The sequence below is a fragment of the Chenopodium quinoa genome, unplaced genomic scaffold (assembly GCF_001683475.1).
Source record: "Chenopodium quinoa cultivar QQ74 unplaced genomic scaffold, ASM168347v1, whole genome shotgun sequence".
NCBI lineage: Eukaryota > Viridiplantae > Streptophyta > Magnoliopsida > Caryophyllales > Amaranthaceae > Chenopodium > Chenopodium quinoa.
In genome coordinates, this window is record NW_018742455.1 from 1,672 (window position 1) to 145,850 (window position 144,179).

Here is a 144,179-nt window from a genome sequence, read left to right on the forward strand (position 1 = left end):
GACATAACAAACAGTGAGAAGAATTTCTCCCCACCAATGATCAGCAGCACCAGAATTTAAGGAAATAGCAACTACTAACTCAGTAAAGGTTCTATTTTTCCTTTCAGCCTTACCATTCATTTCTGGAGAATAAGGAGCTGATCTTTCATGTATGATACCATGTGAGTTATAAAACTCTACAAAAGCATCAGTATCATACTCAGTTCCACGATCACTACGCAACCTTTTTATTTGCTTGTTGAACTGATTCTCAAACTCTGTCACAAACAACTTAAACATATCAAAAGCATCACTCTTATTTTTCATCAAATAAACACGAGTATAATCAGAACAATCATCAATAAAGGTGATGAAATATCGTTGTCCATTTCTGGTCAAGCGTTCCATTATATTCACAAATATCAGAATGAATTAAATCTAACGGTTCTGAGTTTCTAACAACAGACTTATGAGGTGTTTTTGTAATCTTAGCCTGACTACAAAAATCACATTTATCAAAGTCATTGAGGGAAACATTAGGGATAAGGCCTAAATTGCTCATATTTTTTATGAGTCTTTTGTTCACATGACAGAGTCTAGCATGCCAAATATTAACAGAAGAAGACAACATATAAGCAGAATCAGAAATTTTATTAATCTCAACATTCAGTTTAAACATGCCATCAGTAGCATAACCTTTCCCTACAAACATTCCATTCTTAGTTAAAGTAATAAATCGGAACCTATGGTTTGTGTAAAACCAGCCTTATTAAGAAGAAAACCAGAAACTAAGTTCTTTCTCATTTCCGGAGTGTGCAGTACATCCTTCAGAATGAGAGTCCTGCCAGAAGTAAACTTCAACTCAACATTACCAATACCAGCAACATTAGTGGAATGGGAATCACCCAACAGCACTTTCTTATCATCGGTGTTTTCAGAATAAGTTTTAAACATCCGACGATCATAGCAGACATGGCGTGTAGCGCCAGTGTCTACCCACCACCCTTCTGATCCACCAATAAGGTTGATCTCAGTAATCATAGCCACAAGTGGCTCTTCTATCATGCTAGCCTGTGGTACAGGGTTAGGCATGTTCCTGCACTTTCGTGCCATATGGCCTGGTTTTCCACACCTATAACATAGGAATTGACCAGTACCATTCTTAGGGGGTTGAATTTGTTGCTTTCCATCGTTCTTTTGAACATTCTGTTTATTTTTGTTGAAGTTATTCTTCCGGTTCTGAGGCTTGAAGTTCTTACCAGCGGGCTTGAGAACTGCAGCAGAACGCTTAGGAGCATTGTTTGCAGAGAGCTGTAAGACTTCTTCTTTCTGGTCCTGTTTTCTGGATTCTTCCTCTATACGGAGCCGAGTAATCAAACTCTCTAAGGAAAATTCCTTAGTCTTGTGCCTGAGACTGTTTTTGAAATCTTTCCAAGAAGGAGGCAACTTGTCAATTATAACAGCAATCTGAAATTGTTCATCAAGAGCCATACCTTCGGAAATTATCTCATGGGCAATTTTCTGAAGTTCGTGGGACTGCACTTCCACGGACTTATCATCAGTCATCTGGAATTTCAGGTACCTGCTAACAGCATACTTTTTGGCACCGGCTTCTTCGGTGTCATATTTCTTTTGCAGGGCATCCCACAAATCCTTAGCGGTGTTTTCCAGATTATAATAGTCATACAGGTTATCAGACAGACCATTAAGAATATAGTTTTTGCACATGAAATCGGTTTCATTCCAAGTTTCAATTTCAGAATTCCAATACACTAGATCATCTTGTTCAGCATTATCAGGAATAACAGGCCTAGGGACAGTCAATACAGAATGCACTTTTTTAACATTAAGAAAAACTGCATTTTCTGTTTCCACCTTTTAAAATGAGCGCCTTCAAAACGGAAGGGCTTGTTAAGGTCATTGGACATAGTTATTTCCTCGGTAGACATGATGATTATAAAGGCAGAAAAAATTGTTCTAAAATTGTTACAAACCGAACTGCTGTAAACAATAAAAACAGAACAAAGTTACCGGGAATTAGACTGAGTCGCGGACTATGTCGCTCTCTTTAGAACATTCACGGTACTGCCCTTTAATTTGTGCAAGCAGCTCGTACAACAACCGGATGTTCCCCAGGATAAAACAGTCTGTCTAAGCAAGGAAAATACCAGTGGATTTGCACAGAACCAGTGGACAACTAACCACCAAAAAATATAAAGAACACTGCTCGAATATTTTGTAAGAGAAAAAAGGGATTAGAAAAATTTGTGATTTTTGTTATTTAAAAACAGTGAACATAACATGATGTTTTATAGGCAAAACAATGGTATAACGGTAGCAAAAACCGTTCCAACACCAGCGTGATAACGCCAAAAACGGTCAATTAAAACGTTAATTTACCCAGTCAAAACAGCTAGTAAAACGGCCAAGTTTAATTAATCTGGAAATAAACGTTAGAGAGATAACCAGTCAAAACCGTTTAGCAAAAATCAAGGCACTAATTACGTAATTAAGCCTTGTTCAAAAACTGAGCAAAAATTAAGTTTAATTAATAAACCCGACTCGACCCAACCCAACCCAGCCCAGCCCGGCTCGGCTCGGTTCGGTTCGGCGCGCGTGTGTGATAAGTGGGCTTGGTAGGTAAGTCCTCCCTCTCCACAAAATGTGGGTAGCCCAAGGGCCACACCCAAATACTCCACATTCTCCAATATAAGGGAGGACAAACTTCTATTTCCCACCAATGTGGACTTTTTGTTTTCCACAAAATTTACACCAAAACACACTTGTTCCAACAATCCCCCACTTGAATTTTTTTGAAAACATTTTCGAGCAATCCTTACACATATAGATTGTGCATACACAGAAGTGTTTTTCAACTTGAACTTCTGCATAGTCAATACGATTCAGATTTAACAAGGGTAACTCGAAGTTTTGAACCCTATCTCTGACAACGTACCTCACACGACCTATTCTTGGTGTTGTTAAAGACCCGTGCTATTACGGCCATGCACGTCTATCCCAGTATAGTGAATGCTCTAGAAATGCTGCCACACATTTCATAGGAAGCGGCCTCACTTCCACATTCACATAGGTGAATCTATCAAGAGTACTCCTGTAGCTAGGTACTCCACTCTAAATGGAGTATAGATTTCATTAAGAGTTCCTATTAACTCATCCTTGATCGCTTCAGGAATTTTATGTTTATTTAAACATAATCAACTCATATCACTCCATAACTTGTTATTACCCATTGAACCTATTTCTTGGGATCTCCAGTCTATAGGTTGGGTTACCATTATGTGTAACTCATTTCAACGGCAATAGTCCCATTTTCTTAGACGAATTATGGACTTTCTCTCTAGCTAATCCTTTCGTCAAAGGATCAGCCAAATTATTCTCCGTGCGTACATGATCCACTCTCACAGCTCCAATAGAAAGATATTCTCTTACAGTGCTGTGCTTACGACGTATTTGTCGTCTCTTACGTTGTAGTAACGGTTCTGAACTTTTGCAATAGCCGCGGTACTATCACAATGGATCAAGACAGCAGGTAATGGTTTTTCCCACAAGGGAATCTCACCTAGCAGGTCTCTCAACCAACCTGCTTCTTCACTAGCTGTAGCTAGTGCTATCATCTCTGACTCCATGGTGGACTGAGCTAAAATAGTCTGTTTCTTAGACTTCCAAGATACAGCTCCACCGGCTATAGAGAAAATATATCCACTAGTAGCCTTAGAGTCGTCTGATAAGGTGTTCCAGTCGGCATCACTATAGCCTTCTAGTACAGCTGGAAACCTCTCATAATGTAATCCTAGGTTCATGGTCCTCTTAAGGTATCTCATGACCCTTTCAATAGCATGCCAATGCTCATTACCAGGACAACTAGTAAACCTGCCTAATAATCCCACGACATAGGCAATGTCGGGTCTAGTGCAATCAGTGGCATACCGAAGGCTGCCAATGACGCTCGCATAATCAGATTGCCTTACGGCTTCACCAGTGTTCTTAAATAACTTTACACTGGGATCATAAGGTGTACTAACAGGTTTACAGTCAAAGTAACCATATTTCTTTAGGATTTTCTCAATGTAATGAGACTGATCCAAAGAAACTCCATTTACTGTCCTAGTAATCTTAATACCAAGGATTACATTCACCTCTCCTAGATCTTTCATATCAAACTCAGCATTTAACAATAGCTTCACATTATTCACAGCGTGAATATTCGAGCCAAAAATTAACAAGTCATCCACATACAGACAAATTATAGTGCAAATGTCATTCTCAAATTTTACATATATGCACTTGTCACTACCATTTATCTTAAAACCATGTGAAATGACTAAGTTATCAAATTTTTCATGCCATTGTTTAGGTGCTTGTTTGAGACCATAAAGAGACTTATCTAATTTACATACCAGATGTTCTTTTCCTGGGATGACAAAGCCCTCTGGTTGATCCATGTAGATTTCTTCTTCCAATTCACCATTCAAGAATGCTGTCTTTACATCCATCTGATGTACTACAAGATTAAAAACAGAAGCAAGAGACATTAGCACTCTAATAGAAGTTATTCTAGTAACAGGTGAATAAGTATCAAAGAAATCAACATTCTCCCTTTGTCTGTAGCCTTTAGCTACCAAACGAGCTTTATACTTATCAACGGTCCCATCAACTTTTAGCTTTCTTTTTAGGACCCATTTGCAGCCAATTGTTCTGCATCCTGGTGGCAACTCAGTCAGATGCCAAGTTCGATTAGACTCAAGTGAGTCCATTTCATCATTCACGGCTTCTTGCCATAAATCTGAATCAACTGAGGCTAAGGCTTCTTGGAGGGTAGAAGGATCCTCCTCTACATTGAGAACTTCAAAGTCCGGGCCAAAGTCTTTTGCCACTCTAGCCCGCTTGCTCCTTCTTAATTCGGGTTCAGCATCTAAATCCTGTGAGTTAGACCTGACTGCAGGAATAAAAGAGGAGGACGAACCCCCACTATTTCTAGATTTAAAAGGAAACCTGTCCTCATAAAAATCAACATCATTAGATTCAATAATTACTCGTGCACTTAAATCAAAGAATCTATATGCTTTACTATTAACAGCATAGCCAATGAATACACATTCATAAGCTCTACTAGCTAACTTAACTCTTTTAGGATCAGGAATCCTAACATATGCCAGACAACCCCAAGTTCTGAAATAAGAAATGTTAGGTTGTTTGTTACGAAGTAATTCATAAGGAGAAATCTTACTCTTAGTCTTTGGAATACGGTTCAAGACATAACAAACAGTGAGAAGAATTTCTCCCCACCAATGATCAGCAGCACCAGAATTTAAGGAAATAGCAACTACTAACTCAGTAAAGGTTCTATTTTTCCTTTCAGCCTTACCATTCATTTCTGGAGAATAAGGAGCTGATCTTTCATGTATGATACCATGTGAGTTATAAAACTCTACAAAAGCATCAGTATCATACTCAGTTCCACGATCACTACGCAACCTTTTTATTTGCTTGTTGAACTGATTCTCAAACTCTGTCACAAACAACTTAAACATATCAAAAGCATCACTCTTATTTTTCATCAAATAAACACGAGTATAATCAGAACAATCATCAATAAAGGTGATGAAATATCGTTGTCCATTTCTGGTCAACGTTCCATTATATTCACAAATATCAGAATGAATTAAATCTAACGGTTCTGAGTTTCTAACAACAGACTTATGAGGTGTTTTTGTAATCTTAGCCTGACTACAAAAATCACATTTATCAAAGTCATTGAGGGAAACATTAGGGATAAGGCCTAAATTGCTCATATTTTTTATGAGTCTTTTGTTCACATGACAGAGTCTAGCATTGCCAAATATTAACAGAAGAAGACAACATATAAGCAGAATCAGAAATTTTATTAATCTCAACATTCAGTTTAAACATGCCATCAGTAGCATAACCTTTCCCTACAAACATTCCATTCTTAGTTAAAGTAAATAAATCAGACCTATGGTTTGTGTAAAACCAGCTTTATTAAGAAGAAAACCATAAACTAAGTTCTTTCTCATTTCCGGAGTGTGCAGTACATCCTTCAGAATGAGAGTCCTGCCAGAAGTAAACTTCAACTCAACATTACAATACCAGCAACATTAGTGGAATGGGAATCACCCAACAACACTTTCTTATCATCGGTGTTTTCAGAATAAGTTTTTAAACATCCGACGATCATAGCAGACATGGCGTGTAGCGCAGTGTCTACCCACCACCCTTCTGATCCACCAATAAGGTTGATCTCAGTAATCATAGCCACAAGTGGCTCTTCTATCATGCTAGCCTGTGGTACAGGGTTAGGCATGTTCTGCACTTTCGTGCCATATGGCCTGGTTTTCCACATCTATAACATAGGAATTGACCAGTACCATTCTTAGGGGGTTGAATTTGTTGCTTTCCATCGTTCTTTTGAACATTCTGTTTATTTTTGTTGAAGTTATTCTTCCGGTTCTGAGGCTTGAAGTTCTTACCAGCGGGCTTGAGAACTGCAGCAGAACGCTTAGGAGCATTGTTTGCAGAGAGCTGTAAGACTTCTTCTTTCTGGTCCTGTTTTCTGGATTCTTCCTCTATACGGAGCCGAGTAATCAAACTCTCTAAGGAAAATTCCTTAGTCTTGTGCCTGAGACTGTTTTTGAAATCTTTCCAAGAAGGAGGCAACTTGTCAATTATAACAGCAATCTGAAATTGTTCATCAAGAGCCATACCTTCGGAAATTATCTCATGGGCAATTTTCTGAAGTTCGTGGGACTGCACTTCCACGGACTTATCATCAGTCATCTGGAATTTCAGGTACCTGCTAACAGCATTACTTTTTTGGCACCGGCTTCTTCGGTGTCATATTTCTTTTGCAGGGCATCCCACAAATCCTTAGCGGTGTTTTTCCAGATTATAATAGTCATACAGGTTATCAGACAGACCATTAAGAATATAGTTTTTGCACATGAAATCGGTTTCATTCCAAGTTTCAATTTCAGAATTCCAATACACTAGATCATCTTGTTCAGCATTATCAGGAATAACAGGCCTAGGGACAGTCAATACAGAATGCACTTTTTTAACAGTCAAGAAAAACTGCATTTTCTGTTTCCACCTTTTAAAATGAGCGCCTTCAAAACGGAAGGGCTTGTTAAGGTCATTGGACATAGTAATTTCCTCGGTAGACATGATGATTATAAAGGCAGAAATGATTGTTCTAAAATTGTTAAAAACCGAACTTGCTGTAAACAATAAAAACAGAACAAAGTTACCGGGAATTAGACTGAGTCGCGGGACTATGTCGCTCTCTTTAGAACATTCACGGTACTGCCTTTAATTTGTGCAAGCAGCTCGTACAACAACCGGATGTTCCCCAGGATAAAACAGTCTGTCTAAGCAAGGAAAATACCAGTGGATTTGCACAGAACCAGTGGACAACTAACCACCAGAAAATATAAAGAACACTGCTCGAATATTTTGTAAGAGACAAAAGGGATTAGAAAAATTCTGTGATTTTTTGTTATACAAAAATAGTGAACATAACATGATGTTTTATAGGCAAAACAATGGTATAACGGTAGCAAAAACCGTTCCAACACCAGCGTGATTAACGCCAAAACGGTCAATTAAAACGTTAATTTACCCAGTCAAAACAGCTAGTAAAACGGCCAAAGTTTAATTAATCTGGAAATAAACGTTAGAGAGATAACCAGTCAAAACCGTTTTAGCAAAAAATCAAGGCACTAATTACGTAATTAAGCCTTGTTCAAAAACTGAGCAAAAATTAAGTTTAATTAATAAACCCGACCCGACCCAACCCAACCCAGCCCAGCCCGGCCCGGCTCGGTTCGGTTCGGCGCGCGTGTGTGATAAGTGGGCTTGGTAGGTAAGTCCTCCCTCTCCACAAAATGTGGGTAGCCCAAGGGCCACACCCAAATACTCCACATTCTCCAATATAAGGGAGGACAAACTTCTATTTCCCACCAATGTGGGACTTTTTGTTTTCCACAAAATTTACACCAAAACACACTTGTTCCAACAATCCCCCACTTGAATTTTTTGAAAACATTTTCGAGCAGAATCCTTACACATATAGATTGTGCATACACAGAAGTGTTTTTCAACTTGAACTTCTGCATAGTCAATACGATTCAGATTTAACAAGGGTAACTCGAAGTTTTGAACCTATCTCTGACAACGTACCTCACACGACCTATTCTTGGTGTTGTTAAAGACCCGTGCTATTACGGCCATGCACGTCTATCCCAGTATAGTGAATGCTCTAGAAATGCTGCCACACATTTCATAGGAAGCGGCCTCACTTCCACATTCACATAGGTGAATCTATCAAGAGTACTCCTGTAGCTAGGTACTCCACTCTAAATGGAGTATAAACTTCATTAAGAGTTCCTATTAACTCATCCTTGATCGCTTCAGGAATTTTATGTTTATTTAAACATAATCAACTCATATCACTCCATAACTTGTTATTACCCATTGAACCTATTTCTTGGGATCTCCAGTCTATAGGTTGGGTTACCATTATGTGTAACTCATTTCAACGGCAATAGTCCCATTTTCTTAGACGAATTATGGACTTTCTCTCTAGCTAATCCTTTCGTCAAAGGATCAGCCAAATTATTCTCCGTGCGTACATGATCCACTCTCACAGCTCCAATAGAAAGATATTCTCTTACAGTGCTGTGCTTACGACGTATTTGTCGTCTCTTACCGTTGTAGTAACGGTTCTGAACTTTTGCAATAGCCGCGGTACTATCACAATGGATCAAGACAGCAGGTAATGGTTTTTTCCCACAAGGGAATCTCACCTAGCAGGTCTCTCAACCAACCTGCTTCTTCACTAGCTGTAGCTAGTGCTATCATCTCTGACTCCATGGTGGACTGAGCTAAAATAGTCTGTTTCTTAGACTTCCAAGATACAGCTCCACCGGCTATAGAGAAAATATATCCACTAGTAGCCTTAGAGTCGTCTGATAAGGTGTTCCAGTCGGCATCACTATAGCCTTCTAGTACAGCTGGAAACCTCTCATAATGTAATCCTAGGTTCATGGTCCTCTTAAGGTATCTCATGACCCTTTCAATAGCATGCCAATGCTCATTACCAGGACAACTAGTAAACCTGCCTAATAATCCACGACATAGGCAATGTCGGGTCTAGTGCAATCAGTGGCATACCGAAGGCTGCCAATGACGCTCGCATAATCAGATTGCCTTACGGCTTCACCAGTGTTCTTAAATAACTTTACACTGGGATCATAAGGTGTACTAACAGGTTTACAGTCAAAGTAACCATATTTCTTTAGGATTTTCTCAATGTAATGAGACTGATCCAAAGAAACTCCATTTACTGTCCTAGTAATCTTAATACCAAGGATTACATTCACCTCTCCTAGATCTTTCATATCAAACTCAACATTTAACAATAGCTTCACATTATTCACAGCGTGAATATTCGAGCCAAAAATTAACAAGTCATCCACATACAGACAAATTATAGTGCAAATGTCATTCTCAAATTTTACATATATGCACTTGTCACTACCATTTATCTTAAAACCATGTGAAATGACTAAGTTATCAAATTTTTCATGCCATTGTTTAGGTGCTTGTTTGAGACCATAAAGAGACTTATCTAACTTACATACCAGATGTTCTTTTCCTGGGATGACAAAGCCCTCTGGTTGATCCATGTAGATTTCTTCTTCCAATTCACCATTCAAGAATGCTGTCTTTACATCCATCTGATGTACTACAAGATTAAAAACAGAAGCAAGAGACATTAGCACTCTAATAGAAGTTATTCTAGTAACAGGTGAATAAGTATCAAAGAAATCAACATTCTCCCTTTGTCTGTAGCCTTTAGCTACCAAACGAGCTTTATACTTATCAACGGTCCCATCAACTTTTAGCTTTCTTTTTAGGACCCATTTGCAGCCAATTGTTCTGCATCCTGGTGGCAACTCAGTCAGATGCCAAGTTCGATTAGACTCAAGTGAGTCCATTTCATCATTCACGGCTTCTTGCCATAAATCTGAATCAACTGAGGCTAAGGCTTCTTGGAGGGTAGAAGGATCCTCCTCTACATTGAGAACTTCAAAGTCCGGGCCAAAGTCTTTTGCCACTCTAGCCCGCTTGCTCCTTCTTAATTCGGGTTCAGCATCTAAATCCTGTGAGTTAGACCTGACTGCAGGAATAAAAGAGGAGGACGAACCCCCACTATTTCTAGATTTAAAAGGAAACTTGTCCTCATAAAAATCAACATCATTAGATTCAATAATTACTCGTGCACTTAAATCAAAGAATCTATATGCTTTACTATTAACAGCATAGCCAATGAATACACATTCATAAGCTCTACTAGCTAACTTAACTCTTTTAGGATCAGGAATCCTAACATATGCCAGACAACCCCAAGTTCTGAAATAAGAAATGTTAGGTTGTTTGTTACGAAGTAATTCATAAGGAGAAATCTTACTCTTAGTCTTTGGAATACGGTTCAAGACATAACAAACAGTGAGAAGAATTTCTCCCCACCAATGATCAGCAGCACCAGAATTTAAGGAAATAGCAACTACTAACTCAGTAAAGGTTCTATTTTTCCTTTCAGCCTTACCATTCATTTCTGGAGAATAAGGAGCTGACCTTTCATGTATGATACCATGTGAGTTATAAAACTCTACAAAAGCATCAGTATCATACTCAGTTCCACGATCACTACGCAACCTTTTTATTTGCTTGTTGAACTGATTCTCAAACTCTGTCACAAACAACTTAAACATATCAAAAGCATCACTCTTATTTTTCATCAAATAAACACGAGTATAATCAGAACAATCATCAATAAAGGTGATGAAATATCGTTGTCCATTTCTGGTCAACGTTCCATTATATTCACAAATATCAGAATGAATTAAATCTAACGGTTCTGAGTTTCTAACAACAGACTTATGAGGTGTTTTTGTAATCTTAGCCTGACTACAAAAATCACATTTATCAAAGTCATTGAGGGAAACATTAGGGATAAGGCCTAAATTGCTCATATTTTTTATGAGTCTTTTGTTCACATGACAGAGTCTAGCATGCCAAATATTAACAGAAGAAGACAACATATAAGCAGAATCAGAAATTTTATTAATCTCAACATTCAGTTTAAACATGCCATCAGTAGCATAACCTTTCCCTACAAACATTCCATTCTTAGTTAAAGTAAATAAATCAGAACCTATGGTTTGTGTAAAACCAGCTTTATTAAGAAGAAAACCATAAACTAAGTTCTTTCTCATTTCCGGAGTGTGCAGTACATCCTTCAGAATGAGAGTCCTGCCAGAAGTAAACTTCAACTCAACATTACCAATACCAGCAACATTAGTGGAATGGGAATCACCCAACAACACTTTCTTATCATCGGTGTTTTCAGAATAAGTTTTAAACATCCGACGATCATAGCAGACATGGCGTGTAGCGCCAGTGTCTACCCACCACCCTTCTGATCCACCAATAAGGTTGATCTCAGTAATCATAGCCACAAGTGGCTCTTCTATCATGCTAGCCTGTGGTACAGGGTTAGGCATGTTCCTGCACTTTCGTGCCATATGGCCTGGTTTTCCACATCTATAACATAGGAATTGACCAGTACCATTCTTAGGGGGTTGAATTTGTTGCTTTCCATCGTTCTTTTGAACATTCTGTTTATTTTTGTTGAAGTTATTCTTCCGGTTCTGAGGCTTGAAGTTCTTACCAGCGGGCTTGAGAACTGCAGCAGAACGCTTAGGAGCATTGTTTGCAGAGAGCTGTAAGACTTCTTCTTTCTGGTCCTGTTTTCTGGATTCTTCCTCTATACGGAGCCGAGTAATCAAACTCTCTAAGGAAAATTCCTTAGTCTTGTGCCTGAGACTGTTTTTGAAATCTTTCCAAGAAGGAGGCAACTTGTCAATTATAACAGCAATCTGAAATTGTTCATCAAGAGCCATACCTTCGGAAATTATCTCATGGGCAATTTTCTGAAGTTCGTGGGACTGCACTTCCACGGACTTATCATCAGTCATCTGGAATTTCAGGTACCTGCTAACAGCATACTTTTTGGCACCGGCTTCTTCGGTGTCATATTTCTTTTGCAGGGCATCCCACAAATCCTTAGCGGTGTTTTCCAGATTATAATAGTCATACAGGTTATCAGACAGACCATTAAGAATATAGTTTTTGCACATGAAATCGGTTTCATTCCAAGTTTCAATTTCAGAATTCCAATACACTAGATCATCTTGTTCAGCATTATCAGGAATAACAGGCCTAGGGACAGTCAATACAGAATGCACTTTTTTAACAGTCAAGAAAAACTGCATTTTCTGTTTCCACCTTTTAAAATGAGCGCCTTCAAAACGGAAGGGCTTGTTAAGGTCATTGGACATAGTAATTTCCTCGGTAGACATGATGATTATAAAGGCAGAAATGATTGTTCTAAAATTGTTAAAAACCGAACTGCTGTAAACAATAAAAACAGAACAAAGTTACCGGGAATTAGACTGAGTCGCGGACTATGTCGCTCTCTTTAGAACATTCACGGTACTGCCCTTTAATTTGTGCAAGCAGCTCGTACAACAACCGGATGTTCCCCAGGATAAAACAGTCTGTCTAAGCAAGGAAAATACCAGTGGATTTGCACAGAACCAGTGGACAACTAACCACCAGAAAATATAAAGAACACTGCTCGAATATTTTGTAAGAGACAAAAGGGATTAGAAAAATTCTGTGATTTTTTGTTATACAAAAATAGTGAACATAACATGATGTTTTATAGGCAAAACAATGGTATAACGGTAGCAAAAACCGTTCCAACACCAGCGTGATTAACGCCAAAAACGGTCAATTAAAACGTTAATTTACCCAGTCAAAACAGCTAGTAAAACGGCCAAAGTTTAATTAATCTGGAAATAAACGTTAGAGAGATAACCAGTCAAAACCGTTTAGCAAAAATCAAGGCACTAATTACGTAATTAAGCCTTGTTCAAAAACTGAGCAAAAATTAAGTTTAATTAATAAACCCGACCCGACCCAACCCAACCCAGCCCAGCCCGGTTCGGTTCGGCGCGCGTGTGTGATAAGTGGGCTTGGTAGGTAAGTCCTCCCTCTCCACAAAATGTGGGTAGCCCAAGGGCCACACCCAAATACTCCACATTCTCCAATATAAGGGAGGACAAACTTCTATTTCCCACCAATGTGGGACTTTTTGTTTTCCACAAAATTTACACCAAAACACACTTGTTCCAACAATCCCCCACTTGAATTTTTTGAAAACATTTTCGAGCAGAATCCTTACACATATAGATTGTGCATACACAGAAGTGTTTTTCAACTTGAACTTCTGCATAGTCAATACGATTCAGATTTAACAAGGGTAACTCGAAGTTTTGAACCCTATCTCTGACAACGTACCTCACACGACCTATTCTTGGTGTTGTTAAAGACCCGTGCTATTACGGCCATGCACGTCTATCCCAGTATAGTGAATGCTCTAGAAATGCTGCCACACATTTCATAGGAAGCGGCCTCACTTCCACATTCACATAGGTGAATCTATCAAGAGTACTCCTGTAGCTAGGTACTCCACTCTAAATGGAGTATAGACTTCATTAAGAGTTCCTATTAACTCATCCTTGATCGCTTCAGGAATTTTATGTTTATTTAAACATAATCAACTCATATCACTCCATAACTTGTTATTACCCATTGAACCTATTTCTTGGGATCTCCAGTCTATAGGTTGGGTTACCATTATGTGTAACTCATTTCAACGGCAATAGTCCCATTTTCTTAGACGAATTATGGACTTTCTCTCTAGCTAATCCTTTCGTCAAAGGATCAGCCAAATTATTCTCCGTGCGTACATGATCCACTCTCACAGCTCCAATAGAAAGATATTCTCTTACAGTGCTGTGCTTACGACGTATTTGTCGTCTCTTACCGTTGTAGTAACGGTTCTGAACTTTTGCAATAGCCGCGGTACTATCACAATGGATCAAGACAGCAGGTAATGGTTTTTCCCACAAGGGAATCTCACCTAGCAGGTCTCTCAACCAACCTGCTTCTTCACTAGCTGTAGCTAGTGCTATCATCTCTGACTCCATGGTGGACTGAGCTAAAATAGTCTGTTTCTTAGACTTCCAAGATACAGCTCCACCGGCTATAGAGAAAATATATCCACTAGTAGCCTTAGAGTCGTCTGATAAGGTGTTCCAGTCGGCATCACTATAGCCTTCTAGTACAGCTGGAAACCTCTCATAATGTAATCCTAGGTTCATGGTCCTCTTAAGGTATCTCATGACCCTTTCAATAGCATGCCAATGCTCATTACCAGGACAACTAGTAAACCTGCCTAATAATCCCACGACATAGGCAATGTCGGGTCTAGTGCAATCAGTGGCATACCGAAGGCTGCCAATGACGCTCGCATAATCAGATTGCCTTACGGCTTCACCAGTGTTCTTAAATAACTTTACACTGGGATCATAAGGTGTACTAACAGGTTTACAGTCAAAGTAACCATATTTCTTTAGGATTTTCTCAATGTAATGAGACTGATCCAAAGAAACTCCATTTACTGTCCTAGTAATCTTAATACCAAGGATTACATTCACCTCTCCTAGATCTTTCATATCAAACTCAGCATTTAACAATAGCTTCACATTATTCACAGCGTGAATATTCGAGCCAAAAATTAACAAGTCATCCACATACAGACAAATTATAGTGCAAATGTCATTCTCAAATTTTACATATATGCACTTGTCACTACCATTTATCTTAAAACCATGTGAAATGACTAAGTTATCAAATTTTTCATGCCATTGTTTAGGTGCTTGTTTGAGACCATAAAGAGACTTATCTAACTTACATACCAGATGTTCTTTTCCTGGGATGACAAAGCCCTCTGGTTGATCCATGTAGATTTCTTCTTCCAATTCACCATTCAAGAATGCTGTCTTTACATCCATCTGATGTACTACAAGATTAAAAACAGAAGCAAGAGACATTAGCACTCTAATAGAAGTTATTCTAGTAACAGGTGAATAAGTATCAAAGAAATCAACATTCTCCCTTTGTCTGTAGCCTTTAGCTACCAAACGAGCTTTATACTTATCAACGGTCCCATCAACTTTTAGCTTTCTTTTTAGGACCCATTTGCAGCCAATTGTTCTGCATCCTGGTGGCAACTCAGTCAGATGCCAAGTTCGATTAGACTCAAGTGAGTCCATTTCATCATTCACGGCTTCTTGCCATAAATCTGAATCAACTGAGGCTAAGGCTTCTTGGAGGGTAGAAGGATCCTCCTCTACATTGAGAACTTCAAAGTCCGGGCCAAAGTCTTTTGCCACTCTAGCCCGCTTGCTCCTTCTTAATTCGGGTTCAGCATCTAAATCCTGTGAGTTAGACCTGACTGCAGGAATAAAAGAGGAGGACGAACCCCCACTATTTCTAGATTTAAAAGGAAACTTGTCCTCATAAAAATCAACATCATTAGATTCAATAATTACTCGTGCACTTAAATCAAAGAATCTATATGCTTTACTATTAACAGCATAGCCAATGAATACACATTCATAAGCTCTACTAGCTAACTTAACTCTTTTAGGATCAGGAATCCTAACATATGCCAGACAACCCCAAGTTCTGAAATAAGAAATGTTAGGTTGTTTGTTACGAAGTAATTCATAAGGAGAAATCTTACTCTTAGTCTTTGGAATACGGTTCAAGACATAACAAACAGTGAGAAGAATTTCTCCCCACCAATGATCAGCAGCACCAGAATTTAAGGAAATAGCAACTACTAACTCAGTAAAGGTTCTATTTTTCCTTTCAGCCTTACCATTCATTTCTGGAGAATAAGGAGCTGACCTTTCATGTATGATACCATGTGAGTTATAAAACTCTACAAAAGCATCAGTATCATACTCAGTTCCACGATCACTACGCAACCTTTTTATTTGCTTGTTGAACTGATTCTCAAACTCTGTCACAAACAACTTAAACATATCAAAAGCATCACTCTTATTTTTCATCAAATAAACACGAGTATAATCAGAACAATCATCAATAAAGGTGATGAAATATCGTTGTCCATTTCTGGTCAACGTTCCATTATATTCACAAATATCAGAATGAATTAAATCTAACGGTTCTGAGTTTCTAACAACAGACTTATGAGGTGTTTTTGTAATCTTAGCCTGACTACAAAAATCACATTTATCAAAGTCATTGAGGGAAACATTAGGGATAAGGCCTAAATTGCTCATATTTTTTATGAGTCTTTTGTTCACATGACAGAGTCTAGCATGCCAAATATTAACAGAAGAAGACAACATATAAGCAGAATCAGAAATTTTATTAATCTCAACATTCAGTTTAAACATGCCATCAGTAGCATAACCTTTCCCTACAAACATTCCATTCTTAGTTAAAGTAAATAAATCAGAACCTATGGTTTGTGTAAAACCAGCTTTATTAAGAAGAAAACCATAAACTAAGTTCTTTCTCATTTCCGGAGTGTGCAGTACATCCTTCAGAATGAGAGTCCTGCCAGAAGTAAACTTCAACTCAACATTACCAATACCAGCAACATTAGTGGAATGGGAATCACCCAACAACACTTTCTTATCATCGGTGTTTTCAGAATAAGTTTTAAACATCCGACGATCATAGCAGACATGGCGTGTAGCGCCAGTGTCTACCCACCACCCTTCTGATCCACCAATAAGGTTGATCTCAGTAATCATAGCCACAAGTGGCTCTTCTATCATGCTAGCCTGTGGTACAGGGTTAGGCATGTTCCTGCACTTTCGTGCCATATGGCCTGGTTTTCCACATCTATAACATAGGAATTGACCAGTACCATTCTTAGGGGGTTGAATTTGTTGCTTTCCATCGTTCTTTTGAACATTCTGTTTATTTTTGTTGAAGTTATTCTTCCGGTTCTGAGGCTTGAAGTTCTTACCAGCGGGCTTGAGAACTGCAGCAGAACGCTTAGGAGCATTGTTTGCAGAGAGCTGTAAGACTTCTTCTTTCTGGTCCTGTTTTCTGGATTCTTCCTCTATACGGAGCCGAGTAATCAAACTCTCTAAGGAAAATTCCTTAGTCTTGTGCCTGAGACTGTTTTTGAAATCTTTCCAAGAAGGAGGCAACTTGTCAATTATAACAGCAATCTGAAATTGTTCATCAAGAGCCATACCTTCGGAAATTATCTCATGGGCAATTTTCTGAAGTTCGTGGGACTGCACTTCCACGGACTTATCATCAGTCATCTGGAATTTCAGGTACCTGCTAACAGCATACTTTTTGGCACCGGCTTCTTCGGTGTCATATTTCTTTTGCAGGGCATCCCACAAATCCTTAGCGGTGTTTTCCAGATTATAATAGTCATACAGGTTATCAGACAGACCATTAAGAATATAGTTTTTGCACATGAAATCGGTTTCATTCCAAGTTTCAATTTCAGAATTCCAATACACTAGATCATCTTGTTCAGCATTATCAGGAATAACAGGCCTAGGGACAGTCAATACAGAATGCACTTTTTTAACAGTCAAGAAAAACTGCATTTTCTGTTTCCACCTTTTAAAATGAGCGCCTTCAAAACGGAAGGGCTTGTTAAGGTCATTGGACATAGTAATTTCCTCGGTAGACATGATGATTATAAAGGCAGAAATGATTGTTCTAAAATTGTTAAAAACCGAACTGCTGTAAACAATAAAAACAGAACAAAGTTACCGGGAATTAGACTGAGTCGCGGACTATGTCGCTCTCTTTAGAACATTCACGGTACTGCCCTTTAATTTGTGCAAGCAGCTCGTACAACAACCGGATGTTCCCTAGGATAAAACAGTCTGTCTAAGCAAGGAAAATACCAGTGGATTTGCACAGAACCAGTGGACAACTAACCACCAGAAAATATAAAGAACACTGCTCGAATATTTTGTAAGAGACAAAAGGGATTAGAAAAATTCTGTGATTTTTTGTTATACAAAAATAGTGAACATAACATGATGTTTTATAGGCAAAACAATGGTATAACGGTAGCAAAAACCGTTCCAACACCAGCGTGATTAACGCCAAAAACGGTCAATTAAAACGTTAATTTACCCAGTCAAAACAGCTAGTAAAACGGCCAAAGTTTAATTAATCTGGAAATAAACGTTAGAGAGATAACCAGTCAAAACCGTTTAGCAAAAATCAAGGCACTAATTACGTAATTAAGCCTTGTTCAAAAACTGAGCAAAAATTAAGTTTAATTAATAAACCCGACCCGACCCAACCCAACCCAGCCCAGCCCGGCCCGACTCGGCGCGCGTGTGTGATAAGTGGGCTTGGTAGGTAAGTCCTCCCTCTCCACAAAATGTGGGTAGCCCAAGGGCCACACCCAAATACTCCACATTCTCCAATATAAGGGAGGACAAACTTCTATTTCCCACCAATGTGGGACTTTTTGTTTTCCACAAAATTTACACCAAAACACACTTGTTCCAACAGAAATCAGCTAGATTATTAAACAGATGGTTATCCTTACTTGTTTTGTAACTTGAGCAGAAGAGTTTTAATTAGAAAAGATTTAAAAATTAAAGCATATTGAGGACTGTCAATTTATTCCCTGATGTCTAGTTGTTACTGAACTGAGTAATTGCTGACAGATGCTAAGATATTTGTCCTTGGTCTAATTAACTTACAAACGAAATCACTAATGGTAGCTAGTGGGGTTGCTTACACTATGTGTGGGTTATATGCATCTGCACTAATTTTCCCGCCTCTCCTATGTTTCTGTCCAACATTTTTATTAGTAAACGATGTCGGCATGTCACATATGCTTAGTTTATGATAGAAAGGGATACCAGTATATCAAATTTGATATTAAAAAACCTAGATATATAATTGAATTTAGAATGAAAATTTAATGGAGAGTTTGCTTTATGAGTGCTTATATATAGCTATTGTTTGGTTGTATAATTCTTACTATTTATTTGTGCAAGCTTTCTTTATGAATGCGTGTATATATGTATATATAATTCTTTTTTTTCTTCTGTATAATTGGATTCATTTTCAAAATTAATTAGCTACAAGTATGACAAAGAAAAAATCCACTAAGCTTGGAGCTATAAGAGGTTCTGGTGATGAGCATCAAACTCATGAACCAAGAATGTCAGAATAGGCTGAGAATGGAAACAATTAGAAAAAATATGACAAGAATGGAAGAATTAGGTTTGAAGGAACAGGCTAAGTCACTGATGGCGCAAGTTCAAAATAATAGAGGCAATCAAAGTAAGAATAAAAAGAAAAATGTTTCGGGAGACGATGAGCTCTATAGGCCTAACCAAGATATGGAGCATGAGCTTGATTCGACCAATGAAGAGTTACCCATTCCACAGTCTAAAAGTAAAGACAAGTCCAATGCTATTCAATGGAAGGTAGTTTTTTCTAAGCTGTACATTTATAACTAAGCATGTCTCTATTCTTTACACATGTAATTCTATGCATCAAGATGATGTGTTGTGCTGCTATATATATGTCATATGTGGGTTTAAAATTTAAAATATAGGTTTTAAATTGAGAATGGAACTCTATTATCTCATGCAAGTATATATGCAACTAGGAATAGATGTTTGAATGTTCTGATTTGCCATCAACTATGAACACGTATTGATTGAAAATTTGTCCAGTTCTCTACAGATTTAGTAAGTAGTAAGAAAAATGTCTTGGTGTGTTGTTGTTGCTTTATAATGTTGTTGTTGCCTATTGCTTTGCGGCTGTTGAAACTTTAATTCTACTGCTCTATTGTCATGAGTTGCTGCCCCCTTGCCTTGCTGACTGTACACTTGTTCTGCAATCTACTGCCAAATACTTCTCTAGAACTTAACACAAATTCTGCTCTGCGCTGTAAGCAGTTAAACTACAAGTTTCAATTTAGATTGAATGATTCATGATTGAGCTGTACTGTAATAATGTAATGTATGTTTTTTATTGTGATGTTCTGATTTTGATTACATTCATTAGTGATACCTTAATCCCAAATAAACTTGGATGGTTTGTCATGTCATTTGCAAAAGTGTGAAATTGTGTAAGCATTGTGCTAATAGCCTAGTCTTTGTCTGTCTTGATGCACATATACATTTTCTGTGAGACTCAACAGTCGCACACTCTTAAACTAACTCAATAGAAAGCACATACAAAACAAGAATAATCAGCAAGAACAAAGATTCGACAGCCAATGGATTGAAATATATTGATAGTTCAGTAACTTTAGGTTACTACTGCCCAAAGTATCTTAAGGATACAAAGCTCCAAATCTCCAATACAATAGTCTTCTCACAGAATTCTTGACAATGCAAAAACATTCTTATATATACAAGGCTTTTGTCCAACACAAAAGAGGCCGCCTTAATTCATTTTGTTTATCTCTATCTACTCTGATATGCTGCTCCAAGTTTTCTGCTCCACTAGTGAGTGTTGTTCCCCCTTCCTGCAGACTCCCCTCTTCCCCTACCCTTTGTCCTTCAACAATTAATTAAATTTGTTCCCTTGTACTGCTGTGGTTTTCCTCTTCTCTGATATTGCAATAGAGGTTTGGGCTTGAGGTTTGGTGGCCCGTCAGTTTGGTGATATTTTCCTTGTATGCTCATATACCTAAAGATCAGCTCAAATTTGACCTCTTATGTCAATATGGTGTCTGAAACAGTAAAGAACACAATTCTCAAGGCTACTTGAAGCACATGCTTAGTTAGACATTAATGTTTAATTGCTTATAAATGCCCTTATGAATGTGTGGTCTATGATCAATTAATTGCTTATCAATTTAACAAGAGTTATGAAGTGTGAAACTTTTTTGTATAATGTTTGTACATACATATATTAGAGTATTGTATGTCTTTCTTTTTTCCATGTTTGTTCCCAATTTCAGATTCGTAAAATGAAGGCTCTGACTCGAAAAGCAGCGATGGCAAAACGTCGGCGAAATGTTGATTTGGCTTCTTCACATGGTGGCTCATCTACCCCTAATCATACATTACATCAGCATTATTCAACCACAAGAGAACCAGTTGAAATGCTCGGATTAGAAGTTGAACACTTAAATCATGACAAGAATGATAAAGAAAATGGCAAGCTATCGTTTGTATTTGTAATTAAAATTCTTTACCTACATGCTTGATAAGCCATTTTAACATTTGAATTTCTTTGCTCATTTTAGCTGAAAAGGATAAGCCTAGAAGAGGACCCACTATGTGCTACAAAGTCCATGGACGCAGCGAAGAAGAACGCTTGGAAATTACCTTGAATGAGCATGGACAACCTGTTGGTCCGGATGACAGTACATGCAATGAGTTCATTAGCTTCTTAGGAACAATAGCTCGAAAAGCAAATATTCTACCACTGACTGTCAAGAATTGGCCCATACTAAGGAACGAGAAGAAAGAAGAACTTTGGGATTATGTCTTGGTGAGTTACTTATTCAATTAAATAAATATGGTAGAAATGTTTTATAATTGCTTAACTTGTCCTATATGGTTTCTGCTATCATGTCAGAGTGTCATGTTAAACTTTCTTGATTGGCATATGTTATGTAAAAAAAATGAACCCCAACTGTCATTATTGTTGTCGATCTGCCTACATGGTGTTCTGCTTGGCTGCCTGCTACTTTTTAAGATCAGTGACTTGTTTTGTAAGTGCTAGAATAGGTTCCAGACTTTCCGTGAGTTGTTTTCTTATGTTCTTGATTTGTGATTAAGATTAATTAATTGGCAGTGAGTTGTTTAACAGTGCCAATATGATCACTTTAGTATAACTTTTTTTTGTATTGTTGTAGAAACATTTTATTGTCCCAATTGAGGGAAAAAAAATGGGTTTTGCAAACCATTGGTGCTGCTTGGAGAAGGTACAAATGTTATTTAAAAAGAGTACACTTTCATAAATATGACAATGATAAAACAAGGATGATCAAACGACCAAAACTAGTCCCAAAAAATATGTTCCAAGACTTGTTAAAGATTTGGAATGATGTCAGATATGAGGTATTACATTTATACAAGTCTCTTATATTTCCCTGCCTTTATAGCAAATGTATATTTCTTGTCTTAAGAAAAATGTTATTCATTAGTTCACCGTCTTAATTTCTTAGGAACGATGTATGCAAAATAAAGAAAATCGGTTAGTTGGAAAGGAAAAGAACATTATGCTGCATACTTCAGGACCAAAGAGTTTTGCTAGGGTTCGATATAAGTGGGTGAGTTTGTTTGTTTGCTTGTTTACATTTCTCATCACTTTTATTATTGGTTTTATTTATGCATTAAAATGATTGACACTCATTACTCTTGTATAGAAAAAGGATAATAAAACAACAAAAAATCCTAGTTTAGCTCAAATGTTCATAGCAACACGCAAGGAGAAGCTAACAAAGCGAAAGCCCGGTGACCTAAGGGACAAATTGATGGTAAGATTCATTGTCATTTCATGTTAATTTTTTTGCATTTAATTTTGTCAATATTAATTTTTGTCCTTTATCTTGTAAAATATAGACTGAAATTGAGAAATTAGATTCAGAGGAGGAGGTTGAAAGTGTGATTTCAACTATTATTGGTTTTGATAACAAGAAAAAGTCTCGATTAAATTTTCATGGAAGAGGTGTTTCATCAACTCAATTAAAGCAGAAGGCCTTGATGAAGGAAGCTGAAGAGAAGCATGCTCAGGAGGCCAGGTTCAAGCTCTACAAAAAGATTATGAGGATAAAAGGCAACAAGATAGAAGGGAGATAGCATATGGTCTTAGCTCCATCCTTTCTCAAATTCAACAACAAAATCCACAAATGTCTTTTGATTTAAGTATGCTTGGCTCTTTATTTCTTGATAATCAATCTGAGAAGGATGGTGGTAGTACAACAGAAATGCTTCGATTTCAATCTTCGGCTTCTACATCCAAGGTAAAACCCTTTTGATTTCTATATACGTAAAGTATAGATAGAAAAGTGGCCAAGGCTTTCAATTTTTTTCTCTCTCTTTTCATTTTTTTTTTTTTTTTTGAGAGATACTAAGTTAAAATATTTATCTATTTTATTTTATTTTTTGTACAGGGAGATGAACAAGAAGAAGATGAAGAAGGCTGCGAGTAAGAAGAAGAAGAAGAATATGACTTTATGGCTCAATTTGAAGTTGCTTTAACCTTTTATTATTTTTTCTATTTCTTAGTTAGACTAATATTATGGCCTACAACATTCTACTAAACAATAGATTATTTAGATAGATTTGAGGTTGAAAACAAGTTGATAGTGTTTTGGTTGTACTGTTTTACTAATTAATTTTATAAGTTTGGGATTCTGTAGTCAAATACTTATTACATGTTTTAATGTTCAACATTTTTCTAATATAACAAATTCAAAATAGTACGACACATTCTCACTCCTTTAATATAATATAGTAATATATTGCAATAGAAAACAAAAATAGCAATTGTAGTCATTTAATTTATATATAACAGTTTTTTAAATGTTAGTCTTTAAAATATTTGGCAACACTTTTGTATTATTACTAGCAAATACAACATGTGAAAAGATTATTTAATACTATGACAAAAGGTAATAATTTTGAATCGTCTCCTAAGGTGGCAACAATTTTCATTTGTTGTCTTTGTAAAAATGTTGTCTTAGGTATTATTTTACCTTGGCTTTTAAAATTGTTGTCTTTGTACGAAAATGCGTTGCCTTATGAATAGACAACGGGGGCATAAACTACGCCTCATATGTGTTGCCTTAAATACCAGGCAACATTTTTTTAATATTAGGGAATGGTTTTTCATTGTTACCTTAGCTTCATTTTGTTGTAGTGATACTTCCTTCGTTTCATAATAGATGACACATTTCATTTAGGCATGCTATTTAATGCATAATTTCTAATGCAAATATCCTTGATTACGTGATAGATGTTGAGACGAATCTAACAAGATATCACATGACTACTTTATCTCAAAACAAAATCATAAAATGAAGTCAAAGCAAGTTATGTGAATAATATACAAAGTCAAACTATGTCATCTAATTTGGAACAGAGGAATTACACGACAATTCTATGTACCGAAGGGTCAAGTTTGTGAGCCTAAGCAAGCTCATACATAGTCCGCCCCTTGCATAGAAAAAGCCAAGGTGTTGTATTGTAGATAATTAAGAGGGTGATCTTTGGAGAAATTACCTCAAATCACATTAGCTTTTTATTATTTAGAACTTTAAGCAATTGGAAAGTACTTTTACACCATAATATAATGCTCACGAAACACACACTACACACACACACACACAACAATGGTACACAAACCATCCATAATAAGCAAGCTTAACTATTACTTAAGTGGTCATTAATTAAACCCCCGTTTTCAGATTAGAAGAAGGATGAAGAGTAGGAATTACAAGCAAGTGATCTTTCCTCTTCATTGTCAATCCAAAAGATTCATCCATGTCTAGATCTCGTGGTCGCACTCCATCTGGTAACTTCCAATCGAAATGATAGAGCAACATAGCAAGTGGTAGCTCAACCATAGCTACACCTAATGCCATGCCAAGTCACCCTCTCCTACCCGCGCCAAAGGGAAGCAACTCGTAGTTGCTTCCCTTGTAATCAATCAATGAATCTTCAAATCTTTCGGGATAAAACTTCTCAGGCTCAGGCCAATACTCAGGATCCCTACCAATAGCCCATACATTAATAATGACACGTGTTTTTGCTGGAATGTCATACGGATATATTTGGCATCTCTCCATCGATTCTCTAGGAGCTAAAAGAGGAACCGGGGGATGTAGTCGTAAGGATTCTTTGATTACATGTTTTAAGTACGTAAGTTGGTTTAACCTCGACTCATCAACTGCCCCTTGTATGTCTTTGTATACTCGTCGTACCTCAGCTTGTGCCTTCTCTAAAGTTGTTGGGTTTCTTAGGAGTTCCGACATTGTCCACTCTATCATTGACGATGAATTTTCAGTTCCTCCTCCAAGTAGCTCCTATAAATTAAACATGCGAATAAACGTTATGAAATTTAACGTGAAGTTTAATCCAATCAATTAAGGTAATAAACGTGAAAATAATGAACTTATTGGCTTGTATATATACACTAACCTCAAGTTGTTTAGAATAAATAATATAGTCAAACTTATTAACTTAGTACATATACATTATACATGTAACAGATCGATTCAATATTTTGACTTCATTTTTATATAATTAAATGTTAATGAAAATTATTTTAAAAAAAGTTTTATTATATTATGAAATATCAATATGTGTCTAACTTAGAATAAATAATGCAATCAAACCTTATACACATGCTATATAAATATTATGACTTTATTTTTATATAACTAAATATTAATGAAAATTATATATATATATATGTAATTTATATATATATATATAATTTATATATATATATATATATATATATATATATATATATATATATATATATAAATAAAGGTTATACTCCGTATTATGAAGCTTTATATCAATATCTGATAATAGAATGTGTCTTTATATGATAAAAAAATATTACAGTCAAGTTAATATTATACTTCCTCCGTTCTTTTTTACTTAACCCGTTTTGACTTTTACACTATTCACCATCTCTCCTTTGACCGTCTTTTGTGAATGATATATATAAGGAAAAATATATTCATGTGAGATCTTTTTTAATTCATCTCAATAAGTACTATCATAATATACAAATATAATAACTTTTACTTATAATGGAGAATTTAAGTTATTGATCGCTAAAATTTTGCATTGACAAGCTTAATAAAAGAAACTGGTCAAATAAAAAAGAATAGAGGAAGTAAATAGTGTAAAAAAAAGTTCATGTGTTCGTTATTTAGGGATGGAGGGAGTAACATTTTGCCTTTCACAATTGTTTTGTATATTTACAATTTTGTACAGTTATTATCTCCACTTTTGTTTACAAATTTGAACGTTGATTATCTCCACTTAATTATTTGAAAAGAATAATGTATAATAGGTTGATACTCTATATAAAATACATATTTAATTAATTAGATGAATCAAATAATTAAAAAATAAAAAGATCACATGTCATTTTTTAAATAAATCAACTACTTTATTCAATTGTGGAGCTAAAAAAAAATAAAAATGTTGATTTCTTCACGAAAATACCCTTATAAAAAACAAATTTCGTTTCAATTTTTTATTCTATGTTTGATAATTTTTCATTTACTAATTAAATGTTAGCTTGAAGGATACATATTCACGATAAAAAAAAAAAAAAAAAAAAAAAAAAAAAAAAAAAAAAAAAACCCACCCGTATAAATTACGAACGATGATCAAAGGAAATTGACGATTATTTGTACTTACCATTATAACTCCTTTTATATTATCAGTGGTCATAGAAAAATGATCGGGATTATTGATATTATCCACATGATGTCTTAAAAGAACATCAACCAAATCTTCATCCTTTGGATCTAATAATGTTTTATTAGATTTATGTTCCTCAATAATAGGATCAAATATCCTATTTGTTTCCTGAGTAATTATTTCAAAATTTCTTTTCATTCCACTGATTCTGTGAAGAAATGGTATTGACGGATAAAGGTCTGCACTACAGAATCCCGTACAATGCTTCGTAACGCTTGACAATAATTTTCTGAATGGTTCTTGCTCGTTGCCTTTCGTACTGAAAGCTGACCTGATATATGAATTGAAATAATTAACTGATTAGTATTGTATTATTCTATACTCGTATTCTGGTATATGCAGCATGCATGCATGGACCCCCCCTCATAACCATCTATCTCTTAAAAAAACGAGAAATATATACGGAGTACTACTGATGTTCTTATTATTTGCAACAAAGGATAGGATCCTTTGTTGCAAATACCACCTCTATTTTATACTCCATATTTTTGTACAACAAATGAGCTTTTACGGACTTCTAGGCAAAATTTATTTTTTAGTGTTGAATGGAGAGAAAAAGCTAATGATGCATGTGATGAGGAGAAATATAGAGATAAATAACTACCTAAAAAGGAAAGAAAACATTTGTTATACATACTCCGTAATATGTAAATGCTACAAGAATATGACATGGAGGTAGTAACAAGAAACAGAGGTCTGTTTTTTTTTTTTTTTTTTTTTTTTTTGAGGTAAGTTATATTTTAGTTGCTTTGTTTCATACAAAACTTTATCCATCAATAAATTATTGTTATGAATATAACAAGATTTCATATAAATATGTAATTTACAAAAGAGAAGAATGAGGAGATGGAGGGACGGTTAGTCCCTCCATCTCCCCCCCCCCCCCTCCTCAAGTGACGGGGGTTTGATTCCTCACAACAGTCCCCAGTTCTTCTGTAGGGTGGGGGGTCCTTCCGTCCTTCATGTACGTAGTTTATTGTTAAAAGAAAATATAATTTACAAAAGACAATTAAATGAGGGGTGGCGGTCTGGTGGATATATATTGTAAAAATCAAAATAAATCAAATAATAATAAAAATAACAGAAGAAGAATATGATGTATACAAACCTTGTTAATGTATCACAAGAAAGAAAATATGCTTTCCTGGTGAGATTAACAACACGGCCTTGTTCAGAGGCTAAGGAGTTGATGAGATTAGTAACCTCTTCGACTCGAATGGGCTGAAACGACTGAACTCGCTTAGAGGTAAAGAGCTCGAGCACGGAGATCTTACGTACATTCCGCCAGTACTCACCGTAGGGAGCCAACCCGATATCGGTGCAGTTGTAAAACACTTCTTTGGCAATCATAATAATAGGACGATTACAGAAGACAGAGTCATGAGTTTTCATAACTTCCTTAGCCATATCGGCGGAAGACACAATGATGGTCGGCACTTGGCCTAGTTGAAGCTGCATCACCCTCCCGTATCGCTTCGCTAGCTCGGCGAAGCGGCGATGTGGGAGTGTGTGTTTGGATGCAACTTGGTGGAGGTTGCCTATCAAGGGGAGCTTTGGAGGGGATGGAGGTGATTTTGGTGAGGTTTTTTTCATGGATTTTATCATATGATACATGAATATTATTATTATTGCTATTAACATAATAAACATGTCAAACTAGAGATAATAGAATGAATAGAGTGTTATCTTTTGTATTACCGTATACACAAATATATATACAACCTAAGTAATTAGGGCGGAACACTACACCGGCCCATTAACAATACATAATATATGGTCCAACACCCCCCCTCAAGTTCACAAATGCCCAACTTGCCAAGTAAATACATGAATTGTTGCTTGTTTAACGCCTTAGTAAAAATATCCGCAAGTTGATCCGTCGTTTTCACATACGACGGACTAATAATACCATCCTGAATTGCATCGCGGAGATAATAGCAATCAACCTCAATGTCAAGAAAATATTTCAACACACCCAAATCTTTCATATGAAAACAGTCACTCAAATAAGATTTGAATGAAGAAATTGCAGAAGAATCATTCTCAGAAATAATCAAATCATCAACATACACCAGAACACTAAGTTGAATAGCCCCAGATTGCAGAGTAAAAAGGGAGTAATCAGAGTACGATTGGATAAAGCTGTACCTTTTCAGAGAAGAGGCCAACTTAGAGAACCAACAACGAGGGGCTTGCCGTAATCCATATAAGGACTTGAGAAGACGACAGACTAACCCAGAATGAGAACCATGAAAACCAGGTGGAAGCTTCATATAAACCTCCTCATCAAGATCACCGTGTAGAAAGGCATTATGGACATCCATTTGGTGCAATTCCCAATTTTTCGCAGAAGCCACCGCAAGAAAAGCACGAACAGTAACCATTTTTGCCACGGGAGCAAACGTCTCGTTATAATCGATACCCTCAACCTGATGATTACCAAATATAACAAGATGAGCCTTTAATCTTTCAATTGTGCCATCGGAATTAAGTTTGACCTTGTATACCCAACGACACCCCAATGCTTTCTTTCCCGGAGGCAACTCTTCCATCACCCATGTTTTATTCTTTTCAAGAGCAGAAATCTCCTTTTGCATTGCCTCTCTCCAACCATCGTGCTTCATAGCCTCATTAAAATTACGAGGCTCAACAATCGAATCCACAGCTGCAATAAACACACGATGTGGCACAGAAAAGTTAGTACAATTCACAAAATGTGCTAAGAGATAAGGAGTACCTGAGGAGCTTGGAGCAGACGGTGAACAAGGAGAGATAGATGGACTGTCAAGAGTAATAGTATGTGCGACGTAGTCGCGATGCCAACCCGGAGCCTGCCTAGGCCTTTGACCACGGCCTAGGTCCGGTGTGGGAGCAGTAGAAGAGGTCGGAGCAGCCACGTTTGGGGCCGTGGTGCTGCTGTCCGTACCAGCAGTTTCTGCTGCTGTGTGAGCCGTGTCAGCAGCAGCCGCAGGTGGCCTACGGTGGGGGCTGCTGTCCCGAGCAGTGGCCGGAGATGTGGCAAGGGTGGGGGGTTGAGGTTCGGGCACAAGAGACCCCTCACCCACCTCCAAAATATACTCCAAGTCGTCCAAAAAATCATGATCAACCCCAACATTTTCGTGAGACATATCCGCAACATTTTCAAGACTAGAAACCGGCTCATTCCCTTTCACAAACGGAAATTCATTCTCAAAAAATTTAACATCACGTGAGACAAAAATTTCACCGGTATCTAAATCATACAATTTCCAACCCTTCTTGCCATGAGGATAGCCTAAGAACACACACTTCCTACTCCGGGAAGCAAATTTATCCCCCTTAGCCTTTTGATTATGAGCGAAACAAAGACACCCAAACACCCTTAATTCATCAAAATTGGGTTCCTTACCAAAGAGAATTTCAAATGGGGATTTATTGGATAGAAGAGGGAGGGAGTACGATTAATTAAATAAACCGCACTTAGAACACATTCTCCCCCAAAATCAATCGGTAAGTTACCTTGAAACATCAAAGCACGACTCACATTTAATATATGTTGATGTTTACGCTCTACTCTACCATTTTGTTGTGGGATGCCAACACAAGAGGTTTGAAATAGAATGCCATTTTCATTAAAGTACGGGAGCATGGGTTTGAACTCCGTACCATTATCACTCCGTACATATTTAACATGAACATCAAATTGGCATTTTATCATAGCAAAGAAAGAGAGAAAAGATGAATAAACCTCAGTTTTATCATTTAGCAAATAAACCCAAACACCTCGGGAAAAATCATCAACAATAGTCAAGAAATAATGAGCACCACAAGTAGACGGTGTCTTATACGATCCCCACAAATCACAATGAATCAATTCAAAAATACGACTAGCTCTACTATCACTATTGGGAAAAATATCCCGAGATTGTTTAGCCTGTGGACAAATTTCACATGCTTTATTCAAGAATTTGCTACTAGAACTAGCACTAACAGCAGGCACTAACTTGACAATAGGATCCGACGGATGTCCCAAACGACGATGCCAGAGCTCAAATGTAGAAACCTCCGAAGATGTCAGCGCACATACTTTAGGAAGTCGCCGGAAATAGTAGAGTTCATCTATCCGTTCACCGCCTCCAATCAGGCTCCCCGAGTGTTGGTCCTGTATAGCACATAAAGAATCAGTGAATCGTACATAACAATGAGAATCATCAATCATTTTAGACACCGAAAGTAAATTGCAATGTAATTGTGCAACAAATAAGACATGCTCAAGAATAATTCCGTCGGCCAAATACACACGCCCTTCTTTTGTAGCAAGAGCTTGTGTGCCATCCGGGAGGCCAACGGGGCATGAAAGAATTTCTCGCATATCCACCAAGCAAGATGCATCACCGGTGACATGATGAGAGGTGCCGGTGTCGATAATCCAAGAAGAGGAAAAATACTCACCACTCATTTTTTCTTGCTGATTATTAGTAACCATGTTCAACAGAAGGCGAACATGTTCCGGTTTAAGTTCAGATAAAGCAGAGAGAGTGTCAGTAGAGGGTACAACAGGAGGTCCAATAGAACCACCCATGGCATTAGCACGGGCCACGGGTTTGCTAGAACTTGCGGCAACAGCAGCCGTAGAGGCAGAGGCAGAGTGCTTGCTGCCTTGTTGTGAAACAGAGGATCCCGAATGAGATGCGCCCCCCTTCTTCCCATACTTTTCAAGCCACCAATCGGGGAAGCCGTGAAGGAGGAAGCAGCCCGTGGTGTCATGGCCTGAGCGCTTACAGTGAGAGCAAAAAAGTTTAGCTTTATCAACGCGAGCCGACTGAAATTGACGACGATCAGACGAAGGAAGCGCGAAGACATGGGCATCTTCCTTAGTCGCTGGGATTTTGGCTTGAGCAATACTCCGAGAGTGCTCTTCTTGCAGCAGAGCATGATAAGAACGCTCGAGGGTAGCAGGGGGCTGTTGAGATAGAAGGTTCGTTCGAACCAAAGCATATTTAGCATCATCAATGCCTACCAAAAACTGATGAAGAATCTCCTCATCCCTATCCTTCTCATACTTCGCAGCAACTCCACAAGAACACGCCCCACACTCACAGCCGTGTGGTGGTTTGAGGCGCGCAAGATCATCAAAATAACCAATCAATTGATTATAATAGTCCTCAACAGTCATAGTGCTTAATTGTTTGCAATTAGTAATTGAAGCCCTTAATTGCTGCAGTCGTGGTCCACTAGCGTCACAGTAGCGTTTGTCAAGATAATCCCAAAGACGTTTCGCATCATCGAAATAGGGAATAGAAATAGCAAGTTTCGGGTCAATTGTTCTCAAAATCCAGGATACCAGCATAGAATTCACCGTATCCCAATCCAGTAATTTCTTTTTGTCAGTAGGTTTGGAGATGGTGCCATCGACGAACCCAAATTTACGCCGAGATTTCAGAGACAGAGAAATAGCCCTAGACCATGAGAGATAGTTATCACTTTTCAAGATCACATTAGTAATAAGGTTTCCAGGCTGATCGCCGGAACCAAGATAGAAAAGGGAAGCAGGATCAATTTTGGTGTCGTCCACCATTGTCAATGAAGCAGAAAATAGGAGAAAAAAAAATAGAGTTTTAGGGTTTTAGAATTGTAGTGGCTCCGATACCATGTCAAACTAGAGATAATAGAATGAATAGAGTGTTATCTTTTGTATTACCTTATACACAAATATATATACAACCTAAGTAATTAGGGCGGAACACTACACCGGCCCATTAACATTACATAATATATGGTCCAACAAAACATTTGATTCTCCATGTTTGTAATAAGAGATTATTTTTCAAATTTTTTTTTGGAAATTGATTGCTGAAAATAGCTATGTTGTGTGATCAATTAATGGTATTTCCTGTCTTGTTTTATAGCTGAATTGGGACAAGTGGGTCACATAATCGCATTAGTCTAAGTGAAGTAGGTGTAATGGTGTATACTGTATATTACAAAAAGTATACAATTATTATTATTTTTAAATTATTATTCTCTATAAATTATTACGAGCTACTCCCTCCGTTTTTATAATTTGCTCCACTTTCCTTTTTCGGCCGTTTTTAAATACTTTCTCCATTTCCTTTTTTGGAAAGTTTTTACAATATTTAATTTATTTCTCACACTTAGTGGACCCAACATAATACTCCCTCTCCTCCTATTCTTCCACTACTTTTGCTTTTTACAATTTTTTATTTTCTCAACTACCCCACTACCTCTATATTTTATTACTTTCTCCAATTTATCCTAAAACTCCGCGCATGGAGAAATGGAGCAAATATTTAAAAACGCAGGGAGTATATTTTATTTTTTTTTTCCTTATAACTTTGAATCTGAGTCCGAAAAGTCTAAATCCGAGTCCAAATCTGACTCGTAATTTTCGTATCCGAATCCAATATAATCCGTTTATTCGGACCTTCGAAATGATTCGAATTTTTTTTAATGTATGATTTACCTATAATTGTTTGTATAGTCATACCCATTGTTATTAAAATCTCGATTTAAGTCTTAAAATCTTACGATTTTACGATTCATGTATATCTTACTATTCGATTTATGATTCTATTCGATTTTACATATTTTTCAGAACTAGCGAAATCCTTACAAGTAAAAAACATGTTTATATCGGTTTTCATAAATATATATTGTCAAGTATTAATTGCTTAATGGTTAAATAACTATTATCTATCAATAATTAGGTTTCAAACTCATAATTTCAATATATTTAATTAAATTTATATTTGACGTCTTGATTATTCATGTCGGTAGAATCTTACGATTCTACGATTCGATTCTGATAGCCCCTTTCGATTCAAATTAGAATCCCGATTTTAATAACTTTGGTCATACCGAGTAAAGTATAAACATGATACATTTAATTTATGAACCACTAGTGGAAAAAATCTCATCCGTAACAGGCTATTTGTAACGGGCAAATCTTTGCCCGTTACAATTAAGATATTTGTAACGGGCAAAATAGTGTTCGTTACGAATACTTATTTATTCGTAACGGGCAAAATAGTGTCCGTTACGAATAATTATTTATTCGTAACGGGCACTAATTTGTCCGTTACGAATACGTGCCTGTTACGAATAAATAAGTATTCGTAACGGACACTATTTTGCCCGTTACGAATACTATATTACACGTATGCCCAAACTTGGCCCAAATGATGAGAGGAGCCCAATACTTGGCTTTTTAGGGTTTCACCTCTTTCTCTCTCATCAATCCCTCACTCCCTCTCTCTCTCCTCTCCTCCCCTCCCCGTCATTCACCTTCCTCCCCTCCCCGTCATTCACCTATCTCCTCTCCTTCCCTCCCCTCTCCAATACTTGAGCAGCGGTTGCTATCATCTTGAGACAATCAACTTGACCGGCGACTTCATAAAAGAGCTCCCAAGCGGCGCCGTTTTTCGACGGAGGTGTAACCGGCGGTGAAGAGCAATTTAGTTTTTCTTTCTCAGATCTATGAGTTGATTTTTTAGAACGAATTAGAAGAGATTATTAACATATTACCGGAGGTGTAAACGGCGGTGTCGTAGAGAACTCATAGATCTGAGCAATTTAGTTTTTCTTTCTCAGATCTATGAGTTTATTGACTGAGCGAGGTGGCGAGTCAACTCGGCTAAGAACTCGGCCAAGAAATTATTAAGCTTCTAGTTATTGTTGCTGTCACCACGTTCAGTCTCACTGAAGCTAATCGGCGAGTCAAGGGACGAGTTAGGGTCAAACCTAACTATCGAAGAACAATTCTTAGATAATTTGGGATATCTTTGCCATTTTAGATCGTGAGGTAAGAAGTCCTTCATCAATTGTTTTTTTCCTTTTCTTGAATTGATTTCTGAGCATCTAATTGTTTAAATTCTTGAATTTGTTCTTGTGTATTCTAATTTGCTTTATTTTTTTCTACATGCAATTTGTATTTGATTCATTTTTGGCATTTGGGGTGACATTGGGTAGTTTTGGGCATTTATGTATGATTCATTTGGGGTGATTCATTCAGTATGTTATCTTCATGTGCTTCTGTAAGTTTATTCTTGTTCATATCATTAATTTCTTGGTATTATTGCTAATTTTTGTTAAGCAATTGAATTAGGGTTTAGCTGCAAATTTTGTGATTTAATTTGGGTAGTGATCAAAATGCCGATACTAGTAGCTGGTTGAATGTTTAGGTATTCTAGTTGAAACACGACCAATTGAAGAGAGGGAATGATTCTGTAAGAGATAATGTTTGATTAGTGATTTAATGGTTTGCTAAAGTTGGATTTCTGTGTTACAATAATTATAAAAAATAATAGTTGGAGACTACAATGATTAGTGATAATGATTTTGTAGCCGGTGGTGTTGGAAGCTTATGAAAATAATTATAATGTCAAAATAATAGTTGGAGGCTGCATTGATTCTTGGTCAATTGATTTGTGTTGTTTTATCTGTAATCTGTAATCTGCAATGATGTTGTTTACGACATAAATGGTAAGTTGTATATGTATGTCGCGATTACACACTTCACAGCTTGATGCATACTTGGATATTTACATATGTATTGTCTCATTACAGGAAGAGAGGCAGTTGAGGTAGAACCAATATTGGATGCACTTCCAAAATTAGAGCCATAAGCCTAGTCTTCTAAACTGTGTTTCTTTAGGAGTCAGGCAGATAGCAGACAGTCAAAGGATAAGTCTGTCTTGATATTTTAAATTCAGAAAGTGACTTACAATCCATTCTTGTACTTACCAGATATATTTACTGCTCGTCCGCTGGTGTTTATCTCAAATCAGACCTCTTACCATACTGTGAGGTAATCCAATGACTATAATTACAGAGTTGCATATGTGATGTGCACTGCACCATGTCTAACAACATGGAGTTAGAACATAGAAGTTTAAATAGTTTGTAGTATATTAATCTCACATTGACATGACTGGTAACACTATATTTTCAGGCAGATGCTGTTGATCCAAAGAGTAGGCACAAGGGAAAGCTTGACACCAAGAGCTTGCTTTAAACAAGGGGTGTAATTACGTGATTTTGGGGGTAATTATGTGATTTTTTGATTGATTTGAATTTTGTTTTGTGGGTTTATGACTTATGAGGAATTTTGATCTTAATATGGTTAATAATGTGTGATGTAAATTCGAAATGAACCTTTTTTTAGATGATGGGACTTATGCTATGAAGAAAGTATTGATACAAAACAATGAGCAACTGGACTTGGTCAGGGAGGAGATCCAAGTTTCCTCCCTGTTTACACATCCCAATCTGCTTCCCCTTCTTGATCATGCTATCATCAAAGTCAAGGTAATTGACTGTGTTTAGTTCCTTCTCTTTTCCCCTCCCCGAGCTTTATGTATGTTATAAATCCGGATTACAAGGTATTGAAACTTGAAAGCATGTATGCATGTACATAAATAAATCAATAATTTTGAATCCACAATCAATTATAAATATCAGTGTAAGGCTTTTTAAGGCGTTTTCAATACTTCCTGGAAGTTGTTTTAATCTAGTGTTGTTTCATAAATTCAAAAGGATATCTCTATCTTTGCCTAGTGCATATTAATATGCTTGAGAATTCAAACTTAAGTGATTTTTTTGTACCACCAGTGGGATTGCTTATTAGTTGGCATAATTTTGTGTGAATTATTAAAGTTTTAATTGTACGACTATTATGTTCACTTGATAATGGCTAATTTGAGTAACTTGTGAGATATTAAGTCTATCCTATGAGAATTAAGTTTAAAGAAAGGAAACAGACCCATTTGGAATTTTCGGAGCTTTATAGTCTTTTTTGATATGCAAATAATTGCATTTTCATCAGCTTTCTGTTCTTGTTCTTGGTTGCAGTATAGTAAAGTTGCTGATCATGATTACAACCTTGTAGCAGTGTAGTGGTCTCTCAATTTTGTGTATTGTGCATCTGTATATTAATATCTAAAAGTATCTTTAAAATTAATGTTTGCATTAATTAGGCCACTCAAGAGCAATCCTGGAAACATAAAGCGTACCTGTTATTCCTAGTTCATTTGGATGGAACTTTGCTGGACAACTCAACCGCTATGAAGGCTAATAATGCCCTTCTGGTGGAAGCTTAACTGTACAATGGCAAATAAGAGGAGAACGGTATAATTTTTTTTTTTTTTTTTTTTTTTTTTTTGAAACCAGGAAAACAAATGTACTTGAGATTTGGTTTAATTTAGCTGCTCTTTTAAAGCTTTAGTTAGTAGTTTATTAATATTAATTGTATATATTTTTTTTTTTTTGAAAGAAATATTAATTGTATAAAAATATATACAACTTGAAAAAAATGATAAAATGGTGTATGCTGGATTTTTTTTAATTTAAATATACAGTATTCGTAACGGGCAAACCATTTCCCGTTACAAATAACGGGATTATTCGTAACGGCCAAACCATATCCCGTTACGAATAACGGGGTTATTCGTAACGGGCAGTGCCCGTTACGAATAACAAAGGCCATCCGTAACGGCCGCATACGTAACGGACGCTGCTCGTTACGGATGGGCTGTTTTTGCCCGTTACGGATGACCTTTTTTCCACTAGTGAACTAAGTTACATAATAAATTTTTGCTATAAAACAAACAAGCAATTGTCCCAAGTTATAAAGCATATACTCATACTCTTGGAATCGGAGTCGGATTCGACTAATTTTAAACGGATTTGGATCGGTTTTTTTTTTCTTCGAATTAGATCGGATTCAAATCAAACTCGGATTGAATTGCCATCCGTATCCCTAATCGTGCATAGGTGCATTTACGGGTTTTCAATTTATATTTTAATAAATGAGAAGTTCATATGATATATTTTTTTTTTGGATAAAAATTAAAAGGTTAATCGGTTGCGCCTGCACATAACTTTTAATTATTTAATTCTAAAAGAAATTAATAATCTTGTATTTAATTGGCTGCCACTAAAATTTATTATCTTACATGGCGAGCTGAAAAAATTAAATCCTACTTGGCTCTCTAAAAACTCGGAAAAAAAAACTATTCTTTATATATATATTAGATTTTTTTTGAAGGCATTTGTAAATATTATACTCTATTTGTCTATTTGAAAAAGAGAAGGAGACATGCATACACCTAAGTGACTCAATAATGTGCAGATACTCTATCAAAAAAAAAAAAAAATACTACATCCGTTTCATATATATTTTTTGCAATTTGAAGTATTATTTGTGAGATATAAAATATTCATAAGTTGAAAAAATATGAAATGGGGGTAGTAAATAGTTATTTTTTTTCTTTTTTTTTTTTTGAAACACTCACCATTCACCCAAAAAAAAAAGTTAAAAAATTGAAGACATGAAACGGGGTAGTAAATAGTTTTTTTTTTTTTTTTTAATTGAGCTGAGTTTATGACGATGGTTAGGTGGATATGACGAGATCGAGTGTCGGGTAAAATTCTACAATTATTTGATTAGAAATTACACAGGGTATTTCGTATTTCTAAGTTTAGATTTAACAAAGGGAAAATTTGCAAATTGCAGCTATTTAAGGTTCGTATTTTGCAACTTGCAGCCATTTAAAAAAAAATTGCAAATTACAGCCCAAAAGTTCATATAAATTGTAAATTGCAGCTCGATTCAACTTTTTCATCGGTTTACATGTCGAAAATCTTCGATTAAGGATATAGGGGTCATTTTAGTCCTTAGGGTTTTGAATTGAACTTGAAATTAGCAAAAAAAATAACATTAGTGGCTCGTTTTACATAACAAAAATGTATCAATTTGTGGAAAACTGTAAAAATGAGACACTTAAGGGCTTGTTTGGCATCATTTTTGGTTTTCAGTTTTCTGTTTTTTTTAAAACCAAAAACAGGAAACAAGAAAAAGGTATTTTCACTTTTCCTGTTGTCAGTTTTCAAAATTATCATGATTTTAATAAGTCTATATATTTTTTGATTCATTATGTGACATATATAATACACTTTTAAAAAACAAAAAACAAAAAACAAAAAAACAGAAAATCACAGCGATGCCAAACGAACCCTAAGTTTTTTTTTTTTTTTTTTTTTTTTTTTTTTGCTAATTCATCCCTCACCAAAAAGTTTGACATAAATAAGAAATAAGGTGCACTCTCTCCTCCTTAATTTACCATCAATTTCACGAGGGATTTGTAGTTAACACAAATATATTGAAAAAATTTTCCCCTTTCAATCAATCCTTCCAAAATGCGTCTGAATTTCTTATGATACCCATAATTTTTTTTATGATCTGGATTTTGTTGACGGCCATTCCTTGGTAAACAAATACTTCAAGGTATCCTGTTAATTTATATTTTTATTTTTTTTATTTCACTAATTTACCATCCATTTGATTTATGATTGTCATCAATTTGAAATTGACATGAATGAATATGGTTAGAAATTTTGGTAGCACCTATTTTATCATCAATCAAAACTCTTGTTGCATAAAAATTGAAGGTGTTAAGCTTACAAAGATTTAATTTTTAGCTTTAAAATAAGTGATTAAATTTTAATTAAGATGGGAAGGAAAGAAGGAATTTTGGGGCTAATGAAATGTGGTTTTTTTTGGGTGCAAAATTGATTTTATTTTCACTTTATAGGTTATTTGATAGAGGCCAAGACAAGTTATCTTGTAAAAAATTAAGAAAACTTGACAATTTCAACATTTCAAGGAGCTCTTTAGTCTAAGCCTAATATATCATTGGCACATAAAGAGTATAGAGTTTGATTCCTAGATTCCTCTTGAAGTGCAAAATGTGATTTATTGGGTGTGTATGTGTGTGCACGCGCTTATTTATTTAAGGTTGAGCGTTATACTGGTATACTCCTTTTGTCTCTTAAAGATTACCTTTTAGGAATAAATTTACTTTTAAGAGCAAGACAATAATGCTATAACATTTGGGTATGTGAGAGGCAAAATTAGCGAGACCTATAACTAAGTTTGTGGTCCTCTATACCCATTTATGGTATGGGTCAAATTCTAAAAAACATTAAACAATGAGAATCGGAGCACAATCTTTGAGGTACAGGAGTATTTTGTATATTCAAACACAAAAAGCCTTTACAAGGAGCTCTTTTGCCTTGTGTTAGATAAAGATAGCGTAGACATTGTTTGAAGTCTTGAGATTAGTCATATATTTTGCATATGGAAGCTTAAGTAATAGAACCAATTCATTAGTTTGATAGATTGATATACTTCCTCCGTTCTTTTTTTCTTGACCCACTTTGACTTTTGCATTATTCATCACCCTTTCTTTGACCATTTTTTGTAAATAATATGCAATGAAAAATATATTCATGTGAGATATTTTTGAATAAGTACTATCATAATATGTAAATTTTAAAAATTTTACTTATAGAGAATTAAAGTTATTGATTGTTAAAGTTTTGCATTGGCAAGCGTGATAAAAGAAACATGTCAAGTAAAAAAAAAAGAACAGAGGAAGTATATCCTTTTTGGTATCCAACGCGAACACCTCCAATTCTTTGTGCTGTGGAATATTTAGGGGTCAAACAATAGCATTAGAACTTAATGTTATTGTTTATTGCAATGTCGCTTGATGAACAAAATGCATTTTTTTTAGCTGAGATGCACCTTTACATGGTCTAATAGGGCTTAAGTATTGAATAAGAGGTGTTAGTGGTTACTGAGGAGATGATTTGTTATTCAGGAGTTAGATTAGGATGGCTCTATGGTGCTGCATTGTGTGTTAAATAAGTATATGAAGTTTATTATTCTACTAGCATGTACAACTCCTTTGAACCTCGAACATAAAGCATTCACATCTATTAGATTTAGTTTCCAAAATGATTGAAGTTTTGTTTCTAGCTGTATAATTAAGGAATGCCTTGAGGAGTGTTCTTGAGACTATTAATTTCGTAGCAAATTAGACTCGTTTTCTTGCTTAAGAATGGATTATTGTGTGTCCTGCAAAACCAAATGAGGCGTTAAGGACTTAATGGGCGAGGCTCATGGAGAGAGCTTTGATGCTTCTTTAGTGTAAAAGCCACACCTCTGCCTTAGAGAGCTTATCTAACTGAATGACTTATAAAGTTTCTTAGTTACAGTAATGGAAATTTGAACATTTGTGTTTGTGTGTGTGTGTGCGCGTGCACCTTAATATTATGTTGCTTGATACTGCATCTGAATATTGAACTCTGTACTGAATATTTAGTGAGTTGGTCTCATATACACTTCTTGTCTCCATCATTAAGGCCACATTTTTCTCTTGTTCAGTGTTTGACTTCGCCTCCATTCGTTTCTTATAGGGGATTGCTTTAATTGTTAGAAGGCTGGCTTCCCACGCTTAATGGGACAGTGCTGGTCCTGCTGTAGCAGGGTAAATTTCTTATCTTGGATCCTTCATTGTATTGCTGTTTAGTCTTCGCTAGCATAATAATTGTGACTACTAACTACATTAATGCCTTCAATTTTTATTTTTTCATTTTTTTGTGATATCTCTTCTGTAATCATGTCTTCTTATAGTAAAATATATAACTCGTATTATAATGTAACTTATTGTTTTTTTTTTTTTTTTTTTTTGCATGAGCGGGTGTTTTTTTTTTTAAAAAAAAAAAATGCTAAGTGGTGACTCTGGCTATTATCGATTCACAAACGTTAAGGATTGTAAAGGGTCATTTTTTTTTAATTCTCCTTTATTCACCTTCCTTAAATTAGAACACATATGCAAAAGGGAAATGAAACTTGTATTTTTTATCTTTAGCAGATTTTATCATGTCTTGTACTCTTGTATGTTTATAAAAGAAATTTATTTGAAGTTCCTGAGTCATTTTTTCTTGTATAACTTGTCCTTCGTGCATTGTGAACACTAGCTTTAGAACATACTTCGTCTTATATTAAGTAGTTCATTTCATTGTGATTAAGGCAAATTGTGATTAAGGCAAATTGTGATTAAGGCAAAGGTTTCTGTTTAGCAGTTTTTATTCTTTTTGATTATGCATCAAGTCATTAACTATGGATTATAAATGTACACCTTTTCATGAAAAATACTTAAATTTTATAGTTATGCAATTGCAAAGGAAATCATAAACTACGCCAAACTGGTGGAAAGGTTCAACATATAACCAAAGAAGAGAGTTGGGAAGAAATGATAAAATTGTAAGTTAATTACTTTTCATCCTTTTTTAGTTTTTAAATCATCCTTAGAAAGCTATATGACAGTTTGCTCACTAGACTTAATACTAGTTATCTTCTACAAATTTGGCGTTGTTGGATAACCTTTTCCAATTCGCACTCAAAACATTTTGTAGCAGTCTCTTCCTTGAGCTCTTTACATTACTCTTAGCTACGTACACTACTCTTGGCTTTACTCAATGTGCTCTTACTGCTCTATTTACCTTTGTGGAACTTTTGTCACTTCTATGTCAGTAATGTCATTAGCCGATTGGGTGAAAATATAAAGAAGCGGGATGACATATAGTCATGTTTACCTTATATCATATGAGCACTAGCATCTTACAAAGAGAGAACTAACTCTTCTGAACTTGTCTTTGTATTGAGTTCCTAAGAAGTGTGGTATATGTATGTTAATCACTATTACTGCCATCAATATAAGTTGGATATATAACATAAGATGAATAAACTCTAGCCTAACCTTCAATAGTTTAAAGTTGTGGCTAAGTTTTTTCTCTTCCTCACTTAACTAGTAAAGATTTCATATCTAGATACATAACTTAATGCACCCTTGATTTCCTTTTTCAACAGGTGGTGGTTAAATTTTCTGCAACTTGGTGCAAGAACTGTAAAGAGATAGCATCAACCTATCGCGATCTTGCTGACAAGCATCCTTCTTTGGTTTTTCTCTCTGTAGATGTTGATGAGATGACGGTAAGTATCAAGTATGCCTTTCATCTTATTTTCTCGAATTTTAAAGTCATACTATAAAAAAAATTAACCCCCTTTCTTGTCATCATACAATTATATAAGTACTACTGTTAATTTCTTGCATAGAATTGAGGTGTTAATAGCTACTGTGTTTTTTCATGCAGGAATTTTGTACATCATTTGATATAAAAGCCACCCCAACCTTCTATTTCCTTAGATCTGGTCAACCAATGGATAAACTAGTAGGAGCCAACAAAGTTGATCTTCGAAGGATGCTTGCTACCATTGCTGAATTATCAGCGAGGATGTGAATTCCAGACTGCCTTCAGAAGTTTTCCTGAAAACGACGACTTGTTATTACATAAGTTATGGTGTGGCTTGCTTTCTTGTGCTATTGAAGTCTTTTCTATAATGGTGTGGGAATGTGGCTTGCTTTCTTGTAGCTATAGAATTGAAGTTGTTCCCGTAACTTTAAAAGCTCTTGTACATGCTTATTCTATCAATCAGGAGAGAAGTAAAGCTTGGACATAACAGAAGCTGATCTGATATCTCTATATGCCTACTTTTCAATAATAATATGAATGTAATAGGTGTTGATATTTAGGGCAATCAAAATGATGAATGATAGAAATTTTGAAAACTAGACAATAATAATTAGGAAAATTTGGATTTTGGTACCTCAAAAATGGGGGTAATTGAATTTTCGTACCCGTTTAAAATTTATTTTTAAATTGGTACCTCCAAAAACACAAAACTGTAGATTTCAGTACCTCCGTCCAGTTCCGTTAAGTTTTCCGTTAGTGGGTCTCATTATTTAATTATTTAATTATTTAATAATTTAATTTATTTAAAAAAAAAAAACATTTTATAAAAAAAAAAAAAAAAAAAAACTTAAAAAATAATTAAAAAAAACCCAAAAAAATACCACTAAAACCACCCGCCACCCACCTTCCGCCGGCGGTAGACCAACCCCTCCCCTCAACCGCCACCCAGCCTTGCCTCCCCACGCCGACGCCACCCCCCCCCCCCCACCAGCCCTGCCTCCCCGCGCCGACGCCACCCCCCTACCCACCTGATCTGAAAACCCGCAACAGCCTGCTCCGTTCCCACGCACCAGCCAGCACCACCTTTCGCACTTCCAATTGAAGCCGTTGATCTTCAATTCCTCATCCCCGATTTGGTTTCAGGGTAAGGGTGAGAGGATCGGAGTACGACGGTTTTGGGTAGGGGAGAGGAGTTATGCGGCAGTGGTGGGTTGATTTGCTGCTGTCGCTGGGCTGGTTAAGGTGGTTGCGCTAGGGTTTCGGGGAAGGGGAAGGGAAGGGGTGGTCGGCGCCGGTGCCCGAGGAATTCGGCCACCAACAGCCGGCCGGCACAGGGGAAGGGTGGCAGTGGCTGATTTTTTTAAAAAAAATTATTTTTAAAGTTTTTTTTTTATTAAATGTTTTTTTTTAATAAATTAAATTATTAAATAATTAGATAATGGGCCCCACTAACGGAAAACTTAATGGAACTGGACGGAGGTACTGAAATCTACATTTTTGTGTTTTTGGAGGTACCAATTTAAAAATAAATTTTAAACGGGTACAAAGATTCAATTACCCCCATTTTCAAGGTACCAAAATCCAAATTTTCCTAATAATTATTTGTTATGTTATCTGCTTTTTGTTTTGTTATGTTTTTCTGTCTATTAGAACCGCTATCACCGTTAGCGGTTCTATGCTGAACTAGGAAAAAAAAATTAACGAAGTTCTAACCAATCCTATGTGGATAAAATGGTGAGAATTAGTTTATAAACTGATGCATATAGGGAATAAGTTTACGTTTTTTAGGGGAATCGTTCCAAAAACACAATGGTATTTTGAAAAATTTGACAAATGTGACTATGTGAAGGGGCCCTTGGGAAACTTCCCTTTGATTTTACCAAATGTATTTCTAAATAGCCAATAGTCAAGCAATCAGGACATATATAACTAGTAAAAAAATTCCGTCAATTCAGTTACGTTAAACAACCAACAATCAATTGCCAAACAATACCGTTATTAAATCAACTCAATTTCTGTCAATAAAAACAAACTTTATAATATTTTCATTTCTTTACTTTCCTAGGGAATTTTGCTTTAAGTATATTGTTGGATCCTCGCTCCTATATCATTTAAGTCCAAAAAGCAACAAGCCAACAAGTGGTCGGTCATTAGGTCAACAAGATAACAAGTGAAAGTGTGAAGTTAAAATGATCACATATATGTGAAAAGTACTATCACCTTGTTTGTTGCGACTGAAATACAGAGTAATTAAACTGAATTATATGAATTGAGCTAAACTAAATTAAACTAAACTTAGGGTCTGTTCTCTGCAGCTTAATTTCAGTTCAACTCCAATCAGTTCAGCTCCTAATTTTATTCTCTTATATATAAACAATTCATTTCAATTCAGATCCAATCAGTTCAACTCCTAATTTCCTTCTCTTATAAATAATTCATTTCAATTCAGATCCAATCAGTTCAGTAAATTTTTTTTTTTTTTGAAACAACCGGAAACCGATTATATTAATTTAAGGACATCGAGTCCATCAAAACATAAGGAAAAATCTCACAAGGACAATGATTTACCCACACTTGTTCAAGACCAAATGGAAAAAGTTTTGAGAGATGATGAGCCACAAAGTTTCCATCTCTCTTGACATGAGACCAAGAAACATGATCAAAACTACGAGAGAAAAATAGAATGTCTTCAAGGATTGAGTCGAGGTCGGTTAAGTGGATGTCCGTCTTGGAGAGTTTTGAGACAATAGATGAATTATCAGACTCAAAAATCACATTTTTGAGTCCAAATCTGCTAGCCAATTTAATAGCGTGCACCAAAGCTTTCCCTTCAGCGACAATTGGCTCCCAAAAGCCACGAACTCGCCTCGTAGCAGAGAAAATCACCTTACCACGGTGGTCTCTAGCTACAATCCCCATCCCAATCCAGCCAGATGCATCAATTGAAGCATCACAATTTACCTTCACAACTTCTATTGGAGGGGCCTTCCACGATTTGGGGCTGCTGCATACCTGAGCCGTTCTAATGCCACCATACACCTTCTCAGCATAAAGTTTGATGTCTGTTGCAAGCCTTCTAGTTCGTTCCACCACTGTTCTATGTGATACTTCCACCTTATTGAAGATTAAATCGTTCCGCCTATTCCAGATTTGCCATAAGAGAATAGCACAAACATTTAAGGTGGAAGAGCATTGATCCTTCCAGTCAACAATTAGATCCGAGAAGGATTTGCTAGAGTCCCATGAAAGGTTTTCACAGCCCGCCTCTCTCCATAAGTCTTTCACCGCAACACAATCAAATAGAGCATGATGAACAGTCTCCGCCTCATTCTTGCACCACGGGCAGACATCAGAATCGGACATATGCCTATGCATTAAATAGGCACGAACAGCAAGAGTGCTTGTGCATACCCTCCAAAGAAAGTGTCTGACTTTCGGAGTAACATTCAGCCCCCAAATAATTACCCATGCTTTGTGAAATTCATCTAAGTTGCAAGATTTACCAAGAAAGTAAGCTGTGTTGACCATATACTCTCCACTCTTGGAAAAAGCCCATGTTAATTCATCCTCAGGGCCTCGTAGACTGAGAGGAATGGAGAGGATGCACCTGATATCTCTGTCATTGAAGTTTTCGCCGATGAGCTCATAATTCCACTCTCTGGATCCTGGAACAATGAGGTCTTGAACCAACTCCACACCCGTCACTCTAGGAGAAGAAATTCGGCTCCCTTGGTCATCAGCAACCCAAGCATCATCCCATATATTAATATGAGCACCATCTCCAACTCTCCATAAGAGACCCGCCTTCAAGAGAGATTTCGAGGACCATATACTCGACCACGAAAAGCTGCCAGCTAACCCCAAATACGAGTTTAAAAAATCTGACCGAGGGTAGTATTTTGCTGCCATCACCTTACCGAGAAGAGAGTTAGGATGTTTAAGAAGTCGCCATGCCTGTTTACCAAGGAGAGCAACATTGAACACATTCATGTCCCTAAAACCCATTCCCCCAATACATTTAGGAGTACACAAAGCATTCCAATTAACCCAATGCACTTTCTTCCGCCCATCAGAATGACCCCACCAAAACCGAGCCGTCATAGAACGGATGTCATCAAGAACACTTGATGGTAAACGGTATACTCCCATCAAGTAAGTGGGAATGACTTGAATGACCGCCTTGATGAGAATTCACTACTAGATAACAGCCAAATTATGACGGAAATTTTCCGTCGGAAACACCTCGTTTTCCGTCGGAAAACCAATTTCCGACGGAAATCCGTCGTAACTGGTTGTCGCGATATACTTTGTCGGAAAAACGCGCTTTTCCGACGAAAATTCCGTCGGAAAAGCGTTTTCCGACGAAAATTCCGTCGGAAAAGCGTTTTCCGACGGAAACTAGTCCGTCTGAAGAGGTTTTCGGGCCTAGGAAAGTCCGTCGGAAATTTCCGACGGATATTATTCCGCCGAAAAAAATAACGACGGAAATTCCGTCGGAAAATTTAATTAAAAAAACAAAAAAAAAAAACTGCACCCACCCAAAACCACCAGCCCCCACCCCAGAACCACCAGACCCCACCCCAGAACCTCCAGATCGTTCTTATCCCACCACCACCAACACTACCACACCATTATTGAACCCCAAAAAATGAAAATAAATCCCGAAAACACCCAACAAACGAAAATTAAACACCAAAAAACGAAAATTAAACCCAATGAAACAAAAATCAACCCCAACGAAATGAAAATCCACCCCCAGATATTCGAAAATTAACACCACAACGAAAATTAGCCCAAAAATCTTAAATTAACAACGAAATCGAAAAATTCCACACAATTATCTAATAAAATTCATAAATTAACATAACAATTACAAAAATATACAATTAGCCAATAAAATTCATAAATTAACATAACAATTACAAAGAAATTAACAAGATCTACAATCTAACCTAAATTAAAACTAGATCTACAAAACAAAAACCTTGAAAACAGTCGGCTTTGTTATAATATTGTTGCGTCGTTGTTGTTGTTGTTGCGTTGTTGCGTTGTAGCGTTGTAGCGTTGTTGATGTTGTTGCGGTCGATGTTGGTGGTGGTTGATGGAGAAGATGGTTGATGTCGGTATTCCTTGGATTTTTAGGTCGATGTTGGTGGTTGATGTTGCGGATATACACAAGAGGAAGATAAGAGGAAAGGAAAGGGAAGAGGAGAGAAGAGGAAATGGAAGAGGAGAGGCGAAAGAGATTGAAAGAGGGGAGGGGCAGAGCCACAGAAGGAAAAGAGAAATGAGAACAGGAGAGGAGAGAGAAAGAGAATGAGAAGGAAAAGGGGAAAGTGAAAAAAGAGGCGGAGAGATGAAAAGGGGAAAAGGGGCGCCTCTAGCTTTAGGGTTTTATTTTTGAAATGTTAATTTTTTTTTTTTAAAATAGGACTTCCGACGGAAATTCCATCGTAAATTTCCGACGGATACAAATTCCGTCAGAAAATTAAATTTCCGACGAAATAATCGGTCGGAAAGTGCATATTTTGCGACGGAATAATTTTCCGTCGGAAAATTCCGACGGATTTCCGACAGAATTTTTTAATTCGTCGGAAATATACGACGGAATTGGTTTTTCCGACGGAATTTTAGGTCTGTCGGAACCTTTCCGTCGGAATTCGACCTGATTCTTGTAGTGATTTCCTTTCCAGCCCTAGAAAGAAGCTTTTCCTTCCACCCTTGCATCCTTTTCCACAATCGATCCTTCAAAGCATTAAAAACCACACGCTTAGATCTCCCGAGAATAGTGGGAATACCTAAATACTTCTCATGTTTATCGACCCTCTTCATCTTAAGAAGCCCAATCAACTCCTCTTGCTTTGACTCACACACGCCTTTGTTAAAATAGACCTCCGATTTTTCATAATTAATTTTCTGTCCGAAAGCTGCTTCATATAAGTTGAGAATATCAACGATTTTTGAGCATTCATGTCGGTTGGCTCTTGCAAAAAGCAAACTGTCATATGCAAACAGGAGATGAGAAACTACAGGGCCCCTTCTACTAGCTTTAGCCCCATGGAGATCACGAGCAGAAACCGCTTTTCGAAGAAGACCCGAAAAAGCGTCGGCCACCAGAATGAAGAGATAAGGAGACAGCGGGTCGCCTTGTCTGAGGCCCCTTGAGGGAGTTACATAGCCACCAGGGAAACCATTAATAATGAAAGAATAAGAGACAGTGGAGACACACTCCATGACCAAATTGACCCAAGTCTCGGCAAACCCAAATCTGAGAAGCAAATCCCGTAGGAATGACCACTCTACTCTGTCATAGGCCTTACTCATGTCGATTTTAAGCCCAATAGTACCCTTTCGACCCTTACTCCTTTTCTTCATGGCATGAAAAACCTCTAAGGCAATTAGCGCATTGTCAGTAATCAATCTGTCTGGTACAAAAGCACTCTGATTCTCCGAAATCAAGTCAGGGAGAATATTTTTAAGACGCATAACAATTGCCTTAGATGCTAACTTGATTAGAACAACCATTAATATTGAAATCACATAACTCGTGTCAATAAAAACCGGAAAAAAATAAAAAATAAAAAAAATCTAAAAGAAAGGGCCTAAGTCCATGATAATTTAAACCTAAACCTAAACCTAAACCTAAAGCCCATTACAATTTACAAACATTAGTGTTCTTCCTTAAATTCCCAATTGAAACCCTACAGCTTCATTTTTCGAACAAATTTTTCCGATTTCGTAACAGTTCTATACAGAGGAGAAAAAGAACTCAGAAATTGAATTAAATCTATTTGTCGAAAATTTGTAAGTTTTTCTTTTTTTCTTTTTAGATATTCAATGTGTTATCACTATTGCATTTGTTATTTCGAATAATAAAATTCTGCAATGAAATTTCTTCAAAAAGGAAAAAAAAAAAATTGTAATGAAATTTTTGTCAATGTCAAAATTAATTTACCATTTTATTAATTTCCAGGCATTCGTTTGTTTGTTTGTTTGTTTTTTTTTTTTTTTTTTTTTTTTTTTTTTTTTAATTTACCTTTTTCTTGTTTTGCAGCTAAAATGGCGTCAGAAGACGTTAACTATGACATTCCTGAGGTTTGTGCTCTTCTTGGTTACCCTTTGTTTCTTTTTCTTGTTTTAGTAATATTGAATTGTTGATATATGATTAATAATGTTTTCAGCTTATAAAAAAAAAATCTAAATATTGGTTTGTTTTGGTAAAAAATTACTGACATTATATAAACAAGTATGTTTTTTTTTTTAAAAAAATTTTATTTATTTGCTGCAAATTTGTTCAAGTTCTGTGGTATGCGGCATAATATCATTATGCTTATCAAAGTTCTCATATTGTATGGTGCAATAAATTAACTTTTATGTGTCCTTTGAAGTGATTAAACTTATTGTATACTGTATGATACACTCTTTGACATACTCCTCTTATATGGATATGAATATGAAGATTTGTTTTGTTACCTTTAAGTGGAATAAAAAAAAATAACTAATGTTGTGTATCGCGCGATAAGTTAACTTTTGTGGGGTTTGAAGTGACTAAGCTTATGATCCGCCCTTTGACATACTCCATTTATATGGGTACGGAACTATTTATAGTGAAGGTTTTTGTTTTTACCGTTGAGCGAAAGGGAAAAACATTATTATATTGTGTGAAAATCCTAATTTTGATTTGAGATGGTTCACATGGAATTGGTTTTGTTTCACGGTAGTTCAGTTAAGTCGTTATATTTTTCTTAAATACATTGTGTGGTGTTAACTCTTATTTTTATATTTTTCAGTTAGGTTCATTTGATCCAACAAAGAAGAAAAAGAAGAAGAAAGTAACCGATAAAAACGTGGAACCCTTGGCTGATACAATGGAGAACATGACAGGTATAACCTGAATTACATTTGATTCATGTGTCCCATGTATATATTGAATATTTTCTTGGGTTTCCAATTTGAGATTGCTGAAAATTGTGTTTATTTTCTTAGAAAACATATAATTAAATGACGACAATGTAAGAAAATTAGCATGATTAGTGTTAAATAACAGTTTTCGGCATGTTAAATGATGCGGGTCCAGCAGTACTGACTTTCACATTGTGCAGTTTCTGATGGTGCTGATACATCATTTGCTGGTTTGAAGAAGAAAAAAAAGAAGCCAGTAAGTTGCTCTCTAGGTTCTTGTTATCATTCACGATCCTCTGATCTATTGTATTTTTTTGAGCTGCAAAAGTTTTTTAGCTTGTAGTTGTTATTTTCAGGTTGATCCGAATTTGTTTGATGATGATGTTGGTGAAGTAGAAGTGAATGATGGTAAGTGCAGTGGCGAGTGATTGAGAATGTATTTTTCCTGGTGGTCTCAACTTTCCTTTAGCTAATGCATATACATTCGTTCAGATTCTTATTGAATGTTCTATAATTTAGGAGACATTGGAGAAGATGGACATGGTGATGAATGTGATGAGGTGCAACTACCTCAGTTCCCTTGGAAGGGGACTGACAGAAATTATGTTTACGAGGAAGTAAGTTTCATCACTTACTAGTACTGAGCTTCAGAGTACTTGATATGCCACTGCTAATCCATACTATAGTCTATCTGGTAGCCTAGGTTGCAGTGTCTGTTAAAGTCTTAGCCCCTTTAGCTGCAAAGAGGTTGCTTAGTGAAACTCTTGGTTGTTGGTCCAAGAGGTTGCTAACCAGTCCATAATAAAGAAAGGCAATTTCAAATTTGGTCAAGGCCATGTTCTTCTCACCTTGTATTTCATTTATCACAAGTCTAATAAGTTTAGATAAGTTCTTATAAATTATAATTATATTAAACAAGGTTAGGGTTAATATGTTTGATAAGATAAATTTAGTATTTATAAGTACAAATTATGTAAGTTTAGGAATCATATTTAACAAGAGTTTAGAAAAGCCAATTTTAGGGCTAAATAAGTTTAGTTTTGCATTCTTCACACATTGTTTGCACTAATTTTAAATCAAATAAGTTTGAAATAATACTGTTTTTGGTCGGTAAGTTTAGATCTAATAAGTTTGAAATAATACTATTTTTGTGCTGGTAAGTTTAGGGGTGATATCTTCAAATGAGATAAGTAAAATATTCTAGTGAAGAGTACCACCTTAATTTGTTATAGTCCAAAATTGTCCTTAACTCCTCATATAGGCTCTTTTTCATATTTGTTGACAATGGATAATGACTTATATCAATTGTCTATTATCTTTAAAGTCCCCTTATATTAATTATTATTTCGGCCCTTAATACCATTTACTTTTGCTCTCATATTGCAGCTTCTAGGAAGGGTGTTCAACATTCTCCGTGAAAATAATCCTGAATTAGCTGGGGACAGGCGCAGGACAGTCATGAGACCCCCACAAGTCATGCGGGAAGGAACCAAAAAGACTGTTTTTGCGAATTTTATGGACCTTTGTAAGATGTGAGTTTCTTGGATTTTTCTGTCCGCAATTGCTTCAATTTTCCTTTATTGTTCTTAGCAGATTATATTCCTTCCAGTGACTCACCGTATATTGTCAAATTATTATCATCACTCTTCTAAGAAAACCAAGAATATGAAATCTACTTTACACTTGCTGCTTTTTTGGGCATAAGTTACTTTTCTTTAATAAACAGTCCCATAGAATATTTTGGTATCTATAATAATGATTTTTGTACAGGTTGGTTGATGAATGTTGTGCTAGCTAATAGCTTATTCTTTGTTATTGTCTTCCTTCACTTTGCTGAACCAGTGATATTCTGTAGTGACTTTATATAATTTACTCTAGTCATTTTTTCTTTTGTGATCGTGCTATCTGTCACATGTGTCTTGTCTTGTTGTAATTTTTTTGATTCCATGTTGTATCATGTTCTAACTTCAACCCCTTTACAGGATGCATAGGCAACCAGATCATGTGATGAGCTTTTTACTATCGGAGTTGTCAACAAGTGGTTCTTTGGATGGACAACAACGTTTGGTGGTAAAGGGGAGATTTGCCCCAAAGAATTTTGAAAGGATATTAAGAAGTTATGCCAGTAAGTTTACTTCTTATGTTTGGCTGAATAGGTATATAATTACGTTAATTTTGGTAGTTGGTTTCTTTGTATACAAATATTATTTCGTACATAAAGCATCTTCAAATCTTCTTAATTGCCTGCAGAAAAATTTTCTCTAATTCTGAAAAAAACTATTCTTTAGAAAGATTACCCTGAAAAGGCATTTACCAGTTTACCTTGCTGCATTATGAGTCATATATATTGTTATAATTATCTGTTTCTTTATAATTAAACTTCCACACTGTCTAGAGGCTTTTATCTGTTTGTTTGCTTTACTATTGCAATTTCCTACTGTTAATTGTTTATTTTTCTCCTGTAGATGAATATGTTATTTGTATGGGCTGCAAGAGTTCGGATACCATTCTTTGTAAGGAAAACCGTCTATTCTTCCTCAGATGTGAACAGGTAAATTTTTGATAATTAATGCTTTTATTCTTCATTGTATTATAATAGTTTGTTTTTCCATAGTTACTTTTTATGTTATAATTCATTCAGTTTCTGCTTTCTTGTTTTTCCACTCTAATTATTGAGTATGGTTTTATGTCTTAGTCAATATCTGACTAGTCTTCACTACCCATATTCTTTGATTCAACAAACTCGTGAAAATTCTGTGTCATTTAAGCAATTCTACTCAGCTGCAAATATATTTTCTTTTACCCAGTGTACTTTTGCAGTCTAGGAAGCCTTTGACAACTTGAGATTTTTATTTGTTTATAATTATGAAATGATTACATTGATGCCAGTGATTATCTGGTTAAATGGTTACCTAAACGGTATGAATATATCATGATAAATTGACTTTGTTCAATGCCTTTTTATCTATGCTGCACAAATCAATAATTAATCTGTGTATGAGGCCTTTGGATCAATTAGTATACTGTTAGAGATATTTTATTGGACTGTTGGTTAAAATGAAACTCAGTTTGATGATCTTTCCAAGAGAAGGGGGCCTGTGATGATCATTCAAAATTTGCCTACATTGTCTGATATAACAATGATAAAGCTACATTTGTGTCTGAGGCCTTAATTTGTCACATTTATTTGTTTGCCTTCTTTCTATCTGCTATCTCTTTTACATGTTACACCCTTCTCAGTAGAAAGTAACTAGGAATAGAAAATTTTGTATGTTGATGAAAAGTTTTTTAGTTTTCAAAATTAAATTGCTAAAACAGAATTTGAATATTTATCAAATTCTGCTTGCATCCCAGAAAATAAAAATGTCCATTTATATCATGAGCCTCAACTGGAGACTTAACTTTACCCCTCTTATGGGATTAAGGCTTTGATTGGTTGATATCATGAGCCCCAATTCTCATGCTGGCCTGTGAGGTAGATGAAGTATTTTCAAGGCCTGTGATGATCTTTACAAATAATTGCCTACATTGTATGATTTTACAATGATAAAGAAATTTCTAGGTCTGAGGCCTTGTTGTGTGGCATTTATCTTGATGTGAACTTGTTTTATCAGATATGAAAGTCATTTTGGTGAGAGAATGAATTTGACTAAGTCATTTGGGTGTCTCATAAACTTAAGTTATTGGAATATGTTGGGTACTGGTGTTAAGAGAGGCCTTTTTGAACAATTTATTTCGTTTTCTATTCTGTCTACCCCATCTGCTTCTGAAAAACAAAAACACAAAAGAATTGGAAAAAGAATAAAAGATTGTGCATGCAAGGAATGTCTGTGAATGGGTTAGTATACTGTTAAAAGTATTGTGGTGGTTACAAGTGAAAGTTTGATTATATGTCTAAGAAAGGGCCTGTGAAGATCTTTCAAAATTTTTGCCTACATTGTCTGATGATACAATGATAAAACTATTTGTGTGTCTGAGGCCCTAATCTATCACATCTTGGCTCACCTTCTTTAGAGTTCATATTATTATACTTCGTAATTTTGTTGAAGACAAATGTCATCTTTTTAATCACAAAACATAATTAATGCGCTGATTGGTGTTTCTAATTTCTCTCTTCGGTTTAAAACTTGAGTTTTTAAAAAGTAATAAATTCTTCTTTTCAATGCCCAAGTTCATTCATTAATCTTTATGAAATTTAAAGAAAGATTACTGGACTTGAGCATTGACATGAAGATTTAGATGGAGTCGTCTATATAAAAATTCAAAAATCGAAGATAGTTTGGGGACTCCAATTGGTGCCTTAATCAAGTTTTTTGATTGAAAGAAGTTGATTGTCTGATGATACGATGATAAACATGCCTTGATATATCACTTATCTTGTCGCACCTTCTTTCTCCTCACTAAACCCCCAGTAAAGCCATAAGGTCTATATTTGCAGCTGATCATGACAAAAAATTGGATTTAGGATTTTGATGATTATTGCTTTATTGATCAGGATCAGTTGCAGCTATCACTTTTGAAATTTTATTAAATTCTGCTTGCGTCCCTAGAAAGGCCAAAAGCTGATCAGTCTGCCCTCTCTTTCACAACCGAGGATATTATACTTGCATCCCTATTAGTGTTGTTAAAATTTTAGTCTCAAGGCTGACAAGCTTTCTTTTACTGAGAATTTTAGTTAAGCTGACAAGCTGATCAGTCTGCCCTCTCTTTAGACAAGCTTGCCTACATTGCATGATATTTTGGTGATGGAGAACATGAGGCTGAGGCCTTGCTGTGTCCTTTCCTTTTTCAATCCCTCAATCCTTAATTAATCGTTCATAATTTAATAAGTAAAAAGGATATATAGAGTAAGTTCTAGTTAAATTTTTTGGTTCCCACTCTTTAAATGTATATGACTATATTTGAAATATATGGCTTACTTGTAATTTATTTTTTGAAAAAATTCTGATGGCTTTAAAATTAGTAACTTAAATGTTATGTCACATTGTAGATGAGGCCTGTGATGATCTTTCCAAATTTGTCTACATTGTTTGATTTCACAGTGATTAGAAATAAAATGTCTGAGGCCTTGGTATACATTGTTGTGTTACGTAGCATTTCAGTTGAGAGGGACTGTGATGACCTTAAAAATAATTTGCTTACATTGAGTTGGACTGAAGACGTGACTGTTGCTTAGAGAGTCTTTGTTTTTATGGTTATTTTCTTTTTAAGTCCCCCGATCCCAATAATATTTCTTATTTTAAGAGGGAAAAAAAAAAGAATTGATAGCATAAGTTTTAGCTACATATTTGGCACATACCTGACTCCATCCAAATATATGAGGTATATTGCTTACATTGTATGTATGGTTATTTCACCAAATACCCTTGAGTTTCAACTTTATTCATGAAATACCCATGAAATTTTTAAAATTCATTATATATCATTCAGCTTTTCGAAAATGTCACGTCTTTAATGACTAACGCTGTTAACTCCGTTATTTATTTAAGGTTAATTGTGCCATGTGACAACTTCTGATAGGTTGATTATTAATTAGTTATTTTTTTGTTAATCAAATAATTAATTAAGAACCAATTAGAGCCTGACACATGGCACTATTAACCCTTAATGACTATCGAAGTTAAGGAAAAAGACTTGTCATTTTCCTGAAACTTATGGATATATAGTGAATTTGAAAATTTTGGTATTTCGTGAAAAAAACCTTTTTATTTACTTATTTTTAAGTTATGGTAATTGGCTACTTTGATTTGTGACTTCAATGTTATGTCACATTGTCGATGAGGCCTGTGATGATCTTTTGAAATATGTCTACATTGTTTGACTTAACAGTGATGAGAAAATATTAAGTCTGAGGCCTTATTGTTATATACTTCATTGTTTGTTTTTTTTACTTGTCATAGTTTGATTTTTGCGCTATTCACAATCATTTGCTTTGAATGTCTTTTGTGATTTTTATGTAAGAAGAAACAAATAGTCATGTGGGATGTTGTTAATTATATCTAATTGAGAATTTAAGTTATTGATGGTTAAATTTTGGTAAAAATCAATCTGTAGTTTGGTTTAAAGTCATTTCATGACATGTTTTTCTTTTGATGGGATGACATGTTTTTCTTTTGATGCAGTGTGGCTCTGCACGTTCTGTAGCTCCTGTTAATCGTGGGTTCGTTGCTCGTGTTGGTCGCCGTAGTGCTTAGTGATGGAGGACGTTATTATTCTGGGTATAGTAAATAAAGTGCTCATTTTGGTCTTCTGGGTTTTACTTCATGTAAATTTTTGGCAATAGTGTGGTGGTGGTGGTGTTTTGTTTTCAGTCGGTCGGTACAACTTAATGGATAGATTACTCACAAAATAAGAATATCCTGTTAACTACCATAAATGGATTACTTTTGATTTGATACCATGTATATACATTTGAAATCACAGGTATTTTCTATTTTGCGTAGTTTTGTTTTATTATTGTCTCAATTCAGGGTTATTTCAACCAAATTGTTATTCTGCTGGTTGCGATTGTGGTTGTAATGAATTGTAAATCGTTGCAATTGACACAACCGCCCTTTCATCGATTCAAAGCGTACTTCTCCCTCCCACCTCGAGCTCAATTGAGAACTCTCACAGTTACAGTGCAAAATTCCTGATCTGCTAATGAAAAGCGTAAATGTGATGATCTGTTTCAAAACAAACATTGGTTCAAGTATTTGAGCAACAAACACTTGAAAGGATTTGGTGAATAGCTTTATTTTATTAATCTGAAATTTTGTGTCACAAATTTCAAATTCAACATTTATCAACACTTCTCCTCTATGAGAGGTTCATGAAGTGATCTTAAAAAAATTCACCAAATTCTTTGAAGAGATTTTCATTCTCCTCCTTCGACCTTGGACTAGTAGCTGGCGAATCGACCAAAGGCATTTTGGTCCATTCCTCTGCAATATTAAGAACACACTCTTTACCACCAACAACTGGTTTAAAGCTTGGTTGGATTTCTTTGTTTTCTAACTTCCTCCAATTGATGCACTTGAACCATTTATGTCTTCTTATCTCATCTTCTCCTTGAGGCCCACTTCCTAGCCGCTTGCTCGGTTCTTTCGTTAGCAGCTACATAACATAGAACTTTCAATGAGAACTTTTGAAATGCAAGTTAAGCTTAAGATTCTACTAAAGTTGTTACAAACACTTACCCCTTTTATTAGAGAATGTGCTTCACTTGTTAAAAAAGTAGGTAACTTGATCTTGTCTTTGATTATTTTCTGCTGTAATTTGAATCTGTTTCCACCACTGAAAGGTAGCTGTTACAGCGGAAATACACGAAACAATTAGCTTATAAGGAAACAAAATTACATATGATTAAGTGAAAAAGGGTGGAAAATTTGGTAAACCTTTCCAATGAGCATCTCATACAAGAGAATCCCAACGCTCCACCAATCTGCAGCCTTATCATGCCCTTTGCCAAGTATAATTTCAGGAGCCATGCACTCAGTTGTTCCACACAATGAGTTTGATCTTGTTGTGTCGTCGAATTGTTTTGCTAGACCAAAGTCAGTCAACATTATCTGATCATGGAAGTAAAATGACAAAGAATTAGTGCCTATACATACATTGCTGGTTTAAAGGGCAATGTAATAAGGTTAGTTAAAGTGGAGCACATACATGGCCATCCGCGCCTAATAGAATGTTCTCTGGCTTAAGATCCCTGTGCATGATGCCATTATCATGTAAGTATGCAACTGCAGAGACTATCTCAGCTGCGTAAACTCGAGCCAAATCCTCCCTGAAATACAAAAGTATAAACACATCAAGCTAACAAGCATTAACCCTCCCTAAAGTTTCTGCATATACTCGGAAAAATCTTCTCACAATTCTTAAAAAATTATGATTAATGACTGATTACTAACATGTCCCGACTAAAATTAAAGTGTAAAATCATGTCATATCCTTAAATAAGCTTCGGAAATATATATTTCAATTTCTTATCTTGGACATAAGATTATTATATATAATCATGTTTGTATAAGACCACTATACAAAGTACGAGTATTGTATATTCCTAAAGACTAAGCACTAGTCAAAGTGACAAACTACATTATTACATACACTAGTGGAAATTTTGCACTCTGAGTCACATAATATTACCTGAATAAACCTTGTTGAAGGAGCTGAAAGAACAGCTGACCGCCATTGACAAAATCTAGCACAAAATACAGCCTATATTTTGTCTGCATAACATAATGAAAATAAATCAGTTGTTAGAACTATGTAATGTTGTGATTAACAAATCGCGTTAAACAATGAAAGAGTCCTAATCCCATACCTGAAATGTGTAGTTCAGCTTAACAATAAAAGGATGGTCAATCTTCATTAGTATCTCCCTCTCAGATTTGATGTATTCGACATGATTCTTTTCGATTATCTTGTCCTTTGCAATCACCTTCATCGCGAAAATCTCATCAGATGATCTCTTCCTAACTTGATAAACTTTCCCAAAAGCGCCCTTGCCCACAACTCTAAGCACTTCAAAATCCTTAACCCCAACAACACATCCTGATTTTTTGTCAAGATCCAAAGACGAAATCTCATACATTCCATTATCTATTTGAGGGTAATTCGAGTCCTTGGAATCGCGAAAATAAGGATCAATTGAGGGTTGCACTGATATTGGACCAAAAACATCAGCAAAGTTCTGAATCCCAACACAATCTGATGCTAGTACCACCATTTTTTTGGGTTAAAAATTGTGAAACAAGGGCTTTGATGGGTTTGTTTACAGTCTAATTTCGAGTTCGAGTTAAATGAAGTTAAGGAAAGGGATTAAAGTGCCTAGGAAACTTGGAAGTGAACAAACTAAAACCCAGAAAAAGCAACTGTTCTTGTTTCCCTGCTTGTGGGAAACAATTGATCTTGAACCACTTCTTGAATTCATCAACTTTACTATGATGAATCTTTGATCAAATCTGCAATCATTGAAACAATTATATTAAAATTATCAATATATTATTATACGAACAATTTTATCACATAAAAAACAAAAAATAAATAAAACCCGTTTTAAACAGGATTCATAATTGAAAGAAATACAAGTATAAAAATCAACCGCCCAACAATTAAATCTAAATTTAAAAAGATCAAACCTTTATAAATTTCAAAAATTTAAAAAAAAAGTTAAAAAGATCAAATCTTTACAAGTGAATTCCCGGAAAATTCAAGAATTTAAAATTGTGAATATACCCGTCCAAGTGATAATTATAAGGAAACTAATGACTATTTTAAAGAAATTAATCCATGGAACTTTAATTGGTAATAATTGAGAAAAACAAGTAAGCAAAAAATAGTTGATCAAAGAAGAAAAAAAAATACACACGCAACTATAAATAAGAAAAATTCAAGTTGAAGATGATCAATCATATGAAAAACAAGCAATTAATCCAATATAATTCGAAATTATGATTCGGGTCGATATTTTCGGAAAAAAAAAAAAAAAAAAAAAAAAAATTGAGAGAAGGAAAAAAAATTTCATACCTTTGGTAATGGCGCGGCGAAGGGGGGATGTTTGGAATTGGGATAAGAGTAAATAAACAGAGAGAATGCGTAAGCGTTACGCTGCTTAAGAAAAAGGGTACGTAACTGAATTAACGGAATTTATTGCCCACGTCTTGAGTTATGATTGGTTGTTTTTTTTGGTAGTTTTTTAAAAAAAAGAAATAGGAATTGTAGGTAGTTTATTTTTTATGTTAATTTAAATTTTTTATTGAAAGGTGGGTGGTTTACGAGGGATTATTTAGAATCTTTTTGTTCGTTTAAAAAGTAAATTTGGATAATATAATATTAGGGTTTTTTAATTTAATTTTATTTTATCTTTAATTTTTTGGGGATTGGGGGGTGGATTTGTTGGGGGAGATGATAAGATTTGATGAAATGATTAACTGTCTTGGTTTCGAGGAATGAAAGTAGCAAGTGTTTTCATGTAGCTTGCCTACTCATCTTCCTGCCAAACCCTTAAAGGGAAGGTCAACTTGTAGTATCTAAGGGAACAATACAACTATACAACTAGGAATAGAATCAATGATAATAACCCATATTTATAACTTTACTTCATTAACGGTGATATAAGTTATGAGATCTTGTATTCTTGTTACATTCGTCGGGGAAACTTGTCTTTAGGATAAAGTTATTGATTTTAGTTTGATATCTAAGCTCGCATAAATAATGCGCATAATAAGCTACTCTCGGAAGATTTTGGTGTGATCGTATTTGAATTAAACAGCTACAGTGCTACACAATTAGCATGTAAGCAACTAAGCTAACTTCGGGAGTGTATCGAGGAAACCCCTCTAATGCTAGTTAGCGTTTGAACAAAGGTCGTGACATGATAAACGGGTCTGGGCCACACTCGTTATAACTGTCCACTTTATACTACGAATGAGGTTCCACTTCAAATCCATATGACAATGAAGGGAGTAACCCCTTAGTTTTATAAAGTGAATACAACTTTCTTGTTTCTCAATATGGAATACACATCCTAATACAAACCCCCACTTATACACTCAACTAATTTGAGACAACACACCACTCACATGTAGGTTTTCATGACACGGGTCCAATTTTATAGTGCAAGTGCTAGGAAGTGTCAAGTGAATTGAATACCTTGGGCTTAACCTGCTTTTGGCCTTGGAAGAGAAATGGACTTAAGCATAAGATGCTATTGTCATCATAGATTGGGATTTAGTAGTTTAAGGCCCAGAAATGAGTGTCATGTTGATGCCCAAAGACGTACTACATCCGTTTTGGCCTAAAATTGCAACTTACACGACTCATCACTAACATGTAAAACAACCTATATTGACATTGTTTGACCACTTTGACGTATTCACATGTTGAAATTTGATTAATTTGCTCAAATTCATTTATATAGAACTCAATACAAGTGAAATGGCTAAAAATGGCCTAAAATTGCAACTTACACGACTCATCACTAACATTTAAAACAACCTATATTGACATTGTTTGAGGTATTCACATGTTGAAATTTGATTAATTTGCCCAAATTTCATTCATTTATAACTCAAACTAGTGAAATAGCTTAAAACGACCTAACTTGTAATTTATGTGTCCATGTTCTTTATTTCGAATAAAAAATACTCTCTTAACACTTAAAACAGCCGCCTATATTCAAATTGTTAAAGGTTTTTACAAGTTGAAATTAGGTTAATTTGCTCGTATTGATTCATTTACGACACAAAACTAGTGAATAAAAAATACTCTCTTAACACTTAAAACAGCCGCCTATATTCAAATTGTTAAAGGTTTTTACAAGTTGAAATTTGGTTAATTTGCTCGTATTGATTCATTTACGACACAAAACTAGTGAATTTAAATGACTAAAAATGGCTTGAAATTTCAACTTAATGTGTCCATATTCTTTATTTTCAATCAAAACTGTTTTGAGTGTTTTTGTCCCTCTGGAGAGTTACAGCTCAGAGCCTGGTTGCGCGTGGCCTATACTTGCAAAACAACGGAGACCCCGGGTGGTTGGAGCTCCGCCTCCGACGATCAAGTTAGTACTTGAAATAAAACGGGAGAAAGTGCGGAAAAAGAGGTGAGATCTTCTCGGATTCCGAGATCAGGTGATTCTCTGATGTAAGAGAATGTAGGGTATGCTGTAATAAATGTAGATGTCCCAAAATTGGGGGAAATCTCCCTATTTATAGGGTCTTTGGTAAATGTGCCCCTGATTAGGTCATTCTGACCTAATTATTATGGGATGCGCCGCATTGCGGCTTTCTCGGGATTTGGGCCAATGAAGGCCGCCTTTTCTTCCAAAGTTTGAGGAGAGACACGTGTCAAAAGGAGATTGGCACAATTTGGACCAACCAAAGTATGACACGTGTCAAGGCCTGATTGGGCCACGTGGCATGGGTAAAATTACCCAAAACAAAAACTACTTACTAAACTTAAGACAACCCATATTCACACTGTTTATGAGATGTTTACAAGTTAAGATTAGGAAAATTTGATCATGTTTATTCATTTAGGACTCAAAACTAATGAAATGGCTAAAAATATGGCCTAAAATTATAGCTTACGTGTTCATATACTTTATATTCAGTCAAAATTATTCAGTAAAACTTAACACAACCTATATTCACATTGTTTGAGATGTTTACAAATCGAAATCAGATTAATTTGCTCAAATTTATTCATATGCATTTAGAACTCAAAACAAGTGAAATGGGTAAAAAAAACATGGCCTAAAATTGCAACTTAAACTACTTACTAACACTTTCAACAATCTATATTGACATTGTTTGAGATGTTTACAAGTTGAAATTTGATTAATTTGCCCAAATTCATTCAATTAGTACTCAAAACTAGTAAAATGACCTAACATTGCAACTAACTTGCCCACTAACATTGCAACTTACTTGAATTTTCGAAAATTTATTTTTTTAATTTTAATTTTTTTTTACCAATCACCTAGTGACATGTGTCAAGTAACTTATTATAACAAGTTAGTAACTTATTATCGTACCCCGCTTAGGAGATCATGTTAGTAGTACCCCTTCCCCGCGGTGTTGTATTGTCTTCATTCCGCAAAGAGGTTTGAGGTTTGTAGTAGACTAGTAGTATTGTTTGTAATATTAAGTCAATTGGGAGCTAGTCTCCTTTTAACAATTGTCAAAAAAAAAATAAAAATAAAAAAAAAAAAAAAAAATTGATGGTTTTTTATTTTTTATTTTTTTTTTTTTTTTTTTTTTCTGAAGCAAAGCAAGGATCATTAATTAATTAGATCGAGTTTCACCAAAACTTGAAAGCTTTGGGGGAAGGAGGTAGTACAAATACAAGCCGAAATAATTTCAGTTTCCCACCTTGCAATTAAATAGGCAACCGAGTTACCGGTCCTCTAAGTATGAAGACATTCAAAGCTGTTAAGAGAATTACACAATCTGAAAGTATCATCAAAGAAAAGAAAAATTGGAGCAGCTCCTTGCTTGTTGTTGATCATACGCACTACATCACACTCAAGGACCAAATCCCTATATCCCAGATTATTCGCCGCCACCAGAACAAAAAGTGCAGCAGCAGCAGCTTCAGCTATCGCAGGCTCCCAGCAACATCTCAGACGCTTCAAAGCAGGGTCTGACAGAAGCGAACCAATTTGTAACAGCAGGGTCTGCAGCAGCAACCATATGAAGACGTAGATTTACACAATAAGGAGATCAATCACCGAATTCGAAATACTTTGAATCTGCTGGGAAATGTAATTCCACATTCAACTGAAACCCAGGACATCAATTAGTTAACTTACTATCACAAGAATCTCAATACATATAACAGTCATTATAGTACATACTACATACCAAACACATATCACAGTAAACCTAAACACGACAAATAGAAGCAGGCTCCCTTTACTCGGTGAAACTATTGCCATTAACTCATTTCTAATTAGTACTTTGGAGACTACATTTAGTCTCAACATTTCTATACTCAGAATTGAGCAACCTGGAAACTTCAGTCAGTCAATCGGTATTGAGCAATGTACTTCTACGGGTTTCTATGGTTATAATGCGTTTGGGTAAATATTTGTGCAAGATGAGACATTTATTGTGAAGTAAACAGCAATGCCTCTTTTATCATATTTATTAAGGAAGTTTAAAACAACTTTAAGTAAAACAACTAGTCTTGTGATTTGAAGAAAGTTTTTCCAACTAGAAGCAACAATATGTAAAGCAAAGAAGCTCAAATCGTAATATCATATTAGTAATAATGACACATACCTTGCCTTCAGAATCAGTATGCCTTTGAGGAAATACAATTTTCAGGTCATTGTACAAGTAAAATCTCCTTTCCCGTTCATTTTCTGCAGAGTATTGTAGGGCACCAAGACATTGGCGTTCTCTTTAACCTTAAATGAACCAAGTGAGACTGGGAATATTCTTGAGTTGCGAGAGGGAGAAGAAGCCATTGCACAGCGAATAATTGTTGGGAATTTGGTTGATAAATTAGTGTGGTAACTGGGTTTTTGTTAAGGATGTAAAGGAGAGAGAATGAGGGAAGATAATGAGGAGAGAGAAGCAGTCTCCATTGTTGCACTTGTCCAATGTTTAGATTACAGAACCAATTTGTAACAGCAGGGGCTGCAGCAGCAACCATACGACCATAAAAATATTACCTTTGCATTATACATCTCATAGTCCTCACAAAGAGTCATAAAACTAGAAGCAATAGCAACACCATTAACACTAAAAATCACCTTATTCCTACAATGCCACGCTACCCATGCTAAGGAAGAGAAGACACAGAAGCTGTCTTTTCTCAAGCTTACTCGCCACCCAACAGAAAAGGTCCCTAACGATATGTTTGGATTGAAGGAAATGGAGGGAAAGGAAGGGAAGAGAAATGGAGAGATGGAGTATCTTTCATTTGAATAGAAAATGAGGAAGGGAGGGAATTGGAAGGATTAATTGTAGGAAATTAATCCCTCCAACAATGGAGAGATTTGAAAGGAAAACTCATCCTTTTTCTCTCCCCTCCCTTTCTCCTCCCTCCCCTTCTTTTCCTTCCCTTTTCTTTATCCAAACAATCTGTAAAAGAATCATGAGGAACTTCAACAATCAGATCAGAGAAGTTGCTATGTGAATATGAACCCCACAAGTGGGGGAGTGATACCATATTTTTTATGGCTTGCAGTTCTGAAGACTTGTCGAGTAGAAGGGTTCCACAGCACCAAAACATGTCGGGGTGTCCATATTTGAATGCAGAATATGCCATTGCAGGGGCCATAAAAGATCTTGATGTCCTCCAGGAGGAAGTTGATGGATGACAGGTTTGCACTCATACACAGTGAAATGTCAAGAGTTTGACAAGAAAGGAAGGTAATATCATTCACAATGGACCACCGACGCGAATGGATCATGAAGTGATGGCAATCATAATTTGATAAAGCCAAAGTACGAGTATCATATTGTTTGGCAGCAAATTCAGGTGATTTAATGAGAGATTGCCATAACTTACACACACAAGTAAATTTGATTAGGGATTTTACGGGCATTCTTGCCAGAATTTCAATCAACAATTCATCCAGTAATTGGCGGGGTATATCATCCACATCATTCCCATCCGCCATCAAGTCTACACTATCAAATTTTGCAATTCAATTCAATTAAAAGACATGATCAATTAATTTTATCAAATCCAGAGTACAAATATTGAATTCTAAATTGAAAACGATAACATCAATTAATTAATGAAATAATTCAGTCAAATAATAATTTCAAGGAGCAATTCTAATTACATAAAACTATCCAATTTCATCAATTTCAAAGCACCAATTTCATCAAAATAATTCAATCATATAATGCCAATCACGTAGTACATATTTCATATATTCAATATATATTATTTTTTTTTAGGAAATTTCATATATTCAATATCAATCCTAATTCTTACAGTAAATCATCAATACAAAACATCAATTAATTTTATCTAATACAGATATTTTATCTTCTAAACTGAAAATGATAACATCAATGAAATGATAATATTTATTTTCAATTGTACATTTCAAGAAGCAGCAATTCGAATTACATAAAACCATCCAAATTCATAATTGAAAAAACATTAAAAATGCCAATTAGGTACATAAAACCATCCAAATTCATAATTTCAACAATAATTGTAATTGATATATAAAACAATTAATCAGGTCAAAACCCAAAATCATAAATACAAAATAAAACCCCCAAATCACGATCGAATCAAAAAGAATAGAATGAATAAAAATAAATAAAAAAAAAAAAGTAAGAAAATAAGAATTGGAGAAAGGATGAAGGAGTACGGTGGCCGGCGGCGAAGTAACGGCGGTGATATGGTGGTTTTTTTTAAAAAAAAAATATTTTTGAAGGCTTTAAACTTTATTAATTTATTTGTCGAGATTGCTTTGTTGGGCTGTGACTCGTATAATCAAGGCCCATTTTCAAGGCCACAATCTTCTCTGTATCGTTCCAATTTTATCAGATGTCTCCGAAGAGACGGCCACGATCTTCTTTAGTCATGTTTAAACTGAAATGAATCCTTAATGGTTTGTCCCGTGTTCTATTTAATGATGTCTCTAAAAAAAAATTGATTTATTTTCTTTTAACAGGTCATCATATGTCAATTTTCAAGTCGTGCGTCATTAACACTCGTGGAGAATTAGTTTTTCTATTAGATCAGTACTCCTGTCATTTTTTTTATCTTTAAATCAAATTAAAATCAAATTATCGATGACTTATCATACTTACATAAGTGAATCGATAAGTAATGAACTAGTAGTAGATTGATAGATAATTAGCTTAACAATGAATTTTCAATCCGTGGCTTCCCTACTCTTCAACATGGGGCTCCCATATGTTTCTTTTGAGGGTTTTTAATATGGTAATGGTCTCTTCCCTAAAATGGAGGCCAAAGGTACCTACGGTTAGGGTATCAAGTCACTTGTGAAGGTGACTCAACTTGTGTTGTTAAATCTTGATCATCTTATTTTCCTACTCGTTTAACTTGATTTTAAAAAGACTTTATGTCTTTGTGAGCTCGAGTTAATGTATACTACCAACCGAATTTTTTTGCCTTTTTGTTCCTTCCCCAATTCTAAATGTAAAATGTCTCAATTTCATGCATACGTCCCTATTTTTTACTACCCTATTTTTTTTTTACTACAATCTAAAATGTCTCAGTTTCATGCACATCAATCAAAATATATCAGTTTCATGCAAACGCCGTGTGCATATAGATCAATTATTGCAAATTGTAGTAGTTGCACACTTGCACATACAATTTCATACTCCATAACTTTATTGTAACGGAAACTGTTAGCTCATATGCATATAGTAAAACAATGAATAAACTTTAAGAGGATGTATACACGATGGGTTTTTTTTTCGCAAAACGGTGCTTTTAAAAGGTTTTTTCTAACAAAATTACCGTTAATTTAATATAATGTTTAATATTTAATTCATTTTTTCTTTTTTTCTTTCGCCACTGCATATAGATCCATAATTGTAGATTGTAGTAGTTGCACACTTGCACATACAATTACATACTCCATAACTTTATTGTAACGGAAACTGTTGCATATAGTTAAAAAGGTCAAATGGATGTTTGAGATTGCAATGTTCTTGTATGATTGTTCTCATAATGAATGGGTTGTCTCTGGAAGTATGGATGCAAATCACGAACTCCATCCAGATACAAAGGGGTCTGCATTTCTATCAAGCGGGAGATCTACAAGGAAAGCATCGGGTTAAGCACAGATACTTCGAGCATTAATTAACGACGACAAATTCTATATTTCCCATTGACAGGAATATCAGAAAACTTCCAAATAAAACAGGAAGACAGAGATAGTAACACGTGCAGTATCTGTTACAGCAGAAGTATTTAGTCAGACATGTTTGGAAAGAACAATTTATGCAACTAAAACAGCAAGATATTTCAGTAAGAACATTAGCCTTAATGTGCAAGTGGCCTGGCAAACTCAAATTTTGAGAAAGGTGCCCATAAGGGGGAAGGAGGAGGGGCGCGAGGGGGGGGGGGGGGGCGGGGAAGGGTACCTTGCTAGTTTTATCAGCAAGGAATTGGCCTTGATATATTAGTTGCAAAATGAAAGAGGATTCTCTATGTACGATTTGCATAAAAAGTAACCACTTACAGCTCGATGGAAGGCAAACATTTCTTCTTGTGCAGATAGTAAGCTTAGAAATACATTTATTAGAAGATTGGATGGTATGGCCAACAATAATTCCCATCAGTATTATCAACAGTTCAACACCCTATATTTTAACCAGTAACACACTGCCATATAATTGCACTGATATTTCTAACTATTAAAATTTAGCACACAATATCTGAGTCGAGAAATGACAGATCAATAAATATAACACCTTAACTTAATATTTTCCCAAGACAATTCACAAAGCAAAGATAGGCATGAAGAAACTAGCACTTGCCTTTCCAAATTGAAAAGAGTTCCTTCTTCGGTTCCTTGGAAAAGGTCATCAATGGAACAAGCAGCAGAACAAAATAGACGACAGTGATGGTTGTATAGTTCATCTATGAGAGTAATAGATCTCCGTGCCTGAAATCGATAACATTTGACACATCCAAAGCATTAAATATACTGCTCAAACATGAAACAGTTTCCTAGAGGTTAATGCATTACATTTGGACATAACTAATCAGTATACATAACAATAATTCATTGAGCAAGTGTAGAAAATTGACACAATTACTAAGCTATGTCTCAGGATTTCAGGCTTGACCACTAGTGTTGGATATCTGTATCTCTCCAAGTGTCAAACTAAATTTCAAGAAATTTGTATGTTTTGTCCAAAATAGTTTGTCAAGTGTCTACATCCATATCAATAGTCCAGCACTATACTTGCTAAGTAGATAATCTTAAAAAATTGTAAAGAAGTATGGAAGTAATAATTTGAAATGCATAACTGATATGTATAGGCCAATACATAACTTATTAGCTGGTATTTAATGTCATGATTATAGAGCATAAGTGAAGCTTCCACAGCTAAGATAGAGATTTACTTGGGGAAGATCTTTGTTAAGTTTTGGGATATTCAAATTGATCTAAACTGATATTGGATAAAATCATGAAATTATTCAATTTTTTACCCACTACAAAGCACATGAAAAGAAAGAGCAATTCATACCTTGTCCCTGATACGCATGCTCATTGCCGGTATGTCAGAAAAAAAGACTGGTAGTTTTTAGCTAATGCAATATAGTCTGCAGCCCCAACCTAACAGAAATAATAAACAAATGTTTTTATTTAATATAAACTACTCCAAAAGCAAAGAGAATTGACAACGTGCAAATTTAATTTACCGGTCTTCCACAAAGATACTCAAATGAAAAATGTGCAACCCCATTGCAGCTTTGAGGAACATCTAAAGACCTGCATAAATGAACTAATTAATCAAACAGGCTTTACAAAATCATAATAGACTTGAAGAAAAAAAATAATACCTTCCAAACATTACTGAAATAGACTCAGTTGTCACAATTCCTCCATATTCATTAGTGACCTCATACCATGATTTGTCAAATTCCTGCAATGCCTTGCTATCTAAAGGACAGAAGTAGTTGTCCTGTGCATGGAGATAACTGAATTAAGAAGGGAAACCATAACCAAGCATGCAAGGTAGAGTTGATAGGCTAAAAAAAGTCCTGCATAGTAATACTTGTTAAGTACAGACCAGCTCTCACCTGGCTTTTGGATCCCTGAGCAACAAGTTGGCGATAATCTATCTCACTGCCGATAAGAACATTCTGGCAATGTTCTTCCAACTTCTCAACCAGCTTTAGGAAGATCTCCTTCTGCATTCCATCCTGCAGATGAAAGGTATTCAAGTTTTAAATAGTTGATTTACAGCTCGCATAACTCAAAATCATCACAAAAAAAGGGGGAAGATTATGCGTTTGACATGGATAGAAAGAGTGTGTTGTCAGGTGTCAAAAGCATCAATGGAAAAAAAGAAGATAATGGAGGAAAAAAGAAATAAATAAATAAATAAATTAGAGGATAAACATGGAAAGGAAAGTGAAATAAATGGGGCACAGAGTGATGTTTTTAATACATTGACCATAAAAGATAGAAATCAGAAATATACAAATAAAATCTCTTTGTACTGTTAAGGATTCAAAGTTTCAAGTCCTTTTAGTTGAAATTTAAAAAAATCCAAGGTGACAGAACAAAGCTCGCCAGGGTGTTGCAAATGAAGGTATGATGCATATTACACAGAACAACTTCTTCTACATGGCCTTCAAACTCAAATTATATGCCTAAAACCAAAAGTAAACTTACTCCCCTTAATCCACAGTGAAAATCTAGGGAAAAAAAATATAAAAAGACAAGGTGAAAAAATAAATTCCAAGGATAAAGCCTTCAATCTGACCCATGGATTTTTTCACTCATCTTGGTGTGGGAGTCCCGTGAATAGGTGGGGTGGGGGTGGAACTAGGATAGTGTTGCTGGTTGGGGTAGAAATCTAGATAATACCTATCCGTGAATATTGCAGCAACAACGATAGTCTTGTTGTGGCCTAACCGCCTAATTGATGCTTCACACGTGTTACTAACTACAGCTTAAAACCCAACCGGTCAAGTATCAAAATCACCTGGGTGCAACAGACTGACATAGCAGTCTGACAAAAGGCACAAAGCCACTAAATTTATAGAAATTTTTTTTTTCCAAAAATATGAACATAGGGGCATGGCATCTAAACCAATAGTACCTCAATAACATGCTTTCTTCTTCTAATGTTTATAAATTTGGATACATTTTGGTAACAGACATAAAAGAAGCACAAAGCCGAATACCCGCAACATGAAGAGTCAGGTTTTCATTACACGGAACTTGTTCTAAAGAGTTCGCATAAAGTTTTGTAGTCTAATATCCACAGTGGTCAATCATCATGTGACGTTCAGGTCAAGATTATAAACTTAAACACCACTTGACTCTATGCATTGACTTTATATGGGTGCCTAAATATTCTAAAAGGCATGGAGCCAATATTCTCTATCCAAAAAACCTAAGTAATTTTCCAACCACATATTTCAAATATAATCGATGTTGGGGCATCCCAAGCCACTTAAAGGGCGAAGCAAAACTACACAATATGGCATTGTAAGCAAGCTTAAAAGTACATTTAACAGAAGATTGGATGGTCTGGCCAACATTAATTCCCATCAGTAGTATCAGCAATTTAACACAGGCAAGCTCAATTGAACTTAATAAAAGTGCTGAGACTCTCAACATAGCAGACACACCTAATCACCTACACATGCCATAGGGATATCGAATTAATTTTCCTTCATTATCTTGTTCTTGTTTTCATTTATCCTCCTCATGATGCCTCTAAAATCAATCAAAATTTATTTCCTCATTTTTCACCAAAACATCAAAATTAACAAATGCTTAAGCCAATCTTGGCTTTCTACCAACTGTTCCATACAAAGCAAAACATAAATGGAATTATTCAATAAGTAGTTCCTCAATCACTTTCTTTTTAATCATAACATTGGAAGCATGTTACATTGTTTAAGATCTCTACATTGGATAAAGAGTAATTTGCAAGCTAAGTGAAGTTTAATGTAGCCAGTTTTGGCTGCACAATCAATAAGAATGCATCACATCAATTTTACCTCCAAAAATAAATACAGTAAACGCTGCTCTATGTTCCTTAAACTTTCCCCGAGCTGATGATTCTGGCCATCCTCTGATGGTGAAAGCAAGATTGACAGATGCCAATAGTATAGTTATGACTGAAGGAGAATTGAAACCCTTCATAGAACCATGGTCTAGAGCCCAGTTTGCAAGAACTTGGCTTAATATCAAAGATGTTGACTCAAAAAACCTCATCAACCAAAAAGTATCATTCAATGCATCTTGCCTGTACCCTTGCTGCATCAAATATGTAAGAGATATGTAACAATATAAACCAAATCAAAAAGATAGCAGAGAAAGACAGAGTAAATGAGTTATATATGAAGTGCATATTTTTACTTCACAACCAAGAAATCAATTAGCTAGTTAATAAAGAATCCAGGGAAGTAGAGGATTATTAAATTTTCTACAACACGAAATATGTGAAAAAGAATCGATGATGAACACGAAAACACAAAAACATTCAAGCATTTAACCATGATTACACTAAAGAATTACAACTAACACACACCTTATCATGGTCAACCACCATCCAACTTTCGAAACTGAACGAAAATATGGAACTGGCGAGAGACAAGCAGATGCTGGCTACCCAAATAGCAGGATGAGCTGCAAGTGTTTTCCACACAGCCATGATCAAATGTAGGATGGAAAATAGAAGACAAAATTTCTTGTGGCATCTGCAACTCGTACAAGCATTACAAAAAAAAATGTACTCAAAATCGATATTGAAGAGTAAGAACTCCATCTTCAAGATTTTTCTTATAGCGTAGCATTTTTTAATAGTGCATTTGGCTACAAAGACTAACATTCAAGCTGCACTCTCTTATACGAGGCAGCTAGGAAACAATAGTTATAGTTATAGCTTCACACAACTTCCAAATGAGCATAATAACTCACTTCTTTTTTTTTTTTTTTTTTTTTTTTTTTTTTTTTTTTTTTTTTTTTTTTTTAACCTTTCACTTAAAGAATTTGATGACCATGTTTCTTGTTATCTCAACTCTCTTTTTATAACCTGATTTCAAACTAAGCAATTTATAGCATAAGTGCTCCTTTGAAAAAATGGCTTCAAATCCTAATATATATCAAAACAAAAGCAAATTAGTTGCAGGATTATCAAACAACAAAAACATACTATTATTATTGCAATGTCTCTTATTCAGATACAGTTTGAATCTAGAAAAGAAAGAAACATCTATTTTCGTACTAAATCAGTCCTACTGACAAATACCACCCACATTTATTCACAACCAAATAACTAACTCAACTGAGTTCCTAACACAGACTAACTAACGCAACTGATATCTACCCAGTAAGCAGAAGGAGATGTACTGCTGACATTTCAACTGCCTTGTCCACCACTGCCAAGAATATACGAATGTCTGACTCCAAGACTTCTGACTTGAACTTCTAACACAAACAAGAAAAGTGACGCTGAAATAACTTCTAAAACTTGACTCCAATAACTTCTAAAAAGTGACGGACTCCAGTAAGAAGAAGGAGATCTGCTGCTGACATTTCAACCGCCTTGTCCACGACTGCCAAGAATATACGAATGTCTGACTCCAAGACTTCTGACTTGAACTTTTAACACGAAACAAGAAAAGTGACGGACTTCTAAAAACTGAAGAGAGGAACGATGAAAAAAGACCAAGAGAAAATGAGAAAGAGTAACACACTAAGAGGCATATTTATAATTTTGTAGGATAGAATCTTATATCCTTATCATCTAAACTCAGGGCCCCCCTATTATTTTATTAGTCTACTAAAGTATTTCTTGGACTTCTTTTAATATTTTCTTGGCATATAAAGCTAACTGTAATCTTCTCATTGTGATATATATTTTCAAGAACCCCTCTTTTGATGTAAAAAACAATAAATGACTTTAACTACTCTTAATGTGTTATATATTTTCAAGAACCCTCTTTATAATACGAAAGTGACATACTGACATACAATAAGCAAAGAAAACAAAGAATAAGCAAAGCCAGAACTCGGATCAAACCATGAGGTCAACCAGTATTATTCTGTACCTTATTTCCACGAATAACAGCCTTAGGTTTACGGTTCACCTTCAACAAACATGTACTTTGCTCCACCAAGGTGTAACCCAGTTAGTGTAAGGGTTTCGGGTTCCTTGAAATCCTTCACAACAGCAGCTAATTCATCTAGTTTGAACTGCAATTCCACAAGGGAAAAAAAAAAAATAACACAAACCACATCAAAATATGTCCAAGTCTCTCATTTAATCAGAGGGCATAAGCATATAACAGAATAACAACAAACTAACTTGCATTGTGGTCACATTTAATCAATTTTTTTTACTACAAATTCTACTAGACTTCATCTATTTATAAGATCACACTTTCATCCCAGATAATCAATTTAAATCAACACAAAGTCAAACCAACCACAAATTCAACATATTGAATGGAAAAGGCGTAATCAATGGCGTTGGGATCAGAATTTCTCCCGGGTATTTCATCAAACACCTTCCGGGCTTGATGAATTTGAGCTTGAATAAAGGGTTGCAATGGGTGCCAAGGTTAAGAATTTGAGCTTGAATTTGCAGTATTGGAGGAGAGAGAGGCTTGAGTTGGGCAGGTCGAAGTGGTGGTGGTGGTTGGAGTTTGGAGGAGAGAGATGGAGTGGTGATGGCATGGAAGAGCCTCCTTAAGCGGGTGGCGTAGACTGCTTGTTACCGTTATATTTGGGAGGGAAATTGAAATTTGGGGCATCAATTTCCTTTGAGCCCTGCCACGGTGTATAAACCTAGTAACGTGTTCTTGCAACATGTTCTTAGCAACATGTTCTCTTTTATCGATTTACTAATTGATATTATTATGGTCTGTTCTCTTACGTTGAAATTCAGTTTAGTTCAGCTCAGTTTAGTTCAGCTTCTAATTTTCTTCTCTTATAAAATATTCATTTCATTTCAGTTCAATTGAGTTCAGTCAATGAGAACAAACCCTTAATTTTTTTATTTGGATAATGGATATGATTATTTTGCTTCTAGCTTAGAGTCGGATTAAATGGTTATTTTGTCTCAAACTCTTGCAAATATTTATAAACGATTACCTATGAATGATTTTTTTCAAAAAAAAAAAATTATTAATTTTTGACTCAGATATGCTTATTTTGCTTCTAGATTCAGATTAAGTTGTCATTATATATGAACTCTTGCAAATATTTAAAAACGATTATGTATGGATGATTTTTTTAAAAAATAAAAATAAAAAAAAAAAAAAAAAACTATATTTTTTTCCTCTTTTTAAAAAATAACTTATTTAATTTTTTTTAACTATAGTGTCTTGTTAATGGTCGTGGGAGAAACGAGTTTGAAAAGAAAGTCATGTTGTAGAGTTACACAAGTTTTCGCATCATCCTTATGATCCCTTTCCTAATCATGCTCTTATGTGTCAATTTTTCCTTGTTTTTTTAGTTGAAATCTAACTTACTTAATTATTTTAAGAATTTTGTAGCATGACACAATATTTAGTACTTGAACATCTTGGTATAAAAGACTAAGCGGTTTCTCTTTAACTCTTCTTATCCTAAGATAATTGCCTTAATTTTCTTTCTTAAGCTAATTTCCCTAATTACCTTAGTTTTTCGTAAGTGATCTGATCTCTTGATTTTCTTAAGTGATCTTTGTTTTCTTAAGTGACCTTTCTTCTTAAGTAATTTTTCTTTTCTTAAATGAATGGTCTTTCTTCTAGAATGGTCTTTTCTTCTTAATTGATTTCTCTTTTGTGGGTTCTCTCTCTCTCTAGCATTTAATTAGTAACTCTTTTACCTAAGCTAATTTCTATTAATTTATCAAGTGATCTTTGTTAAGTAGTCTCTCTTTTTAAAAATGATTTTTCTTCAGTGCGGTGGTCGTTCTCAAATGCTCTCTCTCTCTCTCTCTCTCTCTCTCTCTCTCTCTCTCTCTCTCTCTCTCTCTCTCTCTCTCTCTCTCTTAAGGAATTAGCTTAAGTAAATGTAATTAGCCATATTGGTATCATTTCATTAGTAAGCTTCTTCATAAGTTAATTGCTCTAATTCTTAAGTACTCTATCTCTCATTTGAAAAATTAAGCATTTCCCTAATCTAACTGTGTTTTTTTGGAGCTAATTGCCTTGATTTTTTAAAGTGTTCTTTCTTAAGTGGTCTCCCTCTTTCTCTTCTAAGCTAATTGCCTTGATTTTTTAATGTGATAGTTCTTAATCGGTCTTTCATCTCTCCAAAGCCAATTGACCCTATTTATAAGTAATTTTTCTTAAGGGATCACCCTCTCTTTTTCTTTCTTAAGATGATGAATTAATTGCCATGATTTTCTCAATTGATATTTCTTGTGTGGTGTCTTTTTCTCTCACGTTTTTATAAGCCTTTTATTTCCTATACAAATTGCGTTTTTCTAAGCTAATTTACCTAAACAAATTAGGTGATATTTCTTAAGTGTTCTCTCTCACTCATTGTTTCCTTACCTCCTACCCTAAACTAATTGCTCTAATTTTATTTGGTGATCTTTAATTTGTGTTTCTTTAGTGATCTTTCTTAGCTTCTTGAGTGATCTTCTTTTTCTTGAGTGATTTTTCTTCATATTTTAGTAATGGTTGCTCATGCCTTTTCTTCATATTTTAGTAGTGATTAAAGTTATTGTTATAATTTAAATAACCACTTAGTTTGCTTTAAATGACAATATATATATGTGTTATATATTGACAATGAAATAAAAATTGATAATATTATAAGGGTAAAGATAAAACAAGACTATCATCTTATAGGTAAGATGTAGTTCAAAGAACACTATTTTGTGGTGTAATTGACAATATAATTAAGAAATTTGATGAATTTTGTTACATTTAACTCGTGTACGATTTTTATTTTTATTTATATATATATAATTAAATTAATTCGTGTAGGTTAGAGTAATCAAATGATATAAATCATATTCTTTAGAAGCATAATTATATTATTACTCGTTATGTGAAGCTACTTATTATTCCAAAATTGTTTAATAATTTCGTTTGAACTATACCCTTAAACGATGCTAAAAAATTAAATCATCTTCTTTAATTATAAATATATTTTGAAGCATAAACAACTTTGGTTTACCTTTCGTTGTTGATTGAATGACCGAAAATATTACTTACCTCCGCTTTTTTTAGTTGATACGTATTCCTCTCTACTCCCTCCATTCCACAATGATGTTCTTCTTTGGAACCTATGAATTTTTTAAAAAAGAGTGAATCATCTAAATTTCTCTTAGCTTGGACAGCCAACGCGCGGAGTGACTTGCCCTTTCTTGATGTTTATTTTGTGGTTGTATTTAAATATTTCACGGCAAAGGGTTTTTAGGAAAATAGTTTAATAAATTAATGTAATGTGTATATTGGGTTGTGGTTAAGCTTTTTGTTTTTTCCTACACAACTTTTTCAGTTGTTTACAGTTTTTCCTCATAAAACATCTATGTAATTATTCAACAGTGCAATATTGCAAAAATATCTACAAAATAAATTAGGATTCGATTAAATGTTATTCGAAAATCAGAGAGCGCATATTATATAATAACAGAATTAATTTAACATTGCATATGCATATAATAATAGAAAAGTTTTCTGAAGCATTACCATTTGCAAGTGTATACTCTCACCCAACCTAGTAAATTAGTAATTACTCTACATAAATTATATGGGATTAACTATATGTATGAAACTTAAAAAGAGAAAAAGTTACACCCAACTCGCATAAAAATTAACATTCAAACAATTAGAGGAAATATCAACTTGCAATGGTAACTTTCTTCCAAAACGTGGATTTGGTTATGCAGCTGAAAAAGCTTTATGCAACCCCATTGTATCCTTTAAACCCTTGATAATTTCCTTGACCTCCTTTGTAACACCTCAATAATTATCTCTTAAAACCTGTAAATACCCTGAACAAAATTCAAGAGAATTACTGGCGTGCTACCACCACGTGTTCAAACGTTAAGGCTTTATTAGAAAATAACAGCGGAAAAACTAACTCAGTTATAAATAAGTTTCAAAACCAATAACCAAAACCAAATTAAATGATACAAGCTGGAACCATTAAGACCCTTATTCAAAACCCAACAAAAGTAGTAAATAAATAAAACCAGAGTTTAAATAAATGTAAACTTATGAAAAGAACTAAACAGCGAATAATAACCAACTCTCCACTCAAAATCCCACCACCTTTATGCAAGTCCAAACTATGCAAACACCTGTGATGAGTCTGCTCCCCAATATTACAAGTGTAAAGATTGGATCGTCACAGGGTCATTGAAAGGCGAAGGCCATGACCAAAGAAAGAAACATAACGCACGCAATCAACAAAGCTGAGTACATACAAGCTGCAAAACATAAAAGAAATCCCTAACATGCTACTAATAGTCAATCATCACGCATCATTAGTTTATAGACTCGACACATGACTCAACTATTTATATTACTAAGACTCCATTAATTAATAATAGGTAAATCATTATTTTTATTCGTTGGATTACGCAATAGACAAGGTTGTTCAACCCATGCTCCATTTGGAACATCAATAAAAGAAAAACTCCATGCCTTACATCAATAAACATCCAACGACCACGGGCGCGACTCCGTGACCGTAGTTAGTATGAGATCTCACCTAACTCCTAGTTTTGAAAAATATTTGAAATAAGAGACTCGTAGATTAGACTGCCTCGAGAAAAGTACACGGCTAACACCCCGTGTACCCCAACCCCTGATTGTCATTACTCCATAAGTGCACCAATCCAGAGTTTTATTGCTCATCCATCTTGCACTTTACGTGATTTACAGGTTTAGACTTGGTGATGACTCATATGCAAACAATACAATCAATCCAATATCAATTCAATCAAGTAAAACAACTTTCCAATTTCAATTCTTGATTTATTAGTGACAAGCAACATTTATGATTTATTCCTTTAACTACCTCGGTGTATAAACACCTTGAGTGCATAAGGCACCCCAAAACCTTAACCTCGTCTTATAAGACTTGAATTCTTCCGTTACTCATCCTATTTCAATAATCATGAATGAGTAATAAATAAATCATTCCACAAATCACATACCTTTGCCTCTAAGCGCATCTTGCATAATTAGAGCACAAATAATTCTTGCAATATAAAATAGTGCACATCATACGAAATTCACAATGTATAACCAAACAATTTAACTTAGTCATCCCTATACATGATACTAAGTTCTCGATCCGTCCTTAAACATGCACCTAAAAGCAAGGTTTCGTAACTTGTACGTACCTTGAGCAAACGAATTGGTATGCCACTTTACTATCTAGAAATCACCTTCAATAGACTTCTGTGCTAAACCAAACAATAACATCAATAACATCTCAATCAATACCCAATCACTCAAATTTACAGCAATATTAACTTACTTTAAAACCTTCAAAATCCAAATCAAACAACACTTTAAAATCTTCCCTTTAGTTAAAATTAAAGGCTTATATATAGTCCTTTAAATTTTCTTCATGAAAACCTTAAAATACACTCTTATACATGAAATTACAACAACTTTAAAGTTTAATAAAAATCTTAAAATTATTTTAAAACCCCTAATAATCTCCCTTTTTAATGGGTGATTAAACCCTCTTTATAAAACATCAAAAGTAATACTTAGAAACTATTTTCAGCACTTAAAACTTCAATAAAAACATAAATTTATGCTTAATTAACTTTAAACATAATTAATTTTATTAATCAAACTCAAAGATAATATTCTAGGTATAAAAAAAACTTCGTTAAAATCAAAAACTGCCCGAAAATCATATTTAGAGGCTGAATTTGGCCACGAGAGGGTGGTGCTCACTACCAAAGGTAGTTAATTTTCTTAAAACATTGTTTCTACATGGAAAACTGTACTTTTTTTTATCAAAATCGGATGAGTTCAAAACCTGATCGGGATTAATATATTAACGAACGAAAATCCAAAAATTAAAACACGAATTTACATGTTCAAAATAATCTGAAATTAAATTAAACTAATCATTAGTTATAATCACCAAAATTTCAAAATATCATTACTATAAAAGCCCTAAATCAATTGTTCATAAAAACCCTAAAATCATGATTTTCAATAATTAAAAACCCTAGGTTAATAATTCATAAAATATGAAAATTTATAACATAAATATAATCTGAAATTTATAATATTTAAATCATCAAAATATAATTTGATACTAAAAATATAATTTTTATACTAAAATAAAAACCCAAAACAATTAAATTAACATTAAGCAAAATAATGAAACAAAGGAGGATGAAAATAAGACTAACCTTTTTGTGTGGGAAATTTTTGGAGATTCATGGGGTATTTATAGGAGAGAATTATTGTAGGGTAAAAAGGAAGATTGGGCCTCATAAAAATAATGGATCAATTAAGTAAACAAATGGGTTAGGCTTGTTTGATTGGACATAAATTATAGAATAAAGGTGCATAAAATAATTCGTTCAAATAATTTTCGACCTAGATTAATAATTTGAAACTTTTGAAATTAAATTCCGAAAATTAACAAATAAATATTATAAATAAAATAAAATTTCATTTATAAAATATTTTAAAAATACGGGGGATTACATCCTTCTTGCTTTTTTTCCCTTTTCACCATAGTCAATTTTATTTCCTTTCCTCCTAGTACAACTATTGCTGCACAATTATCAAATTCATTTTATTGGTCTCAATGTCATTTAAACACAATTATTATGTGTAAGTCGTTAATTTTGACCTTCACAAAGAAACAATCTTTTGCTTGTCCAATTGATAAAGTTGTCAAGCAATTAAACTATAACCCCCAATTAAATATCAAACATTTTAGATATTATTATTATTTCATTTTTCATTTAATTTAATCAATTAAGTTGAAAGATCTTTCAAGTTCATCCCTCTAATGGAATCATCTTATTAAGTTTGACCATGAGATGATAACTTTAAATTTACCTATAATATTTATGTATCTATACTTAGAGTTTGTTCTAATTTACTGAATTGAGCTAAATTAAACTGAATTAAATATAAGAGAAGGAAATTAGGAACAAACGGAACTAAAATTTTGCTTGACAGGTCCTTGGTATTTTAAAAACAAAAACCACAAATCTCTCATATGCCACGTGTCATCACAAATTACTCATATATCATGTGTCACATTCCTTAATATTTGCTTTTTATATTCCCTTTAAATATAATATTCAACACTCTTTATGCATTTCATAACTTGCAAATTTAAGTAAGAAAATAAGTGTTTCATTTCCAACATAATAAATAAAGTAATAGTCTTTTCCATATCCTATTTTTTTTTTTAAAAAAAATGTTAAGACAAATAAACAACTCATTATAAGAAAATTTATCTAAGTAATAACCCGTGCATCGAACGGACCAAAATGCTAGTTTACCTATAATATAAATGTAATACCCGAATATTTTACGATTTTATATAATATATTTTATAGAAAAAAAAATAAACAAAGTAATTTTTAATTCCTATTTTATGTCTAGTAGAACTCTTGTTTAAGAACTATAAATCATTAAAAACCCTAATAAAGTTATTGTATTTTATTAATAAAAGAAAAGGAAGCAGCCGTTTTCCTTTCTTGTGCGTGGTATTTGTTAACCAATACCAAAACTTTGATTCTTCTTTAACTTTTCTTTTTCGTTCAACAATTTTCATCATCATATCAATTGTTTTGTTTGATGGTTACATCATGATGAGATCAATGGAGAAGTCACATGATATTATTTATTTTTTGTAAAATCAAAGCCTAAGATAGCCTATTTCTTGCCATAGTCCGAAGCGAATTCATCCGTATGGTAATCACACAAACTTCATGTTTAATTATTATTTATTATACACACTATATTTTTGAGATGTTTGTATTTTCGCATTGTTATGTGTGATATGATTTATTACTTGTACTCTTTGTATATATGATTAACTATTATGGTATTATATGATTTGATTAGATTTGAGTATCGTATAATTGTTGTTGTACATAATTGATTACACAACTATGCTAAGGTTTTAATGTTGTTGCTCTAGGGAGTATTGTTGACAGGGTAAAGTCGTATCCCATAATCAAAAATAATTACCTAAATCACTAACTAAGGTAGATAGGGAAGTAGGGTCGATTTTCACAGGGAAACAAGTCTTTTTACTCCTAATTTATTATTATAATCTAAACTATTTAAGTAACCAATAATTATAGTTGAATAAGAAACTAAACTAAAAAGAGTAGGAACAGGGAGAAAATAATATATAAAGGATCTACGGCATAGGTTCACCAATAAATAATACTCCGGGGTAAAATAAGATAATCAATCATTGACATTGCATAAATAACATGATTAACAGGCTCTCGCAATTCATTAACCAACATAGATCTAACAGGCTCTCGCAATTTATTAAATCTAATTTCTTATTGAAAATAGCCTTTAATATCAAATTAACATCTGCTCGATTCATCAATTTAATATTGCTATACTTTTACAAGCCGCAATTGTAAAACATTAAAACAATCCAATAAGAAATTATCATGCAATACCAACAATCAATAATAGTCAATCATCAATGCATCAATTAACCAGATTGTAAAGGGCTCTCGCAATTTATTACAATCACACAATTAATTTACCGGTATTAAATCTCATTTCTCGAATCTTGACTTAACCATTTATAAATTAACTTGCCTATTGAAACTAGACCTAAACATTAATTCTCATCTCTCGATTCTTGAATCAACATTGTCAAACTCATGCATAAAAGATAGGCCTAATCTAGTCACAGAGTATTAAATCAATCAATAGGAAATTAATCTAGCATTGATAATTAACAACAATAAATTACTCCTTCATATTATTTATTAGATCCCCATAAACCCTAGAAATTAAACTACTCACACATAATTAAATATAAACTAAACAAAGCAAATAAATAAATCATGATCAAAGGAATAAAATAAATAACTAAGATTAAGGGAAGAGAAATCGTTACCGAAATAAATCTGGAATTAATTAAAGAAATAAAAACAAAGGTTTAGAGAGAGAGAGTTTAGAGAGAGAAAACTAAGTAGAGAGAGAAAGTCTAAGAGAAGAGGGATTAAGAGAAGAAGAAGAGGTCCTAAAATCGTATTGCGGGGGAATATTTATACTCCGTACAAAAATCCTAAACCAAAACAAATTAAAACGACGCTAATCGTCTCCTAAATATACACGCGCCCGATCGGGCGAGGCACCGCCCGATCGGGTGTGCCTTTTTTATCTCTAATAGCAATCTCGCGCCCGGCCGGGCGCGTCACCGGGCGCTTCTTCCGCCCGGCCAGGCGCGCCTCCGGGCGCCAGCCTTTTTGGCCGGGCGGATCATTTGGGCCACTATTTGGACTTCGATTGGGCTCCAATTCTTCAGGCCAATCTGGGTTTCCTCTTTGGGTCTTGAATACTCGGTCCAAATGCCCCGGTATCACTTATACCGAGCCCTTAATCACCGGTTCGATGTCTCTAACCGGCCCTGGGCTATAAACTCTGGTCGTGTTTCTCCAATGCTCGTGATTGCTCCAAAATATCTCGGGAAAATACTCCAAAAGCATAAATCCCTGCAAAAGTCAACCAAATCTACGAAAACACTGGAAAACACCAATTAGTAATAAAAGTGGCTCTAAAGAGCCAAAAACACTACTAATTATGACCAAGGGACGGGGGTAAAATACTATATAAAATAGACACATCAATTGTCTTGAGGTTTTAGGGTTTCTAATATTATTTTTTGGTTGAGATTTAATAACTTTTGGGTGCTAGTTTGATTACCCTAAGAGTTGAGATATTTATAAATTGAATTATTATGTTATTTGGGAACATGTGCCATTAATGATATACTATTTATTAGTTTGTGAATTATTATTTGATCTATGAGATCAAAAGGGTAAACATTATTATTTTGTTCTTGGTTTGAGGCTCAGCGTTATATACCTTAATTAGTTCTTGGCATGTTGTTAAAGAGATAATGATCATGAGTTAAGAATGAGGTACAATCTTTATGATTTATTTTTCTATGGTCCCCTACAGTGGGAATTGGCCCGTATGTGGTCTAGTTCAAGGTGTATTTTGGTTATTGAGAGTATTCAAGTTTTTATACTTGTTGATTTATTATTCGAATTACTCATGTCCAAACCTAGGTATAGAACAATGAGCATGGCACACTTATGGGATAGAGAGTTGAGTAAAGGTTCGTATTATTATTCGAGGTTGAGTTGATAAAGGTTATTTTCATAGTATAATGTGTAATGTAGTTTCGAACTACATTGTTCAATTGAGCTAGTAATATAGATTATTAAATTATTCTTTGTATTCTGATATGTGATGATTACTCAGCTTTTTGCTGACGTGTGTGTCTGTTTATTCTGTTATATGTGTTTGTGATAACTTGTTATTTGATACGATTTTAGAGTAATTTCGAACCTTGTTTACTTGGTATATTGGCATTTTGGTTCACTTTTACTCTATTTTTGTTTAACTTTTGTGTATCCCTTGCTTCACGGGTTGTTAGTGTTTTCGTTGGGTTTTTAGGTTCAAGGGCGACCATTTGAGGCATTTGGATGATAAACCGAGGTTAGAAGCCGAAACAATGGAGCAAAACCGAATAAAAGTGAAGATAAAGGCCTTAGAGAGTCTGCACGGACGTGCAAAGTATGGCACGTCCGTGCAGTAGTGTTCCAGCACGACCAGAAGCTACTGCTTGCTGTTTTCAAGGCTTGCACATCCATGTAGAACTCAGCACGTCCGTGCAGGCTATTCAGCACGTCCGTGCAGGTTATTCAGCACGTCCGTGCATGATCCAGCACGCCCGTGTAGGTTGCTCAGCCAAAACTGAGCCTTCTGCCTCCCAGGTGCACGTCCGTGCCAATATCGGCACGTCCGTGCAGGATGCCCTGAGTAAAACAGTACCTTCTGCCTCCCAGGTGCACGCACGTGCCAATATCAGCACGTCCGTGCAGGTATAGCTGCACGTCCGTGCCAACCTCAACACGTCCGTGCTGACCTGTAGCCGTGCCCGACTCTTGTTTTCTCCGTCCTTTTTATTTGGGGGTCTATATAAATAACCTTGGAAGCTCATTTGTACGGATCTAAGTTTTTAGTGCCTCCTCTTAGTTTGCAATTGTAGAAACACAAATATTCTCAAATCATTAGCTAGATTATAATTATTAGCTTGGAAATTTGATTCTCAATCATTGTAGAAGACAAGTTCCACCATTGATATTCAAGTTGAAGCTTCTAGTAACATTTTCTCACTCTTCTCTTCCATTTTAATTGCTTTGATTGTTAATCATCTTGCTTAATTCTTGTATGCTTGGATTGTTATTTAGCTTAATCCTTGGTTAATTCTTGTTCATGAGTTACTTGAAATCCTTAATTGCTTTAATCTCCATGGATTGTGAGTAGTCTAATTTTCTAGGGTTTGGGTAAAACCCTCAATGTAGTCACTAATTACTTGTTGCATGTGTTAATTTGGTAATTGTTAGGTGTTAATTAGTTGAGCTTAAGTGGTTTAATTGCTTAGTTCTTGTATATGGCCATTGCTAGAACTATTATCTAAGCTTTCTCAACGAAGGATCGAGAGATGAACTTGAGTTAGCTCCCTTATGCTTAATTGACTTGAAATACCATGAGAATAGGAATTTCCAGTCAAGGGAATGTTTTTGTCATCGTGATTATGCATTAACACTTGTTTTATGCTTTGTAACCACGAGAGTAGGTTGTATTCATAATTCGAGTAATCCCTCTAGCTTGAGAGAGTAGTTGGGTGCTTTAGATGACTTCCCCTATATCATCCCCTAATTACCATTGTTTGCTACTTGCTAATTGTGATTTGTGACAAAATTGAGTGGCATATCCCAAGCCCTAGAACTCTCTAAATATAGTTAATCTCCCCCTAGCTCTAGTTGACTTGAACTAGCACTTGTTACATAAAACCAAACCAATTTCGACTTCATTTAGCTTATTTATGCGATATTATTTCGGTGGTTGATTCAACGCCTCTCTTGGGTTCGACCCTTTCTTACTCTTGCTATTAGCTAGTAGACCAAGATAGGACTTTATCTTTGGTAGGCTCGACGACGGTCTATCAGTTTGCGACCATGTCTTTTTCTTATGGTGGCCCTGCGACAATCTATTTTGGAATTTGTCCTGAATGGTGAGCAGACAAGATTGTTTTAGTTAGTTGATCAAGTGATCGTAGCGAAATGAGCTCAAGTCTTTCGAATAGTTTGTTATAACAAGTTTGTAAAGCTGTGTAAATAGCTCACTTAGTTTTATTGGGATTTTGTAAGCCTTAGCACTTGACAGTTTATTGAGTGTGGCGGTAATACCTAGGTGGTTCCAATTCCGGGTAATAAATTAAGGACCCGGTTATAACCAATCCCAATTCCAATTCTAAACTTTTTGGAACCGGAATCGATTGGGTGCCCGGTTACCTAATATATGCTAAACTAAATAAATTTTAAATAATAAAATATGTTGAATGTATCCAATTTGTAAATTAAAAAAGTATTATTAATACCTAACATAAATACAAATAGCTTAATGCATATATAAATATAAGTATTAAACGCTAAAAATGAACCTAACTAAAATAGGAATTATAATTTGTATTATATTTTAACAATTACATACAATGGGTACCCGGTGGTTCCAATACCAATTCCTAAATTTTAGGACCCGGTTGAACCAACTCCAATTCTGGAACTGAATTTTAGGACCCGGTTCCTACCAATTCCAAGTCTGGGTCCTAAAATTTTGACCGGGTACCCATTTGCTCACCTTTAATATTACCTCCGATTTAGGTGCATGCTTCCGCAATTTTATTCAAAAATTGTTTATTTTTCCTTTAATTCATATTTATATTAGCTAGTAATCGGGGGTGTTAAAACAAATAAATAATATAAAGGTGCATAAATGCAAGGAGAGAGAACACTCATTACATTTGTTCATGTGGAAGAAAATAAATGTAAGAAATTACATATGGGGTAAGAAAGTAAACAAATATTTTGAAGGGCATATAGGTCCCTGCACTATTGATGAGTGCAATCTCCTACTTTTTATAAGGTAGGGATCTATAAGAGCAGATATAGTCATGTGGGATCTAGTTTGATTCGTCTTTATGAGTAGATTATTAATATCTAACTTTTATAATTTTTGCTAATGTGAAATTAAAGATATTTGCGGTCAAAGATGGATAAAAATTTGCATCGATTTACAAAACAGGAACATCATTCTGAAACGAACGGAGTACGAAGTTTATTTTTAATTGACACATTTCATTTTTTAGGTAAGTTTTATACCTTGCATTTATTCATGTCCCCACTTGCTTTACCATTCTTTCTCACACTCTCTCCTCTCCTTAATATGTGTGTCAATACATCCTAAGATCAATAGATGATCATACAATTAATTATCAATCAGTAACTATATACTAAAAACACACCAACAATGACACGTGTCATCTTTTGCTGTGTTTTAATTAAGACTTTTTTTTAATTATATTAAAGAAACAAATCTTACAAAATTTAATTTCCTAATCTATTCCCAAAAAAAAAAAAAAAAACCCTAATTTATGACAATATAATTAATAGAATAAAAATATTTTGACATGTCTTTCACACAAATATTTATATAGTTATAAAAAAAAATCTTAACATGATTTTGATTAGTTTCCACTGGTACATCATTTTATATTAACATATTTTCGTAATAATTCATTTTAATAAAAATTTGTCAACCTAGTACATCCTTAAAGTGAGAACACCTAAACCTAAGCACACTTATGCTATGTTTGGATAACAAATTAGAAGGGAAATTTTTGAAGAATAAACCTCTCAAGTGTCACCACATGTAAGTGTCCCACATTGTTTGAAGAAGAGGGAATTAAACACTTTATAAGGCTAAGGGGCTACTCCTCATATTGTCATATGGTTTTGGGATGGAACCTCCTTGGACTTGTGAAGTGGACTCTCTCTCTTGGTTTGCGGGTGCGGCCCAGACTCGCGTTTAATAGAAATGGAAGGGAGGGAAATAGGAGGAAGAGGAAGGAAGGGAAAGTGGAGGAAATGATGAGCTCCATTTTCCCTCCAAACCTCTCCAATTTTGAAGGGATGGTCTTTATTAAAGGAGGAGGGAAAATGGATCCTTCCCTCCCCCTCTCCTTCCCTCCCCCAACATATTATCCAAACAAGAAAATTTGTCTCCCTCTCCCTTCAATTCCCTTCCTTTCCTTCCATTTTTTGTTATCCAAACATTGCCTTCAGGGATCTTAGATTGTCCGCTATTCTAAGCTAATACACTCAAGATGGGTTTGATTTGTGCAGGTGGACTTTGGGATTGCACTTGCAGTTTTTTATTATGTTTAAACTAACAAATGCACTTCAAAGGTACAATCTTTAGAGAATACTTTATGCTTTATTTTATTAATCATTTGGTTATACATGGATCTGGCATCTGGGCATAGCTTGATTTGGGGCATAATGAATTACTAACAAAGCTAACATTCAATAGTCATTAAGGGTATTTAATTTGGTGCATATTTGTGAAATCTCTATGAGATGCGGTGAAAAATTGAAAACTTGGACATATTGTGAAATAACTATAAATATTAGTACCTTTTAATTTCAATGAATAACCGAAAGTTATTATTCAAATGACAACATTACTAATTTAAGTGACTATATATTTTATAAGTTAAAAACAATTGATAAATTGCAATATATAGTACTCCGTATAAGGGTAGCTAAAAGATGTAGTTCAAATGACAACAATACTGATTTTAGTGACCATATATTTTATAAGTTGACAGTAATTGATAAACTGCAATATATAATACTCCGTATAAGGGTAAATAAAAGATACAGTTCAACTTACAGCATAATTGATTTTAGTGAACATATACTTTGTAAGTTGACAGTAATTGATAAAACAACACTATATAGTACTGAGTATAAGGGAAGCTAAAAGCTATAATTCAAATGATAACATTATTGATTTTAGTGGCCATATATTTTATATTAAGTTGACAATAATTGATAAATTGCATTATATATATATTAATATTCTCACCCAAAAAAAAAATTTAAATATATTAATATATAAATATAAGGGTAGCTAAAAGCCAAGTTCAAATGACAACATTACTGATTTTATTGACTATATATTTTTTTAAATTGACAATAATTGATAAACTGTGCCATAATAGTAACTTTAAGGGTAGCTAATAAAGTTATAGAAGTACCTTTCTAACCTATGAATGACCAGAGGCTACAGTTCAAATGACTATAGTTTGGGATATAGGACATATTTATATTTTAAGGTGTGATTAATTTATAAAATGAAGTATAGTACTAGCTTTGTCACTATTTCTTTTTGCTTCATTTGACTTTCACGATTTATAAGACATGTGTGAAAATGTATATATCTCCATTTCTATAATCATATATTCCCTCTGTCTTCATATAATAGTTTTATATGGAACTAATCACAAAAAATAAGAATTTTTAGAATCTAACATTAAAGTACAAAAAAAAAAATTCATAATTAGTTTTGTCTTATTTAAGTTTTTTGATTTTTTTTAGCATCAACCATAATTGCATAATTCAAGTGAGTAATTTCCTTAGTCTTAAAGCCATGACGTCAATCCACAATCAAATTTTTTTTTTTTCACATTTTATTAACCAATCTACCTTCAATTTACAAGGAGTTAAAATTGAATATATTCAATACATGTAGATATAATTGAACACCTAAAATAGGATATGGGACTAACAAATACAAACGGAGGGAGTCATAATTAGAAAAACGAATCCAACAAGATCTCACATATATGACTATATTAAATCTTATAGATTAATGGGACAAAAAAATAAGAACAGAGTGAGTATAATGGTAGCTTAGTAAGAGTATCTTTTAATTTCAATGAATGGCCGCAAACTAGTGTAGTTTTATTGACAATATATATTTTAAGATGATTTCAGTTTATAAAATAGACTACATATATATCAAGATGACAATAACTTATGAACTGACATATAATACAAAGGATTAAAGGTAGATGTCAATAAGAGAACCTTTTAAATTTATTGAATAGAAAGTTATAATTCAAATGACAGTATAGTTTATTTCATATAAAAAATATTATGATATAAAAAATAAATTTATATGATAATTTTTTAGAATTATAATTTTTTTTAATAATATTATAATTCAATTTATGCATCTGAAATATTGGTATTTTATCGAAAATAAAAACTTTATACTAACAATTTTATCCTAAAATTCTATCCAAATATAATTCTAAACTAACTTTTTTTGTAACCTGGCTAAAAGTTTACCTCTATATATTAATAATTAATTATTATATATGATATGATATAATATTTAACTTTTCTACAAATCCTTTTTACATGGTACCATAATATGATAGATTACCTGCATCTCCCTACCTCTAAATAGGATGTAGAAGTTTTTATTTTTTATTTTATTTTTCAGAATTTTTTTTAAAAAATTAAAAATAAAACATTGACCAATTGGAAATTGCCACGTGAATGGTAACTAGTTGTAAAGGATAAGGTGGCGTGCTGGGGTTGCTAGGAGAAGATATATACTTCCTTTGTTTTTTTTTTATAGTTGCAACACTTCTCTTTCTACGTTTGTCGATGCATGGTTTCAATTGTTAATATCATTAGTTACCAATATGTAAAAATTATAAACCTTAGATATTAAATTGTATAAGTCGAGATGAATCTAACAAGATCCCATAGGGCCTGTTCTAATTGATTGAATTGAGCTGAGCTGAACTAAACTAAACTTATTGGAGTTGAACTGAATATTTTATGAGTGAGGGAAATTAAGAACTGAAACTAAACTTATTAGAACTGAACTAAAAATAAGGTAAAGAAAATAGACCCTAAATCGTTAAAGCTAGTCAAAGTAAGACATTTACTGTTCCTTACGGAGTAGCATTTTAGCAATAGTGGATTCCCTACATTTCCCTACTCATTTTGGTGTAGTAACTGTAGGAGTTTATAGGTACTACACAGCGGAAATAACATGAATCATATTCAATCAAGTACCAATCCCAAGAATCACATGCATAACACACAAGACACATAATCATACCTATGACGCGTGAATTCCACGAAGCTATTTGACAGGCAAATCAGGGAGAGAATAGAGCCCCAAGCGTTGCTCCTTTACTTAGTCCACGAGATTCGAACGAGCCGTCCACTAATACTAGATTGGTCGAGTGATTGAGGAAAACCGCGATCACCACCTTTACGGACAACCGACCACCGCACGAACCACCACCACCACGACACACCACCGACGCCTAGGAGGAGGAGAGAGAGCCGTGTGAGAGAGAGGACTATGAGAGGGTTTGGGTTTCGTGTCTGCTAATTAGGGTTTGATCACACTGATCAGTTAATAGCTTATTTTCTGTACTTGCAAAACTAGACACCTAGTCTATTTATAATCTCATTATAATTAGACTAGGGCACGAAGCCCAAAACCACATCTTAATCCCCATATGGCCGGCCACCTAGAGTGATGAGGCCCATGATGGGCCTCGTCCTCTAATGCTCGATCTAGCCCCTTTGTGTGACCTTATAGGATCCGTCCGATTGAGCTTTGACCTATTTTACTAGTCCAAAGATCGTTAGTACCTCTAGCTATGGCAAAACGACGACCCAAAAGTACGAACTTAATTATCTCCATAATTTGATCCATTTATATATCTGGACAAATAATAATGCAACACGTGGCAGGTGACCTATTATTATAGGTCAAGTGACCTGTTTGGCCTAATAAAATAGAACACCCCCCAAAGCTTGGATTATTGTATAATAATCAAAAGGTTGGATTATTAAAAATAAATACGTTAAAGGTTGGATTATTTAAATCAAATTACATAAATGTACCCCTCCGTGTTTTTTTAAGTGACACACTTTCCTTAATCGATCGTTTTTTTTAAGTGACACACTTTCTCTTTTAGAAATTCCTTACATTTTAATAATATATCTTCACCCCACTATCTCTTACATTATCATTTCTCACTCCTTTCATGGTCTCCACTTCCTCTCACATTCTTTTACTTTATCATTTCTCACTCCTCCAACCTACCCCACTAACATCTTATTTTATTAATGTCAATAAAATCTTCTAAAACTACGTGTCGGTCAAACTGTGTCACTTAAAAAACGCGGAGGGAGTATGTTATTTCACCCTTTTCCAGAGTCATCTTCCTCCCACACTCACTCTCTATCACCCTCTCTCAGCTACTCCAACTCAAAATCACATACTTTCTCTTCCTTTCTTCTTCTAATTTTCCAAAAATCAACCTCTAACTCTCACTCACTCTCTCTTCCTCTCACTACTCCAACTCTAAATCAAAGACACTTTCTCTCTCCTCTTTTCTTCTTCCAATTTTCTGGGTTTCTAATAAATCAATTGATTTGAAGCCATTTAAGGGCTCAAATGTGTTCATGTCCAGAAATTTAGTACCTCTTGAAGTGTTCGATTGTCTAAAAACTTAACGCTGTTAATATTATTTTGATGTGAAATTATAATTTCAATTTATATACATATTATTTTTAAATAAGTACTTGTTATTTTATGTAAATTAAAAATAGCATGAGTTGAAGTTGAAGTAAATAACATATTATTGTAACAAAATAACACGATATTTAAGCAAAATAATATAAAGTGTAAGCAAAATAACTCAAACATACTTACTCAAAAAAAAAAAAAAAACTGAAACATATTGTGTAAAAGGAGTACTAATTGATGTCTTCTCAGCAATTTCCTCCTTCCGATTCATTATGCCTTCTTTTTTTACGGGAAACTTCTTTCTTGCCTTCATTATGCCTTCCGATTTTAGTTGATGAAGGTAATGGAGAGCTTCAAGCTTTGGATGTGCCGACGAGAGGTTGAAGGCGAATGCTTCTTCTGGCGTCGTCGAAGATCGCCTTCTCTCTCATCTCAGCCAGGTGATTCTTTTAGACTTGAAATTGAAGTTCAACAGAGTGATAGGGAGAACAATTTTTAATGTTTGCTGAAATTGAATTTCGTATTTGAATTCTAATTTTTAGGTTTTGATTCTGTCTATTGAATGAACATCACTTTGAAACATCTGAAGTTGGGCTGCTTGCGAGGTGTTTTTGTGTTCCTCTTGTTTCAATGCGAGTTGGGAAGGTGATTAACTTATTATAAACCTAGATGTTATCTGTTAGTGACAGTGTGTGAGATTATATGACAGTTTGGGAAAATGTTGTAGCTATGATACTACGAAGTACGAAGTATATGTTACGATATCTTGTAGCTGTTTTAAGTTAGAATTCAGTTTGATTCTAAAATGTTGTAGCTATGGTTTTCGAACTTGTTGGTACTTAATTATTTTTTTGAAAGCTTTGTTCTTGTAAACCTTTATTTAGGATTTTAGTGATTCAAACTGTTCAATTAAATATAAATCAATTGTTGTGATGTGTTCGTTGATTGCCATAGAAGCAGTATTGTATTGAGAGTTAATTTCCTTGCATGAAGTGACCACACAAAGAGCAAGTTCGTGCTGGGAAATCAACTCCCAATACATAAGTTTCTTCTTTTTTCCTTTTATTCTGAACTTTGCGGGCCTATAAAACTTGCAGAGTGATCCTAAACTTGCTCAAGCCATATCTGGGAATGATCTGAATAGACTACAACTCAAACGCCGAAAAACCCAGCAAATCAACCGCAACAACTCATCCTCTTGAGAATGCATGGACTTTTTGGTTCAATAATCTTACTGCTAAATCGAAACAAGCTGCTGGGGTAGCTCATTCGACCCATTTACACTTTCTCTACCGTTGAAGAATTCTGGAAGTTTCTCTTTTTATCTTAGTTTTTTATATTAATTTGATTGTGAATTTATTGAATTTGGTTTGTTTGAATCTTTTTGTGATGTGGGTGATTGAATTAGGGTTTTGAGTTCGTTTTCTTGGAGAAATGTTATGTGGGTGACTAAGGTTTTCTTGTGTGATTTTGTTTAGTTTGATTTCTTGCGTTAGTTTCTTGATTAGCGTAGCTAAATGTTGATCATTATGCTTGGATTGAGAAATGGGAATGTTGAATTTGTGAATCAGGGTTAATGGTTTATGTGAACAACTTGATTTTTCTGAGGCATTGGATAGGATTAGTGAGGGTTTCTTGTGATATTTATGGATTTAATAGTCTAATATCGTCAATTTTTTCAACTGTCATTTGGTATATTGTTGATGATAATATTTAGGGGGAAGAGAAGGATTTAGCTCTTTCATACAGATTGGAGCATTCGTTTCGGATATTGGAAGAACCGTATTGCCGGAATACCGGGTTATTGGATTTGCTTGCAAGAACAATATCATAGGTCTATTGGTTAAGTGACACTACTTGAGAAATTATTCATTGAATTTTGGTTGTTGATGAATATTACATTTCTGATATCCATGTTATTGATGTCCCAATATTACTTTTTGCTCATCAAAGTGCGCCAACTCATGCCTTAAAATACAGGGGTGGATGAAGTAATAGAGTTTAATAGTGTAAAATTGCGAAGTTGTTCATGTCGTAGGTTATAAAGAATTGTCTTATGTCTTTACTCTCAGCATGTGGCATATTGGAATGATACTTGAGAAATCTGAACTTTAGTTTGAAATTTTTTCTTAGTATGAAAACAAGAGTTAGCAACAACTTGAACATGTTGTAGACTTTAAAGTTTTGTTCTTTCTAATTATATTATTAAGATATATCCTGAATGTTATTTCGCTAACTTTTTTTTTTTTCCATTTCAGCCTTCACAACAACATACGCCATCCAAACAAATTGGCTGTAGGGGCAGATTTTCACTGTTTCAACAATAAGATTGAGCCTAAATGGGAGGATCCAATCTGTCCTAATGGAGGCAAGTGGACAGTTACCTTCCAAAAAGGAAAATCTGGTACATCTTGGTTCTACACGGTATACTTTGAGATCATGTTACAGTTTTTTTAAATGCATATTTCTATATTGCCTCTGACCTAGGTGATTGATTTCCAGCTGTTGGCGATGATAGGGGAGCAGTTTGATCATGGAGATGAGATGTGTGGAGCAGTTGTCGATGTTAGGGCTAGGCAAGAAAAAATATCCATAAGGACCAAGAATGCTGCCAATGAATTTGCTCAGGTATGTCTAGGCTATGGCCGCACATATATTTTCCTTAGACTCTCTTTAATTTTCACAAACACCTGTGCTGGCTTAAATGTTCGTTCTATACTTTTTGAAAAAACATAAAATTCCCTTTTACCATGCCATAATTCTGATTGCTGTATATTAAGAGTTTGATCTTTTTAAATTGGCATTAAAGATGGCTCCTTAGTTCTATACAGATTGTGATTTGGTGATTGTCATAGCATATTAATCAAGACAACATTCATGAGAAAGTGTGAGGTTATAACAAAAAAGAGAGTGATTTTTGGGGGTTGGAGGATGATTGATGTTTGAATTTTTACTTATTTTGAGAGAATGGATTGATTGAAAATCTTCTTGAAGGGTGTTTTTATCATTTATGTTATTATTTATTGTGGCACTTGTGAAATACCGATGTATCGATTAGGATTTGGGTTTGTCATAGCATAGTTAGACTTACTTGAGAGAATATCAAGCTAGAAGATTTTTTTTTTAGAGAAATAAATATATTCAGAGGGAATGGAGATATATTGATGATTGAATTTTCTTTTGTATTTGGGAATTAATGAATTTATAGCCATATTAAATGTGTTTTGTTATTTATCGGAAATGCCACTGATTTTAGCTTTTGCTTTTCTCTTGTGAGAAATTTATGGGTTGATTAGAATTTTTTATTTTTAACAGCACAATAAATGAATGTATACGAGAATATTTAAAGAATAAGGAGAATGATTGTGTTGAGGGAATGGAAAGATACTACGTAATTTGTTTCTCTCTAATTTGCGAGAACTGATTCATTGAAGGGGGTATTATGTTACTGAATTTTCTTTTTTCCTGCAATTATGATCAGTTACAAGAAGGTTAACCATTCTCAAGGCGGACAATCAAGGGGAAATTCTGGACCTGTAACTCCTGATTTTAATGCTGCTACCAGATCACGTTATGCAAAAATTGGTGGCCATGTGCAGTCCACATTACAAGGTGGGTTTACTTTCTTTGAGTGATTGGGGAGGGGGGGGGGGGGTTAATTTCCTTTCAGCAATTTGTTTGGTTTTAATTATTGTTATCCTTTTATTCTGGGTAATATGGCTGTTTGTAAGATTAGTCCCTTGCTGTTTTCCTTGCTCCTTATCGTTGTTAGATAATATAGAACATTTAACATATCTGACATTAGTAAGCTTAGTTCATTCCAGGAATGTAACCGCTACATATTTTGCGGTTTAATTATGTACTTTCAGCCTACTTTGCAACTTGAATCTTAATTTAGTTGTCCAACTAGAATAAAAGATTTTGGACCGAAGTTATTGAAGTGTAGAATATATGGTAGGATATTTGATGGATATGGACTTTTTTTGGTGATTAAATTCTCAAACTTAGAATGAGGAACATATCGGTTGGTGAAATCATTAGTAGCATCAGTCATTGTTTTTTCCAAAACTTAAGGAACTTTGTCTATTATTCAGTTTTTGGCTCCTTGATTTGATAGTATTAGTTCAAATAGCATGGTTTTATACTATCATTTTCAATTAAAGTTGCTGTATTTTCAGTACCTAACATTGTGACTTTTGTTGGTCTAAATGGATGAACAAAACTTCCTTTTGCTATGTTTGGATAACAAATTAGAAGGGAAATGGAAGGGAGGGAAATAGGAGGAAGGGGAAGGAAGGGAAAGTGGAGGAAATGATGAGCTCCATTTTCCCTCCCAAATCTCACCAATTTTGAAAGGATGGTCTTTATTAAAGGAGGAGGGAAAATGGATCCCTCTCTCCCTCCCTCTCCCCTTCCCTCCCCCAACATATTATCCAAACAAGGAAGTTTGTCTCCCTCCCTTTCCCTTCCCTTCCTTTCCTTCCATTTTTTGTTATCCAAACATAGCCTTTATCTTTGTTTGCTCATTTGGTTTTCCTTGTTTTTTGGCAGCATTGGAGCAGCTTCTGCTGAACATCCCACTGCTGATGTCTTTATCCAATTTGTTTCTTATAGAAGGTTAAAGTCATTCTCCGGTTGTTACTTTTTGTTTATAAGTTGATATGTGTAGTGGACCTGTCAAATTTAGTTTGAAATTCTGAATTTGATCCCTGGATAATAAGGTTAGGAAAGAGGAATAAAATCAGGAGATAGCTGTATTTCCCAATTCTGATTGTATCAAGGCAAAAGCTAAACTATACAAATAATATTTCTGGGTGATTGTTTCATAATTTGGTGATTATTTGACCGTTGTGGGTGCTAAATTATGATTCTTGATATGATTTGTGGGATTAGATTTTGGTTTATGTGCTTATTTTTGTATGCTTCTGTAATGCTTTATTCACTGGGTTTTGTTTAATTATTACTGGTTATTACTCTGAAATATTTCAGTTTTCATTCATTGATTTCCTTATGTTATAGCCCCCTCACATAGTCACATATTAACTTAATTCTGTATTTGTGGTTTCTTTTCTCATATGGATATTTATGAAGAGCTCAACCTCTATAGGCTGCATTTAAAGATGACAAGCAATCAACAGTTTTTTGTTTTCAATAAAGTTTTTGGAATGCAAACTGCTCAATCCATTTTGTGAAGCATTTCAGGGCTGCTGCCTTGAGACATTTCAGCAAAGAGAGCGTGCAAAGGAAGCTTCTGGGTTGCTGGAGGAAGTAAGCAGTTTTAAGAAATGAAAGTTGGCCCTTGTTGGGCCTATGCTGGAAAGGTCTCTTCCATTGATTATATCCCATGTAAGTTCCATGTTGGCTTCTATCTCATAACTCTTATTGTGTTGGACCTGTTACTATTATGTTTTGTCGTGGGTTTGGAGGGGCCAAACAAAAAAGCTTTCTATGGTGCTATGTTTTTATGGCAGTCTTATGATGCATTTGATTATAGTTTAGTGTGCTAATCCCTCTGAGACCAGCTTACGTGGTTAGTTGTAAGATAGAATAAACTTAGACAACACCATTCTGAGCAAGCAATAATGGGCTTTTGCAAGATATGTTGCAACACCTCATCTTTTATCAGTGATAATGAATTTGAGACCCTACCGCAAGAGTCCTAATTGTTCTCTCTTGGCCAAATTTACTTGTCTTTTCCAATTGTGATAGAAGCTCAAAAGGCTTATGTAATGAAATTATGTTTTTGGGATAGTGGATCAAAGGTTGCTCAGGTTGGTTGTAGAATTTTGTCTAACAGAACTGATGCAGTGAGTGCTAGACATTTTTTTAAAAAAATTGACATAGTTTTGTTTGGTATAAAAATTTCATTATAATTGTGGCAAAATTTATGAGTGATGGTTACTTTCTTAATTTGAGTAATTTGATGAAGATATAATAGACTATAGCTTATAGGTTGAATAGATAAAATTGGCATGTGGTTGGTTGTGATTTTGGGTCGAGGTTTTTTGTACTTTATTTGGTAGTAATCTTTTTTGCTTGTGAATCTTGGGTCATTTTGGTAAATGGTAATCGCTATTTGTTCTAATTGTTAAATATCTTTTGTAATACCTCAGGCAAGCTAGAATTTCTGTAAACCTTAAGCTTTCTGATACACTGATATATATTGTTTTCTTATTCAACTAGATGGGAAGAACAAAGGTCTTTTAACCACAAAACAGAATGAGCAAGAGTGGGTGGAATACCGAGATGTGATGGAAGAAGTAGTCAAGAAGAGTTGACTTGACAAGAGCATCTTCTATGATCATAGAGGCAACCATGATAATTTGGGTGTGGCTTTCATTGGTGGCAGCTTTGATTTTTTTTTTTCAAACTACAGTCTAAATGCCGAGGCAGGAAGAACTGGACATATAAACAGTGTCACACTTCAGGTTAACTTCTTGTTATCACTATCTGGTTTTCTAAGATTATTCAGTATATGCTGCATTTATCTTAGGCATAGATGATGTCAAGAATGTGGTTGTTGATCGAATCTCTATCAAATTTCGACAAGTCATTAACAGTGAACAGAGTTGGGTCAAGACAGAATAAAGTATTTTTATAACAAACTGACATCTAAACTGAAGGTTTTTTCACTTTGATATCTTTGACAATGCTTTAGCTTACATTAATAGAATTTACGCTGCATCATGCAAAGAGGAACATTGGTATTATTATCATTTTTGGAAGCTTTGTGCTTGAAACGAGTATGTGTGAATTTGTACTTGATTATATAGAGTAAATTATTGGTGGCTATTGGTATTATTATCATTAAGATCAAACAAAATATTTTAATAGTTTTCAAAAGCTAATTTCTTAAGAAAGATTACTTGAGAAAGAGAGACCATTTAAGAAAATTAAGGCAATTATAGATTAGAAAAACGCAATTACCTTAGGAAAAGGCTAACTAAAATGCTACATAAAGAGACCACTTATGAAAGATTACTTTATTTACTTAAGAAATCAGGCAATTAACTTAAGAAACTCATGAATCATGATAATTAGCTTAGGAGAGAGAGGGAGAGATATAGCACTTAGGAAATATTGCTTAGGAAAATCAGAGCACTTAGCTTAGGAGAAAGAGAGATAGCACTTAAGAAAGATTACTTAAGAAAATTATGCCTATTACCTTTGGGAGGGGGGGAGCACTTAAGAAAATCAGGGCATTAGCTTAGGGAAGAGAGATGTAGATGATGCCACTTAAGAAATACCAATTAAGAAAGTTAAGGAAATTAGCTTATGAAAACACTATTAGCTTACTGAAATGCAAGAGAGGGAGAAAAGTGAACCCACATAAGAAAGATCATTTAAGAAAATAATGCAATTAGAAAAAGAGAGACCACTTACGAACATCGGGTCAATTGGATCCGGAGAAAGAGACCAATATAGATCACATAATAAAATTCAGGGGGGGGGGAGAGAGAGAGAGAGAGAGGTGGGGGGGGGGGGGAACTACTTAAGAAAGATCATTTGACAAAGACCACTTAAAAAGAAAAGAGAAATTAGCTTAGAGGGGTGGATGTTGATATTTTGGATAGGTATTATGTCTAATTTCATGGCTCTTTAAAATTTGCTCATACAACAACCACAATGCCTATGTCTTTGACCTTTATTTTATTTTATTTTTTCTTATAGTTTTTGAAAAAGGGAAATTTGTTAGAAAGGATCTTTTAAATTCGATTCTTTGCGAGAAAGGACCTTATAAAAACAAAAGTGGCACTAAAGAACCCTCTAAGCCATTTATGTTGTGATTAGGGACCTTTGTGGTGGAAAGTGGAGTTGACTTAAAAAGTTCTCAGTGTTTCTTTATTTTCATTGCAAGATTACTCTAAAACTTGTGAATTATTTTTGAATTTTGTGATTTATTTACAGTCTATAATTAGCACCAAGCAATAAAGATTACAATGGCTACCTTTTCTTATCTTACGGCTTGCACCAAGAAATGTGTGCACTCCTTCTTTCTTTCTCTCTAACTTCAGTTTATATACATTTTGAATTTATTTATTTTCTTTTTTATTGGTACTCTTATTATATAAATACAAAACTCAGTTCAAATCTTATTACTACCTCTGTTTCATATTTTTTGCAACTTTGGAATATTTTATCTCACAAATAATACCCCAATGTTGCAAAAAACATGGCACGGAGGTAGTATTTAAACGAAGCTGAGTTAGAAATCGATATGTATATGGCTTAAAAGGTATAGTTTCACCCTGCTAGAAGCTGCAAAACTCAGTCCTTAAATTAAGATAAGTTGCATCATCTTATTGATGATTTGAGCCAGAAGTATTAGAGACGAAACTTTAACTTTAACCACACTATCATGAAAACCAACTAACCTTCCACACTTACCCATCTACCTCCATCTTCTTTTTTTCATTGGTTTGTTCATCATTTTCTCTCTCTTTTTTTTCCCAGACTTTTTACCATTGATTCAAAGCATTACAATTTAGTTGGGATCAGATAATCTCAGCGAAGTTCTTCAGAGCTCTAGACCTCTGAACTTTCTCCTCAAAAGTATTTCGAACTCTGCGAGTGATTTCATGCTTGTATGATTTTTTTGCTGATCTTTATAATTTTTTTCCCTTCTTTCTAATCATGTTTAGGAAGTTATGTGAGCTTTCGACAGATTAAGGGGGCGTTTGGTTCGCGGATTATAGGTATTAGGTATGGGTTTAGAATGACCAAAACCCATACCACATGTTTGGTTGTCAAAAATATGATTTATAAACCCATACCTCAAACCCATGAAGTATGGGGTTTAGAAACCTTGGGGGGAAGGTGGGTTTGGCTCATTCCATTCCCTTAGGTATCAAATATATGAAATTAAGGGGATGATATCTCATTCTTGAATTGAACCAAACACATGGTATTAAGTATCAAGTTACAACCCGATACCACCTTAAACCTATTCTTGATTCCAAATCTATACCACTCTGCGAACCAAACGGCCCCTAAGAGAGGTGGAATTGTTCTCTATGAACTTGTTTGTCATGCTGGCAATGTGTTATTGAGGCGGTTAGTGTAGATATAAATTTTGTATTGAATTTTGTTATTGAAGAAATGCTATGGAGATTTTAACCAATAAAGGCTGATCGTGGAGTAAAATTGATCTGAAAATGTTCTTTGTAAATGATTTTTGAGTCGTGTGTTTGATATAACTTGGTTTGGAACTTATGAAACTATGTGAGTTAATATCGTATTTGGACAATTAGCCAAAGTGATATAAAAGTTAGCACCCTTGTGACATATTGGTATAAAAGTTATCGCCGGCGACAGATTGGTGTAAAAGTTAGCAAGTTGTGACGGATGGTATAAAAGTTAGTCACCGGCGACATATTGGTATATAAGTTACCATGTAATGACATATTGGTATAAAAGTTTATTAGTGATTACATTTAGCCCTCTTTCTTGTTAGAAGAATAAGCGTATATTGTACAAATGATTATTCTTATTCTTGCTTGTAGCTTAAATCTATTGTTTTTCTTTACCTTTTTTTTTTTTAATTTTTTAATTTTAATTTTAATTTTTGCTTCAAATATTGAATGTAAAGTTTTTAGACACTATTAAAAGCTCAAAAAAAGTAAAAGGGAAAAATAGGAAAATATAGAGAAATATTCTACATTATGCAGAAGAATTAATCAAGTGAAATTACAAGATCAAACGCTTTGATTAAATATTTTCAAGATTATATTGAGCTTTTTTTTTTTTTTTCCAATATTCAATTTTATATAAATATATTTGCTCCCAACTTCTTAAATATTATAACTTATTACATGCCAATTTGAACTTTTGAGACATTTAACTATAAAAAATTTCTCTTTCCATTCATTTGAGATTTTTTTTGAACTCATAATTTTTTTTTAATTATTTGTTGATTATCTTAGATGAATGAGCATGGAGGAGAGAATTATTTAGCATAAAAAAAAAACTCATTCGGCAAGAAAAGAAGGGTGAAATGTCACAACTTATTAATTTTTATACCAATTTGTTGCAATTTGGTAACTTTTATACTGATATGTCGCCGGTAACTAACTTTTATACCAATATGTCACAACTTGCTAGCTTTTATACCAATATGTCGCCGGCGATAACTTTTATACCAATATGTCACAAGGGTGCTAACTTTTATACCAATTTGGCTAATTGCCCTGTGTATATTTTGTGAATATTATCAATTTGTTTCGTTTGGTATAAATAGCAGTGGAAGTTATTGTTGCACTGGTATAGATTTTTGGGTGATAATTTCCTTCTTATCGGAGGTTATTATAAAAGAGGAACATTGTTAGGTGGCTAATGGGCTGATGTTTCAACTCATCACTTTAAATTACACATTTTGTACTAGAAAACAAGCCTATTAGCTCAATTGGTAAGAGTGTTGTGTAAATGCACAAATGATATGGGTTCGAATCCCATGTAGATTTTCTTTATCAGCTTTGTTGACTATATAAATTGTGTGAAGACCGAGTAACATAGACCCCTACCGTTATTAATTTAAATTTGCGATTCTTTGCAATGACTTTCTGATTGAATATTTTTGGATGGGATTGGCTGACCTTCCATCAAAAAGGGCTCACATGACATGAATTGTTGACTGCACTTAGGGTCATAAACGTGCTGGACAGGTTCAACTATTATTGGGATATTTACTATTTGAAGAACATTTTTATTAGGTTTATCGCTATTGGATACAAATGATATACTTTTAACAATGTTGCATGTACTTTTAAATAATGTAGAACTTAAAACATTGTGAATGATTATAATAATAAAATTGAGCTTGGTAGCTTATTGTCTTGTTATTTTATACATGTTCATATTCATTTTTTATGTCAAGAAACTTCTATATTCTATATTCTTTGTAAATTATCTTCTGATCGTGTGTTTGATGTAGTGTAATATTGTATAATCTGTGAATATGATCAATTTGTTTTGTTTAGGAATTAGGATAATAAGATCTCAGTAGCTCAGATTGTACCATTGCAGCTTCACTACTTGCTCTTCAAATGGCATATTTGATGTCTATGCTAATGAGATCCCTGATGATAATGTGACGAGTGCACTAACTCCTAAGGACCGTGGCTTGATTACTTATGTGCGAAGGAGGAGGGGTCAGCCAAGTAATGAGGAGCCAATGAGGGGAGGTCTGTCAAGGAATGTGACAGCAGGGCAGTCACCACCAAATCAGTGAGGCACCCCCTGAGATCATGACAGCTGCTGCATCTTTGTTTTGTCCTTCTTTTGTCAGCTTGTGTATATATAAGAAAGGGAGGGTAGGAATGGCAGGTTAGGCATGACCATAGTAATTTTCTAGGACTAGAGAGTGGTGCCCTAAAGGTGCTAAATAGAGACTAGTAGCCTCAAGTTACTCTTGTTTGCCATTTCCATTTTCAAGTTAATCAAAAAGCTGTCCATCTTCCCCAAGATTGAATCTTTATTGCATAATTCGATTTTATTACAAGTCATTAACTGCTAGTTTGTTACAGATAACTCTCCTTAGGTCTTAGCTGGTTGTTGATTGCTATCTTTTTATGTCCTCACATAGCATCAAGGTTGTTTATTGCTATCCTTTTGTGTATCCAGATAGTTTTTAGGTTGTTTATTGTTATCTTTTTGCTGGCCTTGTATAACTTATATCTATATTTTGTTGGATGCTTCAAGCTTTCAACTAAAAACTCTGTCTTTTTGTTTACTTTTTGGGATTTAACTCACGGTAATGTAATATATGCAGTTTCCATTTTGCGTTAAAATTTTTTTAAGGAAGAGAATGGAAGAAGGATGGAGGGAGGAGGAGAGGGAGAGAGGACGAGGAGACTGGGAGGAGAGAGAGAGAGAGAGAGAGAGAGAGAGAGAGAGAGAGAGAGAGAGAGAGAGAGAGGGGGGGGTAGATGAGTCGAGGAACAGAGAAAGGTTGGGAGAGAAATTACTAAACTGCTCAAACAACAAAAGAAGAGTGGATAGGAAGGAGAAACAAGGAATAAGAAGGTGAAAGAAGCCAAGGGATATATAGATAGAAAAGGGAAATGAGATAAGACGAGGAAGAAATATAAGAGAAAGGCTATATAAGACGGATAAATATATTAGAAGAACTTGAAAACAAATTGGTGATAAAATAAAGGATAGGGGAGAGCTAATATGAAATGACTTTTTAGTATTCGTAAAACCATCATAGAATTTTCAAAGATAAAAATGTTTTAAACGAATTTTAATGAAGATATTCTTAAATTTGTAAAACATAAAAACTAAAAGTGAGGTGAAAAGGAAAGAAAAGAAAAGAAAGGTGAAGAAAAAGAGACAAATGTGTTGCGCTCTCTTTGCATTAATGTTACAATAAAAAAAAAAGTATACTTATTATGTTTACAGTAACGAAGGAAGCTATTTGCATTAATTTTTTACATTGTTGTAAAGCTTCAAACATACACAGGGTAATATTCTTTAAAAATAGAAAAATGACATTGCCTAATATGTCAGAAATTGAACATGTCCAATTGAGCAACTTAGGGCCCGTTCACATTTATGGAACTCAACTGTATTGATATTGATTAGAGCTGAAAGAACTGAACTGAACTGATTGGAGCTGAACTGAACTGATTGGAGCTGAACTGAAATGCACCGAACTGAGTTGAGCTGAAATGAATATTTTATGAGAGAGGGAAATTAGGAGCTCAACTGAACTGAAATTGAGTAAATGTGAACATGCCCTTAGTTTCGGTCGAAACCAACTAGACATGCATACTTTATATATTTTCATGATTATATATGTTTAATGTTTTGTTAGGGTTAATAAGAGTAGATTTTGAGTTAATAAAACCCACAGTTCATTCTTTAATTAATAAGACCCATATTTCTTTTTGGAGATGACAAAAGCAATTTTATTCCATGTATAAAAAATATGCTATATGATTGATTGCCTATGCGAAAGAGAGAGATAGAGAGAAAGATATGGTCACTGAATTGCCTATTTAGAACAAAAAATTCAACCTTTAGAATCATGATAGGGGGGTGAGAGATAAAAATGAGAAGAAGATGGAGATGGAGATGGAGAGAGAGAGAGAGAGAGAAAGAGAGAGAGAAGCATGGACAAAGGAATGTGTCGATAGAGAAGAAGACGAATTAGAGAGAGGCCGGGAATGAGAGAGGGGGTCGAAGAGAGAAAAGGGGCCAAGAGACAAAAAAAAAGGGCCAATGGATAGAGGGTAAGCTAGGAGGGGGGAACACTGAGAGTGGAGATAGGTAAGAGAGAAAAAATATGGGTAGGGAAAAAGATAGAAAGTGAGAAAAAAAGGTCCAGGAGTGAGGAGCTAGAAGAAAAGAGAAAGATAGAAAGAGAAGTTAGGAGAAAAAACGAGTAAATCAAGAGAGAATGAAAAAAGGGCCAAGAGAAAGCGATAAGGGTTGCAAGAGAAAGAAATAGAGCAATAAAGGAAAAGAGAGGCTAGGAGAGGAGAGAGATGGGTTGAGAGAGAGAAGTCCAGAGAGAAAGAGATAAAGAGGGTGGAAGAGTGAGGCAAATAGAGAAAAGCTAAGAAAACTATAGGGGACGGGGGAGAGAGAGGGGAGGAGTTGGGGGGAAGGGGAGCAAGTGTAATCTATACTTTTCAAAACCTTTTAGAGGATGGAATAGGGACAAGAAGAATTAAAAAGAAAGAAAGAGACTAAGAGAAAGAGTAAGGGGCGAGAAGGAATGAATGAGTGATATGGAAACAAATTTGATCTATAATTTTCAGAGCCATTAAAAATAATGGGGGGAGGGGGGGGAGGGGGGGGGAGGAAGAGAGAAGGGGGGATTTAGGGCAATACAAGAAGGAAGAGGTGAGAAACAATTCAAAAGACCATTTTGAGTGTTTAAATGTGTAAGAGACTTAGATACTATGGGGGTGGAAGATGGTAGGGAAAAAAAATGGGAATACGAAATAAAGAAGGTAAAATAGCGATGGATTTGAAGAAAGGAGAAAAGGAAGAAAAATTCTTAAGAGAGTATTATCTTTAATTTAGTAGTAATCGAGTAGGGTTTACAATACTTTTCACATAAGTCATGTGTTAAAATGTAAAGGAAGATGGAAAAAAGAGAGACCAAATAGTTTTTTTTTTTTTTTTTTTTATAAAAAGTAAGAAGAATAAAAAACGGTTGGCTCAACCAGGTACTCTTTGCTACACTTAAGTAGGATATTCGTTGCAAATTCCTTCTTTATTTTAGAATTATTAGAAGAGAAAAGAGAATAGTTGTTCTTGAAGATCGTTCGGTATAATTCGGCATACAAAATGATTTTTTAACCCGTTCTATAAACTTTATACATTGCTTAACACAAGAACAGTTCTAATGTGTTTTATAAGGCCTATTTAAACTGTTCTCTATTCCCTTTTTGTAGTAGTACGAAGGTGAGAAAAAGAGAGAGATGGTCACTTAATTTCCAATTTTATGTGCTCAAAACTTAATATTAATGTGATAGTTTGTATAGATGATTAATAATACATTTAGAACAAAAAATTCAAACTTTAGAATAAAGATTGACGTGGAGGGAATGGGAGATTAAAAGGAGAAGAATAGGGGGGGAGAGAGAGAAGGGGGAGGGGAAGGGAGAGGAAAAGGAAGAGAAAGGAAGAGATAGACAGAAAAAAGGAACATGGCCTGGGAGAGAGCAAGAGAGGAGCATGGATAAAGGGATGTGTCGAGAGAGAAGAAGCCAAGTTAAAGAAGGGCCGGTTATGAGAGGGGGGTCGAGAGAGTGAAAATGGGACATGACACAGAAAAAAGGGATAAAGGGCAAGCTAGAAGAAGAGATGAGAGGAGTCGGCACACCGAGAGAGAAGAGAGGTCAGGAAGAGAGAAAGAAAGAGAGGTAGAGAGAGAGAGAGAGAGAGAGAGAGAGAGAGAGAGAGAGGGTGAGAAAAAGAGTACGCGACAGAGGGTGAGAAAAATTTATTTGTTTTAGGACATACCTTGACACCTTGTAACTCATTGTCCGAGCCCTCTCGATTGTACTAGTTTTTTGATTCCTACGATGTGGTTTCTAGGTGATAGGAGATGCTTTGTTTGTTGAAGAAAAAATGGATTGGCGAAGTATGAGAAAAAGAGATGGAAGGGCATTGCCGGATTGGCGAAGTATGAGAAAAAGAGATGGATTGGCGAAGTATGGTTTCTAGGTGATAGGTGATATGACACCTTGTAATATCATGTATGCCAAATGGCTGATATATTACATAATTAGTTGTTTTTGATGGTGAGGATAATGTATCCCTGATATTTACAACTGTTTTGAACTTCTACTTGCAGCAAAGGTTAGCCAGCTGGGAGAAGAAAAGGGAGGAAGAGCATTGCCGGATTTTAATGGAGGAGGCACAGCGCAGACAAGAAGGTGCTATGTGGTCAGAAATAAAGAAGAAACGAAATACATTGGTTGACAGCTGGGCGACTCGGTGAGGCATGCTGTTTAATGTCAAGAGTATTAATATAAGATGTGCTTGAGATGTCTGAATAAGTGTTCTCAATTCCCCTTCATTCCTCCCCCTTTTACAAAGCTGCATCCTTATTTTTAACTATATTTTGTATACCTCATGCTGCTTTTTCAAGGTTGCTGTTTGTTTTTAAAAAATTAATTATTCTTTTGCTTGGAGGGTGGGAGTGGGAGGGGGAAGGTGGATGGAGATATATTGCCTGTTTTGATCTTTAGAAGTATGCTTACATAAGCACTGGTCTGGACATTTAACTGCAAACCATGTCCATACAGTTTATCTCTAGATCTCTTCAACTTTAGTTCTTTGAAAGATGTCAAAAGCACATATGATATGCTTACCATATTCCATAGGAAAATTTCACATTTGCTACTAGGGAAAGCACCCGTGTTCACATTTGCTACCCCTTTAATTTTTTATTTTATATTACTACCACACAAACACACTAACTGTTAAAATCACTACCACTTAACGGAATCCGTTAGGATTTCCGTTAAGTTTATTAAAAAAAAAATTTAAAAAAATTAAAAAATTTTAAAAAAATTAAAAAAACAAAAAATAAAAACCAGCCACCCAAAAAAACCCTAGCCCTCCCCGTCAGCCACCCTCCCCCCCTCCCCCCTGCCGGCGGCCAGCGCCCAAAGATGCGGCGGCCAGCGTCGGAATCGAACCCCTCCCCTTCCCCACCCAAAACCGACAACCCTAACCCTTATTTCCCTGCCCGAAACAACCCTAAACGTAGTTTTAGGGTTTCGCGTAGGGTGGTTTTGGGTGGCAGGGAATTCCTTCGTCGCGGCCAGAAAAGGGAACGGGGGACGAGGAGGGGCTGAGATCGGGTTTTTGAGGGGAGAGGGGCTGGGATCGAGGGGGGTTTCGAGGGGAGAGAGGGGGCTGGGAACGCGACACCGGCGCCGACAGGGTGGGTGGTTGGAGTCGCGGGTCGGGGCTGCGAGAACGGGGAAAGGGAAAGGGAGTTCGTTGTGGTGGCTGGTCGGCAGCAAGAAAGTTGTTCGCTGGTGGCTGGTTTGGTCGGAGTCACGGACGGTTGGCTGGACAATGAGTGGTGGTTGCGGTGGTTTGATGTTGAACAGCGGCGAGCTGGTGGGTGAGAAGAAGTGGTGGGTGGGAAGGAGTGGTGGCTGGACGGTTGTTGGATGGTGGTGACGGAAATAGTAACGGTGTCTGTCAAGTGGTAGTGATTTTTAAAAAACTCTGATTTAGGTGGTAGCAATTTAAAATAAAAAATTAATGCGGTAGTAAATGTGAAGCAAGGTCCTTTTACTGGTAGCAAATGTGAAATTTTCCTATTCCATAACTTGCATCAATATGTGTAATTTTAAAATTATTGAATTGTGTATGTATGAATAAGTAGTTGTAGTTTCTATCATGACTTGATAAAAGGCATCAATATAAGTAAGTTTGGGGGTAATTTAAAGACAAATTAATTTGTTTTCCTGATGTGTTCACATCGATGCAACCATTGAGACTTTTGGTGGTTCATTTTGTTTATTATTATAGTCATTATTAATTAAGAACTTTTGTATGAATTATTTTTAAATGTATGTTTTGTGTTTACAATTTGTATAGGTGCAATGAGAGTGATCCTATTGTCATTCATTAAATGGTATTTGTGTTTACAATTAGTGAAACATTTTTCTCAATTTCTGTATAATTGGCCTTCTCATTTGAAATTTTCTTGTCCTTGAGATATTGAGGAAATGTGAAGTGTTATGTTCAAGATTGAGGTTACATTAATGAGCCTTCACACACTTTCCCTAATTTACTGTGCCACTCTTGGTGCTTCGTTGGGGGAATTTGGGTTCCTATCTTTTTGATTTATTTTTTGTTACGATATAAAAACTATAAAAAGTTATGAAGCCTTTTTTCTACCGGCATTTTGGCCATGTGTTTTCTTATATTAGCTGAGTCTGTGAGGAGGCTGAGAGAAAGCTTATTTGAGGGAGAGGGGGTTCTTGTGGGTAATAGTGAGGGGAAATATATTTGGTCTAGCCGCCTCTCTTTCTCCTTTTGGTGGGGGAGGGGGCGGGAGGGAGGAGAAAGGTGGAGTCTGTTTGCTCTGTAGAATGCGTCATGTAGGTTAGCCTTTTGGTGCATGTAATGTTCCATTTTGTCTACTGTATAAATTTTTTGAAATGATTGCTTTTCTTATGTTCCTGAATACTTTCTTATTACAATTATTATGTTTTAGTTTTGAGATTTTTTTGGTTCAGGAGAAATTCTCAGGATGTAGAACCAGGAGTGGGAAAGCGGGTTTCTTACCTGAATAGGGAGAAGAAGTTAGATTCTTTTTTTGGTCAACGTCCAGTTGCTCCTGTGGGCCCCAAAAGGATTATATTTGTATGGAAGTGTGGGAAGTGGTAAGCTGTGGTTCTCTGTCTTCTAGACATTTTAAAAAAAATAAATGTTTAGTGGGTATGAATATGATAGAAGATTATTTAGGGCCCGGATTGAAATAGAGGGATGGATTCCCCCAAAGTTGTCTGTTGAGTTTTTAGAGAGGATATTTCTCAACTCTTTTATGTCTATCTTTGTAGGAAAAACTATGCTCATGGACATGTTTATATTGCAACAGAAGGGGTTGTTAAGCATCGAAGAAGATTTCACTTTCACGAGGTAAATAACGGAGAAATTTTTTGAAGAGAAAAGCTTTTGGGTATAGCGCTGCTGGTGATTAAGCCATTTGTTTTTCATGACCTTTTACGGGCAGGCTATGCTAGAAATTAATGAACATATGCATAATGTATGGAAGAATCAAGTGGAAGAAAAACCCATGCAGTCAAGTATATCTAGCTGGATTATGAATCTTCCCTTTGATACCAAAGTCAAAGAATGGCTGGCTGGGGAAGAACACTATAAGCAAGAAGTGCAAATGAACCACATTCTTCCTGCTGTGGCAGATAGATTTTTGGTTGGTCAAGAAGTTGGTCAAAGAGGTGCTAGCATTCTTTACTTTGATGAGATACAGGTTAGTTTATCTAGTGATGTTCAAAGGTGTTGTGACCTGTGAGACTTTACCTGTGTTAGTGGGGACATTAATAGATGTGGTTGCATGACTTTAAAATTTTTTTCTCAGTTTGGGTCTTAGTATTCATTGAGATGTGAGAATTTGAAATTGTGTTTGAAATATATAGATTTTTTTAACTAGTTAGGGATTGGAGATTTTTTTATATTTTAAGTCTAATTATGTTTATGATTGGTTTGGGTTGTTTCCTTGCCCAACTCATACATTTTCCTTGCAGCTGTTAGCCTTATATCCTTTGCTTACAAATGTATATTGTTTGGTATTAACTATGTTGTTTTTTTATTAATCTGGATTATAAATTTTCAAATAGGCAAAGGTATCACCAATAAATTTCTTATTTGATGATTAAGAAGCATACATTTATTATTTAGATGAGAAAACGTAATAAAATATTTTTGAATTTCCCAAAAGCTTTTCAATGATAATGTTAGAAAAATCTGATAAATAAGATTTTGTTTTTTTTCAACTCTTGTGAGACTCTTTTAAAAATATTTTGCTTTGAAGTTATATTCTTTAAAGGTTAATGGAAGGATTTATTTAAAAAAAAAAACTTAATACAATTGTTGGGATAAGAAAGATTCACATATGATTTTCATGAATTTGGAGAAGGCGTATGTTAACATGCGGAAGAGAATACAAGGAGAGGCATTTTTCATGGAACTATATTGTCATTGTTATGGACATGTATGAGGAAGCTTTCACGATTTCATGAGTGTGCAAACCAATGCTAGAAAGATAGAAAAGCTCCCTATTACAATTAGAGCACATTAAGGTTCTACACTTGGCTCTTTTCATTTTGCCATTGTCATGGGTGAATGCAATGAACCCATTCCCACCACCACCCGTGACACTCACCTACAGCAAGCAGCGGGGCCAGACCAACAACAACAACAGAGACCAACACCAACAACAAGCAAAGAGAGACAGAGGACAGATGAGCAGCAGGGCAGACAGGCCACCTTAGGCCATTTGTTTGTATTGTGCAAAAGTGAAAAGAAGACAAGAGTAGTACTTGTAGTAATTAAGGCCTTGTTGCCAACTTATGCAATGTAGTAGTAGTATATATAGAGTAGTCTAGAGTAGAGAGTTTTTAGGCAGAAAATTATTGTAGTAAGTTCTTGGAGAGTGTTGGCCATCCTTGCCAACTTATGCAATGTAGTAGTAGTATACCATAGCAATATGCTCATCCTTGCTGGTGGTTAGGAGGTGGTCAGAGAGAAAATCAGAAAGAAGAAAAGAAGTATTGTACTACTTAGCAAATACAAAGACCAGAGAGATAGAAAAGTGGGGGAGGTGGGTGAAGAGATGACATGTGAATTATCAAATTTGAGGAAGTATAAATGTAGGGTTCACGGGTTGTGAGACAAAATAGAGATGTCTCACATAACATAACATACCAAATGTACAAGGAAGAAGGAGAAAGGAAGAGAGAGATAGAAAGAGTGAAAAAAGGTTGGGGTAGGGCCCACCTTTTTGTCTGACATGGTTTCACGTGCAAAAAAGACAATAGAATTGGGATCACAAGTACAGATAGTATATTTTGTACCACTGAGGAGTTTTGTAAGTACCACTGAAACTGTATTTTGTACCATTGAAATCTCCAATGGTATTATTTGACAGCCTAATGGGACATTTGAACCTTTTGTGAAATACCATTGAAATCATATCTTGTACCACTGATAATGTATTTTGTACCAATGAATCTACAATGGCAAATTATAAATTCCGCATAAAATGACCAACCTGCCCCTGCCAGTCACTTCTAAATATCTCTCAACCCTCCGTTTGGAATACCTCTCAAAAAATAAAGATTTTTACCTACTCATAGTATAATCACGTGTTTTCATCCTCAGATAGTCAAATTTTAGGTTTTTTTTTTTCATTATATATATTTTTTTGAAGATTTGACTAGTGGATAGTGCTTACTTGTATTTTTTTTTTTTAACCGTGATTTATTTAAAGAGGTATTTTTTTAATGTATCTAAAAGTTAGAAAAAAAAAAACTGTCACTTTATTACTGTTATATACTTTGTCGTGTGTTTCCTTCTTATATACGGAGTAATTTTTTATATTTTCTTAAAAAAAATAATTTATGATTAAAAATTTAATTTTATATGTTGAAAAAATAATTTATTATACATTAATGGCCTTGTCCCCGTACCCGTGTCCAAATTTCAGACAGAGTCCCCATTTCTTGGAATTTTGACATTGACGTTTTGGACACTCAGATCCGTACCCGTATTCGACCCTCCTTTCCAGAGTCCATGTAACATAGATAATAAGATAGTGGAGTCAAGACAAAAATAATATATAATGTGAGTGTGGTTTCTATATTTGATAATGGGGCACTGAAAAATAATATATAATGTGAGTGTGGTTCCCAATCAGATTATTTTCTCCTTTTTTTTTTTTAATTATGATTTTGAGTGATGCAAGCTGTAAGTCAACTATTTAAACCCTGAATACTCTTAATTTTCAGGATGGAATGCAAAAGGAGATCTTCCTAAAGCTTTTTGAGAAGTTGGAAGAAAATTGCCAGTGTTCTTATGGGTAGTGAGATAGATTATCGCTGACTTGTTGCTCAGGGATCCAAAAGCCAGGTGAGAGCTGGTTGTACTTCACAAGTTTTACTCATGCAGGCCTTTTTTTATTTTTTTTCCTATCAACTCTACCTTGCATACTTGGTTATGGTTTCCCTTCTTAATTCAGGTATCTCCATTCACAGGTTAACTACTTCTGCCCTTAAGATAGCAAGGCATTGCAGGAATTTGACAAAGCGTGGTATGAGGTCACTAATGAATATGGAGTTGTGACAGCTGAGTCTATTCCAGTGATGTTTGGAAGGGATTATTTTATTTCTGTAAGTCTATTGTGATTTTGTAACACCTGTTTGATTAATTAGGTTCATTTATGCAGGTCTCTAGATGTTCCTCAAAGCTGCAATGGGGTTGCACGTTTTTCCTTTGAGTATCTTTGTGGAAGACCGGTACATTTAATTTGTGCATTGTCAATTGCCTTTGCTTTTGGATTAGTTTATATTAAATACCAACATTTGTTGTTTTTATTCTTCTTAGGTTGGGGCTGCAGACTATATTGCATTAGCTGAAAATTACCAGTCTTTATTTCTGACATACTGGCAATAAGCATGCGTATCAGGGACAAGGTATGAATCGCTGCGTCTTTTCATGTCCTTTGTAGTGGGTAAAAATTGATTAATTTCATGATGCTATCCAATAATAATTTAATGACTAAAAACCTGATCAGTTTAGATCAATTTGAATATCCGAAGATTTAACAAGGATCTTCAACTAGTAAATCATTTTGGCTCTATCTTAGCTGTGGCGGCTTCACTTATGATCTTTAATCATGCCATTAAATACCAGCTAATATGTTATGTATTGGCCTATGCATATCAGTCATTCATATTAAAGTATTACTTCCGTACTTTATAATTTTTTTAGATTACTGATTTTGCAAGTATCGTGCTAGACTATTGAGATGGATGTGGACACTTGACAAACATACAAATTTCCTGACATTTAGTTTGACACCTGGAAACATACTGATTTCCAACACTAGTGGCCATGCCTGAAATCCTTAGACAAAGCTTAGTAACTGTGTTAATTATCTACACTTGCTCAACGGAATTATTGCTATGTTTACTGATTGGTTATATCCAAACTTTATGCATTAACCTCTAGGACACTGTTTCATGTTTGAGAAGTATATTTAATGCTTTTGATGTGTCAAATGTTATCGCTTTCAGGCACGGAGATTTATTACTCTCATAGATGAGCTATATAACCATCACTGTCGTCTAATTTATTCTGCTGCTTGCTCCATTGATGACCTTTTCCAAGGAACTGAAGAAGGAACTCTTTTTGATTTGGAAAGGCAAGTGCTAGTTTCTTCATTATCATTGCTTTGTGAATTGTTTTGGGCAAATATCAAGTTAAGGTGTTATATTTATTGATCTTTCACCTCTTGACTCAGATATTGTGTGCTAAATTTTAACACTTAGAATATTCTGTGCATTAATATTGCAGCGTGTTACAATATAGGGTGTTAAATTGCTGATACTACTGATGGGAATTAATGTTGGCCAGACCATCCAATCTTCTGTTAAATGTACTTCTAAGCTTGCTTACAATGCCATTTTGTGTAGTTTTGCTTCGCCCTTTAAGTGGCTTGGGATGCCCCAACATCGATTATATTTGAAATATGTGGTTGGAAAATTACTTAGGTTTTTTGGATAGAGAATATTGGCTCCATGCCTTTTAGAATATTTAGGCACCCATATAAAGTCAATGCATAAAGTCAAGTGGTGTTTAAGTTTATAATCTTGACCTGAACGTCACATGATGATTGACCATTGTGGATATTAGACTACAAAACTTTATGCGAACTCTTTAGAACAAGTTCCGTTTAATGAAAACCTGACTCTTCATGTTGCGGGTATTCGGCTTTGTGCTTCTTTTATGTCTGTTACCAAAATGTATCCAAATTTATTAACATTAGAAGAAGAAAGCATGTTATTGAGGTACTATTGGTTTAGATGCCATGCCCCTATGTTCATATTTTTGGAAAAAAAAAAATTTCTATAAATTTAGTGGCTTTGTGCCTTTTGTCAGACTGCTATGTCAGTCTGTTGCACCCAGGTGATTTTGATACTTGACCGGTTGGATTTTATCACCCCATATTCTGGTAGTTCAGATGCTTGTCTGCTATGTTGAGAGTCTCAGCACTTTTATTAAGTTCAATTGAGCTTGCCTGTGTTAAAATCATTGTGAATTTATTTAGCCAGGGTTGATGTTCATGTCAAACTTTTGCTGGATTGACATTCTAATTAAGTATTGTTGCATTCCCAGGGTAATTATATGTGGGTTCTTTGGGCCTTGCTTTGAGCTTCTTTTTGCCATAACATGTTTTCTGCTTCTATTATTGTGTCTATGCTGCATACTTTTGATATGCTGCAATAAGAATTACTCCGTACCAGATAACAATATCAATATCTGGAAACTTGAAAGCTATGTTACATTGACATGGGTACGGGTATCCGATATTGGTACGGATCCGAGTGTCCGATTCGTCATTTTCAAAAATTTAGGACACGGGGACACTGTCCTTACTTTGGACTCGGGTACAGATACGACAATAAAAGAAAAAAAATAGGATACTCGTAGCAAGTCCCCATAAAAAAATTAGCAATTTTTATTTTAAATTAGACTGTATAATGTACTATGTACAGTACAACTACTTTTTTTTTTTTTAACGAAAAGTATTACTACTAGACCTAAGTACCTAATATAATGGAAGCCAGTACATTCACACTCTAGTGTGTAAATGGATCTTGCACACTCCATTTTCATTGGGTGAAATGACATTTTTTTTTTTGTGGACCCTAATTTTTTCAATTCAAATTGAAATGAAATTTTATGTAAATTTTGTAAGGTTTTTAATTCAAATTTCAAACTAAACTTGAACTTCCTACCAACCAATTAATTGTTTTTTTTTCATCAAACCAATCCCCACCGTTGTAGTCGCCGGAAAAGTTTGTGTTGTTGGCCGGAATACTTACAACCATAGTCGCATGTTCTACGTAGTCGATTTGTGCATGTTTTGTAATTATCCTGTTGCCGTCGATGGGGATATCAAGGTGATTATTGATTTTTAGTTCATTATAACCATGAATTCTGATTTGGTTGAGTACCTTGTATATTTACAGGCACTGTCACAGCGGAAAATAACTCAGTGTTATAATTTAGTTTATAATATCATTTTTGTTATTATGGTATGTGAAAAGTCGACCAACACTTTATTTGTTGTTAAATAGATTTGTGTTATGAAAATGTTTGTGCTGATACCCTTTACCAAATTGATAGTGATAGCGTTCTCTATTTCCGTAGTGCTAGGTTCGATCCCTACATCCCAAGGGAATTTTTTAAATATTTATACCATTGTAGTGTTCATAGACATCAAAACGTATTTTGAACTTGCAATTAGCGTGCTGATACCCGTAGCTTAAATGGTTATGTATGTTGTGGACTTACTCCGCGTCCAGGGTTTGATTCCCGGTGCTTGGACAGTTATTATTATTATTATTTTTTTTACGAAATCAATATAAATGGGCTCAAACCATGTATTTCTTGGATGGCCCAAACAACTGGTTTATATTATTGAAAATTTCATGGAGAATTTCATATTGTACAATATATTTTTGTTCTTCCCCTGACAAATTTCATGGATGCATTGCATCACTGTGTTTCACTTAATTCTTACATTTTTTGAGTTGTTTATACTGTCAATTAAAATGGTTGTTAGGTTATTTAGTACTATATATTCAATTAAGTCTCCAATTTTTGAATTGAATTGAAACAAATACGCCGTCAAGTTTAGATGGGTGAAGTTACTAGTGCAGTGTTTAATGTCTTCCATGGTGGCAAGCTTATTTTTTTATCCTGAACTTTGTTACCAACTTGGTGAATCCTTCACCGTTGAATTTATCGAAAATGAGTTCGCGGCCGAGAGATTGAAGGCGTTAATTGATGGGTTTGGTTATGATGTTTATGGCATAAAATATGGTCCTCCGAAATGTATGAATGACGAATTGCTGGATCTGGTGGATGGAGACGGTTTTAACAAATTAAAAGAGGTGGCATTCACCAGTCGAACGATTAATGTATATATCATACATAAACAACCTTTGAAGGCGGAGGTTTGTAGAAGGAAGAAGCATGTGGCCTGTCGTAAAAGGGTAAAACATGTGGCAGTTAATCAAATACTAGAACAATCAGAAATTGATGCCGCAGCATTACCAAAGGTACACATTTTTTGTAATTGCTTTGACTATAATTTTTAAAGTTTAGTTTTTATGTTGTATGTAGAAGGTGGTTTTATAATAGATTATTGTTGCTGTGTAATTTAATATCATATTGTTATTATTGATCTGATTCCAACAATAATTTTTGATCCTAGACATCTGAGAATAAAAATTATGTTTTGATTTCACCTAACAGTTTTAGTTCGTTGATATAATTAAACATGCTTATTGTGACAGTCTGGTGGTGTCCACAAGAACCTTAGTTCTTTTGTTAAACTAATTGGGAAGTTGAATGAGGATCAAAGAAGCTGGGTCGTGAAAATGGGTTTTGGCAACTTGCTTAATCTGTCCGTTACAAAGATTGATCAATCCTTTATTAGATGGATTGTTTCAAGGTTTGATCCTGTAACCCATTCACTTACAATAAGGGAGGACTTGACAATTGTTGTGGATAGTGAAATGGTGGGATGGGTTTTAGGAGTCCCTGGTGGGGACATCTTGTTTTATCCAGAGAAGGCTTACTACGAAGAATTCAAACTATTGAAAAAAATTTACAAGGAGAATTCGCTGCGCGGTGCCGTAAAACGTTCTAAGTTGTATTAGAAACTACGTTATGAGAAACATAACAAGTCAATGTTCAAGCAACACTTTCTGCTGTACACATTGGGCGTCTTGCTTTGTCCAATGGATAATAAAACTCGGATAAGTTCTTCCCATGTATATTATCTGAATAACGCTAGTAATGCGTATGAATATAATTGGGGTAAGTACATGTTGGAGTGGCTTACCAAGTACAGTGATAATTGGGAGGTGCTAGGTTGCGGAGCACTTTTACTCGTGGTAAGTTTCCTTAACAAAGAAAGATATGTTGTTCAATGAATGATTCAATCAAGAAACAGCCGATGATTTCCTATTGTTATTTGATGCAGATTATTTACCTAGACCGGATAAGGCATGCAAGTATCGTAGACTGGAAAACTAATGGATGCAGGATTTGTGAATAGACACAAGACAATGTTGATAAGGCAATAAAATATGTCCACATTCACCAAGGTCGTTATGGAAAATCAAAGGTATTTACAAGATTATTGCAACCTACTTATATTACCAAATGAAGTTGTTAATTAGTTTCGTTTTTACAGCTAACAAAATTATTAACCATACACCATTGGTTTCACATGATGTTGAAGGTGTTGTTTATGGAAAGCCATACCCAATGAAATATGGGAATTACACTCCGCAATGTTGATTACGGCAAATATCATTAGTTATGTTTAGGTATATGTTGTTCTCACAATAGTGTACCTTCAAAGTTGTAGTCTATGTTGTTGTATATGTTATATCAAAACTGTGTACACTAATGTATTGTATTAGTTGTATGTATACTGTAAACGGTATAACAAACTGTAAATGATAAAATGATACTTTAAACATGAATCTGATTTTATGTATCATGGGAATAAAATATTATTTTCTTCCAACGGTCACTTGTTATATTTGAATCATCAACGGTCAACAGCCTTGTCTATAAATTACTCTTTTGCTACAATTGAATGGCATTCAAATAATTAGGGCTTTGAGACAAAGCTTCAATCATATTCATATAAAAATTGAATGTTAAGATGACTGTAGTTGAAGAAACTTCCTCCAATAATGAATCATTCACTTCTTCTTACTATCTCGATGACTCCGGCTTACATTCATGCAAGCACAATCTACCAGCCAAGAAACTAGTGTGCAAAAAAACATCTAACGCCGGAAGGAAATTTTACCGCTGTTCATATTGGAAGGTTAGGTTATGTCCCCAATTTTTTTTTTCATAAATAATTCTGTTATTTTGTATACGCATAAAATTGAATTGATTTTCATGCATAGGATGATGACTGTGGTTATTTTTGTTGGGAAGATGAAACAAACGAGGTTGAATCAAATAATTTAAGGACTGCATTGACACAACTAAAAGAACAATGCATGTTGTTGAGGTGCGAGGTAGACAAGTATAAGGTTGAAAATAACATGTTACGAGAGAAAATATTAGAGATGAAGAGTTATTCCGAGTCATTGGTTCTCAAATTGGTCATTATTGAAAAGGCAAGCATGGACTTGCAAATCAAGATGATGGATAAAACAACTGTTGATAGGTGGATGTGTGTAATTGTAATTTTCTGCATTTCATTGTGTATTGCTTATGCAACCAAGTGGTAATTTAAAGAATGTTAACAACTAATTCTAAATGCAATAAAATGCGATTATAGACATTATGCTAATTTATGATATGATTCTACAAATAATAATATGACTCCAAATATAATACTATGATTTTTGGAAATTCATGGTGAGGCTGTTTAATTAAAAACAGAGGAGGAAATGTTAAATAGTTTAGACTACTCCCTTGTTTAAAAAAACGACAAAGACTAAAAAGTTAAAAGTTTCTGCTTAAAGAAATTACCTAGTTCGATTTGACTTGAAACATAGAAAATAAATTGTTCATACTTCAAATGTCCCCAAATCTACAAAAGTAGACCATCTAGGTTGTTTTTGACTTCATTGCACGTCCCCATTAACATCCTCCATATCATTTATTTTCGAAACAGGAGATCATTCTTTTCATACATCTGCAATTAAGAGGACCATTTCGATGTTAATATTTTGTTGGTAAAAATAAGAAACCTAAACATTTTACTGAAACAAATACTCACACGAAGCCATGAGAAAACAAACTGGGTTTGACTTTAGAGGAAGAGGATACAAACCATGCCCGTCTCATGGACTGATTTTGCTGTTGGTACGTCCTCACACTTGACAAACCTATACGTTTCAACGTCTGGTGACGGACCTTCCAAGAGTGCATCGACTGTCAATCCAAGAATCTGCTTAAAGTATTTTCCCTATTCATTTTTTTAAAAGAATTAATAAAATAAAAAAAAAACAAATTAGCAATCAATATTGGGTCTTAGGAGATTATCCACAAACATTTACATGAAACTGGTTCACCACATAATTAGCCTTCTTACCAATACCAATATCCTATCCTCATGCCTTTTGTCTTCTTCATCCTCATCCTCTTCAGGCGTGTTTTGGAAATCAATTATAAATACATTTTTGCGTTCCACATTGAGAATGTAAACACACCATCCTCCATCGACAAATATGGGCATAATCACCTATGTCCCATATGTAACACAAATCCACAAGTTCTTATTCAGTTAGCATACACAACCAATCTATGGAATTTGGGTATGGAAAGATCAATGAATAACACAGTTTGACTGTTATAATGTTAACATAGAGTTAGGAGTGAAGACACACCTTCCGATTATCCTTGAATTTTCTCCCTCCAGCCAAGAAATAGTTGTCGATCATTTCCGATTCATCAATCAAGAGTTGTTCAACAGCAGGCTTAGGTTTTGCATCCTCTTCCAGTAGGTTGCACTGGAAACATAAGTCAATGATATAAAAGTTAAATAAGCCAATTATAAAACAGTAGCTTAATATTTGAATTTGGTAATATACAGCACAAATTGCGTACCAAAAATGATGGCCTAAAGACGTACAATCCAAAATCTGCATTACCGGAGTCTTCATTGTTTGTGTAAACTGCAAATGCGTCCATAACCTATTTTTTGTATAACACAATATTAATTATGTCTTTTACTTTAAATGTTCCCCACACATACTGTTTGAAATAGAGGTTATCGTTATATAATTTAATCATTACCTCTATTGGAATGGGAGACTTCTTCTTACATGCTTTGTGTACCAATTGACGGTTGACTGTTACATCATACCACTTGAACAAAATCTGATCCTTAAACCTGTTTGATTAAAACACTTATCATAATATACTCCAACACATGAAGGTACACATATAAGCGTTATGGCAAAAGTTGTTACTGACGTAGTATAGTTTGACCTTCTGTCACAAATCGCCGTGATGCTGCATCTCTGGTGATAAAAAATCTGGGGCAAGCCCTCATTGTCATCAATGTCGCTCAGGTAATCGCTGTCGCAGTCCACTTCTGGTTCTGCATTGTTTTCATTCCGGTCATCATCACCCCCGCCTTCCCCACCACCATCTTCCACCGTTTTATCTTCATCACCATCATTTCCCTCGTTACCATTCTTTTCATTATCAGGCCCACCCACATCTCCTTTCCCAGATTTGGGGTTTGTGGCCTCTATATTAGGCTCATCGTCATCATCACCATTATTTCCTAGTCCCCCTTCACTCCCATCATCACTTGCAGTTTCTTCATCATCTTCATCGTCCTCCGTATTCCTATCCTTGTCCTCATCATCGTCATCAGCTTCGTCATCCTCACTGTTGCTCTCAGTGCTTAAATCATCCTCACTTGATTCCTTTTTACCTTTTGTCCTTTTCTTTTTTGTGATAACATCCTTTGTTTTTGTTCTGCCACCTTTCCCAGTGGTGCTTGTTTCCCTTGTTTTCATTTGTACCTGTGAAATAGAAATCACGCCTTTATGAATAATAAGCTACTGTAATATGTAAAATGATCCTAATATTTATTTACTTATAGGCAAGAAATGCTAAACTTTTTCAAACACAATGTCATAAACTTTATATGCAAGTAATATACATTTTTATCCCCTTCAACAGGTGTTTGCCTTTGTATCAACCTGCTTCTTGATCTTGTAACCCGTGCAGGGGTTAAAGCAGGTGGAACTACACGAAGTTCCTGAAAGATATTCACAACCAATAGGAGTCAGTCAGCAATAATTAGCAAACAAATCAACCAAAGTTAAGACCACAACTTTTACCTGATTATTTGTCTTTTTTCTGTTACTCCTTTGAGTTCGTCCTACATTGGCCTCTTCCTCATGTCCTTTGCTTGTCTTTAAGAAAAGTTCGAGTAATCAGTAATCTGGTAAGTAAGAGTCTATGAACTTAGTCACACTCGGTTTCAAACTACCTCATCTTCTCCGAAAGAACTATAGTGTTGAATGTCTTTGTATTCTTTCAAGTCCCTGACCTGTGCTCTGCATTTGCGTCTCTTTCTTTTCCTTTCTACGACGGTAACTTTAGGATTCACAGGAGGCGGACTCATCATCCACACAGGAAGGTCCTTCCGCGGACCAATAGGGTATTCTTTCCCATACACAACATCCCTAACAACCTAAACAAAATTCAACAGATCAAAAGCATGTCCCTAACCCCAAGTAGGAAACGTTCAACTTGTATTTGTATACAAAAAAACAATAATTACCTCTGTTGCACCATACGACCCATCAGCAGTAGAGTCTGCACGAATCGCGCGTTCAATATCAGCTTGCTGCCACATTCCAAGCCTTGGTCTATCGGTATGCCACCGATGCCCTTTATCGCCTAATTTCAATCTGTCAAGGTATGTAATCTGCACAGGACAATATTATTATATGACAATCAAATTTAACTAGGCTAGTAAAGTAAAAGATGACTTACCATTAGCACGATGGGGGATCCCTTGACGCCACCCTTCTCTGCATCCAGTTCTTTGTGCTGCTTGATCATCCAGTCAAGCACAAACTTTGAAAAATTCCAATTCCGTGCATCTTCCAGGTACCGCGACTTCAAAATCCAGCATAATAGTGGACTAATCCAATTGTTCAGAGTTGTACATATTAGGTTGCCAAATACATACAAAACATAGGACTGCAAGAACCTCTCCTTGTTGTTCAGATTCTCTGTCATATCAGCATGAACAATGCCATAACCTATACCCCCTCTGTTGGAATAGGAAGTCTTCAGCTTCTTGTACTCTTTGTCCTCTGCATTTTGTACACACCATAAGGACAAATCTGTTCAAATTTCACATTATACGATCTATACAATGGGAGGTTATATAAAGTGTATTCATTATCATAATTTGTTTCCAAAGCTATAAAATCTTATCCTATTACCTGTAACACTGTCTTCAATAGTGAATGTATAATCACTGAACGGCAGCCCATATATCCACCCCACCACTTCATCAGTGATCTTGATCTCATAATCATCCCTAATGCGTAGTAACTGGGTTTCAGGATCCCACCGACCCATTAACCACGACAGAAAAAACCGGTCAAGTTCATTAAACTTCACATCTAGAAATGTGGAAAATCCAGCCTCCCTAATCCATTCCTTTTGAGTAGTGCCTTTTGGTACTGCGTCGACTACTCTGTCTGGATAAATCCTCATAACAGGATACTGCATCATATAATATATTGTCATTTTAACGAGTACATTGTAATCAGGTATAGTAATTTATACCACCAACATTGTCAAATTTATATTTAATTTAAGATATAACATGTATAGGCTTGTTTTTTTTGTGATCGGGGAGGCATGGCCTTCCACGCTTTTTCTTATTTGTTGGTTCAGTTTCTTCTTCTTCACCTTCCGTAATGACAATTGGAACGACATTTTCAAATGCTTTTTCTTTTCCGGGACGCTGCTTTCTTTTTCTTCTGCTGCTTTCTTCTTATGGGGGTTCCTAGTAAGTGACAAAGCAACTCATTCATTTATATTAAATATTACAATATGTACATTTTGATAATTGGATCTATTATAAAAAAATTAGGTAACAACTTACCTCTTCCTCTATGTTCTTATCCCCTAACTCATTTCCACCAAGCTCTGGGTTCTCATCCCCAACTCCCTGTCCACTTTGAACATGAGACTTATCCCCACCTTGTGCTCCAGCATCCTGTCCTACATCCCCTAATAGTGAAGCCTATTTACATAAAACAGAATTGTCAGATTCATTCCCAATCTTATACAATACAATAAATTAAATTGCTTGCATCATTTCTGTACTAATAGAGTCAGGGTTAACTTACTGCAGATGCCCTTGATTCCTTTCCCAAAACTGCATCTTCACCCTCATCGGTGGCATTAGTCTCACCCTCTCCACCATTCCCTTCTGCTGGAGGCTTTTTTTTACACATAATAACAAAATATCCCAAATTTTACACAACATAATAATTTAAATATGCATCATTTTTGTATGAATAGAGTAATGGTGAACTTACTGAAGATGCATTTGATTCCTTCGATGATCTCTCTGATCCAGTCGGTAATTGGTTGAGTACCAAACCCGTTTTTGCCTTGTCTTGGGTCTCAGTACTATGATCCATGATAGTACCCTTCTATGACCCTGCCCCCCTGAAACATTTGTCTGCACAAAATGTGACAAAATATAAATATACACTTCACTAGGTCTTCATAATGGGTGAAAACACTTATTATTGTTGCTAGAGTGTTACATAAAATGTATCATTTTTGGTTTCTTAGTGTCTATTAACAATTACAATTGCTTCTTATCCAAAAGGAACTAATCAATCTTGCAAAACATTGCAGTCAATTGTAAATATAAATACGAAGTACTTTGGTGGAACACAGGACTTACTTCACTTTCAGGATTAGGGTCAGCGCTATGTGCATCTTCTGTAACTTTGTTGTGTTCAGGACCAGGAACATTTGGTGCTCCAATCTGATGCTGTCAAGTAGACAATTTACTCAAATTATTCCAATTAAAACATCGCTTCTAAGAACATTAAGATATCAAGCAAATTATAAATTGTTACCTCAGACTCAGACGCAATTACTGATGCCGTAATAGTGACATCTACCCAATTATTCAACGCAGGATCGTTGTTTAGAACGTCCTTTGGATTGCTTCAGACCCACATGAAAATAACATGGAAACGCTTGTTATTTAATCTACTGAAAGGCTAGTTTTTTTTTTTTTTTTATAAATTTTCATTATTAATTTACACAAAATACCAACTTAATTAGCGAAGCGTGAAGCATTCACAGTGGACGATCCTGTTAGGGTTTTAAAGCATTCTATGTAATTAATAATTCTAATTTTTTTCCCCCACGAACAACAGCAGTCGGAACAACATGCAATAGCAACGCCAATTAAACAAATTGAGTTATGTAAATCGCTAATCAATAAACTAGTGTACAATTAACTACAATCTTTGAAAACCCTATTAATTTGCAAATTGAATTATAATTTGAGTTCAACACTAAGCTTGCAATTTTCAGAATCAAAGTTCTACTACAATCGGGGAATAATTTAAATGCATGAAATTTTGTCTACAAAACAATTAAGACACTTACGATTCTCCAGACGCATCCATGGTGTGTTGAGTCGTTGATGAAGGCAGTTACTTTGAAGTTTTAGAATTAAACTAATAGTTTGAAGTGATTACAGAGGATAACTGAGGAGCAAATGTGAAGAAACGTTTGAATTCTAAGTGAAAATGGAGAAAATGAAACGAAGGCGGGTAGAATATCTATGTTCTAGAATTATGTATCTTAACCGCTTTACATGGTAATTAATATGCAATTTTTATTTTTTGACAGTTAATTAATATTAAATCATTTATAATAATCCATCATTTATTCTCATAAGCCATTATTATACATTATTTAATTTTATTAGGAAACAGTATTTACTTTATATTTTAATTGGTTAGTTTTTTTTATTGAGTAACGTATTGTATAAATTAATGTTTCTTTTTCTATGAAAGAAAACTATTACGAAACTATTACGAAGAAAAAAAAATACGCTTGAATTTATGAATATTAAAAGTTGTTTTTTAACAATAAAGTGATAACTAAGTAAAAACATTATAACACTTCGTTTTTTAAAAAAAAAATTTAAAAAATACAATTGACTAAAAATAAATGATTAAATAATTAAATAGTATAGAATTAAGCTAATGACACCAGAAAATCTAGAGAATCTTAAGGTATTAATTGTAAGACGCCTAAAACAACGTGTAAGCATAATTATTTGTATAAAATAAAAAAAAGGCAAACCAAAACGAAAAATATTTTGCATGAAAAACTCTGACTTGTCAAATCAAAAGTATAGGCACTAGGTGTATAGGGTTGTCGGTTTGTGATTGCTGAGGTCCAATTGTTGCATTTTTTTTAATTCTTTTAATTTTTAACTAAAGCATAGAAATTCCTGATTACTATTTACATGTTATGATACATTCATTTTATTACGTAATTGTAATAATTATTTGACACCAATTTTTTAATACTCATAAATTTTTAATTTACATTAATGATCAAAGTAAATTAACATTTGTATTAGTAAAAATAAATTTGATTCAAAATTATTTGTTAAAAACTTTGAATCTATAACATTTATGGACGGAGGTGTATATGAACCGACCAGACAAATAAACAACTCTAGTTCAATATCGGTTTTAGTTTGTTCATGTTCGTTAAAGTAATAAACCACTCTTTTTATTCACAATTTCAATATTTTAAATAAAAAATACCTTCTTTTTATTCAATAAAAAAAAACTGCCATCCTTCCCCTCACAAAATAAAATAAAAATAGAAAAAACTGCCATCCTTGTATTAAGGAAAACTACCATCCTAATATTATTATTATTTTTTTTAAAAAAAAAATAGTAACCCACTAATTGTATCTATAGTAATATATAAATGAAAGGGGGTTTTGGTTGATAAATTTCACTTCCCAAAATACCCCTTTCATCTTTTTTAATTTTCAAAAGAAAACTACCATAATTTAAAAATATAACTACCATTAAAAAAAAAATAATAAACAAATAAAAATAAAAAACTTACCACCCTTTATTTATTTTTTTATTAGAATAAGGTAGATAATATTTTAGGAAGAAAAAGAGAATCGCGCCATGCATATTAATTTCTTATGTTGCACACGCAATTTGCGTGTGTCTAACAGCTTGTATTTTTAATATAAAATACGATTAAGTTGTTGAATAATACAAGAATCCGGTAGCTTGGGCCTTGGGATAATAATTATATTGTACACGCACACATCATGTGCGTCTCTTAGCTTCTACACTTAATTGTTCAGATTATTTCATGAACAACTGGTATATCTATGTTCATGACACATATATACACTAAGCTTGTTCATGAAACGCGCAGTTAATAATAATAATAGAGTCGTTCATAAACGACTCGCATACATATATGAAATTAATTCGGGTGACCTTGAGCAGATGCTTAGGCTTGCTTCAAAGCCCGGGATCGTGTTCGGACTCACCTAATAAGTTGACTAAACTTGAACATGGAGAAGGTAGTACTAATCTAATTATTGGGTAGTACTCATATAGGCTCGGCTTAACTACAACCCTAATTGTGTAAGGTTGTAAAGGTAGTACTCATCTATGCTCGGCTTATCTCCAACCCTAATTCTTTAAGGTTAAGGGTGCAGTGGTTAGGGCTTGGTTTTGGTTTTATGATAGACTTATCATTTCATCTACATATGCTACTGTAATATTAAGTTTCCGGTTGACACAAATAACACATGGAACTGACTTGCCTAATTATTTATAATTTTATTAGGGTATATATTCTACCAAAACGGGTAACATGACCGTAATCGCATTCAATTACACTGTCGTGGTATAACACATCATTATTGTATACCCGTCAACCATGTATTGTTATAATTATTGACAAAGCTTGAATCAAGATACACACATACGGTGTTGAGACTCTATACGCCTAATTTTGTAATAAATCGCATTTTGTAAGCATCTGAATTCCCAAGACGGTTAAAACCTTGACACGCTTATGTGGTATTGAAAATGTATAATCACAAACTACAAATTAATCGTAGAATCGACACGACTTAATTCAATACACACTCATATGGCATTGAAATTGTATACTCGCAATTTTTAATCTTTCGCTCAATCCACAAGGCTTAAATCATGTCACGTTCATATGGTAGGAAGATTGTATACTAATGTTGTGTAATTAAAGGTATTATTCACACGGCTTAAAACCTAATACACTCAACCGGTATTGAGATTTTATAATCTTCGGATTCAATCATAATAGACTCAACTCATCACATGAAAATGAGATAAATGAATTCCAATTTTGTTATCAATCTCGTCCATCCATGATTGACTACCCAATTCACAACACATTTGTCTCCATCTCTAGATTCATTTGTATTAAAAAAGTTTATAATTCCACTTTTTTTTCAATCCATAATTTTAATGTTACATACAAGTTGTCACAAGATTTTCAAGACTTAAACTTTGGTTTTTTTTTAAAAAAGGACAATTATTTTTAAAAATTCTTACATAATTTACAAAAAGTTAATCAGTCGAAAAAATAAAAATTAAACCACTACTCCTATTTTAGAAGTTATTTCATCACAAACTTAAAAAACTACCCACTCATTTCACCCATACATCTTGACAAAGGAAATTATAAACCGTCACTTTCTATTTAAGAATTCCATTTACCAAAAAAAAAACAAAAATAAACTCACAAAATATAATCCGCTCCCGCAAAAATTCAAACATTTACTTCCTTCAACATGGTTAAAATCACAGAAATTTCAGATGTGGATGACGTCTCCGTCGCTGAGGGTGTAAGTTGATGTTATTGTTAATGTCTTCCCTTAATTTTGTTCATCATGTGTAGATATGGTGGTGCCATATATTCTTAACATATTATTGGTGTCCTTTTAAATGAATTTAGGCACCAAATACACGACAACCAAAGAACATCGACGACGGAAATGGAATTGAAGAGGTTTTGTGCAATTATTTGTAATTTGGATATTTTTTAGTAACTAGAGTTTTATTATGAACAAATATCTTTTACAAAAATCCGATTTTCTATTATTTAATTTTTGGGTAATTAAGTTGATGTGATTGTTTATTGTTCATCATTTCACTCTTACTTTTTGTGGTAGGATGTTGATCGTAAAGGGAAACGTCCCTTAGAGTGCGATGAAGACGATGGATCATCATCAAATTTATATAAGCGCCAAAAGGTGATGTGATTCTTTGTCTTAAAATTACATAGTTCGAAAATAGAAACAACTTGTGACAAATAATTTTGATATACTTATATGAATGAAATTTACTAATTATGTTTTTTTTTAAACTTAACTTGTATATATTTAATGGAATTGGGTGAATTTAAAAAAAATAAAAGTTTAAATGATTATTTTAATCAATATTCACTCTACTAACACAGATACTAGTATATTATTTTATCAATTTATCCCCTAAATCTATTAAATTATTTTATTCATTTTTTAAATTTTAATAAACTTTCAGATTGACGACATTAATGAGAACCAGACCGGCACCCAAGCTCTCCTCGATTGGAGGAAATCGGTATAAATATTGATTTCTTTATCTTTTCCCAATATTGACTTTACTTAATGACTTAAAGTTGTACTTCTATTAAAAACTTTAAAATAGGTTTGGATACTAGAAATTATTTGTTACACTTAAATGTTGTAATTTTGTTCATATCCGAGTAATTAAGTTACATGTGTGTACTGTGTCTTTCCATTAGAGAGCATTTGATTAATTCCCAATTTCCAGACTTGGTACAGGATGGAATTCGAAACCGATGAATTTAAAAAGGAATTGATGGAAAGTTCATACCCTCATTCTGAAACTACACAATGCTCTTGTGTGAAGTGGGTTTTGGAGCTCGCCATTGACCCTAAGTGGAGGAGACAGTTGCCTAGAGGTTTATACTTTCAATTGTGCAATCTCATGTTATTGTACCTCTTGATCCGGCAGACGTTTGCTTATGGAAGAATCAAGACTTAATAGAAAAAATATGGGGATGTATGTCTAAGAGAACCCTATCCAAAGTCATGTTGACTTGTAGGGAATGGGGTAGACTTATTCTATTCTTTGTGCACGACACCCCCTACAGGGCTAATTGGGAATGGCAGCACATGCATGAACCTAACTTCAGATATGAACGAGGACCTCAACGTGGGATTAGGCGTCCATACATCATTATCTACAAGGAGTACTTCGGAAAAATCGGTTTTTATTATAGTTCTAGATGTTGTTCATGCACTACTACAACTTATTTGTGTGCAAAATACAGTATTAGTGTATTAGTTTGTTTTTAGTGTTTTATCTATTTACCTAAGCGTTATTATGTGTCATTGATTATGTTTTCGTTATTTTGTGTTACATGTAATATAAATTTATATGAACTCTTAAATTAGAAGTGTTTTAAAATTGTCAAAATTTGTTCAAGGGCTAGCAAACCGCATGCATCATATATTATCAAATTTTGAAAAACCTAAAATTGTTCAGTTACCAATGAGGATATATTTAAAAAATAGTTTAAAATTTACTTTTTGGAAGGGACTTGCATATATATTTATAACCCTGTTACTATAACACCCTAGAGTTTCCTACTTTTGAAACATATTTACGTATTCTTATAAACAAATGGAGAGTATAGAGTTGGCCAATGAAGATTCTAATTCATCTAAAAAATTTGGGGCTTGGGAGACGATTTTTGAGGCTCATATTTTCCCGCATATGACCAACATATCTGATTTAATGAGAATTCAGATGATCAGCAAATATTGGCAACAACAAGCTGGCTTGCGAATCAAAGAAGATCATAAAGTAAATTGGAGTGAATTGGAGAAGATTTATTGTAAGAGCGACAATTCATGCACTGTAGTCCACAACAACATTGAGGATTTAATGGATTGTAAAGAATGTGCTTGGTTTGGAATATGGAGGAAAAACATGTTCAAGAAGGCAAAGTATTGTTACACTAAACACCATGGTGTGTTGTTTCTTCACTTTGAGGATAATGCTAGGCCATGGATGAAGATGCTAAACACTAAGCATAACAAGAACACGACTGTAGCCCTCTAACTAAAGTAGATGATAATTAAATGTTTATTATGTTATGTGATAATTATAGAAAGTTTTATTGAGCTTGTTATGGGAAATTTTAATTTTATGCATAAGAATTTATAATTTGAAGCATGTTTAACTATTTAATTTTTCGATTGATTAAACTTGTAGCTCTGTTTCGTGTATCAATCACAAAATTTTATCTTATGTACAATTAAGTCTACAGGCTTAACTAATCACGAAAATGTAATGCAATCAAGTTTAAAATACAAAATAATGTAAAAAAAAAAAAAGATTAATATTTGTTACAAGCAAATGAAAACAATTGGTCAACCAATGTCAGCCTACACTCCCATCAAAAGTCGCACATAATGATGACCTTTATCACAAGATGAAAAAATCTTATTACCCACTCTATTATGCGAAAGTAATTCATATTCATTTGGGAGCAATTCTTCTAAAACAAGATCTCAAATCGTTAAGGGTACCATAATTTTAAATTATATATCATCATGTAATGTTTATCAAAATAAGTTTGTGATTAAAGTCACTATTAAATAATTGGACCGTAAATTATCTTATAAAGGTCAATATTAATCCTCATGAATGTTTTTTTTTGAAAAATTAAAAAAAGAATATATCAGTTAAATCACACCACATAATTTTTAAATGGTCAATATTAATCATATTTTCTAAACAACATGCGATGCACAAAATAACCATTTTATTTTTACATAAAATTTTATCTAAAAAGTTGAATTATAAACCTTTATTATAATTAATTATTTAACTTTGGTCACATAAGTATGTCACTTTTTTAATTTGGCATTACACTTTAACCTAAATTTGGTAATTCAAATATATCTTAAAATTTAATTTATTTAAATGTAAAGTAGATGATAACCATTGGGGAACCAATGTATGGATATTGTTACCTCGATTATAACATAAATTACTAAGCTTTGTTGAATAGTCAGACTTTCTTTCTATTTTTATTTTTTGCTTTAATTTTTTTTGTTTTGTTTTTTTTTTTATTTATTTTTTATTTTTTGTGTGTTTGAGGAAATACTTTCTTTCCACTTTATTATCAACTATTTTATTTATAGCTCAATATCAAAATGCATTTGTAATATATATTGTCTCAATAATTACAATTACATATCAGACTAAAATTCAATACCAAATACAATGAACGTTTCGTAGTTATGTTGTGACTATAGGGTAGAGGTTGAATTGATTATAACATCCACATGAACTGGTATGAAACAATATTTGCGAAAAATAGATTATGTAAAATAGTTTATGATTTTGTAATAATTTCCCTAAACCCTAAACCCTAAACCCTTAACCCTAATCCCTAATCCCTAAACCCTAATCCGTAACCCATAAACCCTAAACCTTAGATCTATCAAAACTAAATGGACCTAGTAGACATGTCATGACTTTAAACGTTCACAATTACAGTAGAGCCTAATTAAATCAAGTTAAGTTCAATCCTATTTAGTTCCGAGGGTGTCCATTCGGTATAGCTGTTTCAGTTCAGAACCCAGCCGATGATTCAACTGTTAAGGGCATCTCATTACGATTCCACATAAATAAACGTCGATAATCCGAAAATCCAAACTGACCCCGTTGAAATTTGGGAACTTCTCCGATTAGAGAACTTGGTTTCGATTGAATAGGATTTTTGTTCATTTACAAATGACGGGAACCCTTACCGCTTTTATCTAAACAACTCATTTCAGCTATAATTAGCTAGACCTTGCAATCCTGACCCAGACCTGATAACCCGACCCTTGACCCGTAATCGACCCGAAACCATTGAGTCCAAAGTTGACCCAAAACCCAAATTAACCCGACCCGAGTTAAGAGTAATTTGGGACGAAGGAAGTACAAGAATAACTCAAAGAAATTATTACAACAATGACAATGATAATAAGAGTACGTATTTAAACTAAGATCAATAAGAGAGTGAGGTATAACTCAATTAGTTCTTTTTAGTTTCAGGAGATCGTGAAAGTGATTCTTAGCCTGAAGTTCTAAACACACACAAAAAAAAAAGTTAATTAAAGTCAAACAATTACTATAATCCATGACAAAAATAGCATTAATAAATATAGTGAGTTTTTCGTCAACAAATTAATAAATATATATACAAAGTTGAATTTAACCCAATGAATCACCCGAATATGACTCCACTATAAGTTAACCCGACCCGAAGTTGACCCGGAAAAATGAACCCGATAATTGACCCGACCCAGACTGACCCAACCCATACTTGACCGGACCCGAACTAGACCAGAACTGTTGACCCGAAACCCGACCCGACCCGATTATCAGGCAATCTAAAATCAACTACTAACCCGAAACTACCTAACCCGACATGAACTTGACCTGATAATCTTTTGACCCGAACTTGACCCGACCCGAAATGCCCCGACCCTTACCCGACCCAAATGACCCATTTTTCCGGTCAACAATCAGCTACGTTCAATTCATTTCCATTTTCAATAGTCCTGTTACAGCGAGTCTAGTTCATTTACCCTTACGTCGTAGCATATGTCCTCCCAATTTTAATTTTGACATATCAAAATTTTAAGTATATTTATACACTTTAAACTACAGTTCAAGATACGATAACACACACATTGCAAATTTATTAAGTAAATACGCCTTCTAAATTTTAAAATAAATCGTAACGCTTTTGCATAACCTTTCTATTTTTTCCACAAAAAAAAAGTTGACTGTATAAGGGGTCCATATACAATTTTTATTTGCAAAACCCACTTAAACCTTTTTATTAATTAATAATTCAAAATTGAAAGGGGACAAAATACCACTCTACTGCACCGTTTGTTTGTCCAATCACAACTGTCCACGTGTACTGTCAAATACGTTGCGTTTTCCAAAAAAAAAATTAAGTAAATGATTCCTATAAATCATATTTGATACTATAAAATTGTTTAAGATACTGACCCGATATTAAGTAAGTTTTGGTACCAAAATTCAAGTGAAAATGTCTATCTAATGTAAACTCCCCCGCCAAATAAGATTTTCTATTACTAACTTGTGGCGGGAATTAAAATCTCTATAAATGAAACATTAGTGTACCTCATATCTATATCCAAAGAGCACAAATACTCTAATAAAAAACACTACAACTTGTTACTCCAGATTGATTTGTACATTGTATTTCCCGATAAAATATAAATGGCTAAGAGGAATAGATGCACAGGTAACTAATCGATTTCTTGTAGTCGAAAATGGTTCTTCAGTTAAATTAACATTGTTGTTCTATTTATATTGATGTTTGCATGCATGTATTGATTTTTTCCAGCACCCACAGAGCTAGAGCAAAGTCAGATTCACAGAGTGAAAGATCAACACAGCTTTCGACTATTCATGCGAAATGTCTTATACCACATAGGACCTTTGGATACGGGAAAGTTAGTAAGTGTTGGTGGGCATGACCCATTTATTGAGCAAATGTTTCAGGAGGAGCGCTTTAACTACATGATTCACAAAGGCGTTGCTGGGGCTATACCAATTAACAACAAAGGGATACGGCTAATCACACTTGCTGATGTTGATGACCGAATTGTGAAGGTTGAACCAATAGATCTTGATGAAGAGATGTCCTCCAAGCGCATCAAGAGAATCGATTTTATTGATCTGTCTACCGAATAGTAATTTGTTGGGTGTTTGTATAATTTCTAAATTAGGATTTTATCCGTTATTGTGCTCCAATTTATGTATTAGAGCGTTGTATCCTGTTATGCACTCTTTTTAGGATATACAATACGCAACCAATTCGTCTATTATACTGATTCCATAAAAATGAAAATGACCTTACAAATTAAACAATGATTAAAAAAAGTAATTATGAGATGAAATATCACTAATTAAAATGCCTTATATTTTACATAAAGTCCTTCATAAACATCACATACCAGATTCCATCAAAATAAAAAACATCCCATACAAGATTCATTACAGATATAGCTAGCTAAGACAGTAATTTTAATAATTATATCCAAAAGATTTATGAAACACCGAGTACATCACTTTTTGTGTCCAAACCATTGCTTGTACTCCCATGCATCATAAATTCTTCTCTTCCTCATGCCACCATAAGATTGAACAAGGTAGGAAGAACCCTTGTGAAAAGCTTCTAATCTCCATGGTACAGTCCAGTTGCAGTGCTCACAGTTGAACATGTTGTCGAGGTTGACATGGCCGCCGCAAGGAGTATCATATATATTCTTACAACAAAGCCTCTCGAGTTGTGACCAATCCACATCCTCGTTGGCATAAATCCTTTCACTCACTGTGTTGTTCCAATATGAGTTTAGCGGTAGCAAATTCAGTAAGTAAAATATCCCATCAATCTTTGGGAAAATATGCTCAGCAAAGATTGTTTCCCAAGCCCCAAATTTATCATGATCAGGGTAATAGGGTTTCTCTTCCTCTTGAGTTTCCATTTTTTGTTTTTTTGAAGAACCTTGAGTATCCATTTTTGATTAAACAATTCTCATATTTTTTAATAATTAGAGAAGGAAGGGGAAAGGTTTTTAATTTTTTTTTTGTGCATGCAATAAAGAAGTAAAAGGTATCATATCTGAAATTGGAAAAAACACCTACATAAATAATATTAACAGTGGTAACGTTGACTAACGATTCAATTCTAAAGACCCTCTCCCTTAATTTTTTAATATTTTAACCTTTAAAGTAACGATAACTGAGTGGGAAACCTTTTTTTTAATTGCATGCATTGGGAATCAGCAAAATTTTTTGGAATAAGGTTAATAGGCTAGGTTTATTTACCCCTATAGTAAAGACTACTCACCTCAATATTTAACATACGTATAGGGGAAAAAAAGAAGATATACTTTTAACTCAATATCCCACATTGAATTTCTAGATTAATAATACACTAAGATTTTAAATGTGTTGTTCTTGGATTTAAGTATTTATAACATCCTTCATAATACCATTTTTTACTTGATATTTTATTTCACTATTCCAACATTTTGTTGAAGTACTAATTATATAAAATGTTGACTTCAAAATATTACAAAATACAAAAAAATGTACATATCTAGCCACAATTAGAAAAAGAGTTACTAGTATATTTTGTTGAAAAAAACAAGGGTAACAAGGATTATAATATTTTAATTAGGAGGTAAGATAATCTTTTTTGTAATTTAATTCATTTTCAACTCGGTATTAGAAACATTGAGCTAACCAAATGTGTAGTAGCTGCATTGAACAAAGAGCTCAAGAATACATAACAACGGGTCTCTAGTTATAATATTGTGTAGGTTTTATGTTATAATCCATCATTAGGAAATAAACACAACTAAAACTGTGTATCCCTTGTTATAATTTTATTGAACGGTTCTTGTAATATTCTTTATCCTTTTATGAAGTGTACATGGTCATATAAATCGTTTAACATAAATATTTATTTTACATGATGCATTTTTTTTACATAAAAAAGACCACTGAAACATATCACATAAAATCGAGTATATAAATCTTATGTAAGAACCATCAAAAAAATATTTATAATAAGAAGGAAACAACTAAATGACTAATGAAGGAGTATAAAATTTAAAAAGTAATGTACATTTGCTTCTGTAAATTAAACAATTAAGGGTAATTATGCATGCTTGAACGTTTAGTGTTTATTTTCATCTTTCTATTATATATATTGTTAATAAATCCTATAATATTTTTTTATAAAAGTAATCATTATTTTTGTCCAATGGAACATAAGGTCTGCTATGTAGAAAATCTTTTGTCAGATTCTTTATTTTTTTTTTGTGGCCAGAAATTTGCCCACTCTATCCACAATAATTAACATTTTTTAATTTCATAATCTTATCAACTAAGTGTCCTCTCCATTTCTGCCGTAGCAAAACAAAAAAACAAAATATAAAAAAAAATATTTAATACAAAATCACAAATAACCATTTAAAATAAAATTACAAATCACCAACAGATATTCATGACACTTGGTCCTTATATTACTGTGATTTTCTTAGCCTATTTTTTTAATTGTCTTCCCTTATGATATAATATAGTTTGCGTGTTGGTTTTCATGTAATAATTGCTTTTCTTGTTTTTTTTTCCCCCTAATTTCAGTAATTTTTTTAAAGGTAATATGTAATGGTATGGTACTATATGTTGTACACATTAATATACAATCTTAACCCCATGACTTACTTATCCCTTTCCTTCCTAAAAATCCCCATTATCTTATCATCATGAACAACAATGATCAAACTGAAACCGAGCCTTAGTACCCCGACCATGATTTATTGGCTGATTGGGATCATATCTTTCTAAAAATAAAATATATATGTGCACTATGTTGTATGTTGTTCCTTTTAAGTTTCCCTTTGTGCTTGAACTTTAAGTGTGTTTTGTAAACAAGATCATTTCCGAATTTACAGAATCATAATAAATTTAAGGGAATCACACTATACGTGGGGTTTTGTTCGAGAGATATAAAACAACAAACATAACTTCAACTGCTGTGATTATATGATAGCATAAAAAGCACATAAATTTCATTATGATTTGAAAACAAAGTACAGTTTATAATCGAACTAATACATGAATGGATAGTAGTGCACTTATAGTGCTAGTAGAGTGCATTTATAGCGCTAGTAGTGGATTGCTACATTAGCATAAATGGTAGTGCACTTATAGTGTTGCACCTATAATGGTAATATTTTGCAACATTACATAATCGAATTCCTACATGAATGGATAATCCGTGGGGTCAATGTCTTCTGGTAACTCATCAGTATACGGGTGATTCCTAAACCTACCCTCCAGGATCAACGCATCCCTCCACTCCCAAGACTCATCGTTTTCTCGAATGTGACCATCGTGAGTGTCCCTTAAAAACTTAACAACATTTCGGAAAGTGCACTTGCGACATTCAGTTCTCCACGAACAATCGCGACAACTCTCGAATTCCAAAAAATTCTTATGCTTAACCATACACCCGAGATGAGGCCTACTGATGACCGTCTCAAGCTGACTCCAATCAATATCTTCATTCATGTTAATCCTTAGCCCTATAACACGTAACATCCTCTTGTTTACAGCCTGGAATTTTAAAAGGTATCCAATTTCTGGTATCTTTGGCAAGATGTGATCCTCAAATATTTCGTCCCATTTGCCAAAGTCATATAACTCTACTTGTGGAGCTAAAACCCTTTTATGTGAATGCTCCATTGAAAATGTTTGAACTTAGTTGGTTCTTAAAATGTTGTAGTCATATTAGGTAACACAGGAATATATGTAGAGGAAAAATTAGGAGAAAAATGTGAAAGCTCTTATTGTTTTTTCCCTCCAAAAGTACTTAAGAAGGGAAATTAACCATTGGGGAACCATTTACCTCGATATGTACAAAAAATAAAGACTATAAACTGGAATAAGATATCCTAATTCCTTTTATTCACGTAGCTTTTACAATTACTTATAAGCTACAATCCATGGGAGAATATTATCCAAACCACGACCATTTTGGTCAATGGGAGGTGATTTTTAGGGGGCATATATATCCGAAAATTAACGAGATTGAATATCTATTGAAATTTCAGTCGTTAAACAAAGAATGGAAGGAAACTAATGGAAAACGGATCAACGAGAACAAAAACATCAACTGGAGCCAGTTTGAAAAATATTGTTGTAAGCCAGTTACAAAAGACTCATGTCAACACAACACTTTTGAGGAAATGAGCGGGTGTGTAACATGTCAACATCAAGTGATCAGTTGGAGAAGACGCTGCTATGAACGTGGGAAACGCTATTTAAGACAAACTCATGGAGGCATAGGCGCAGGCCTTGGATATTGGTTTGGCGTCCATTTGTAGTAATTTACATGATTTTAGTACTTTTAATTGTAGTTGTTTAGAGTCCTTGTAACGTTTTGAAATATAATAACAGAGTAATTTACATGATTTTAGTTTAGTATGATTGTTGTTATAACCATTGCTTAAACAAATATATTTAACATATTTAAATATTCTATTTGCCGAATTATAATTGATATGTAACAATTTCACCCTGCAATGTCTGGGTAAATAAAACGCAACCCCCTCATAATTTATTTTATAGTATCAAAATATCATTTAAAATAGCAAAACATAATAAATAAATTTAATTCAAATAGAACTAATAGAAGACGATTCAATAGAACAATACCAACAAAATTGTTAAGGATAACATCTTCAAGATCATTAACACAATTTTCTAAAAAAAAGGATACAAAAGCCCAAAACGGAGAAAACACATACACTGGTAATCCATAAAAGGTCCAGATTTAATAAAACGATAAGAAGACTGCATGACTTCATAAACACAATCCAATGAAACCCTAGACACCCACAATCAAGTCTTCATCCTCCACAACCTGAATTTGGTTGGGTCCTCGATGTTGTTGCTGCAGCGCCAGAATTTTCTTGTTGATTTTCAGAAGTTTTCCTTGTAATATCGGTTTTTAATTGTTCTATTAGGATTTGCAATTCAACTGAGAACAATTCAGAAAAGGAAGAATCTGAAAAGGAAGATGAAGAAGAGGAAGTGACTGATCAAGCGGAACTTGAGTCACAGGCAGGAAGGTATGTCGTAGGACATCGTATTGATGTAGTGTGGTGTAGGAAATCAAGATTTTTAGAGTTTCTTGATTTAATTAAGTTCCAAGGTTGGGAATTTCTATTTACAAGGGTTTCAGCAAACTATTTGTATCCTGTTGCTATGATTGAATTTTGCCAAAATTTTCAAGCCAAATTAGGGATAATATCGAGTGTTGTTAATGGTGTAAAAATTGAATTGAACATCGAAACCCTAGGTAAAATTATGAAAACACCTACTGAGGGTTATGATACTTACCTAAAGGGAAAGGGTAGTGTCAATGTAGGTAATTTCTTGGCTGGTGATATAGTTGAGGAATTAGGTGGTCAGAGAGGGAAGAAGGTCATGAGTCATAATGATCTTAGTCCTTTAAACAAGCTGTTGTTTAATCTGGTGAAGAAGACTATCTTGCCTAGGACTGCTAAGAAGGGGGAAGCATGCTTGATGGATATGGCAGTAATCTTCTGTATTTCAAAGAAGATTAAGGTTAAATTTCCTTCTTTAATGTACCAGCAGTTAGCACACTGTGTTCCCAGTAGGACAAAAGTGGGGTATGGAGCCATTTTGTCTACTGTATTTGAAAATGCTGGAGTAGTTCTAAAAGGTAGATATGGGGCTTTGGATGAAAAGCCAGAAAATGTGATCAATGAGGAAACCCTTGCTGGGTTAAGTCTAGAAGTGGTACAAGGAAAAATTCAAAAATTAGAAAATGGAGAGAAAAAGAAAGAGAAAGTGACAGGGAAGAGGAAGGAAAAGGTTGTGTCTGAGCAGCCTGTGAGAAAGAGCAGGAGGATTTCTGCCAGTGGTGTTCCTCAAATGAGTATGGAACAACCAATGGAGTTGGATGTTGAGGAAAATATCCTCAATGGGCAAGTTGCTAAACTGGTTGACAGAATGGAAAGGGTTGAGAGTCAAATGGAGGACTCTGCTGGAAAGTTTCATGTGCTGACCATGGAAAAGTTGGTACAGGAGCAGGGGAAGGAGTTAAAGGATCTCAAGAAGATGGTGCTAAAACAGAACAAGGAACTTCAAGAGCAAAAGGAGTTTCAAGAGCACGCACTGAACAAGGCTCTACAGGAACAGAAAGAGGAGTTCCTGGTGAAACTCAAGGGTATTGAAGAAAGGTTGGAGGCCTCTGCACATCAGACAAAGGAGGACTTCAAGAAGATTCTGGAGTTCCTTAAAACCTAGCCTGCCCTATTTCATATTCAGCCTAGCCTATTTTCACTGTCTTAGTCATGAACAATTTTAATTTCTGCTTTTAGTATTTGAACAATTAATTTTGTTTGTAAAATTTTTCTAAAATGTTCAACTAGATGATAAATATTTTAGTTTTGAATGAAAAGTGGGAACTCTGCTTATACTTGTGTGTTTATGTGCATTTTGAACACTTATGCTGAAGGGTAGATCTTACTTGAGGTTGTTTAGCAGCGCTGCCTTTAGTTTCCCACACTCAATGAATTGCTTGTGGGGCTGTAGGTAGATGCTTAATAAACTTGAAAAAGCAGGACTTTTTGATAATGCCAAAAAGGGGGAAAAGAAGAAGCAAACATGGAGGCTGAAGTTGTTCTGGGTTCCAGTTGATAAAGTATCAGAACTTTCTTTTGATGCTGTTAGATTAGTTTACTTCTATCTTAGTTATTTCTGTCTATTTTTTCTTTTAGTTTTTTATTTTAATTCAGTTGCGTGTTTACGTTTTGTTTTTAAATCAAAAATACAAAAATACGTCCTTCTATTTTGTTTTAATCTTCTCTAAGAGTTTGCTTTAGTTTGTCATCATCAAAAAGGGGGAAATTGTTGATGTTTAAAGGTTTTGATGGTGAGGAACTTAAACTACAGCAAACTCATTTTAATAAAGGTTTTTCAAGTGTTTGTTTAGTTTTGGTGAAATTGATCTTGGAGATGGAAGTTGTAACTAAAACTAAGAAGACTTGAAGAAGTTCTTTATTTAAGAAGGCTATTCAAAACAGAACAAGAGTTCCCTCACAGGAACTGAGTTCCCTAACAGGAACGTTCCTTCACAGGAACTTGAAGATAGCTGACTAAGATCTTTGGAGGAACTTAGTAAGCGTGGAGCTCAAGTAATCCTACCAGTACAAGAGCACAGCGCAGCAATGACTTAGTTAAGATTTTATCTTCTAGATTCATTGTTAAATATGTTAAGTAGGATATGCATGAAGTCTATTAGAAGCGTGGCAAGTTAGCTTGGCAAATAAATTAAAATTGGAAAAGATAAAAGATAGAATTCGAAAAAGATTTTCTTTAAATGATTATTTCTTAAAATCAGTTTGTTAAAAAGATATTATGCTTTTTAACTCAATCTTTCTATCTTATTTTTCGGAAAAGATTTTCTTCTAAATGATTTACATAAAAACCGTGTGAAAAGATAAGTTAAGTTTAACTTATTTATCTTTTAGAAAACCTACTTTCTATACAAGTAATACTTGTATAAATAGTAGAGAATAATAGGAGTTTAGGTTTTTGTGAGTTTATGCGTGAAGAATTTACAGAGCTATAATTGTGTAAGTTTGACAAGCTTATCATCTTGTCATATTAGTTTTGGGTTTCATGCATAGCTTGCCTATCATATACTAGGTGTTTGTACTTGTAATTGGTTGGGGTTATTTGGGTGTGAGTGATTTTGTTATCATTGCAAACAGAGAGAGAGCTTCTGTTGAGAAGTTAAGAAGACCTGTACTTGGGGAGCACAAGAGAGAGTCTAAGTGTGGGACTTAGACTAGGTAGAATAGAATACTATTCTGTAGCAAGTTCGTTCAGGAACTTGTGATTAGAGGTTTGATTATAATAGGTTGTAACTTGGTGTTTGCCCTAATATAGTGGAATTGTTTGTGTTCGAAATCCTTAAGGTAGGGTCGAGGTTTTACTTCTAGTTGGGCACTAGAAGGTTTCCTCGTAAAATCCTGTGTGCTTTGCAAGTTCCTATTTTGTTCTGTTTTATATTTGAAAAAGTAGTCATTAGGAACTCACTACAATTCACCCCCCCTCTTGTAGTGTTCGTCTCAACTAACACTCAGTACTCTCAACTTCAACCACTGACCAAGCTACTAGGAACATTTGATTGTTCCCGTCTCTGCCCACATCAACTAAAAGTTGCCCTCCAAATGGTCCTTTTAAGAAACGACCATCTAAGGATATAAAGGGTTTGCACCTAGCCAGGAAACCCTTTTTCAAGGAGTCAAAACATATGTAAATTCTCTCAAAAACACAACCATTCAACTTCAATTTGATGGTATTTTCTCTGTTACTTCTCTTGATCTCAGCTGCATACCTATAAAGTAAAGCATACTGTTCTTCATACTCTCCAACTATCAAGCTCTGACCAATCTGTCTAGCCTTGAAAGCCTTATACCTTCTCACTTTTAGACATTTCTCCAACCAAATGGTCTCCATAATGTCATGAAGTTTCATATATGGATTGACCTTAAATTTGTCCTAGAAGGTTTTTGCAATCCATTCTGTTGTCACTCTTCTATTTTTTGAGGTTCTACCACATGTATGGTCACTGATATGAGTTTTGACCATGAATGATTTGCTGCTTTGATCCCATGACCCCCAAATCTTCCAAGGGCAGACTTTATCCTTATTTTCACAGTGACAACCAATCCTTTGAGTCGCATTCTTTGAGTACTTAATTTCTCTGCCAGATTCAATTGAGTGAGAGGTGACAGCTTCTCTAAAGGCAACAGCACTTTCAAATCTTTTACCAACATAAAAGGGAGAACTTTTCTCAAACTCTTTCCTTGTTTGTGTCTTTTTATGACTTGATTCAGTTTGCAAAAGATATCCAAAATCATCTTCATCTGATTCTTCATCTGCTGAATAATTAGTATGCTTTTCATTGTCACTCCCTTCTTCTGAGTCACTATTATATCTCCTCTTAAACTGGTCTTTAGACTCATCTACTCTCTTCAGCATCTCTATCTCATATTCATATGACTTTTGTTTCACTTTTTCCTCATTTACTCTATTCCTTGCATTAACTAACTCAATATCATCCTCATCTGATCCTTTTGTATCATAATCAATTTCAGGATCCATATCTCTAGGTATGGATGAGAAGCTACCTAGGCCCTCCATTGTAGTTAATAACTGAACTAAAGAACCTCTTCCTAACTCATTGTTCTGACCAGTACTGATATTACCTAACTCATGCTCTTACATGAATAAGTCTGAACTCAAGCAAAAGTGACAGGAAAGGATCACAACTACTGCTATCAAACCCCAAGTACCTAATACCAGTCTGCATATCCTTCCTAGGGTCCAAGAAGTGAAATTTCACAATATCAGTGTACCCCAAAGAATCAGCAACTTCTTTCAAGTACTTTGCATCAACATTATCAGGAATGTCATCATAGAGGTTAACTCTACCACCATTGTAGATTAGGTGTCCTGTGCTTTGTACCCATTCCCCACCATGATGAACAATCATACATGGTTT

General features: G+C 34.6%; 7 protein-coding genes, 3 long non-coding RNA genes and 3 pseudogenes across 22 annotated transcripts; 6 read left to right on the forward strand and 7 right to left on the reverse strand.

Annotated features, from left to right (window-relative positions):
• The first annotated feature begins 19,075 nt into the window (after window positions 1-19,075).
• LOC110717701 lies at window positions 19,076-23,428 on the forward strand. Of its 2 annotated transcripts, none has more exons than XM_021896477.1 (7): window positions 19,076-19,463; window positions 20,954-21,032; window positions 21,242-21,489; window positions 22,169-22,273; window positions 22,370-22,480; window positions 22,566-22,966; window positions 23,117-23,428. In XM_021896477.1, the coding sequence occupies exons 1-6, from the start codon at window positions 19,170-19,172 to the stop codon at window positions 22,800-22,802; spliced, it is 1,074 nt and encodes a 357-aa protein (XP_021752169.1). In that variant the 5' UTR covers window positions 19,076-19,169; the 3' UTR covers window positions 22,803-22,966; window positions 23,117-23,428. The 2 variants fall into 2 exon arrangements, with proteins under 2 accessions (XP_021752169.1, XP_021752161.1); XM_021896469.1 differs by having other exon boundaries at window positions 19,077-19,463; window positions 20,954-21,152; window positions 23,117-23,370.
• A 966-nt stretch (window positions 23,429-24,394) lies between these two features.
• LOC110717248 lies at window positions 24,395-28,058 on the reverse strand (annotated as a pseudogene).
• Window positions 28,059-28,183: 125 nt separating this feature from the next.
• LOC110717256 lies at window positions 28,184-32,010 on the reverse strand. Its single transcript, XM_021895916.1, has 2 exons — window positions 29,952-32,010; window positions 28,184-29,727 (listed from the first exon to the last, which is right to left on the reverse strand). Exons 1-2 carry the CDS (start codon window positions 32,008-32,010, stop codon window positions 28,184-28,186), a joined length of 3,603 nt encoding a protein of 1,200 aa, XP_021751608.1.
• A 1,629-nt stretch (window positions 32,011-33,639) lies between these two features.
• LOC110717716 lies at window positions 33,640-36,754 on the forward strand. 2 transcript variants are annotated; one of them, XR_002510780.1, is made up of 6 exons: window positions 33,640-33,895; window positions 34,044-34,254; window positions 35,019-35,259; window positions 35,404-35,495; window positions 35,617-35,759; window positions 36,428-36,754. It is a non-coding gene; the product is annotated as an uncharacterized LOC110717716 (long non-coding RNA). The 2 variants fall into 2 exon arrangements; XR_002510778.1 differs by having other exon boundaries at window positions 33,642-34,254; window positions 36,428-36,752.
• Window positions 36,755-40,753: 3,999 nt separating this feature from the next.
• On the forward strand, window positions 40,754-42,599 carry LOC110717264 (annotated as a pseudogene).
• A 6,356-nt stretch (window positions 42,600-48,955) lies between these two features.
• Window positions 48,956-56,698, forward strand: LOC110717726 (eukaryotic translation initiation factor 2 subunit beta-like). 2 transcript variants are annotated; one of them, XM_021896498.1, is made up of 10 exons: window positions 48,956-49,136; window positions 49,387-49,427; window positions 50,123-50,216; window positions 50,435-50,490; window positions 50,591-50,642; window positions 50,757-50,851; window positions 51,621-51,766; window positions 52,217-52,359; window positions 52,700-52,785; window positions 56,357-56,698. In XM_021896498.1, exons 2-10 carry the CDS (start codon window positions 49,392-49,394, stop codon window positions 56,426-56,428), a joined length of 780 nt encoding a protein of 259 aa, XP_021752190.1. In that variant the 5' UTR covers window positions 48,956-49,136; window positions 49,387-49,391; the 3' UTR covers window positions 56,429-56,698. The 2 variants fall into 2 exon arrangements, with proteins under 2 accessions (XP_021752190.1, XP_021752182.1); XM_021896490.1 differs by having other exon boundaries at window positions 48,958-49,136; window positions 50,754-50,851.
• A 241-nt stretch (window positions 56,699-56,939) lies between these two features.
• On the reverse strand, window positions 56,940-60,337 carry LOC110717742 (serine/threonine-protein kinase AtPK2/AtPK19-like). Its single transcript, XM_021896508.1, has 7 exons — window positions 59,748-60,337; window positions 58,543-59,182; window positions 58,365-58,447; window positions 57,882-58,002; window positions 57,611-57,784; window positions 57,413-57,520; window positions 56,940-57,329 (listed from the first exon to the last, which is right to left on the reverse strand). The coding sequence occupies exons 2-7, from the start codon at window positions 58,945-58,947 to the stop codon at window positions 57,057-57,059; spliced, it is 1,164 nt and encodes a 387-aa protein (XP_021752200.1). The 5' UTR covers window positions 58,948-59,182; window positions 59,748-60,337; the 3' UTR covers window positions 56,940-57,056.
• Window positions 60,338-63,003: 2,666 nt separating this feature from the next.
• Window positions 63,004-66,595, reverse strand: LOC110717750. The gene is made up of 2 exons (XR_002510788.1): window positions 64,007-66,595; window positions 63,004-63,502 (listed from the first exon to the last, which is right to left on the reverse strand). It is a non-coding gene; the product is annotated as an uncharacterized LOC110717750 (long non-coding RNA).
• A 2,336-nt stretch (window positions 66,596-68,931) lies between these two features.
• On the reverse strand, window positions 68,932-73,702 carry LOC110717758 (uncharacterized protein C115.02c-like). 2 transcript variants are annotated; one of them, XM_021896525.1, is made up of 6 exons: window positions 71,960-73,702; window positions 71,427-71,685; window positions 69,489-69,611; window positions 69,249-69,370; window positions 69,108-69,177; window positions 68,932-69,021 (listed from the first exon to the last, which is right to left on the reverse strand). In XM_021896525.1, exons 3-6 carry the CDS (start codon window positions 69,603-69,605, stop codon window positions 68,953-68,955), a joined length of 378 nt encoding a protein of 125 aa, XP_021752217.1. In that variant the 5' UTR covers window positions 69,606-69,611; window positions 71,427-71,685; window positions 71,960-73,702; the 3' UTR covers window positions 68,932-68,952. The 2 variants fall into 2 exon arrangements, with proteins under 2 accessions (XP_021752217.1, XP_021752227.1); XM_021896535.1 differs by lacking the exons at window positions 71,427-71,685; window positions 71,960-73,702 and having other exon boundaries at window positions 69,489-70,211.
• Window positions 73,703-92,243: 18,541 nt separating this feature from the next.
• Window positions 92,244-107,263, forward strand: LOC110717800. 7 transcript variants are annotated; one of them, XR_002510799.1, is made up of 10 exons: window positions 92,244-92,500; window positions 92,603-92,705; window positions 93,158-93,902; window positions 94,319-94,484; window positions 94,563-94,688; window positions 95,542-95,672; window positions 96,612-96,677; window positions 97,152-97,406; window positions 98,244-98,488; window positions 103,083-103,788. It is a non-coding gene; the product is annotated as an uncharacterized LOC110717800 (long non-coding RNA). The 7 variants fall into 7 exon arrangements; XR_002510800.1 differs by lacking the exon at window positions 103,083-103,788 and adding an exon at window positions 107,112-107,263 and having other exon boundaries at window positions 92,245-92,500; window positions 97,263-97,406; XR_002510798.1 differs by having other exon boundaries at window positions 92,245-92,500; window positions 97,263-97,406; window positions 103,037-103,788.
• Window positions 107,264-107,270: 7 nt separating this feature from the next.
• On the forward strand, window positions 107,271-114,830 carry LOC110717289 (annotated as a pseudogene).
• A 3,728-nt stretch (window positions 114,831-118,558) lies between these two features.
• Window positions 118,559-124,078, reverse strand: LOC110717772. Of its 3 annotated transcripts, none has more exons than XM_021896543.1 (15): window positions 123,982-124,078; window positions 123,786-123,882; window positions 123,311-123,596; window positions 122,853-123,178; window positions 122,638-122,784; window positions 122,344-122,547; window positions 122,192-122,266; window positions 122,011-122,109; window positions 121,311-121,870; window positions 121,131-121,227; window positions 120,942-121,028; window positions 120,722-120,844; window positions 120,427-120,576; window positions 120,166-120,300; window positions 118,559-120,027 (listed from the first exon to the last, which is right to left on the reverse strand). In XM_021896543.1, exons 2-15 carry the CDS (start codon window positions 123,810-123,812, stop codon window positions 119,992-119,994), a joined length of 2,352 nt encoding a protein of 783 aa, XP_021752235.1. In that variant the 5' UTR covers window positions 123,813-123,882; window positions 123,982-124,078; the 3' UTR covers window positions 118,559-119,991. The 3 variants fall into 3 exon arrangements, with proteins under 3 accessions (XP_021752235.1, XP_021752240.1, XP_021752246.1); XM_021896548.1 differs by having other exon boundaries at window positions 120,112-120,300; XM_021896554.1 differs by lacking the exon at window positions 120,427-120,576.
• Window positions 124,033-125,889, reverse strand: LOC110717795. Its single transcript, XM_021896563.1, has 6 exons — window positions 125,517-125,889; window positions 124,976-125,066; window positions 124,798-124,887; window positions 124,421-124,566; window positions 124,229-124,321; window positions 124,033-124,122 (listed from the first exon to the last, which is right to left on the reverse strand). Exons 1-6 carry the CDS (start codon window positions 125,534-125,536, stop codon window positions 124,110-124,112), a joined length of 453 nt encoding a protein of 150 aa, XP_021752255.1. The 5' UTR covers window positions 125,537-125,889; the 3' UTR covers window positions 124,033-124,109.
• Between the last annotated feature and the right edge of the window lie 18,290 nt (window positions 125,890-144,179).

Excerpts from the sequence above, each read along its gene's own strand:
- LOC110717701 (XM_021896469.1), top strand. The coding sequence starts at position 19,170 with ATGAGCATCAAACTCATGAACCAAGAATGTCAGAATAGGCTGAGAATG. Across the intron at positions 19,464-20,953 it reads CCAATGCTATTCAATGGAAG|ATTCGTAAAATGAAGGCTCT; the intron begins GTAGTTTTTTCT and ends TCCCAATTTCAG. Across the intron at positions 21,153-21,241 it reads CAAGAATGATAAAGAAAATG|CTGAAAAGGATAAGCCTAGA; the intron begins GCAAGCTATCGT and ends TGCTCATTTTAG.
- LOC110717256 (XM_021895916.1), bottom strand. The coding sequence starts at position 32,010 with ATGGTGGACGACACCAAAATTGATCCTGCTTCCCTTTTCTATCTTGGT. Across the intron at positions 29,728-29,951 it reads TCGTGCTTTGATGTTTCAAG|GCTATCCTCATGGCAAGAAG; the intron begins GTAACTTACCGA and ends GTGTGTTCTTAG.
- LOC110717726 (XM_021896490.1), top strand. The coding sequence starts at position 49,392 with ATGGCGTCAGAAGACGTTAACTATGACATTCCTGAG. Across the intron at positions 50,852-51,620 it reads GAAATTATGTTTACGAGGAA|CTTCTAGGAAGGGTGTTCAA; the intron begins GTAAGTTTCATC and ends CTCATATTGCAG. Across the intron at positions 51,767-52,216 it reads TTTATGGACCTTTGTAAGAT|GATGCATAGGCAACCAGATC; the intron begins GTGAGTTTCTTG and ends ACCCCTTTACAG.
- LOC110717742 (XM_021896508.1), bottom strand. The coding sequence starts at position 58,947 with ATGGTGGTACTAGCATCAGATTGTGTTGGGATTCAGAACTTTGCTGAT. Across the intron at positions 57,785-57,881 it reads TATTAGGCGCGGATGGCCAT|ATAATGTTGACTGACTTTGG; the intron begins GTATGTGCTCCA and ends TTCCATGATCAG. Across the intron at positions 57,521-57,610 it reads ATGAGATGCTCATTGGAAAG|CTACCTTTCAGTGGTGGAAA; the intron begins GTTTACCAAATT and ends CCGCTGTAACAG.
- LOC110717758 (XM_021896525.1), bottom strand. The coding sequence starts at position 69,605 with ATGCAGAAGGAGATCTTCCTAAAGCTGGTTGAGAAGTTGGAAGAACAT. Across the intron at positions 69,371-69,488 it reads CTCAGGGATCCAAAAGCCAG|GACAACTACTTCTGTCCTTT; the intron begins GTGAGAGCTGGT and ends CTCCATGCACAG. Across the intron at positions 69,022-69,107 it reads AGTATCTTTGTGGAAGACCG|GTTGGGGCTGCAGACTATAT; the intron begins GTAAATTAAATT and ends TATTTCTGTTAG.
- LOC110717772 (XM_021896543.1), bottom strand. The coding sequence starts at position 123,812 with ATGTCGTTCCAATTGTCATTACGGAAG. Across the intron at positions 123,597-123,785 it reads TCCAATTGTCATTACGGAAG|TATCCTGTTATGAGGATTTA; the intron begins GTGAAGAAGAAG and ends TATATGATGCAG. Across the intron at positions 122,267-122,343 it reads GTTCTTTCGGAGAAGATGAG|ACAAGCAAAGGACATGAGGA; the intron begins GTAGTTTGAAAC and ends CTTTTCTTAAAG.
- LOC110717795 (XM_021896563.1), bottom strand. The coding sequence starts at position 125,536 with ATGGATGCGTCTGGAGAATC. Across the intron at positions 124,567-124,797 it reads ACCCTAATCCTGAAAGTGAA|ACAAATGTTTCAGGGGGGCA; the intron begins GTAAGTCCTGTG and ends CATTTTGTGCAG. Across the intron at positions 124,322-124,420 it reads AGGAATCAAATGCATCTTCA|CCTCCAGCAGAAGGGAATGG; the intron begins GTAAGTTCACCA and ends TGTAAAAAAAAG.